Source organism: Ascaphus truei, chromosome 14 (assembly GCF_040206685.1).
Source record: "Ascaphus truei isolate aAscTru1 chromosome 14, aAscTru1.hap1, whole genome shotgun sequence".
Classification (NCBI taxonomy): Eukaryota; Metazoa; Chordata; class Amphibia; order Anura; family Ascaphidae; genus Ascaphus; species Ascaphus truei.
This window is the reverse complement of record NC_134496.1, coordinates 35,246,931-35,391,109: the sequence shown is the minus strand read 5'-3', so window position 1 is coordinate 35,391,109 and position 144,179 is coordinate 35,246,931. Positions and strand designations below refer to the sequence as shown.

General features: G+C 43.2%; 5 protein-coding genes and 1 long non-coding RNA gene across 14 annotated transcripts in view; 4 read left to right on the top strand and 2 right to left on the bottom strand.

Moving 5' to 3' along the window:
- Positions 1 to 4,458: 4,458 nt before the first annotated feature.
- TM4SF4 (transmembrane 4 L six family member 4) lies at positions 4,459 to 13,103 on the bottom strand. Its single transcript, XM_075570427.1, has 5 exons — positions 12,702 to 13,103; positions 11,682 to 11,771; positions 10,064 to 10,203; positions 6,371 to 6,560; positions 4,459 to 5,330 (listed from the first exon to the last, which is right to left on the bottom strand). The coding sequence occupies exons 1-5, from the start codon at positions 12,873 to 12,875 to the stop codon at positions 5,313 to 5,315; spliced, it is 612 nt and encodes a 203-aa protein (XP_075426542.1). The 5' UTR covers positions 12,876 to 13,103; the 3' UTR covers positions 4,459 to 5,312.
- Positions 13,104 to 28,285: 15,182 nt separating this feature from the next.
- LOC142465943 (glutathione hydrolase-like YwrD proenzyme) lies at positions 28,286 to 84,570 on the top strand. Of its 4 annotated transcripts, XR_012788016.1 has the most exons (15): positions 28,286 to 28,409; positions 29,278 to 29,350; positions 29,987 to 30,122; positions 36,106 to 36,259; positions 37,105 to 37,258; positions 39,453 to 39,659; positions 48,975 to 49,127; positions 54,062 to 54,149; positions 55,341 to 55,512; positions 67,859 to 68,021; positions 69,332 to 69,502; positions 72,686 to 72,770; positions 74,183 to 74,455; positions 83,173 to 83,302; positions 84,458 to 84,570. XR_012788016.1 is itself a non-coding variant. In XM_075570425.1 (14 exons), the coding sequence occupies exons 3-13, from the start codon at positions 30,023 to 30,025 to the stop codon at positions 74,419 to 74,421; spliced, it is 1,686 nt and encodes a 561-aa protein (XP_075426540.1). In that variant the 5' UTR covers positions 28,286 to 28,409; positions 29,278 to 29,350; positions 29,987 to 30,022; the 3' UTR covers positions 74,422 to 74,455; positions 83,173 to 83,798. The 4 variants fall into 4 exon arrangements, 3 of the variants coding, with proteins under 3 accessions (XP_075426540.1, XP_075426539.1, XP_075426541.1); XM_075570425.1 differs by lacking the exon at positions 84,458 to 84,570 and having other exon boundaries at positions 83,173 to 83,798; XM_075570424.1 differs by lacking the exons at positions 83,173 to 83,302; positions 84,458 to 84,570 and having other exon boundaries at positions 74,183 to 75,140.
- A 3,116-nt stretch (positions 84,571 to 87,686) lies between these two features.
- TM4SF1 (transmembrane 4 L six family member 1) lies at positions 87,687 to 102,617 on the top strand. Its single transcript, XM_075570423.1, has 5 exons — positions 87,687 to 88,056; positions 97,428 to 97,517; positions 97,601 to 97,743; positions 99,198 to 99,384; positions 101,612 to 102,617. Exons 1-5 carry the CDS (start codon positions 87,880 to 87,882, stop codon positions 101,624 to 101,626), a joined length of 612 nt encoding a protein of 203 aa, XP_075426538.1. The 5' UTR covers positions 87,687 to 87,879; the 3' UTR covers positions 101,627 to 102,617.
- An 8,200-nt stretch (positions 102,618 to 110,817) lies between these two features.
- Positions 110,818 to 128,118, top strand: TM4SF18 (transmembrane 4 L six family member 18). Of its 4 annotated transcripts, XM_075570421.1 has the most exons (5): positions 110,818 to 111,093; positions 116,405 to 116,500; positions 118,704 to 118,846; positions 122,867 to 123,044; positions 126,905 to 128,118. In XM_075570421.1, the coding sequence occupies exons 1-5, from the start codon at positions 110,914 to 110,916 to the stop codon at positions 126,917 to 126,919; spliced, it is 612 nt and encodes a 203-aa protein (XP_075426536.1). In that variant the 5' UTR covers positions 110,818 to 110,913; the 3' UTR covers positions 126,920 to 128,118. The 4 variants fall into 4 exon arrangements, with proteins under 4 accessions (XP_075426536.1, XP_075426537.1, XP_075426534.1 ...); XM_075570422.1 differs by lacking the exon at positions 122,867 to 123,044; XM_075570419.1 differs by lacking the exon at positions 126,905 to 128,118 and having other exon boundaries at positions 122,867 to 123,727.
- LOC142465941 (uncharacterized) lies at positions 122,711 to 130,423 on the bottom strand. Of its 2 annotated transcripts, none has more exons than XR_012788014.1 (3): positions 130,305 to 130,423; positions 126,883 to 127,612; positions 122,711 to 123,080 (listed from the first exon to the last, which is right to left on the bottom strand). It is a non-coding gene; the product is annotated as an uncharacterized LOC142465941 (long non-coding RNA). The 2 variants fall into 2 exon arrangements; XR_012788013.1 differs by lacking the exon at positions 130,305 to 130,423 and having other exon boundaries at positions 126,883 to 126,998; positions 127,523 to 129,706.
- An 11,020-nt stretch (positions 130,424 to 141,443) lies between these two features.
- Positions 141,444 to 144,179, top strand: part of LOC142465936 (ceruloplasmin-like) — a 48,451-nt gene continuing 45,715 nt past the window's right edge. Inside the window, exon 1 of one of the 2 annotated variants that reach the window (XM_075570412.1) lies at positions 141,444 to 141,640. In XM_075570412.1, coding sequence (XP_075426527.1) covers positions 141,486 to 141,640 — 155 coding nt within the window. In that variant the 5' untranslated portion in view covers positions 141,444 to 141,485. The remainder of the gene's footprint in view (positions 141,641 to 144,179) is intronic. The other variant, XM_075570414.1, reaches the window with a different exon arrangement.

Here is a 144,179-nt window from a genome sequence, read left to right as displayed (position 1 = left end):
CGCGACACCTACCTGTACTTCCGCCCGCCGCCATCTTCTCACTCGGCGCCGCGAGGGAGGAAGGGGGTCCGCCATCTTACGCGCCGCGTGGCAGCCTGTTCCCACGCCGGGGAGGGAGCTGAGTGGAGCGGGAGGGAATGGAGCGGGAGGGAATGGAGCGGGAGGGAATGGAGCGGGAGGGAGGTGAGTGGAGCGGGAGGGAATGTAGCGCGAGGGAGGAAGGGGGTCCGCCATCTTACGCGCCGCGTGGCAGCCTGTTCCCCCGCCGGGGAGGGAGGTGAGTGTAGCGGGAGGGAGTGGTGTGTAGCGGGAGGGAATGGTGTGTAGCGGGAGGGAGGTGAGTGGAGCGCGAGGGAATGGAGCGGGAGGGTGGTGAGTGGAGCGGGAGGGAGTGGAGCGGGAGGGAATGGAGCGCGAGGGAGGAAGGGGGTCCGCCATCTTAGGCGCCGCGTGGCAGCCTGCCTGTTCCCCCGCCGGGGAGGGAATGGAGCGGGAGGGAGTGGTGTGTAGCGGAGGGAGTGGTGTGTAGCGGGAGCTACACTGTGTGAGGTAGCGGGATAGGGGGAGGGACATTGGTGGCATGGTGTACCGGGGTAGGGGGCCTCGCGGTCTGGTTGCGGTAGGGAGCTGTGTGAGGTGCAGGAGATGAGGCGTGCTGTGCGGTTCGCGGGAGCTACACTGTGTGAGGTGGCGGGATAGGGGGAGGGACATCGTTGCCATGGTGTGTGAGTGGAGGCCGCGGCCTCGCGGTCCGGTTGCGGGAGGGAGATGTGTGGCGTGGAGGGGAGGGGGGGTTTGAAGAGGCAGTCTGCAGTGTTTGGTGTTGTGTGAATGTGTGTGTGTGCTGTGTTTGTGCGTTGTGTGTAGATTCTGTACCTGATTCGGCAGTCTGTGGTAGCAGACGTGAAGGTTTTGATAGCTGTGAAGCGTGGCCCCAGAGCAGGTTGAGGATTAGAGGATTAGGTGTTGCAAAAGCAAAGCGTTCCCAAAACTCAGTGAGGGGTTGGACAGTGTGGAAGTATTAGGGCAGTGGTTCCCAAACTTTTTCGGTTCAAGGCTCCCCAAGGCAATCAGAATTTTTTCAAGGCTCCCCAAGGCGATCAGGATTTTTACGCGGCGCCCAAAGTAAAAACAAAGGTGTACATACATACATAGGTGTACAAACATACCTAACAGTTGCAGTGCGCAGTTGGTGTCTCTCTCAGACACTCTCACTCTCTCTCACACACTCTAACTCTCTCTGACCTCACTCTCTCTCTCTCTCTGACCTCTCTCTGACCGCACTCTCTCTCTCTGACCTCACTCTCTCTCCTCACTCTCTCTCTCAGAACTCTCTCTCTCTGACCTCACACTCTCTCTCTCTGACCTCACACTCTCTCTCTCTGACCTCACACTCTCTCTCTCTCTGACCTCTGACCTCACATTCTCTCTGACCTCCCTCTCTCTCTCTCTCTCTGACCTCACACTCTCTCTGACCTCACACTCTCTCTCTGACCTCACACTCTCTCTGACCTCACACTCTCTCTGACCTCACATTCTCTCTGACCTCCCTCTCTCTCTGACCTCACACTCTCTCTCTCTGACCTCACTCTCTCTCTCTCTGACCTCACTCTCTCTCTCTCTGACCTCACTCTCTCTCTCTGACCTCACTCTTTCTCTCTCTCTCTCTCTCTCTGACCTCACTCTCTCTCTCTCTGACCTCTCTCTCTCTCTCTCTCTGACCTCACTCTCTCTCTCTCTGACCTCACTCTCTCTCTCTCTGACCTCACTCTCTCTCTCTGACCTCACTCTCTCTCTCTCTCTCTCTCTCTCTCTGACCTCACTCTCTCTCTCTCTCTCTGACCTCACTCTCTCTCTGACCTCACTCTCTCTCTCCCTGACCTCACTCTCTCTCTCTCTGACCTCACTCTCTCTCTCTCTGACCTCACTCTCTCTCTCTCTGACCTCACTCTCTCTCTCTCTGACCTCACTCTCTCTCTCTCTCTGACCTCACTCTCTCTCTCTCTCTGACCTCACTCTCTCTCTCTCTCTGACCTCACTCTCTCTCTCTCTGACCTCACTCTCTCTCTGACCCCCCTCTCTCTCTCTCTCTCTCTCTGACCTCACTCTCTATGACTTCACTCTCTCTCTCTCTATGACCTCACTCTCTCTCTTTCTCTGACCTCACTCTCTCTCTCTCTCTGACCTCACTCTCTCTCTCTCTCTCTGACCTCACTCTCTCTCTCAGACACACACAAATAAATACACACATAAATACACACACACACACACAAATACACACACACACAAATAAATACACACACACACACAAATAAATACACACAGATACACACACACTGATGCAGATACACACACACACAAATAAATACACACAGATACGGGGGGGGTGGGGGAGGGTATGGCTGAACGGCCCGGTCCCTGCACGGGGGGAGGTCAGTGCTGCGGGGGCCTGTGCCACGTGGGGGGAGGGCCGGTGTGCTGCGGGGAGGGAGGGGGGGGGGTGACGCTGCAGTGCTGCTGGGAGACATCTGTCTCCCGGTGCTGCTCCTCCAGCGTGAGCGCCGGGCCTCCCTCTCTCAGCGTAGGCAGCTCAGCGTCGCTGAGCCGGGCTGAACAGATGCACAAAGCCCCTGCATCTGTAATCAACGCGGCTATAGTTCCTCCGGCCTGGGACATAGTAAGCGCTTAGGTGCTGCTGCTCGCTCTTGCTTGCTGCCGCTCGCTCTACCAGGAGCTTTTTGCTGTCCTGGCAGAGGAGACAGCAAGCGCGCTTGGGAGGCGGGTATCACTGTGTGTGTTTGTCACTTGGTAGCTGTGTGTGTGTGTGTGTGTATATTATATAATATTTTAAACATTTAAAAAAAAAAGACATGTGAGAATAAATTATTAACATTGTGCAACTTTGATAAATATATTCACACACACACACACACACACACATCACACACACATATATATATATATATATATATATATATATATATATATATATATATATATATATATACACACACACCACACACACACACATATATATATATATATATATATATATATATATATATATATATACACACACACCACACATATATACACACACACCAAACATATATACATATATATATATATATATATATATATATATATATATATATATATACATACACCACACATACACCACACACACACACACACATACATATATATATATATATATATATATATATATATATATATATACACCACACACACACACACACACACACACCACACATATATACACACACCCCCTGCAGCCCGTTTTACACACACACACACACACACACACACACACACACACACACACACACACACACACACACACACACACACACACACACACACACACACACACACACACACACACACACACACACTGCTGTCTGGTGGCTTTGTAGTTGCAATGCCGGGCAGGCTGCAGTCCCATTGGATGGGAGCGGTCACGTGACCGCTCCTCTGCTTCCCCTCAGAGGTTTTTTTTTTTTTTTTTTAAATGAGCTAGCAGCCCTTGTTTCCCGCTGCTGCGGGCCTGATCGCGGCGCCCCTCTAGCCAAGCCGCGGCGCACCAGGGCGCCGCGGCGCACAGTTTGGGAAACACTGTATTAGGGCATTGGTGTTGGACGCAGGCCAATGAGAGGTGTGCGGGGGCGGGCATTGGACGCAGGCCAATGAGAGTCAGTGAGGGGTGGGACGCAGGCCAATGAGAGGTGTGCGGGGGCGGGCATTGGACGCAGGCCAATGAGAGTCAGTGAGGGGTGGGACGCAGGCCAATGAGAGGTGTGCGGGGGCGGCCATTGGACGCAGGCCAATGAGAGTCAGTGAGGGGTGGGACAGTGTGGCATTGGTGTTGGACGTAGGCCAATGAGAGGTGTGCGGGGGCGGGCATGGCCTGAGCCGGAGTGACAGGGCCAAGGTCCAATGCGATTGACCCTTGGGACGCAGACATACAGTGATTTCACAAATATATAGTAGATATATATATATATATATACACACACACACACACACACACACACACACACACACACACACACACACTGGGGAGGTAGTGCTCCGAGCTCGATGTGACGAGCTTTTGCAGTATAGTCAGCCTCCGCCGACGACCGTTTCGCCTGTGCGCGTTTTCTCAAGGCTGATAGCCTATCAGATCTACTGTGAGCCAGCAGGTATGCACCACCACACTCCATGTAGCAGCAAAATCTCCCGGGGGGGTGGGGGGGGATTAATATGTGTTACAATTACAATACATTTCTCAGTTCTCTATGTTGTGGCAGGTTAGTTATCATCAATGAGGGGAGAGTTCAGAGTATGCCAATATTGTGTCTGCATGGGGTTACACATTGCATTATATACTGTATTAGGATGACTAAGATTTTCCTAAAATTAATACAAATGTGCACATAATTAACAGACCCGATGTGAAAAACATTTCTTTATTGATTAGCACACATTATTTTATTTTTTTAATACAATAGTGTTGCTCACGGTGGCGGATATTTTCATTGCAACAAAAGGTTTGGGCATCTTTACAATACAAGCACACTGAATTTCCAGCAGTACATTTAAACATCATTCAATCAGCAGAACAAGCAGACCTGATTGAAACTGAACCCCATACTTAAAGTAAACTAATCATTCTCACAAATCTACACGCTTAATCCCTATTGTGGCAGAGCGGTCTGAGGCATTGCAGGCTTTGCCGGCACACACGGGGTTAAGGAATAAGAACTAGTGCCTCATCGTTTATAAAAAAAATAAATATACATTTCAGTCCTTAAAGCAGCATTGCGTGGTCAGGTCCAACCCCTTAGAAAATACACATGCTGTAATATAAAGCTGACCAAAGTATGACCAAACATACTCATTGACTCAACCAAAAAGCCCCAATACAGAATAGCCACCCGGAGGAAAGTCTCTGCATTGGCTTCCTGCCGTCGGTTAGAAAGCTGCAGTTTTTGACACATTGAATATTATTTTCTCTAAGCAGAATGAGTTGTGGGAGGCTGGAGTTGTATGGAGACTATTTTCATTATGCAATGCTCCTTATTTATTGTCAGGGAGGAGGGGAGCCACACACCAGCAATGCTGCTTTAACTGTTGTACAGTTCTGTATACGTGATAGAAGACCTAGTCAGAGCTTTGTAAGAAAAACCCTTCATCCTTCCTCCAGTAGTTCAGAGAGTGTGCAGTAGAGGTACTGTATTCCTACACAGAAACCCTTTCCATGCATGAAGAAGGAACTGTGGTAGGATTTCATAGGACTCAGGCTGAAATTAAACAGGTCCATCACCCTATGTGTAAAAAAAAAAAGACAATTATGAATGATTTGTAGGCATTGATAGAATAGTACATAATGATGGTCAGATGATAAAAAGGATGAACATACTGTATGCTTATTTGAGTTTCTATGTCACTGAGCCATCTTGATTTGTGCTGTTTTGCTGAACTTTAATGTAAAATCCCACACTGGCTGAAGATGTCCACAGCTCATGTTTAAGGATAAGATTCAACCAGGTTGGGTTTCATCTATCAAGCATCTCATTTCAAACACCCCCTATATTAGATAGACATATCAGGGTGACTGTGAGCCTGGTGGTTAAACCTTATCACCATTGGTGAGGAACTTCAGCCATGTATTGTGCTGATGTGTCAATGTAGCTTCATGTTTCTGGTCATAAAGAACATAAGGTGAATGAACCTGGTTTCTTCCACGTAATTTTATTATCTGTGCATTTATCATTTCACTCATTAAATAGCAGCAAGCCGTTTCCATCACATGGGCCCTAAATTTATTTTTGGTGCCTTCTGCTGCTAACATTTTGGACACTGTTTTTTTTGTTTTTTTAACTTTTTTTGGTTAAGTAACCCTATAATTATATTGTGACATTCTGAGGAACCCCAACCCTCTCTAATAGCGCGTCTGAGATCAGATGCATTGTAAGGAACCCCATTTATAAGTACAGTAGACAGGAAGATTTAAAGACACTCGTTTTCAATTTGGAGAACCAAGTGTGGTTCACAAGGTAAACCCCTTTGCCTCATGCACAATAAAAATCAATTGCAAGCTCTTCAGAGCAACGATTCATTCTACCTGTAAATGAAACTATTTACAGCAACGTGTACATGGCTGTTTCTATGAATATATTACCATTATTACCTGAGACCCTGGTCGAAGGCTAAGGCGACAGTCTTGTGATGTGGCCACCCAAATGAGTGGGACGTTGCACAGGGGAGGTGGTTCATAGGGTAATCTCTAATAGCACTCCAACTACTGGCATTCAATTTGGGCAGAATCTGGATGCATGCTGCTGACAATGTCAAGTCAACCTACCCCACAACATCCGCAGCACTTGCAGTCGCCACAGATTGTTGCCATTAGGCCGTTGATGGCTTGTATAGCGCAGAGAACAGCTTGAACTCCACTCATTATCAGGAGCAGGCAGAAGAGGGTCAGATTCCATGGGACAATATCAGCTGGTTCTTCACATTGCGACCAGCTACTTGTGTTTGTCAGGTAATTTCTATAGAAGGAGGAAGAAATCATAATGAATAACTGGCACATAACCAAAACCCTTTTGCTGTAGTTAACAAATAGCTTTCTTTCAGGATTTCAGCCCACTGCAACCTTTCTCTCCATTTCCAACTAGAAAATGTATCGCCTGGGGGAAGACGATGGGTCACAGAAGTAGATGTGATTCTATGAAGAAGCAGGAATTCAGGGAAGCAGCACAACTGGAGTGGTTTCCTAATATGTGCAAATCGCACGCTTTAAAGCAGCAATACGGGTTACCTTTTTAAATATATATAGTTTTAGTATATTTTTTTATTACAGGTTTGAAGCAGGAGGTCTTCGGTGCCACACCCTGTTAATTTCAGCTCCGGGGACCCCCTGCTTCCGGAGATACTTACCTCCATAGTGGTGCCAGTATCCATGCTGACAGAGAAACGGTGTGTCGACTATAATGGCGGCTTTAAATGTCCCGTGTCACGTGGGCCAATAGGAAGCCGTGACTCAGCAGAGATACCGACCCCGCCTACGGAGGTGCATATCTCTGGAAGCAGGGGGATCCCGGAGCTGACATTAACGGAGTTCAACGGCGAAGATCCCCTGCTCCAAACCTGTAATAATATATATACAGGTAGTCCTCACTATTCAACGTTTCACTTTACAACGAATGGCATATCCAACGCTTTACAATGCAACCCTACGGGACAATTTTCGACACCGGAATGCGTTATCCGAGGACTGCCTGTATTAGGAGTTTGGATATATATATATATATATATATATATATATATATATATATATATATATATATATATATATATATATATATATATATATATATATATATATATATATATATATATATATATATATATATATATATATATATATATACCATAATACTGAGTTATGTTATGGTGAGTAAATAAAGTGACAAAAACCCAACATTGCAATGCAAATATGCAAATATAACTGTATGCTCATCTGCATGTCTAAGACAGGTCTGCAACCCCGCCCTTCACCATTATCACCCAGCACACAGCACTTCCACTGCAGCAAGGGATTCTGGGAAATGACATGCAAATGAGCACGCAGTGCCACTTTTTGCTTAAAAAACCATTTTTAGGGAACCATGTTAAAAATGGTTTTTGAAGCAAAAAGTGGCACTGCGTGCTCATTTGCATGTCATTTCCCAGAATCCCTTGCTGCAGTGGAAGTGCTGTGTGCTGGGTGATAATGGTGAAGGGCGGGGTTGCAGACCTGCCTTAGACATGCAGATGAGCATACAGTTATATTTGCATATTTGTGTATATATATATATATATATATATATATATAATATTTTTTTAATAAAAAAAAAAGTTAAGCCGTTTTGCTGTTTTAATAGATCATATGCAGAGTAGAAAAACAAGCGCTACGTTTGAGAGGTGTCCTGTTCTGCTGCCGTGTGTACAATGATGCGGTACACAGTAGGGCAGTAGGGCCCCGCTCATACGGTGGATTCCGTTCTAGGCCGCCACCATAAAGTGGAAATCGCTGTAAAGCGGGGCCCTACTGTACCTTTGAAAACAGATGCAGAGCTGTAAACCGACTGTTTCGCTGACAAATGGCACCTGACAAGGAGTTGCGCAGGCGTTAAAACTGTTGCTTAGTGACAGCTGGATACTCAGCTGCTGAACGCGTCATGCCGGAAAAACGGAACAAGCATCTAACATAATGAATATGGGTATACATTGTGAAACACTGTATGAGCGGAACGCTGTAAAGCGGGGTCCTATTGTAGTAACTGTCTCTACTTTATTTACTTCAGTACATAGCTATATGATGTAATGTAGCTTTGCTCCTGAACACACATCCTTTCCTTCCTTTGCCCTTGTTCTTTCTCTAGTCTTCTCTTTTCCTCCTTCTTGGAGGAGGGGGTCAAGGGTGATGTCCCTTACTTGTTCTTTATTTTATTTATAAAATGTTTTACCATGAAATAACACATTGTGGGTTACCCCACGTTTTTAAGTAGGTCCTGGGCTCAGACTTATGACAACACATCGTTACACATTATATTTACAGATATTTCATGGAGAGTTGGGGGCAATATATGTTCTGGGCGTCTGTAACAGTTACAGACAAGAATAACATGTGAGACAGCCGAAGTCTTGAAATTACTTATACTGGAGGGGTTTTTGAAAGTCTCTGGTAGATTGTTCCAGTCGTGAGGTGCTCGGTAACAGAAGGAGGTATCGTCATAAATGCAAGTCTACTGGTTAACATACAATACAACAAACATCTTCTAGCCATTCTCTTTGCTCACAGTATACATAGCGTTTGGGAGAATTATATCCAAAGAGAGTTCAGAGATTCCTTTAACCCACTGGAACATATATGCTATTTAGGGTCTTGTAGTGCGTAAAGAGTATAATAGAGGTTAAAACCTACTGATGGGAAGATCTCTTACAATTACTGTGAAATAAAAACCAACCTTCTGCAACATATCTTTCTTAATATCAAAATCGAAGAGAATGAAAATATTCAGATATAGGGATTGGATTGCAGAGGGTATTTTAATCGGGGCTAACTCAGAGGCTTCAACCTTAATCCTCTTCTTCCAACCTTGAGGCTAATGCCACACGGCAAATTGACTCTGCCGAACAGCACAAACATACCTACTGTATAGATAGTAGGAAGAGCAAACCCCTGCCTGCTTTGGCACTATCTACATAGTTTTTCGGGTTCTGTGTAGCTTTCACCTGCATACACAATTTAGAGTACATGTCCGTAAGTCATTAACAATAAAGGAACAGCTATTGGATGCGCATTAAATCAAATAAAGAATGGGGGATAATCATTTTAACAGCAACAATTTTGCCAATCCATAAGATTGAATATTTACTGCAAGACCCCATATCCTTTGTAAAGTAAGATTAGGATCATTTGCATTAGTTACGGGTCAGTATTCATTTGTAATACTTATGCCCAGATATTTGAGAGAATAATCCCTCCAGTTAAATATATACTGCGTTTCAGTTGAGGTACTCCCCTTTAAGGTGCTTTATAAGGTGCTAGGTTCAACAAAAGTTGTAAAAGTCACTCAGAATACTCAGTTCGTTAAGGCCGTGCTTACAGTGCCGGCGATGCGCCGTCGCCCGAAAACATGCATTGTCGCCGCCGTGTGCGCTTATAGTAAGCGCAACAAAGCGACGTGATTTTCGGAAGCCGGGAATATTTGATTTTTCAGGGGCTGTCCCCTCATGGGACAGCCCCTGAACCAATCAACGCCCGGGTCGCCCGCGCTGCCACCAAGCGAAATACAAGTTTTGCTAGCGGCGATGGTGACGTTACGTGTTGTGTCGCCGTCGCTGCCACTATAGGCGCGGCCTAATACGTAATGAGGTTATAACATTTCTCACTGCTGCAGTATATATTAAAAAATAAAAAAAGATAACAGCATTTTGAGAGAGCTTTATATGTGAACACTGGTTAGAGGACACTGCTCCTCACCCATAAAACAACACAATCACCTACCCGTTGTCGAAAGGATAATCCCAACCTGCTCCATTTCTTGTTAGACATTTTGGCCCTTTATTTATACCAACTGCTGAAATGATGAAGCAGTAGCCGGCTCCAACAAACCCAATGGCAGCAAATAATATAGACGAGAACATCTGTGAAAAACAAATAAACGTGGGTAAATCAACAAGAAGGCTTCATCTGTGTGATCATAATCCCTGACCTGAAAGACAACCCTCCTTCCAAAACTGGAACAATTCATACCACTGCATCTGGAACGGGCCATAGTTACTAAGACGTGTTACTCTGTGACACGTTCCGTGCTGGAAGAACCCATGCATCCCACTCACTTTAATGGCTGTAAGGAGCCATACTTCTCGTGTTGGAAGGTGTCTATGGAGTAACACAGATTAGAAAATATGTCCTATATGCACTATGCTCCGAGACATCTGAACTGCGTTCCCTATTATGGAGAACAGCTTCATAGCATTGGGATATAGGCCCTAATTCAATATACTAACAGTGAGCCGTTACGATTTGTAAATGCACCCATTCTGGTTAATAGTATATATCAGTAATATATGACAACATGCAGTGGGTTTGGCGATAAAGTCCTTGGAAATGTTATTCGTTGAAGAAGATGTAAAAGCCCTGTCTCTTCACTGGTCCAACAAGCAATGGGGAAGCTCATGTGGTCTGTCCGTGGGAAGGGGGGACTTCAGCGCTAGAGTTGTGTGAACCTTGTACATGAGGTCACTAACTATGTGAAATTTGCCCTTTTGTAGTTGCGAAGAAAGCCGCGGCAGGTTCAGGGTTCACAGACGTTACAGCATGCATTAAGTCAAGGTGCACGGCATTTTCATTTAATTTGTTGGATTTGCTTAATGCTGAGACTATAACTAGGATACACACACATGTTTCGCTCACTGTCGCCGATATTTTGCTGAAAGCTTTACTAATTTGGTGACATTATTAGCCCTTGAGTCATGGTGAAATGTTTTGCAGGGAATCACATTTTTGGGGAAAACGCTTAAAGTTTCACGTATGCATTTTCGACAATTTCGTACATCCCTATTTGGGACTCTAGCCTCTAGTCCAGGAGTAGCCAACTCCAGTCCTCAAGGGCCACTAACTGGCCAGGGTTTCAGGATATCCCTGCTTCAGCACCGGTGGCTCAGTCCAAGACTAAGCCACTGATTGTGCCACCTGTGCTGAAGCAGGGATATCCTGAAAACCTTACCAGTTGGCGGCCCTTGAGGACTGGGGTTGGCCACCCCTGCTCTAGTTCATATACTGTAAAGCTGTCTCTTTTAATAAGATGCTTTGTTTATGATCGAGAAGAATACAATGGGAGTCTGTGTAGTCTTCTGTGCTATACCCATTGCTGTGATTTGCAACACGTCACAGTCTCCAGTGACTGCAGATGGAATACATGCCGCAAACAAGAAAAATAGAAAAAGACGGTGCACTGCTAAAAATCAAAGGGGTGTACTCCAGAGAGTCAAGTGGAAACGTTGTATTGGCCCATGGTTAAAACGGAGGTACCGCAATCCTCCAACGCGTTTCGCACTCACCAATGCGTTTATAAAGCTGCAGTGGTAAATAACTGTTTAGGATTCACTGTATTACTTACGGCGAATCTCTTTCCGCAGCTCTCATTGCCACAACATCCACAGCAATCATTGTTCTTCAGACCCAAAAACACCAGGGCTGGGAAAATCATCTGCAAACCGAACAAAACCACACATTTAAAGACAATAGAAAAGGAGGTTGTGGTATTATTTTGTTATCAAAATTTATATCTAGAGCAAAAAAAAGTAAGTTTGCTGTTCCCTTTGAAAAAAAGAAATGATAGCAACATTTTAGATCACACTACTCCAGGGGTTAACACCCCAGTCCTCACGGGCCACCAACAGATCAGGTTTTCAGGCTATCCTGCTTTAGCCTCAGACTTTGAGCCACCTGTGCTGAAGCAGGGATATCCCTAATCCCTGGCGTGGCCCTTAAGGACAGGAGTTGCGCATCCCTGCTGAACACAGTACTTTGAGTGAAGCCAATAAATTATATGTAAAGAGAATGAACATTTTGAAAGAATTCCTTGACTATTGTACATATGTTATCATTTTTTGAATCACTGTAATCCACTTTTTCCCCCCAAAAGGGCCATCAATATATTTGATCTTCCAATCGGCAGCACAGGGGTTAAGAAGTGTTTGAATATCAGCAAACTGTTTTAATTGATGTCTGAAATAAAATATCTTGCGGTGCTAAACCCATTAATGCTGGAGATGCCGGCAAAATATTGCATAGCAATCTCATCCGTGATATGAACACCAGCTGAAGTATAACTATTATTAGAAGAAAAATACTTAACATGTTTAATATTGCACTACTAAAATAAGTGCTTTCTTGTATGTCCTTTCTCCTGATCAGTTTAAGGGTGAAACAGTTTTTTCACCTTCCCCCAGTAAAACGTGGCAGATTATTCATTCGTCGAAATATTCTGAATTTGCAACCTTTACTGGAGGAAGAGCTGTTAACCCCGTCAGCGCCACAGATGCCTGCAACACATTGCATACATCACAAACACACTCAAACACATCTATTTTTTTCATTGATCGTCGTCTGTACTTAAACAAAAGATTGAACTCACCAAAACCCCGGCGCCCACGATACCCCCAAAGTACCAGACTTCATCTGTGATGTGCTCATTGTTTTCTAGCACCGTCCCTCCAGGGAAAAAGAGCAAAATATTTGCCAGCACACTTAGGATGGCTAAAGGAATCAGGGCAATGCCAAGGCACTTCGCGCACCCCCCCGAGCACATATTTCAAGTGGAAAAATAACTTCGCCCAATGAAAAAATTCAATTAGTATCCTTCAGTGTTTAATGATCAGGAGACTCCCAGGTGATAGAATCCAATGTCAGGTTGTCCTTAGCAGATGGAGTACGACTGGACAGGCTGTGAGGGTCCTCTAGCTCTGGTTACACAGTGACCTGGCAATTTATATGCCCACAGCCTTAGTGGAACCCAATAAATGAGATTACGTACAGAGCAACTTCACATTTTGCCATGGCAACTAATAACCCCTGTTAATATTCTACTTAAGCGGACAAGACACTTTCATTGGTTTGCCTGTCCCTCCCAGATGCAGATATGAGAATGCATTCTCAGCCCTACATTTCAACATGTACCTTTCCATGTTTCCCATATCCTCCAAACAGAATTAACTGTTAAAGGGAACGGAGAAGATGATGATTTCTTTTATTGCAATATAGTTCTATTCTGAAGTTGTATGACTTAGTCTGTTGTTTCACACATTAGCTTAGAAAAATATATATATATATATATCAGTTTTAGGCCTGGAGACCAATTGGGAACTGCATATATTGCTTTAGTTAAATGCCCATCAACTATTCTTTTCGGAGCCTACCACATAGAGATAAACATATAACATATAGTTTAATAGTGCAGCAACAATTTGCTAGAGGCTGATAATCAGTATAGTTGCCCCCTGTCCCTGAATTATAGGGTCACGCCTTAAAATCCAAAATCCAGGCATACTTCTGTTTCTCTGCACTCCCAATGATTTCCACTGCACTATGCACCAGGAAAGGAATAGAAGATGCAGAGACATTGCGTGATTAGAGGAGGAGCAGCAGAGAGAATATAGTCCCAGATCCACAGAGCACAACATTAACCTAACTTAATGTCTGTCGCTAACGGTATAACGATCTTCAATAGATTATGACACTGTTAAGTCATGTTTTCTCCTGGTAAATAGAGAGATGTTGGTGATAATGATATGGGTTGAGGTTCCTTACAATGTATCTGATCTCAGACACGCTATTAGAGAGGGTTGAGGTTCTTTACAATGCATCTGATCTCAGACACGCTATTAGTGAGGGTCGGGGTTCCTTACAATGTATCTGATCGCAGACGTGCTATTAGAGATGGTTGGGGTTCCACAGAATTTCACAATATAGTTATAGGCTTCAAAAGAAGGTTAAAAAACACTGATCTAGTCCATAAACAGAGGGGAAATGCTACATCTAACAAGGGTATATGCAGAAATGTAATGCAGGGAATTTTCTCTGCAGGGGGCCCTGATGCGACTTCACGGGGGAGGTCCCCCGTGACACTAAGTGTCTCATAGTGACTCATAGATTGGGCGCTCCTTGAATAAAGAAAGCCCCGTGCTGCCCCCTGTTACATTACGGTCATTCTGTAAAGTAAAATGTGTACAAAGGTCGACTGTGAGTCATGACCCAGTGGCTAAAAACCTCGGTGTTATCAGGGATGGTCAATGTGTAAGGCTTTCTCTAGCATTGAAATCTGAATCTTTGACACATTTGCATTTCAGTTTGAGAGAAACTGAGTATCGATTTATTTTCCTTTGACAAATCTCACCCCTTATTGTTAGTTCAACAAAATGAGTATTTAACCCGATTGGTTTCTGCTCTCCCAGAACATGTAAAAGAAATGGTTTAAAAATAATAAGGATGCATTACATATAAATGAAAAGATGGATAAATAGATGTGCATATAAACATTTGTTATTGGTATTTTCTTAAATCATGAGGATTAGAATATTTCTAGCAACTATATATACCTATGTTGTTTTTTTATGCAAAGTACAAATGTATTATACAGTTAGGTCCGGAAATAATTGGACACTGATACAAGTTTTGTTATTTCGGCTGTGTACCAAAATAAATTCAAGTTACAGTAAAATAATGAATATGGGCTTAAAGTGCAGTCTATCAACTTTAATTTGAGGGTGTTCACATCCAAATTGGAGGAAGGGTTTAGGAATTACATCTCTTTAATATGTAGCCCCCTCTTTTTCAAGGGACCAAAAGTAATTGGACAATTGACTCAAAAGCTGTTTCATGGACAGGTGTGGGCTATTCCTTCGTTATTTCATCATCAATTAAGCAGGTAAAAGGTCTGGAGTTGATTCCAGGTGTGGCATTCGCATTTGGAAGCTGTTGCAGTGAACCCACAATATGCGGTCAAAGGAGATCTCAATGCAAGTGAAACAGGGCATCCTTAGGCTGCAAAAAAAAAAGAAAACCCATCAGAGAGATAGCAGGAACATTAGGAGTGGCCAAATCAACAGTTTGGTACATTCTGAGAAAAAAAGAATGCCCTGGTGAGCTCTACACACAAAAAGGCCTGGATGTCCACAGAAGACAACAGTGGTGGATGATTGTAGGATCCTTTCCATGGTAAAGAAAAACCCCTTCACAACATCCAGCCAAGTGAGGAACACTCTCCAGGAGGTAGGCATATCATTATCCAAGTCTACCATAAAGAGAAGACTTCAAGAGAGCAAATACAGAGGGTTAACCACAAGGTACAAACCATTCATAAGCCTCAAGAATAGAAAGGCCAGATTAGATTTTGCCAAACAATATCTAAAAAAGCCAGCCCAGTTCTGGAACAGCATTCTTTGGACAGATGAAACGAAGATCAACCTGTACCAGAATGATGGAAAGAAAAAAGTATGGAGAAGGCTTGGAACGGCTCATGATCCGAAGCATACCACATCATCTGTAAAACACGGTGGAGGCAGTGTGATGCCATGGCCATGCATGGCTTACAATGGCACTGGGTCACTAATGTTTATTGATGATGTGACAGAAGACAGAAGCAGCCGGATGAATTCTGAAGTGTATAAGGATATATTGTCTGCTCAGATTCAGCCAAATTCAGCGAAGTTGATTGGATGGTGCTTCACTTTACAGATGGACATTGACCCAAAACATACTGCGAAAGCAACCCAGGAGTTTTTTAAGGCAAAGAAGTGGAATATTCTGTAATGGCCGAGTCAATCACCTGATCTCAACCCGATCGAGCATGCATTTCACTTGCTGAAGACAAAACTTAAGACAGAAAGACCCACGAACAAACAACAACTGAAGACCGCTGCAGTAAAGGCCTGGCAAAGCATCACAAAGGAGGAAACCCAGCGTTTTGGTGATGTCCATGCGTTCCAGACTTCAAGCTGTCATTGCCTGCAAAGGATTCTCGGCAAAGTATTAAAAATGAACATTTTATTTATGATTGTGTTAATTTGTCCAATTACATTTGAGCCCCTGAAATAAGGGGACTGTGTATGAAAATGGTTGCAATTCCTAAACGTTTTATACAATATTTTTGTTCAACCCCTTGAATTAAAGCTGAAAGTCTGCACTTCTATTGCATCTCGGTTGTTTCATTTCAAATCCATTGTGGTGGCGTACAGAGCCAAAATGATGAAAATTGTGTCAGTGTCCAATTATTTCTGGACCTAACTGTATAACAAAGGTTGACATTCAGTGTTTTATTCATAAAATGTTTTAAATACAGTTCATCCATCAAGAATGAATGATTTTTTACATTTGACATGCTTCATAAAATGTTTTTCAGTTTATATTCAACTATCTATCCTATCTATCTATCCTATCTATCTATCTATCCGTGCACATGCGCATACAGTTGATAAAACACGGGAAGTCTTTTATTTTTCAGCATATCTTGCAGAAAAATCACTAAATTTTCATGAAAATTTGGCAATTATAGGTCAGTCACAGTAGATTAATACATTTAACGATTATGCTGTGATCGAATAAATATTCTGTGGAATTGGTAACGGCGTGATGACCTCATCAATTGAATAGTTACAAAAAGGTGTTAGATAAGGACGTTAGAAAGTGAGACAGAGCAAGAATTATGGTCCAAAACGCTCACACAATATATATCAGGGCTGCCCAGTGTTTGCGAACAGGTATTTCTCCAGTGTCCATGTGTCCAATAGTCTCAACTTTTTATTTTATTTTTACAAATTCTTTGCGTTCGAATATTGTCTAAAACCGGGATGGCCAACTCCAGTCCTCAAGAGTTACCAACAGTACAGGTTTTCAGGATATCCCTGCTTCTGCGCAGGTGGCTCAATCAGCGGCTCAGTCAAAGAATTTGTGTGGCGAATTTTTTACACATTTGCCGAACTCTATGAGGGTTATATACTAACATGATATAACTACACTAGATATAACTACACTACAAATGTAATTCTCTCCACATGCACTGAGTAAATATATTGTGTAATAAATAGCTGCTGGGGCTCCAAGGAGTATGCAAAAAATGTAATTTATAGGTTCAACTTGGCAGACGATTTTGACGCAGGTTCAACTATTGGTCCCATTTTGTATTTCAGTAAAAAATAAATTTTTGACGCTTCAGCTACAGTACATATTGAGGGGAAATAAATGGTAAGTAGAGAGGCGCACAAACGCGCAATATCATTTGTCATAATGATGCGTGAATTAACACTAAATATTCCATTTGTGATGCTTAGAATTTCGGCCTCCAGTGTTACTAAGCATTGCGAGCTTCAGTGGTAGGAAGAGGTTAATTAGCTATCCACCGAAGTGGTGTTTTCTTTTGCGCTGCAAACTTTGATTGATTCACCTTTTAAAAGACTTAATTACCAAAACAATGTATTCCACCTACGGAAGGAATTTGATATATACAGTATTTAACAATATGCTGCAGACCTTCCTAGCTAAAAAAAATAAATAAACGTGTGCACAATTAACTTTTTAATATCAAATATGAGATAAAACTACCTCTCTGTATATTTGTGGAACCGTTTTGTCCCTAGTATGAAATGAAATAAAATACTATTTAGGAAATACCATTTCTGTGTATGTAAAAGAAACCAGACATTCTCTTCTCCTTGGTGAACACCGAGTGATTATTATAAAGATTTACGAATAAAACGTGGTTATCACTTCTCCCTTATCACACCCACGCCTACTATTGTGCATACTCTTATGTTAGGATACACTTGTGAATGAAAGCTCTATATTTGCAGATTTTCGGTTTATTCTATTTTTGAGTGCTGGGAACTACTGTTTTATTCGTAAATCTTTATAATAATCACTTGGTGTTCACCAAGGAGAAGAGAGGAACTACTGTTTTGTTCATTAATATTTGGGAGGGTTGAGGGCCCCCCTTGTTCTCGTTGCGCCACTTATAGCTATTTGAGTTTCTCATACTTTCATTGTGTGCTGTCAACTCCTTCTTATTGTAAAGATTTACATTTCACCTTTTTATGCTTTACACAGGCATAGAAAACTTTATAGAAGAAACTCATTTAACATTTTAGAATAATGACTCCACGGCGTCAATGAGAAATGTTTTGTTTCTTTGATACAATGTGTGTGACTCATCGGTAGCTGTGAGGAGATACTACTGAATGAGTCAATAATACAAAGAATCATTCTGTATTACACGTAGAAGCATATTGATCCTGATATGTAAAGCTGTGTGACATCAGCATGTTAGAACAGCACAACTAATGTACTAAGTGTCGCAAATGGATTTTTTTATTGCATAAATTGCCCCATAGAAATGTCATTTTAAATTGTGCCTGTGTACTAACCCAGTGGTGGGGAAATTGGGGGGCGCAAGATATAAAGGGGGTGCAGAGGACCGTGAGAGCAGTGGCAGAGGAGGACCGTGACGGGAGAAGAGGATGCAGGGCGGCAGAGGAGTTGGACAGCGGGAGCGGAGCAGGGCAGCAGAGCAGAACGGCCAAGGAGCAGCTCGCCCCAGCGGTCCGGCTCGTAGTCATCACTGACGTCCGCTGTCTACCGCTGCTATAGCGCACTCATTACCGGCCCTCATCCTCTGCCGCCCTGCTCCTCTCTCCCACAGTCCTCCTCTCCCATGGTCCTCCTCCACCAAAGCCAGGTAGGCATTGTTGAGGGGGGGAGGAGATGGGATGAGGATGGATAGAGAGAGGATGAGGCGGGTGGGTGAGAGAGGATGAGGAGGGTGGGTGAGAGGATGATGAGGGTGGGTGAGAGAGGATGATGAGGGTGGGTGAGAGAGGATGAGGAGGGGGTAAGAGAAAAAAATTGCAGCCAGTATTATGCTTACCTTATACTACTACACTGATTTATTTTACAGAAGAAAAATAGAAATGTTCATGTTTTGCTATTTTTAAAAATGCTGTATACCAAAAAAAGTTTATTTTTTGCCCTCGTGATTTAGATTCCATCAGACAAAGGGGGCGGGGGGGCCTGACTAATATCACGGATGAAAGGCTGGCTCGACGTAAAAAGTTTTCTCACCCCTGTACTAACCTGGTATTTCTCAATCTGCGGGAAATATATATATTTTTTCAATTTGTTTGGCGCACGAAAATGTTGCTTTGCGGCTAAAAAAGTAGAAAGTGCGTTAAAATTGCCTGCTAAGTGCAACGCGATATATTGTCAATACAAATATAGGATAAGTATCTGTCATCTAAATTTAGCATAGGGTGAACTTGATGGACATGTGTGTAAGGAATCCGCTACTGGCTTTGATTCTAGCCTTGTAGACCTCTGCAGTTTACATAGGCCCCTCTGGCAATCAATGGCACATGTGCTGCCTCTCATTGCAGCTTCATCCCTGTGCTCCGTCATTGGAAGAACGCTCACACACCTCCCTCCTGTGATTGGCTCTCCAACCTTTATATGCTGTGCTTTGGCACTGATTCAGTGCCGAGCATAATCCTTCGCTGGATGTTACAGTGTTCTGCCACAAGCCTCCTGGCTTGTTTTCATGTGTTTACTAACTTCTCTAGTTCTCTTCATTAGTTCCTGCGTATCCGGAGACCTGCTGTTACTCTAGACGCAGAGGTCTGATTTCCTGTTTATCCTGAGGTCTGCTGCTACTCTCCCCACAGGGGCCTGTTTTGGACTCCTGTGCTGTAGCACTGTTTTTTCCCCGGCTCTGCCCTGCTGTGTTCTTCGGCCAGCCTGCTGTCTCCCCCTGCTGAGACTGGCGTCATGGGCCGTGGCCGCTCCTCGTGCAGAGGCCGCTCTCACTCGTTTGCTGAAGCAGAGAGCACCCATCTACCCGTTGCCGAACCCCTGCTTGAATCACGACGATGCTGCCTTCTCCAATCCTGACCCCGGCTTGCTTGACCATGAACTTCGCACTCGTAATCCGGCTCTGAGGCCTAAGGTCGGTAATTATATAACCCCACCTCAGCCCCGCGGTCCGGTCCCGGTTTGTGGCGAGCACGTCCATAACAATATGTCTTTTTTTAATCTCATCTACTATGTAACTTGAAGTAAACCATAAAAACTCTGTTTGTTTTGTTGGCGCAGAATTAAGTTGCTATGTATCTACGAAAAAAGGAATTTGACGCAGGGCGGATGTGTCATTATACAGGTTAACAACATGTATTATTTTCCCAGTTTGGCTATTATAAATGATATTTCATTCATAAATTATTAGCAACATAATAGTTCTAAATAAACAATACGCATCATTGTTTTCATTTAAATTGTATCAGTCAGCTATTCAACATGATGCAATGCGTCCACATTCACATCAACATTTGTTTATTATTCATGAAGGAATTGATTGATCTAGGTGTGATTGATGTCATCTGCACTTTTTATTTCTCACTTGTTTCCATGATCTTTAAAAAAAAAAAAGGAGTGGGGAGAGTAAGTTAGGGAGAGGAGGGAAAGGCGAGAGACAGAGGGGAGAGAAATACAGGTGTGAAAGGGGGGGAGGGAACCAGACGAAGTTCTAGTCCAGGGTCCCAGGAAATCTGTCGGCAGCCCTGCCTGCTCTAGACCAGCGGTGCGCAAACTGGGGGAGGGGTGAGATTTTTTTTGGGGGGGGACCTCTTCAGCGCGAGGCCTCTGTAACTCGCTTACCTGAATTCAGCCGGCTTCGGGCGATACGCGTCGCCATGGCAACGCTTACGTGACGTGACATAATTTGACGCCGGATTAAAAGTAAGGGGGGTGCAACACTGGGAGAGAGCAGGGGGGGCGCAGCGCAGAAAGTTTGCGCACACCTGCTCTAGACCTCTCTTTCTCCCAGTTTTCAAGCCAGGAGAGTCTCATACACAGTCTGTTATTTATAGGGTGACCAGACATCCCGGTTTAGCCGGGACAGTCCCGTTTTTTTGTTGTTTGTCCCGGTGTCCCGAAAGTTTAGCAAATGTCTGTTTTTTATTTTGTTTTTTAAATCGCTGCCCGCGCCAATTGCGCATGCGAATTTCCCGGGAAAAATACGATCACCCTAGTTATTTATCAGTCTTATGGCTACAAAGCAGATTTCTCAAAGGAAAAGGTTCAGTGGGATTTTTTTTTATCTTGAATAAATGTGGTCATATTTGTACAGTACTTAGTTTTGCAGCTGAAAAGCCTTGATAACGGGCCCCTACGTTCACTGTGGCCCTGCTCATAGTCACAGTGTCAACTCTGTGCTTCGTGTTCTCAATGCAAATAACACACAACGAAAATATGTTATAATTTTTGTTAGTCATTCCAATTCCCAAGATATTATTCTAGTTTAGAGATTTCATGCAACCTGGGGCTTCACAAAAGGAAATCAAACACTTCAGAACATCAGGATTTCCCCAGAACTTTGTGCAATCTTGTAGAGAGGGGGGGGGGGAGGGGCTCAACTCCAGTCCTCAAGCCCCCCCAACAGGTTAGGTTTTCAGGATATCCCACGTTCAGCACAGGTGGCTCAATCAGAGGCTCCTGTGAGCCACCTGTGTTGAAGTAGGGACTGATTGAGCCATCTGTGCTTGAGCAGGGATATCCTCAAAACCTGACCTGTTGACGGGGCTTGAGGACTGGGGTTGAGCCCCCCTGATGTAGAGTGCCAAATAAAATATATACTGTGATTCAATAGTACGTACATTTACACGGTGTGTTGCCGCTTGCTATCCCTTTTGTTTTCCTAACAAGGGACTTCATCACGAATGTAGTTTGAACCACTTTGTCATGATAATATCACGAGATATTAGGTCGTTTAATCCATTTGGTGCTTAAGGGGTTAGTGAGCTACACTTGTTTTAACAAATGTTTCTTTGGTGTGCTCTGAAATTCAAAGGAACTTACTTGGGGCGGGGGTCCATCCTGGATCGCCCACTCAAGGTGTCAACTGTTTTAATCAAGTTCTATAGACATGGTCTGGGTAGAGCAGCTTCAAAGCATCCTCTAGAAGGGGTTGGGTTTATGCCGGTGCCATGAGGAAAGAATGTATTTAAGTCTGGGCAAAGATTTGGAAATCAGATCTCACCAGAGGCATGCTTTGAACAAAGCATGGGAGACCTCATGTTCTGAACCAGCGCCTTTCTGGTGAAAATCTATGGCATTTGGTAAAGTATAGGTTTTTTGTTGGGTTTTACCCTTTTATTTTAAAAAGCTGTTGTGCCTTGTATTGTAACACTATGTTTTTTTTGTAATGCCTTTTCTGTAACTTAAGCACTGTATTTTTATATATATTAAAACATTTAATAAGTAATGCTTTGGGCTCTGAATGAACTGGTGCACGCTCCGGAGAGAGTAATTTACGCATTCGGACGCATGTTGCTAAAACTGATTTTGGTGTGTTAAAGTGCATAGTTTTTTCTATAATAAACAGGGCCCTGGGGCCCTGGGGCCCTGGCAAATATTAGTCTGATATATTTGAACATATTTGCATACCCTCAGGTGGTGGCAGTGGATAGATATGATTTGCAATTGAGTAGGGGTTAATACTATCTCGCTGGTTCCTTGCAGAGGAGAAAGGGGGGTTGGCTAGTGTAGCCGTGTGTATTAACCCTGGTTTATATCTAAGTCACGTGCTCACTTGTGTGCTGTTCGTGGCGGTGGTATATTGGGACGGATTGAGGAGAGATGGAACTCATTTGAGGGACCTTTGCAAAGATGAAGAGTGGGGCAGCTAGTGAGCTGTGTACTAATCCTATAGAGGAGATATTGTCCATTTGACGGACCTTTGCAGAGGCGAAAGGTGGGAGCGCTTGCAAGCATCAGTATTAACCCTTGTCCCGTATGCAGGTCGCGTGCTAGCAGGGTGCTGTACGTGACACACTTAATATAAGATAACACTTAACAAGCTTCCCACACATCATGCCATACGTATTGTAAATGTTGAAGAATCTCAGCACTGTTAGAGTACAGCTTGGGAGGGTGCTTTGGCTTGCTCAACTTTATCTGTTTTTCTTATCAAAGAGCAAAGGGTAATAATATATATTTAACGATGAATGAACGTTATATTTAGAAACAATGAGTTAGAAAATCCTGATGAGGTAAGCTTGTAATAATTGAGAGGCTGATGCTACTAGGCACCTATTTCTGACGCATTAGAATATTATTTCCTTTCTAAAAGATAACTGTCCAAGGACTATGGGAAGGATCTAAGAAAATGTTCACTAGCTGGGAAAAAGATTTCCCAGGAATTGAAGGAGTCGATCTGTTACTCGACGGGTTAACTCGGGTTAGGAAAATTATAATTTCTGAGGAGGGGAGAGAGACGCGATATAAGATACTGCACAGGGCCTATTATGCTTTTGATATCAATTATAAGGGGATAGAAAAATCTAAAAAATAAGTGCCCCAAGTGTTCCCAGGAAAGAGAAGATTTAAAACGCTGTTTGTGGGATTGTCTGGTTATTTCTGATGTTTGGGATAAAGTTTTGCAGTATATATAAGAAGATATTGGGGTAACTACAATAAAAGAGCCCTTGGTCTTGCTGTTTGGAAATATGGAAGGAAAGGAAAACAGTGATGGTGAAATGGATAAAGCCAGAACCCCCCACTTTAGATATTTTAAACGATTATCTGAATAGATGATGATGGACAAATTAGAAGCTGATGCGAAAAAAGAATTAAGAACCGAGATTTTTTTTAAAAAATGGGATAAAATTATTGATACTATGTCGCAACAAGATAGGGATTCAATCTTACAGACATTTGAGCCTTGAGGTCTCCTCAGACTGATTGCGATGGGCCACAGATAATTTCGCCCTTGAGGAAATATGGTAGTATATTGTTGATGGGGGAGATGGTGAATGGGGGAGTCTTATGCAAGATTTTGCTAGGAGGCTGTGTGGATAATCTTTGAAAATGCTATTATCTGTTTTTTCTTATTATTATTATTTGTGTTAATGTGTTGAATTTTGGAATCAGAAGTATGAGCAATACTAAAAACTATTTTGTATAAAAGTATGTTTTTTCTGTTTCTTATTTTTTTTTACTGTATTGTAATGTTGTAATAATGTTTAATGTTTGTAAACCCAATAAAAACCTATTAAAAGAAAAAAAAAAAAAGATAACTGTCATAACGTTTACGTGCAGTCAATCACATTACTCGATAAATTATATATTTCCCATTAGGTGGCTTCATGCCCATTTGTCTATTCCTGAGGTACAGATCCCGGAAAAATAGGATCCTTAGATCAGTGGTTCCCAACTCCAGTCCTCAAAGACCCCTAACAGTCCAAGTTTTAAGGATATCCTCACAGGTGTCCCAATCATTTTCACTGACCACCTGTGCTCAGTAGGGGCATACTTAAAACCTGGACTGGTAGGGCTCTTTGCGGACTGGAGTTGGGAACCAGTGCCTTAGATGGAATCAATCAGAGAGTACCATAACAATCACAGAAACAAGTGCGTGCATGGGTATATTCACCTCACCCAAAGGTATTTTTCAAAAAACATGGTATTGCTCTGGGAACAAAGTTGTATTACAAAATGCATCAACTTTAATGTGATCGACTAAAAAGCTTGTGCAATTTAAAAAATGTTCTAATTGATAAGGCAGTTAATTTATCTGATTTCCCACTCCATGGCCATGGTTCCTTGATGGTAGATTTTGTGCTCCAAAAAACTCAGGACATTGCTAAATACCAGGTAGCCAATTGGCGACCAATAAATTAAGCATGGCATGTAAAAGTTTTGTGGGGCCCCTTGACAGATGCAACAGAACCGTGCTGGGGAATAGGCATTGTCACAGTAGACTGTGGCAGTGCCGGGAGTGCTGTTAAAGTTGTGTCCCATGATGCTTCCTTCCCTCTGTGCTGTGCGTGTGATAGTACACAAGAAAAAGATACCAGTTAGGTACTTCTGAAAGCTGTGTGATGGTGCACAGGTTGGTCCATTAAGATGTATTATAACCTACAACAAATGTGCACTTTTTCGGACCAATATGGCAGGTTGGCGAATAGAAGTATGATCGAAGTTATATGACGTAAAACGGTCTGTAAGATGTCTTAAATATCTTATAAAAAATGGAATTCATTATTATCTTCCAGCTGAATATCTTCATTTAAAAATTCAATCGTTCATTTCACTTCTGTCTTCTCTCGAGGCGCTGAAGTGTAAATCGTTGTGAAATGCAATATGTTGGTTTCATGCACAGCACAAACAATGTTGTTGTAATCAGAGTGAAGCAGCTGTAACAGGGAAGCAACCCTGTCTTAATGAGGCTGAAATACAAAGTCTCAGTATTCTGAGAAACCAGTAGGTAGCTGGTTAATTGCAGCTAGACAAATAACCAGTCTCCACCTGGTTTAAAACTCTTGCTGAAACTGCACCCAGGGAGTCTTGAGCAAACAGGAGGACTGTGTGTTGACAGCAAGACAAAAGGGACAAGACCTCTATGCCTGGACATAGAGGATGTGCTGATGTTGCTAGGTGGCACTCCTCCTTTCCCCTAGGTTCTTGCAAACTGGGGTTCTTTGAGAGACATGCCACCTAACAAGAGTGGGTGGGAGACTATCCCTCACTAGCGAACTGACACGTTTCCGAATCAGAGGGTCTCCAGTAAAGCTAAACATAGATGCGAGTAGAAACCCACCGGTCGCATGATAATGGGTAAAGAGATACCCTTTGCATGTGCATGGTGGCAGCAGTACCTCTGATAGTGTCCTTTGAACTGTGCGATATCAATGCCAGAATGGTTCATAGCTGAGTGTATCTAACTCAAGTAGTATTCATTTTAACCGGTCTAAAGGGTTTTCTGGAGGTTATCAGCAACTCTTGTCTGAGAGTGAAGAATGGAAATGGGGGTGAACTAAAGTGGAAAATTGGATAGATCATCCATTTGGCATCTTTTGTTCCTGATGAAAGGGTCCAGCTTTTTCACATTTAGCACTAGCTGAACAGAACAATCTGGCTATAGTACAGAGAACAAAGGCTTATACAGCATGAATCTAAGAGGTCTGCCAACTTTATTCTGCAGAGAGAGGATATAGTCTAGACAAGTGCTGCAGTTTAACGGCTAAGAAAGCTGAAAAGGACAACGCCTGAGGTAAAGTGAGTCTTTATCACTCTGATAACCCACTTGTCTGAAGTGATCTTATATCACGGTGACCTCCTCCCTTCTAAGGACCTGGTAGTAGGATTATGTGTTCACTTGGCCATGCCAAGGGATTCCATGGCTCAGTCCATAGGTTCTGACAAACCAATCCTCCGTTCAAAAGGGCCCTCTAATATTATCTCAAGGGACCTTTTTCATGTCCTAGAAGGACTTGCTTTTGTCCAGGAACTTGTTGGGGAATGCATGGGCCCAAGGGACTAGACCAGACAAATCCACAGAGTTTAAACAACTGGACATATTGGTTATATAGTTAAACTGCATTAAGGAGAGCTAATTTAGAAGCTAAACAGACATTCGAGGTCCCTGGCTGCCCTTCCTCTCTGCCTTATCCAATATAAATAGGAATGGACCAGCGGAGTCAGCTGTTTTAAGTTGAATATTTCACAATGACTGGTCAGGAACTGTCAGAGGGGAGGTAAGAGTTACTCATGGCGACAAGAAAGAAGTAGAAGGGTCAGTCCCCCATTGTAGGCCATGGAGGGAGATATCTTCCCTGCGAGACTGACGCTCGCCATATAGATGACACTCCTACACATTCCCTACAGGTACTGGACCTGGAGACTTTTCTTTGAGTACCAGTCATCCAGGGCCAAGAAAGAGAATGCAGTGCCAGCTACAGGATTCCTGTCTGAGGACCATTCAAAGACCTTGATGGTGACCAGGGACACAGCAGGGTGGCTTCCACAAGCCTTGGGCCAGCTACAGACAGCTGTTATTTGTGCCCCAGAATATTTTATTTTTTCCACAGACCCCAAACGGGGAAAAAAAATCGCCTCTCCTCCGGTCACTTTTAGCCCTCGAGCAGGAAGTACAGTACCTTCTCTTTTCCAAATTGTTGGAAGAAGAGGAGCTGAGGGGCCTTCTGACATTCGCATGTAGAGATAACAAGCTTAGGGGCCTATGCAGTAACTTGCGAGAAGGCTGAATTTGGCTGTTTTATTGCGAGATTGGCATGTAGTATGCAGTTGATGGCGGTATGTGTGCGAGTTACCTGAAAAACGGCATATGCAATTGTTGCCGGAAATCAAGCGCCGGCGGGGTGGCGAGAATGGCTATTTCGCCATATTAAGCAGCACTCAGAATGCAGTAGATGCCGAGTAAGATCTCGGGGGTGCGCGGGAGAAACTCCTTGCGAGAAAAGCGCCAAAAAGCTGCGGCAATACAAGAAGGCACCAACAAGCAGGCGAGAGCCGAAATTTTCAGCTGCTAGTGACATTGTTGTGTCATTGTACTGTTGCTGCTGGCAGCGCAGCTTCAATTGTATTACATGTCATTCAGAACCTGTTACATGTGTTGTTTATAATAAAATACATTATTAATGTTAGCCAAAGGTGTCTGTCTTGTGAATGACAAGAAGCAGGTATGTTCCTAAAACTATCTATTGAGGGACAGCGCTGTGAAAGCCTTGCTAATGTCACTAGCAGCAAGAAACACACTGCTGTGAGTAACAGAATGCGTCAAACTATCATGAGGTGATTTTTTCATGTTCAAAAGTTGCCGCCAAATTCTCCTTCAATACAGATACATGACGTATCTTGCCTCTTGCTGCATGCACGGGTTACAGTACACACAGCAACTCACTGAAATGTACTGTAAGCTTTGCAACAGAGTCCAACACACAGACACAAATGTACATGAAATGTCACAAGTCACATGCACACATGTATCACCTCTTCACGTGTCAAAGAACAGAAGACACAACTGTAGCACTGCACCAGGTATGTTTCTAAAAGTATCTAATTAGGGACAGCAGTAAAAGGTTTGTTAATGTCAGTAACATCAAGACAGTCACTACCGTGAGTAACTGAATGCTTTAAGCAAGAAGGAGGTTTTTTTATTTATGTGCAGAGTTTGACGCCACATTCAAGTGAAATACGGATACATGCAGTCATCCGCCACTGACTGCAGGAACGCGCAACATGTGCAACTCACCAATTTCCCTCACAATCGCCATTTACTGCATTTAGCGGCAAATTCCCGGCAAACACAGGAGATTTAAGCGCGCTGCCGACACACACATATCGCAAATTGCTGCATAGGCCCCTTAATCTCAGAGTTATATTTTAGGCAGTAAAGTAATTACCTGGTGTTCTAAGCCACGTGTTTTTCTCCCAGGATCTTGTCGTCATTTCTGTGATAGCACTAAAGTCCAGAGTTTCTGCAGCTCGGCTTTTGTTACTCACGCTGGTAAGTAAATCTAAAAAAAAATGCTTTTGCACAATTTATTTGAGCAAATTTATAAACAAAAATGGAAAGGGGGTTCATAACAAAGGAAAGGGAAGGGGTACGTACGTAAAACATGCTCCACAGTAAACATAATAACACGTAGCTAGGACACATTAGGGCGGGAGGGGGTGCAAAGCACAAATTCTATTTTGGGGGGAGAGAGAGGAGAGGGTGGCTGTTCCCTGTTCAGAATAACTGTTAGCCTAAATACCTACTGCTATGTTTGTTTAATATATAACAGCAGCACGCGTATATACATAGATAATGTAATTGTATACTCTAAGTACGGCTATAGGATAAAGTATCTGTCGTCTAAATTTAGCATAGGTTGAACTTGATGGACGCATGTCTTTTTTGAACCTCATCTACTGTGTAACTATGTAAATACAAAAGTAAAGAAGGTCATTTATCTATCTTTAAGTCATCCACATATCAAAGCTGCAAAAGAACTACTTTGAGGTGGCAATAGCTTCATCATACAGGTGCATTTTAATGTCTATTGTGCAATCTTTGCATCGGTTTAAATGTAATTTGATTTCCTCCAACATAAAGGATGCAGCTGCACCTACTTTATCCTTTGCAAAATTCCCTTTTTATAAATTCTCGTTGACTTAAAAGTATTTAGCCGTCTCCTTTCATTCATGTAATGCACACACTTCCTAGTGTAACTTTTTAAGAGCTATTTCAGACACTTTTCTCTCTCCTTTTGTCATGTCTGTCTGTCTCCCTGTCTGTTTCAATGTCTCCGTGTTTGTCTACTTCTATCAGAATATAATGTGTTACCTATGAATAGGAGTCAATGTTGCCTGCGCTACATCTTTCATTCCAGCTGCTGAGTAAATAAGCTGCTAGACTCGGGCCTCCAGGTTTTCTGGTTCCAAAGAACAAGAGGAAATCCAGAGGTAAAGTTAGCTGGGTGTCAGTTAGCCGTATGCCAGGGGTGAAAAGCTCCAGTCCTCAAGGGCCACCAACAGGTCAGGTTTTCAAGGTACCCTTGCTTCAGCACAGGTGGCTCATTCGAAGAATGCCCTAATACGTTCCTACTTACTAGACAACTTCTTACCTTCTAAGTAAGTGACCCTATTGCCTTCCAAATAGCATACTAGATAACTGCAGTTCCTTTCATTACACCCTAAAAATATATATGTTTTGTTATTTGGGAGTGACGGCTGTGCCTCCTGTTGTCTCTTAATGCGTTGCAGGCCCCACAGGCGCTGAGAGGTTTAATAATCACTTATCATAACAGTAACATTATAAATAAAAAAAAACAGGCGCAGCCTGTGTGTAAGGAGGAACACGCATGTTATCTTTTTATTTGCAATGCACCAGACCCTATTGGTGCTAAAGGGGTTAACCGTAAATTATAAACGGAACAGGGATAGTATGGAAAGACGCACCTACTGTGTGTGTAAGAATCCTATGTGCTGCGTACCGCGCAGTGTACAAGAATTGTGACGCGCTTTGAGTCCCATTGGGAGGAAAGGGCTATATGAAATAAAGTGATTATTACATACAGCATGTATTCCATGTATTTTTAGGTTTCGCAGTTATCGGGTTAATTTAACTGATCTGCAATGACTTCGAAACTGGAATTCATTTCTCGAAGATCACCCATCGTCTGCACTGGGGGCTGTGTGGCATCAAGTCAACCTCTTGCAACAAATATTGGCCTAGGTAATTTTATACCTGATTTTTTTTTTATTTATAATAACAAAAATATGTATATTCACTGTGTGTAAGTAAAAAATAATTATATATATATATATTCACGGAAACTTGCAGAAAACAGCCTGGGTGCACCCATGGTGGACCGAAAAGTTAATCTTTTATTTAATAAACACATCACAAGATTTCTAAAGACCTAATCAGTGACAATTTTTTCTTTATATATATATATTTATATATATATATATATATATATATATATATATATATATATATATATATATATTTATATAATGGAAATATAACTGTATGCTCATTTGCATGTCTTAGGCAGGTCTGCAACACCGCCTTTCACCATGTGGAGGGTTTTTGTCACTTTTTTTACTCACCATAACTTAACTAAGTATATATATATATATCCCCCTCTAGGGACTACTAGTATATAAGGGCTTAATGGGTTAAACCGGTAGGGATCATTCTGTTAGTGCCCCTCCCCAACCACGCGACGAAGGGAGATAGAACGATAGATAGAACGATATATATAGCCTCAACCAATGTTCTATAAGCAGGTTCCTTGAAGTTCTGGTAATGGCCTCATTGTGAGTCCTGTATATATGTAACCCTCCTTGCCATGCTCTTAAGGGGTTAACATCAGATAGACTATTTACATGGTTATGCTCAGTGTCTCATACCTTTTTCAGGGTGCTGGATCCGTGCAGACTGGGAGTGGATATACAAATAGAATACAAATGGGTGCCAGAAACTTTTATAGTGCAAACAAAGAGCTTTATTCACATCCATTGATAATGATCCACATGCATCGGACATACTTCCCATAGACATTAACTGGTGTCAAAATATATGGGTACTCTGTGCTTCTTACAGTACCTTGGTAGCTCTCACTCCTACACTAGGGAAGTACTTAGGCTTCTGTAGGATTTCATCCCCTTTGTAGTTCTCACTCACATGCTGGAGAGGTAATTATACTTGTGTCCTTTAGTAATGTTAGATTGGAAATGTCTTGTATAGCTTCCCCAATGCCCATGTATCTTATGGACACTGGTTGGGGGACACTATTATCTGGGATCAGTATCCCTTACTGAGGACAGCATTCTTCCTTTATACTGTTCTTATCAGATCGGGAGATTTCTGACTACCTGTCAGTGAGAGTACACTATCTTAAGGGATCAGTAGCCTGCCAATCTATGCACTGCATACCTTGTCCATACCTATTGGATCGGGGCTTCGCTAGGGACTCCACGTTGGGCCAGGTCCAACTATGCTCCACAATTTCTACTCTGAGAAATCTCTGCTGAGTACTTGCCCGCTCCTCATCAGGTCTGAGAAAAATCTGTGTTCATTACTATGGGCTCTATCTGTAAAGGGCACGTTTCTTAACTGAAAACAATAAAGGTGACAGGACATCCTTACTACACATAACTATACACTTAAACCTATATAGATTACGTAGAATGAGGCCCTCTCCAACTGTTACTCTTGAGGAACCTCCTAGAACACTGGTGGGGGGGGGGGGGAAATGTAGGGGGGGAAAGGTAGGGGGGGGAGAAGGGTAGGGGGGGGGAAAGGGTAGGGGGGGGAAGGGTAGGGGGGGGAGGGAAGGGGGGGAGGGTAGGGGGGGGAAGGGTAGGGGGGGATGGGTAGGGGGGGGAAAGTGTAGGGGGGGGGGAAAGGGTAGGGGGGGGAAAGGGTAGGGGGGGGGAAAGAGTAAGGGGGGGAAAGAGTAGGGGGGGGGAAAGAGTAGGGGGGGAGGAAAGAGTAGGGGGGGGGGAAAGAGTAGGGGGGGGGGAAAGAGTAGGGGGGGGGAAAGAGTAGGGGGGGGGAAAGTGTAGGGGGGGGGAAAGGGTGGGGGGGAGAACCACACACACACACACACACACACACACACACACACACACACACACACACACACACACACACACACACACACACACACACACACACACACACACACACACACACACATCTCCCAATGGTGACATCTCTAGCCACAAGACCTGCTGGGAAATGGTTATCCTTTCTGCAAATCTGCCGTATACCGAAATGGGATAGTGAACCCAGAGAATAGTGTGTGTGTCCCTACAAGGTTCCAACTGAGATAGGGCATTAGTGAAGCTATGCAGGAGATTGCTAATCTAACCAATACTAACGGAAACAAGTATAAGTACCTCTCCAGCGTAAGAGTGAGAGCTACCAGGAGAAGAAGTAACCAGAGTAATCATATTATTTGACACCAGTTAATGACTGAAGGGAAGTTTTTTTTGTATGGCGAGCATTATAAATAAAGCTCTTGTTTGTACTATAAAAGTTCCTGGCACCCATCATTATTCTAGACGTATGAAAGTATGTGAGGAGGGCACAAAGTGGGGATTTGGTGCGCTAAAAAGGTCACTGCCAGAGTGCAAGGATGGAACGCCAAGGGTATGATCAAGGAGCTGTGTTATAGGCTCAAAGTAGCTGCTTGTTGTACCATAAACCTGTTATGTGAAGAAATCCTAGACCCAAGTGGCTAGATAAAAAACATATAGTAGCTATACAGTATCCCAAGTATTGGGGTGGAACGATATTGGTGTAGTAAATGTCCCACTGGTGTGGAGGGGAATGTAACACCCTCCTATTAGGTTTAGAGAATGTCCAGTCCAATATAGTAGTGTACTTCAAGCTGTGTGCTGCCCCAAAAACACAGATCACCGTTCCTGGATTGGACAAAATAGAAACACAAAAAAACAGGGGCGCTGTAGCATATGAATGTGTATTGTGGGACTGGATATAAGTTCACAAATAGATATCACAAACATCTTGTGGCCCACAGCTGTTTGTGATATCTATTTGTGAACTTATATCCAGTCCCACAATACACATTCATATGCTACAGCGCCCCTGTTTTTTTTTTGTGTTTCCATCATTATTCTATCTGCCTATCCACGCCCAGTCTGCACGGACCAAGCTCCTTCTCCTGTATCTACAGATATCTGTACAATCTCCTTTATATCTCCCCTTGTGAGTGCATTTCCTATTTCTCCACTTTTGCACATAACATTTTGCAAACGTCTTTATTCCACGGAGCGCGCGCGTCTCTCGGTTTTTAATCTTTTATATATACAAGGCCTCTCTCTCGCTGTTTTTGTGAGTCTAACATTTTGCCACCTTTTTTTAGGGATCAACCAGAATCTCCATATAGTGATTGTGAAATGGTTAGGCACGGGATTGAAATATTAATGAGCAGTGACGGCGTCCTTTTTCTACCACATTTATTTCTGTTTACCAAATAAACATGGTGACTGTCAACGTAGAACAGGACTATAGAAAACCATATGAGCAGTTTAAATGTTGTCCACGCAAACCACACCCAAACAAATACATAAAAGAAGGTAAATGTAAGTTGTAGCGGTGTGCTAGTCTAACAGAAAGGGTTAATGTTCTTCCCCGGACCTGGGAACCAAGGTCATTATTTCTCTGCGACAGGAAGTGTGGAGAACAAAACATCACTTTGTACCAGTACATAATGCGATAAGAGACATCTGCAGCCTCAAATAAGGATTCATTGTTTTTCAGATTGATTCCATTGACATACAGCAGGACTTTGCAACTAGTTCTCGAGAGGGGCTGGATCAGAAAGCAAGGGCCACCAGCTAATTGTGCTGTCAGTTTAGACGCACTTAAAGACTTGAAAATGATTATATTTCAACATTGTGCAAGCATTTCTAACACATGTACCATATATGCACATATTTACATGACCTTACCTTACAAATGCAGTTTCAGTAACATTGCATTTACCTGCCTAAGCAACTACTGTAGTATGAAATTAGCGGGAGCAGAGAGGTAAGTGCCACACAGGGTTGCCCCCTTCCACTGAAGGCCAATCCGGAGTTTTTTAATTTTTTTAATTTAAATATAGCACTTACCTCTGGCGTCCTCCCAGCACCTTCCCCCTGCAACTCTCTTCAACATGGCTGCGCGGCGTCAAATGACGCTGCGTTGCCATGACAACAGGACACTACGTGACATCACAACGTCATGCTGCGTCAAGTTGCCCTGACAATGTGACCACATCACGGAACGTCTCGTTGTCATAGCAACGGGCGTCACGTGATGCTATTACGTTTCATGGCGTTCCCGTTGGCATGGCAACACGGCGCCTTTTGACCCCATACTGTCTGTAGTTGCAAGGGGAGATGCCGGGAGACGTTGCCACACTGCCCACCCACCCAGGGTTGCCACCACCCGAAGGTTTACTAGGTAAACCCTTAGCCCGTAGTCTCCAGGTGAAACCCTGAGTGGTGGCAACCCTGGTGGCACATAAGGGCCCTGTGTGGGCCACCAGTTAAAGAGCACTGACATATAGGCTTATGAAGTCTTAACTCATCTGAGCCCTTATTTAATTTATTGTAAAGCCATTTTTAAAGGTTAGGGAATCTGTGAGCTCTATTGAAACACAGTATTTGTTATTTGTTCTGTGACAGTGTGTATCTCTATAATTATTTTTGTTGTTATATAATTTTGTATGTACAGTATTTTGAAGCTCACCCCTTTTATCTGTTGACACAACAAAGACATTATTCAATGGAAGAAACAACAAAACAGTTGCCGTATACCATAAAATCAACCCTGATTTTTGTGTTGTTGATCAGTGACAAATCATGATGATTTTAATCAGATGCGTGCGATGAACTACACTGATTATTCTTGCCTGTGTAAGGCCGCAAGCTCCATGTAACCACCATCTATCATCCTAGGACAGGGTTTCATGGTGCAAGGTTTGCATAATAAAACTGATAAGGGAGTAACAAAAGAACTTCAACATGGAAGAAGAGAGGGAGAGGGGTATGATAGGAACTTGTAGATGAATCAAGAGTGTCCACAATATACAGGGGGAAAGTATGTGCCAGAATGAAACGAATGCCAGAAAATGTGTTACATGCTAGATTGCTTTCTCTTTATTGCAACTATATTATATATGGCTAAGCAGGACTGGGGCGTTTATAAAACGGTACGGTATGTATACATATAATACAATCGCGTGTGACAACAGCATTAACTGTACAACTGTTTTATCTTTCTTTTATTGCTGGGGTTTCTGCCTGGTAGTTTATCTATTGATAAGAAACAGTCACTTGATTCAACATCAAAAGGTTACATTAAATATAACATTTGAAAGGTTAGATTGTACGTTCTCCGGGGAAGACTTTCCCTTCCTATTGTCTGATGTTGTTTGTTGCACTTACTGTATTATAATACTGTGCATTGTATTGTCTATTTTGTAAAGCACTGCAAACACTGTTGACATATACAAGGTAATCACGAATGGAAGAAACATTTGGTTGTGCTTTTTGACTTGTTAGTAGCTGTGAAAGATCAAAACAGGACCTACAGAATGTTGTATACCCAGAATTTTCAGTGATGTCCTCAACTACAGCACAGTACTACTACTTTTTACATGCTCTATAAGTATAATGCACAAGGTCAGGTGGTTCCACTAATACTGAAGTGTCACTATTTTTGACATTTTTAAAGTTGCATCAGATTTGACCAATCTTCGCCTTTTTGCACTAAAATAACCTAAACCCTATAGAACTCTGCATACCTTGACACTAACGGCTTAATACATTTTTGGAAGGGCCTTCATTCCATCACAGAAAGATGACCTGCGGTGCATTCATTTGTAGGCCCCTGTTTCGTGAAGTTTTGTCCCACAATCATCAACAAATGAAACATTATGACCCACCAGTAATCCATTTTATGTGGACATATGCAAAATGAGTTTATCGAATTCAGCGATCTTCACAGTAGTCCATTACATATGATTACAGGACTGAAAACGGGACAAACCAACTAATCTTGCATTTGTATTTGCCAATTTCAGATTACAAATAGGAAAGTGACTCAGAGCATCCTGTACCTGCATTCTTGACAAAGGCGCTTCACTTTAGTAGATAATGATAGTGATGAAATGTTCTTTGTTTTTTTGCAGACATCCTCAGAAAGGGTGGCAATGCAGCTGATGCAGCCGTGGCTGTAGCTGCTGCCCTCAATGTCACTGAACCTGCCAGTACTGGGATTGGTGGGGACTGTTTCTGTCTCTTTTACAAGGCGGAAACTAAACGGGTCTACGGACTTAATGGAAGGTACGGGTTACAAAATGCTAAGTAATGACAAACTTACATCTAGTTTTAATAACATTTGGCTGGGGGCCTGGAAGGCTTTCCAGGATCACTGATAGAAGTAATGTGGTCATCCAATAGATCAAAAGAAAAGCATAGCTCTGTAGTATCATACAGTCAACAACCATATAGTCAATCTGTATGGTACGACATATCTATGCTTTACTTTTGATCTATTCTATAATCTGATTCTGCGCTACTCACATTACTTCTATCAACTTCTGTGCGGATCCTGAGCAGATCCTATATTGGGTCGAGCAGCAGATACTGGATCGCATTGCACTTTATATTTATGTGCACGTCTGGGTCCATTACTACGGTAATATCCCACCGGTGTTATAGAGAGAGCGCCGCAGTTCTGCCCTTCACTATTTTCCAGGATCGCCAGCTTCACAAATTACAATAGAGTATTTGCCGGTGGGTAAGATGTAATTGGTCACCTCTCTTGATTGGCCTTGTTGAAAGCTTCCTTTGTATGGGACACATGGCTCCTGATTCAGGGTTCCGTCGGTATCGGACCAATGTATCTCTGGGACAACCCTTGATTCACATGTAAAAAAGAATGAACAGCATGGATTGTTGTTTAACATCTGTTGCTGCCACATAAATTCCATGAAAATCTCCTACTTTGCTTTATTTTTACAGGGGAGGTATGTTTTAGTTGCAGCGGCCATTTTGATCTGGGTTGAGCACCCATATTTCTGTTGTTAGGCATATCATAGCACCCACACAGCTTTCACATTGAACCTGCCCCCTCTTTCCGTTAATGTGTCACCTGTTACATGTACATCTCTATTTACTTTGTGCAGTGGCAGGTCTCCACGGGCACTGAGTATTGATCTGTTGAAACAGCAAGGTTTTGAAGAGGCAAACCCTATTCCTTCGACCCATGCTCACAACGTCACGGTGCCTGGGGCGGCAGCTGCCTGGGTTGACACTGTTGCTCTGTTTGGAAGTAAAAAGGTGATTTTGTTTTAACACATAACAAATAACATTGCTAAGCAGTACGAAATGTCTTCTCTTAACCTTTTCACACGGTGCACGTGACCTCTGTTAACAAAACACATCCCAGTATAAATCCTAAAGGCACAGTGTTTCTATATGATATTATATCCCAACATATCACAGCTTATGTTCTACAACTTGCTACCTGATGAAGGGGATATGTCTCCGAAACGTTCTACAAGAGTCACTGCAATTGTTTTTTTAGCATGTTGTTGTATAGTGCTGCTAGTTTTACAGAGACATTTTGCAGGCACAGGTCCCTGCCCCGTGGAGCTTACAATCTATGTTTTTGGTGCCTGAGGCACAGGGAGATAAAGTGACCCAAGGTCACAAGGAGCCAACACCGGGAATTGAACCAGGTTCACCTGCTTCACACTCAGTGCCAGTCAGTGTCTTTACTCACTGAGCCGCTCCCTCTCCCACTGCAATAAAACACAATGAAGACGAGAAGTTTAATGTAATGCTTTATTCGGCGGGCAGCAGTGATACTCCTTTCATTGTTGTCTGTACCTTTCACACCAGAGAGAACATGAAGCCTGCTACATCTGTACTTCCCTTCAGCTGCTTGTTTTATGGACTTGAAGTCTGAAGAAAGGGAAGAGATAACGTATAACACAAATCTATAGCCTTTGGTCATCCACGATTCTCTGGACTAATTATATTTTATGCTGACTAAAGCAATGATGTATTCTAGTACTTGTATTAGTCCTGGAGAAGGGTAGATTTGGCCTTGGCGTTGATGCATGTTAATATCAATGATTACATTATAATGCGCTAGAGCTTTTGCCGCTGCACACGTTTCTTTTTCCGATGTAGAAAACTAAACCTGTGACCTCAGTGCTCTGATTTCTCCCTGGAAGATGTCATGCTGTGTATACTGGATTTTCTTTTGTGTATTGATTTAAAGATGAGGTATTTTTTAAGGGGCTTCCATTGTTCATTCCAGAATTGATTTGTTAAGACAGCCTTCGTTTACTGCAATCAATCATTGGCCCATATGCACTAAAGCGGGCTACGCTTTAGCACATATTAACTCCCAATTAATTTCAATGGGAGTTAAGGCATGCCAAAGTGTAGCACCTTTTAGTGCGTATAGGATGACTTGCTGCAGTCATCTCGCCACCGCTGAGGGTAGTTCGCCACTGGCCATCTCGCCATGAGGGTAACCCCCTAACCTTAGCACTTTCCCCAAAATTCCCATAACGTTGAACCCTTATGCTAAAACCCTAACCTTAACCCCCTAATGCTACCGCTAATCTTCACCCTAAAAACCTTAACCTCTTACCCTAACCCTCTAACTTTATCCTATAAAGCTAAATCTTAACCCCTTACCCTAAAACCCATAATCGGAGCCTTTACCATAAAATCCCTAACTTTACCCCGTACCCTAAAAAAGCTTAACTTCTTACCAAAAAAAAACCCCCTAAAGTGAACCCCTTAACTTATCAGCGAGACGGCCGGTGGCTGATCAGCGGTGGCGAGTTGACTGCGGCAAGACGAACGGCGGCTAGTTGGCTGTGGCAAGTTGTCCCATTCGCCTTTAGTGCATATGGGCCATTGGGGGTGAGCCACTAAGCGCTGATACGTGGTGTTGCACCATTATCTGGCTGTAATTGCCATTCAAGTCAGTTAACCCTGGATCGGGGTGTGATTTCCCTGCATCTCAGCTTGGGGAATCCCAGCCATTGTTCCTTTAGTTAGATACAATAGGGCAATTCTAGACTCTTTAGCCTCAAAAGTATCTGTTCTATTTTCTGTGATATTACGTCTCATGATGGTTGGAGTTAGACTTTTAGTTCTGAAGTGAAAAGTGATCTAACATCTTGCATTTTAAACACATGATAAATATAATTCACAACCTCTTACATGGATCAGATATTTCCCTGTGTTGTATCTTCTTAAACATTGTTAACCATTGCTAGTATACCAAGTGATGCTGAATACTTAACTAAAAACATTTATGTGGGTTCTTTACCTCTAAGCTGCCAGAGAGCCAACTTTTAGCAGCGAAGGTCTCAACAATCCTCTGTGTGAACACGCGGGATATTTAAATATAGAGAAGATTACCAAATACGAAGATGGCTTTGAAAACTCAGATCTGATCTTGGCTGACATGAACGCAAAGTAATGATCCCGTTTCTGCTTCTTGTAGCTGAGTCTGGGAGAGATTTTACAGCCTGCCACCGAATTAGCAGAAAATGGCTTCCCGGTGTCTGAGATTTCTGCTTTTCTATGGAAGACATGTGCCTTTGTGCTGCAGGTTCCACAGAATCAGCATGGAAGGGACCTGCTGATCAGTGGGCAAGCCCCACGCCATGGGCAGATATTCAGAAACCCCTTTCTGGCAAACACATTTAAGGTAGGTTCCTTTTAGTAGTGATTTAAATACTCCTGTCTCCCATGAATAATACATGTAACGTCATAGAATCTGCTTTTTCTAATAGAAGAAGTACAACTAGATATATAAATAGTAATAAAGAAATCTGATTTAGTGTATTTCTAAACTGCCTCTTTGTCAAATATTCTGTTTGAACCCTCTTTGTGCTACAGGGCATGTAAGAATGCAGAGCTGAACGGAAGGGTGATGCAGTGATGTGGTCTCTGACAAAAGCATATATATTTTCTATTAATGTTACCTATTAACAAAATGGGTACGTTCTGTACAGGGATTTTAGTTTCTATGTTATGAGGATGAAACACTACAGAGGTGTCTGCTTCAGATTTTTGGGCAAACAGCAAGATGGCAGCCATTTTCTCTAGGGAATGTAATGGTTTTCACTCAATGCATGTACAGTAACTCGAGTTCTAAGAAAAAAAAGAATTTTGCGTTGCCGAGTCTATCACAAACACATTTTTGGGGGATTGTGTTTAAGGTTCATCATGAAAACTGCATAGTCAAAAGGCCACACATGAATTCTGATACCACATACACCCCTTCTACATAAAAGACCATTGTAGGGGACACGTGCAGAGGTTTAACCAGGGAGGCGTAGTTAAGGAAAAATAAACGTTGGCTTTTATTTAGCCTGCGGCTTTAAACAGTACAGCTTCATGTCAGCATGCAAAACAAATCAAACAGGCCTATCTCTTTGTAAGGGCTAACTCACATTTCCCAGTCCCTATGTGCAGGGCTGGGAGGCTAGGCCTCTTACCTAGCTCTGACCCAAAAGTCCAAAGAGGTACCTTTTACGCAGGGGCTCTTTCTGTCAGTCCAGGTCTGGGTTGGTGTCGGTGGGCGGCACACTCTGGCGGGTTCCAGGGTCCGCTGTATCCTGGAATAGAGGGTCTGTTCCCTGGGATCTCTCTCTGGCAGCAGTCGCTTCCTCAGTGCTAGAAAGATCTGTTCCTGAGGATCTCTCTGGCAGCACAGTCCCTCTGTGCTAAAGATTCCCATGCTGTTTGTGCAGCACACCTTTAAACCTGCTTGATGAGCCAGCTGGAGACTGGCTAATTGACTCTATCTTGAGTTAACCAGCTCCTTGCTAGACTCATCCGCTACAGACAGGCTTATGTGTGCTGCATTTTTAAAACGGGTAAAGGCCTTGTCACAACCATCTATTCTTTTTATACATATGAAACATTTTTTTTTTTTTTCGCACGGCGGCCCCCTCACGTGAGAGGTTCAGCCAACGACGGCGAAACAGCAAGGTGACGCGTCCGACGCGCCTCCCCAATCGCTGGCAGCTCAGTTCACCATCGCTCAGGCGACAGGTGCTCCGTCTCGTGCGTGCGCACCTACTATTATCTTATCCTTAACAACTAAATTGCTACTGACGGATTTACAAGTGGGACCAGCAGGATAGGAAAATACGGAACACGCAATACAAATAGGTGTGTCTCTGTTGAGCACTGATGGGTATCATGATTCAGTAAACAAAGAAGCCCCAATGCACATTTATGACGACAAATGATTTAGTTTATTTCTATATGTTTTTTCTTCTCATTAGTATAGGTCATTTAGTTAAATATTTTGGCCAAAACATATCAAGCCTGCAACCATGTCAAGAGAGACCCCATCAGCAGGTCCTACATTACCAATTTTATAGTATGTATTTTTTCATGATTCACTAGACACTGGCAAAGTATTATATATTGAGTTTTTTTAAACTATAGAAATTGAAGTTTGATGATACTTCAAGTGCTGGTTGCACACGAGCGTCACTTATTTCTACATATTTCCGAAAGCATAGATATTGTATTTTAAGCGTTCGTTTGACTAAATTATGGATTTTTCGAAAGGTGGCGTTTGTTGTTGTTTTTTTATTAGATGAATGGTTCCATCTTTTAAAATAAAAAATCCCAAAAAAATCTAGCCTCTATTTGCAGTTTTATTTGAAATCGTTTAAAACAGAATTAGGTATCAATATAATACGCAGTGAACTTATATCACCTGTTGCCATAAAGCAACTCTGCTGTGCTGATCTACCACAAATCCAATATGGTGACCACGAGGAAAGATTTTGCCAGCAATCCTATCCTGATAAAATAGAACTGAATGTTAACTGAAATGTAAGTACAAAGCAACATTGATGTAAAAGTGAATAACAGTAAACCAAGCCCCAATGCATTGGGGCTTCTTAGTTTACTGTTGTGTATATTGGTCACTTTGCCAGTAGCACTCCAGTTAGCCACAATTAAATATATCAATATATGATGCTGTGGGTTTTGAGCTTGCTAAGATTGTGTAAGTCTAATTGTAATTGTGAATAACAATACATTCTGGTAGGACTGTTCCTGGATTATATTTTTTATTATAATCGTCATTTATTTGCAAGTTGCCACTGCTCATGCTTTATCTCTTCATGAGACTTCGGTCTAGTCCTTTTTGTCTAACTCTACACTCTGGTTCATAATTAGCCTCAATTTATGGATTTTTTAAAATTTGTAATACTTGAATTGGACTACGGTCTCTTCTTGATATGGTGCTAGGTTTGCAATACTGGCGCCAACATACGCCATAGTGCGGTACAATGGAGGTGTGAAAGACGATATCAATAGTAGTCCAATATTAATATACACTGGTACAGTAGTGCTCCATGGAGCTTAAAATCTACAAATGTCCCTTAAAGCTGCAGTTCAAGCTCCCGTTGTTTTCTTTTTTTTTTTTAGTTTTTTTTTTTTACTTCAATAGTTTCATATGGGCAATCTCTACTTAACTAAAGAACTGCATAGCTGCTGGTCAATTCGTTCTCCGTCTATTGATCGGCAAAGTTTGGCGACATCTTTAAATCTGGGGAATGTAAATGGTTGCTATAGCAACAAACATGCTTGTTAAAATAGAATACAAGAAATTTGGTCTTTCAAAGTTGTTTTTTTTTAAAAACAGAAAATGCTAAAAGTATTTTTTCTTACTACAGAACTGATCTATTAAAAAAAAAACACACATGCAGGATGTTGCCTGAACTGCAGCTTTAAACAGACACATGGATACAAATGGCAGATATTCAGTGTTACCTAATATTATTATCATGTGATGTTTGTCAGCAGTTTATAACCTTGTGACTGTGTTTCCCTGATCTAATATCATGGTATTTTTAACTCTTTTCTGTAATCCTTTACTAAACAGTATTACAGATGTAACCCTCTTTCCTGCTGACTAGACAGGCTACTGATGCTGTATATACCTGCTGGCTCACCGAGATCTGAGCCTCCGCTAACTGGGAGCCTGGGGCAACAATAGCAAATGGCAGCGCCTCCACCTGCCCAGGATCCCCTAGATGTGAGATTCCCCTGGACAAGAACAATAATAACAACCCACAAGTATATGTAACCGTTTACTATATATATATATACACTTTGGTCCTAATAACACATATGCATGAAATAACATTAGCGAACATACACACTTATATGGCAGTTATAACCTTAAATGACATATACACATATAAGAATGATATAGCTTTATACCAGTAGTTCAGAGTGCACCCACTGTGCAAGTGTCCCTTCCCCACCACCGTGTGCACCCCACACCGTGTCTAATGTACTGGACCAGTCCCTTGGTCACTTAACCTTTAGTGTCCCCAAGAAATCCACCCCCCAAGGCAGGATCAGCGCCTGTAGGTACCGCTGTTGGTGCACTTTATAATAATACCTGCCGGGCGCTCCAGCACCCGGTCGCTGATACTTCGAAAAGGATCCGCAGATCCAGCGTCGTCTCTCACGAGTAGTTCCTCACTGTCATGGAGGTCTCTCAGGAGGCTTGACTCCGCAATGCAGTCTGATCCCAAACTACAGATCACCTTGTAGCTCAGGAAGATGCAGTGTCCCTGACTGCTACTATCAGTAAATGGTAAAGTCCCTATCTAGGGCTGTTCCCTGCAGTACCACAAGCTGGTGGTGACTCAGGGCCTGTGCTGGGGCCTGGGGGAATATTCTGGCCTATGCAGTGGGTCACTGACCCCGTGCACTATGCACCTCCTCTCCCCTTGCCTCCCAGCACCAACTGTCACCAACTGCCTGTTTTCTCCAGCGTGCGGAATGTTTCAGAATCAGAGAGCAGAGAGTTCTGACAACCCCATTGGCTGCTGTGACCACCTGGTATCCCAACTCCCTGAGGCTCATGGGACTTGTAGTCCCACACAGAGCCTTCCCTGGTAATGGCCGCCGCTAGGGATGCTCCTATCTAAAATGGCCGCCTCTCCTGTATCACTGCGCATGCGCAACTCTATCTGTAGGGGCTGCCGTAACTATCGCGCTACTGCGCATGCGCGAATCGCGCATAACATGGCGGCGTCCTGAGCCAATACCTCCGGGAGTCTCCGGCGCCGCGGCCACCCCGGCAGCTCCCACTAGCACCAGGGTAAGAAGGGGTGGAACCGGAGGACCTGGCTACACAGATATTATATATACTCTTGGAAATCTGGGGTTATATTCAGGGAGTGGTTAGTTAATTAGAAAGGAGATATGGAATCTTTATTGTTTAACAACCCTACCTTGTGTATAAATGGTTTAATTCACTTCAACATTGCCTTTCCAGCTAATCGTTACAACTGTAACATTTATATAAGGCTAATTAATCAAGCTTCAAAAATGACTGTTTAGCTGTTACTGTATCCCTGAAGGAATCACCTGAAACATAGGACTTTGGCCCTTATTCAGTGTGCTGTGAATTTGCTTGCCCAATTTTATTCTCATTTAATGACACGTATTTCTCTGTTGTTAGGCTCTTTTCCAGCATCTACATATAGCATATCAACTAAGGGCCAGTGGATTAAATGTTTTGAATGGATTTGCTCCTACTTTGCTGTGCGCTGCATTAAATGTAAGAATCCTAATTAAAGGAAAAATCAATTCCATGTACAATATTTTTTATTGAATGTTTTTTTTTTTTAAATGGGGCTACTGGTCCATTTTTTTTATTGGTCGTTCACCCTAGATATCCAAGTCCTAGAAATAAATCAGCGCGTTGATATTTGTAGGTTTGGGGGCTACAAATTGCCAAGTAATAAGTAAGTTACCAATCAAGAGAGGCAATGTCTGTGGAAAGGGAAGTATTAGTGTATCATAGCCTTGTGGGCTTGTCATTTTGAGTAATGCAAACAAATGACAACAAACATTATTTCTGAAACAAGAGGTCTCTTGGCAGAATGACTCATGCAGACATGATGTGGGAGACACGAGGAGCCATCAGACACCTAAAGTCTAGGTCAGAGGTCCACAACTCCAGTCCTCAAGGACCGCTAACAGTGCAGGATTTAAGGATAGCCTCTCATTAGCACAGGTGGCCCAATCATTTTCACTGAACCACCTGTGCTCTAGCAGGGGTATCTGTAAAACCTGCACTGTTAGTGGTCCTTGAGGACTGGAGTTGGGGACCTCTGGTCTAGGTGAAGATGGCGCTCACAAAATCCCAGACTTTAGGGATTATATCTGAGTGTTTTTTACGTTTAGTGGAGATTAAGCAAATTCCAGTGGTTAGAGTTGAACTTTTTGCAACTGAAATCAAATGACATTCAATTGAATGAATATCATGGACATAGAAGGAGCTGAAAACTATATATGGTTCTGGGATTCAAAATGCTTAAACAATGTAGAGGAATGTTCGATTCATTGTATCTGCCTGCACACTGACTCTCTTGGAGCAAATCTATTAGTTATTTCTAAAAAGCAGGAATGTGATAATACATTTGAGTACAGTTATGTAGGGCATTTGTGCTCCTTGCAGAATTAAAAATATTTTTTGTGATGTTTAAATACAAGCAAATTTTACGTAGTTAATTTCCATCCCCATTTATATATGTATTGAAAATACATGGAATACTTTGACCCGCTGTAATAAATCGGTTGAGTCACTTTTTTTTTTTTTTTGGAAAATTAGTTTTTATTGAGAAAATGTTTTGCATACATATAAAATACACAATTTGGGAGAAAATAATAATTTGGGCGTACAATCAGGGAAAAGGGGGGGATTGGTCAAGAGGAGTATTCAGGTGGATTTTAGACAATAAACGATCAGTCGGCAAAAGGATCAGACAGACACATCAAACAAGACTATTCAGAAGAGAACACATATTCAAGGGTCAAAGCATAGTTGAAGTAGGATTTACACCCTCAATGTCGGATTGTGCTTTCCAGGGTTGCCATACTTTTTGAAATTTTGTGCATGAATCATTTAGCATGCTTGTTAATTTTTCCATCTGGCAAACAAACCAGACTCTATTTCTAATTTTGGGGATGTGCGGTACTTCCTGTTTCCACATGGCTGCAAATTCACATCTGGTCGCAATTGAAATATGGAAGATTAGTGTATTTTGTGCTCTGGGGATATCCTGGAGTGGCCTGTTTAGGAGTAAAAGCCAAGGATCCAATGGCAAGTCTAGGCTTAAAATGTTTTGAATCACTTTTTAACGGTGTAATACAACTTACCAAGATGTATTGGAGATGCGAAGAAGAAATTGCTAGCCACACTTTTACCAATTTAAAATGTAAGACATTTAAAATATTTGTAAATTTAGGTGTACATTCTTTCAAAACCATACTCTTCTTCAGGTCCTTAGTGCTTCATGTACCTGAGATCTTCTTCATGTACCTGAGATCTTCTTCATAGTATCTGAGATCTTCTTCATGTATCTCAGTTCTTCTTCATGTATCTGGTTCTTCATGAGCCTGAAGAAGGACCCTATGAGGTTCGAAAGCTTGTATACTATAAACCATTGTTGGTCCCATAAAAGGTATCATACTAAGAATGTATTCCTTTTACTTTCACATAAGGGAGCAATATAGCTAAAAATTATTTTTGGTCTAACTGTCGGCACAAATTGGACTATGAAATGCGCAAAAACAAAGAACAGACAATACATCATGTTGTGGTTGGGGGTCCCTAATCTAATTGAGGAAATGTGGCAGTGATTGCAAATGGGTCAACTGACAGGTGTCTACTCATTTTCAAATTACATTTATTTTAAATTGTAATAGTTCAGCTTCAATCAGTATCCTTAATCACTGACTGCATTGGTCTTTTTCTGGGATCACCCTACAAAGACACGGTTAATTATTGATATTCTTATCAATTCTTTATATATTTAGCACAAATTGTAGTATTCCGTTCTAGAAGACATTGTGCCGTGTATACATGTAGCATGCTATGTCATATCTAAGGCAAGGCTAAAGTTTATGACATGCGATTCAATGAGATATTTCCAGTTGCTATCATTGGGAAGGCGAAATAAAGTTTAGCAGAATCCATTTGAAAGAAATGATAATGTACCAGATAGTTAGATTGGCTGAAAAACCCATTGAGCTGTTCTTGGGATTTAGTGGTCATTATTTTTTTCCATGAATTTAAAATGTTCCCGGACGTGGGGTCAACTCTGACGAATGACTGATATATTTAATAGGTTAGCATAGGGGATCGCAAGAACCCCCAACACGTTAAGTTTTCAGGATATCCCTGCTTCATCACAGGTGAGCCACCTGTGTTGAAGCAGGGATATCCTAAAAACCTGACCTGTTGGGGGGGTGGGGGGGAGAGAGGGGTAGGGGATGTCTTGAGGACAGGAGATGAGAAACCCTGGGCGCTGCAGTAGCCAGCGGGGACCTGGCCTAATGTGTTACATGTGCTATATTGTGACATGTTGTCCTACTATTATGGCAGATTGCATAGGTTACACCTGTATTTAATAAAATAGCAAAATGTGACATCGTATATGGTAAAAAACAAACAAACAAAAAAACCAGTGCTGTATTATATTTTTGTATTATCATTCAACTCCACGCCATTTTAAATGAGTTTTAATGCATTCTTTGATTTCTAGAGCAGGTTTTAGTTCACCTCCGAAGCAAGATCTTTGCAACAATTTCCTGTTTGTGATAATCTGTTGCCAAATTTCCCAGCAGTTTGTGCTGTAAACTGTATCAATAGATAATGTTACCTTAGTAATATCAGGATACATTGTAGCTGCTGTTCCACTGACTGCGTGACTAACGTAATGGCTGCCTCAATCAGGATGTGTACACATTTAATACAGGAGCACCAAACGATTGCCAGCTTAGGAAAGAATGTAGAATTGTACATTGCCACGTGCTTTACATATACAAATTAGAAAAGAAAAAAGCTACAATGTGGCCTACGTGACCACTTTTAGAAAAAATAAGAATAACAATAGGATAAAAAGCTGCACCGAAGACAGCAAAAGGTTGCATGGCCCTGGGAACAGCAGCCTGTGGATATACCGCTTGACTTATATTTAATACCAATTGCAGTATTATTCGTATAATTATCATTTATTTGTAAAGTGCCAACATATTCTGCAGCGCAGGTACGCCTGTCCGAATCAACATCCTATCCCTGGGCAGTACTGGGGATAAGGCCGCGTCCATGCTGATCGCTCGCTGTCCGATCAAAACAATTTAAATGCATTGGAGAGGCCATACTGCGTGCGCGCTCACGTGAGCGTGGGTAGGAGTGATGCATGCAGAGACAAACTTTTTTGATTTTGTCGCACGATGCCGAGGTCAGCCGAGGTCAGCCAATGAGGGTGAACCGCTCACATGCCCCCCCCCCTCCCGGCACGCCCTCGCCACCCTCCCCCCCCCATTGCGCAACACTGCAGGCCATGGATCTCGGCAAATACAAGCACGTGTGATTTCACGGCGCTCAGCTGCATGTGCGCAATCAGCTTGGGCACAGCCTAACACTGCAGTAGGGTTACTGGTATTTCTGCAGTCAGAGAAAATGTGTGCCTAACATAATGGCGCCGTTTACATGTCCTTGCATCACGTGGGCCAATAGGAAGCTGTGATGTCATCCGGTGTGGCTTCCTATTGGCCCGCATGACTGGGACATTTAAACTGAAAAGAGAGATACCGGCACCACCTACAAGTGAAGGAGTGACTTAGTGAGTAAAGACACTGACTCTGTAACCAATGACACAGAGTTAAAAGCAGGGGAACCTGGTATCAGCTCCTTGTGATCTTGGGCAAGTCACTTTATCTCCCTATGCCTCAGGCACCAAAACATAGATTCTAAGCTCTTCTGCGCTGTCTGTAAAAATCCAATGTACTACGCATGGTGCACTAGACTGTAATTGTGAAGCACTTCGAGTTCCATTGGGAGAAAAGCGCTGTATGAAATAAAGTTATTATTATGAAATAAAAGTTATTATTGTCTAACTGTTTAAGTGTGGAACAGCCAATAATCAGCAACCAAAAGTCAGAAGTGTTCATGTCATTACAGGTTTTGTCTGAATCAGGTAAGAAAGGATTCTATGAAGGTCGGATTGCAGAGGCTGTTGTTCAAGTTGTAAAGAGCAATGGTGGGGTTATGGAATTAGAAGACCTGGCAAGCCACGTGACAGAAGAAGTGCAACCTATCTGCACAACCTACAAGGTAATAATACAGATATATTGCAACTGCTGGCGCACTGTAGCGGGACATAGTCGATGCACCAGCAGAAGAAGCGGCCATTGTTCTGAAGGACCAATGGTGCCCAAGAAGGGGCTGGTCTGCCGTGCTTTTCACCCGCTGGAACATTAATGATGGCAACATATGTAGCATAGATTATAGGTATGCATTAAAATGTTGCCTACCCATAGGTACTGTACACTTGAGGATCCTCACTACACACATTTTCTTTATTAGGTATCAGGCCCTATTTATTCTTTTTGTAGCGATTAATAGTTTTTAGGGTTTTCCTGGACTGTATACAAAATGGCTGCAATTTTATATCATACAAAGTACTGCACCTTTAAAGAAGAACACCTGGACGTATGCGATTCAGTGTTTCCCAGTATCTCCCAGAGGTTGTGTTACTGATAGAAAAACGCTATTGTTATTAAATGGATGAATAAGAGCACTATGGGCTGAAGTCGTACTTTGAAAATGAGTAGGTGAGCATCTCCAGTTTCCATAACTCAACCAATACGGTTGTACCATTAATCACAATTGACATTATACACTCAACCTTATCTACGATGCACCTCATCTGCTTACTACTGCAGGTTTGTCAGTGGAAAAAAGAGAACTCCTGACCTATGAGCATGTAAAGTAATCTGTGTAACCGGCACAACTGCATCACATATTCTGGTAGATAAGGCAAGGAAGCAAATGTATGTTAGCATTGTTATTTCCGAAGCAATTATAATGCATACAAAAGGAAGAAGTCAGGTGAAAGTGGCTGAGAACTTCCATAAGCAACGATTAATGCATAATCCCACCTACTTCTTCTCCAATGCCAATTGGGTATTCCAGGAGTGGCCAACAACCAGTGCTCAAGGGCCACCAACAGTCAGGCTGTAAAGATACCTCTCTTTCAGTACGGTTGGCTCAATCGGTGGCTCAGTCGTTGACTGAGCCACCGATTGAGCCAACTGTGCTGAAGCAGGGATATCCTTAAGACCTGACCTGTTGGTGGCCCTTGAGGACTGGAGTTGGCCACCCTTGAGCTATCCAAAACACACCAACCTTCTTATTCCCCTGTGCATTATGTTTCCACTTACCCGCCCTTATAGATTGTAAGCTCCTGGAGGCCGGGCCCTCCTTACCTACGGTAACAATGTATGTTAATATTTCATTATTTTCATCATCCAACCCTATTGTACTGCGCTACGAAATATGTTGGCACATTTTAATAATATAATAATAATAAATACTTTAGAAAAATACATCTAAATAGCAAAGCCACTGAATGGTAGAAGAAAATGTTTAATAAAACATACAAGGATTTGACTTTTCGGTGTATTGAAAAAGGAGGAACCACCGGGAAAAAAACATTATTTTTCATCAGCCTTTGATTTTGGTCATTTAAATATAATGGTATTATGCTCATCCCTTCGGTCTCTATTTTACATATGACACACAAGTGCAATACAGTAAACCAGGGGAGCTCAACCCCTCCCACCCAACAGATCGGGTTTTCAGGATATCCCTGCTTCAGCACAGGTGGCTCAATCAGAGGCTCAGTCTTTGACTGAGCCTCTGAATGAACCACCTGTGCTGAAGCAGCGATATCCTGAAAACCTGATCTGTTGGGAAGGCTTGAGGACTGGAGTTGAGCACGCCTGCAGTAGAGTAAAGGCTTATGCATGCAAACATATACACAGATAATAGATCTTGATAGATGAATAGATTAAAGTGCGTATCTCATTTACCAGACATCCACATTTTAATGCACAGCCCAGCATGCAGTTACATTCCGTCGTGTGGCGTTTGCCATCCTTTTCATTAGCATAAACCCCCCTGCATCTCAAGCCCCCAATTATACCCCCAATACCCCCTATCCCATGTTAAGTCATCGAAAGCCTCTGCCTTCCGGTTGCACTATCTCTCTGCCTCCCACTCGCCTGATGCAGTTGTGCCGGTTACAGATTACTTTACATGCTCATAGGTCAGGAGTTCTATTTTTTCCACTGACAACCCGCAGTAGAGAGCAGATGAGGTGCATCGTAGATAAGGTTGAATGTATAATGTTATTAATTAAACAACAACAGTGCCGGTCGGTGCACCACCCCACTGAAACTCCTGTTGAAGTCAATGGGAGTTTTCATGTGATAGTGCCCCAATTGGCACCATCACAGTTTAATGAATAACTCCCAAAGTGTGAATTGCGGGTGTTTAAAGTACCCACATAATGATTCAGCCTTTCAGTGCTTTCTTTGATTACACATGCTGGCATGTTCTGCTACAGAACATTTATTTCCTACAGGATCACGGTACAGCAGAAAACACCAAAGCCTTGAATATTTTTGTCGTTAGTACATGCATAACACATTCTAGAAATGTTCTTTGTATGTCTTTCAGAACCTCTTCTGGTCATTGATTTTAAAAAACAACCCTCCTCTTCTTTTATGTCACCATCTAATGTCACTATCTATCGCTTGTACCTCACCCTCTCCCCCCTGGAACCTTCCACATGAACCACTTTGCTAGCAGGTCAGGAAACACACCCTCACTTATTCCCTAGACGAGACTACTGTACCTCCTCTGAGATCAACATGATATGGAAATGTACTTTAATAATGTAACATAGCAGTTAGCTTGTGTTCACACTAATAGCCTTTGATAAATATCCCACGACAATTCCTACTTGTCTCTAAATGTTCTCTCCTTGCATCTTCTGGACCAGATATTGACAATGATAACTAAACACAAGTTGACAAAGTGACGGGTTTGGTTTAATAATAATAATAATAATATGTTTTTTTCTTGTATAGCGTTTACAGTGTACACAGAGCTTTACATAGAATTTTTGCAGGCACAGGTCCCTGTCACTTAGAGCTTACAATCTATATCTATGGTACCTGAGGCACAGGTAGATACAGTGACTTGCCCAAGATAACAAGAAGCTGACACCGGGAATTGAACCAAACTCCCCTGCTTCACACTCGGTATCATTGTTTTAAATGTCAGGGCGTTTACTCACTGAGCCGCGCCTTCAGCCCAAGTATAAATGATGTGAGTCAGAGTATCACATTTGTAAATCTAGAATTGAGGTGCTACAATACAAACTAATTAGTCAGAGGACAAATGCAGTCTTTCGGTTTGACATTAAAACATTGCAATAAGTGAGAGAACCTAGGCTATGCAAGACCATACTTTCTGTTCTCTAGAGCAGTGTTTCCCAACTCCAGTCCTCAGGGAACCCCAACAGGTCGGGTCTTAAGGATATCCCTGCTCCAGCACAGGTGGTTCAGTCAAAATGACTGAGCCGCTGATTGAGCCACCTGTGCTGGAGCAGCGATATCCTTAAGACCTAACCTGTTGGGGTTCCCTGAGGCCTGGAGTTGGGAAACACTGAGCTAGAGAATATGGCCCATATTTATTAAGTGGCATTATTGCGTAAGACATATTCTAGAACTGAAAGGCAATTTATGACATATTTTATTGAATGGGCCATGAGGCATCTTCCAGCACCATGTCTTATTGAATAGCACCATTTAGTAAACATTATCCCATGTGTGATACTAATTAAAATAAATCATGATATTTATTTATTGCTTTACTCAAGATAACCAGTAGTTTTTTAATATGTTGGAGCCACATAAATATATTCACGCAGCTCTCCGAACTTTCATTTCCAAGAAGAATTTTATTTGGACAATTCATACAATCTGACTGAAGTAATTTTAATTATTTCTAGGAATGAGAAAGCTTAGAGGGGATTCACCGCTAAAGGTTATCGGAGCTCAATTGGCCTTAATTAACCTTTTAGTCAATGATGCATCAATGTCTCATATAATACCTCCTATCGGAGCTATGTTAGTTGGCAACTGTGAATAGAGATGTAGATAAAATGTACTTATTTATTTTATTTATGAAATGTTTAACCAGGAAGTAATACATTGAGAGTTACCTCTCGTTTTTAAGTATGTCCTGGGCACAGAGTTATGATGACAAATACATAGTTACATTAAGTGAGCAGGGTTATACATTATATACTGTATAAATACATTGCATACACAGTAAGAGATAAAGAATATCCCCAGCCCAGGGCCAACAACAGGTCAGGTTTTCAGGATATCTCTGCTTCAGCACAGGTGGCTCAATCAGTGGCTCAGTCTTTGATTGAGCCACCTGTGCTGACTATAGTAGTGACCATGGTTTTGAACTTTCTCCATTTGTAGTCTATCTGTCTGACAGTGGATTGGTAGAGCCCCACATCCTTAGAAATGGTTCTGTTTGGTCTGCTTTTCTGAGGTCGTCTGCGATTTCTTTTGATCATGGAATGACGTGTTTCCGCACAACTGTAGACCCAACTCACAAAGTTTCTGATCTTTATATAGGGTGGGGCCTCCCAAACTCACACCTGAAGATCTGCCTAATTATTTTAACACCTGATTCCATGTATTCCCTTTAATTTAGCTGATTAAACCATGGTTTCACTTACTTTTGCACAAACCCTTACTCTTAATTACGCAATGTTTGTCTAATTCATACTGTACATCATTTTGTCTCAAAAGACATGGAATTAGTTAATATAAACCCTATTGGATATTTAAGAAAAGACTGGGTTTGATTTAAGGTTATCATGGAAAAACTATGGAATTTCTGTAATTATCATTGGAATTCACAAACTTTTCCTTGCGACTGTATGTATCTGGTTAAACAATCTGAACCATATGTATCAAATAAAAAATCCCATTGAAATCAATAGATAATTTTTCTTTCAGACATCTGGAGCAATGTTTTCACCCCAGAATTGCTCTGCTTTGATACATATACTTCATACTCTCTCTAAAAGAATGCATTTTTCGCTGCTGAAAGTAATGACAATGAGTGAAGAGACATGCCAAGTTGTAGCCCGTAAAATACATTTTTTTTCCTAGGGTATAAGAGTTTGGGAAATACCACCAAGTGGACAAGGAATCACTGCTTTACTGGCCTTGAATGTGCTGGAAAACTTCAATGTAAAAGGTATAAAACGTGGCAGCATGAAATTCTGTTTGCAGGAGAATTACAACTGTTTATTCATTTGGGATTTACCAATATTAGGACTCAGGTCCACCACTAGCTTCTATGGGGCCCGGAATAATAATGTAACCCAGGGCCCCAAGGGAATGAGCTGAGGAAGCAGGGCCTTTAAGCTTGTACAGTGTAGTGGTGGGGGGCATTTAACCATGGAGGCACCAAGGGCAATAGGGCCCACCTACTTGTATTTGGCAGAGGAGGGGGCCCCGACAAAGTCACAACCAATTTCCGGTTTGGGATTTACGCTGGAACTGGACTGTTTTCCCAGGGATTTTCTCCCCCCACCCCTCTGATGGCAGCTCTGTTGGGACTTCACAGAATGCACTAATATGCCATCTTAAACTCTTCTGTAGCTCTTGATATATGTGCATTCTTATATCAAAAGAGCTGTTTTTCAGTTAAACCGTACCAATGCTTGTTTGATTATTTTCACTATTTTTTCTTTTCTTTACATTTTTCATTTAAGATTTTGTGCGCCCTTTGAAATTTCTCACCAAAATGTTTTCAGCTTTCAGTCGAAAATGTTATATGAATGTATTCTGGTGGAGATTAAAAGATTTAAAAGGTCAGATATTAACACTGCAAAATAGAAAGAAAGGTCTCCTAGAGGACCTAGACCAGGGGTGGTCTACTCCAGTCCTGAGGGGCCACCCCACTGATAGAGGCACTGATTGAGCCACCTGTGCTGAAGCAGGCATAACCTTAAAACCTGATTTGTTGGTGGCCCTTGAGGACTGGAGTTGGTCACTTCTGACCTAGACAAACACTGGCTTAATCTCTGATTGCGTTTTTGAAATGTATACACACGGGGAGGTCCATAGCCTCATTTATTATCTGTAAATAAACACAGATGTTATATGGTGGCTCAGAATATGGTGCACATTTGATAAATCCCTTTATCATATTTATCCAGGATAGATTACTGTAGGTCCAGCACTATTGTTGTTATGAATGCATCATTCTGCTCTCCTATGTATACAGTAATGCTGACATGACTGGCATCCTAGACCTGATAGACCAACAAAGGCTCATCAAATATGCATTTAAAAATTAAGATCTGGGGACTTTTTGTGCCTTGTAAATGTCATATCATTGTGGGGTAACAAAACTTGTATCATGTTTTTTGTCATATTGCAGAGATGGGCCATAATAGTGCTGATTATCTCCACGTCCTAGCAGAAGCTCTGAAATTGAGTATCTCCGATACTATGTGGTACTGTGCTGACCCGTGTCTTGTACCAGTGCCAACAGAAGAGCTTCTTAATAAGGCATATTCTGGGAGGCGAGCAATGCTTATTGATTTGCAGAGGTAAGGGGTGCTCCCTGACTCCTGCTTATTATGCTTTCCGTTTATTGATTTTTCCAAAGTCGCACGTAACAAAAATGTGTCACTTATATTGGTTCCATAGGTTATAGCAGCTTGTAAACTTGCCAACCATTCTCTACTACTAGTTTAATACATTTCATGCTAGGCTTAAACATGCCATCCCTCCCAAAATCAGCTCGGCCTACAGTATCAACTCGTTTATAAGTGTCAATGTATCAGGGTATGTAACAACCGTTGCTGTTGTTTTCTCTGTTGCTTTCACCCTCACAGTTTATAGCCTCTCTCTCCCAAGTAATGGCAGTGACATCATTAGAGTTGAATTAAAGCTTCACCTGATTCCATCTGCCATACTGTTCTATCCCAGGCTTTAGAGGTTTTTTTTAGGGACTTTTCCCCACTTGTAAAAGTTCTAGGAAGCTTAGAAGGGACCTGCAGAAATGTTGAGGGATGCCCTTGCACTTCCAATTTCCCCTTTGAAGTGGGGATAGCACCATAAATGCTGTCATACCAAGTAGCATAAAATCAGCTACCTTAAACCAGATAAATGCTGCTAGTAACACATTGTATACGAATATGCTAATATCCCTATGTACAGTAATACGTGTGTTTGCTTCCATTGCTTCATTGAGAAGCCCTTCCTTACTTCCTTGTACTAACACTAATTATCATTCAGAAGTCACATACACATTCAAATGTAACGGTAATATATGCACATGCAACCTTGTGGCACGTTGCTGGGACAGGACACAGCTGTTCTGTGGTTTTCCTGGTAGACAACTCTTTAATGTAAATGAAAACACACAACATCTATTTCCTTTTGCTATTTTGTTTCAGCTTGTTTTGAGGACAAGCTTTCAGTAATGTATGTATATATATATATATATATATATATATATATATGTGTGTATATATAGCGCCATTAATGTACATACACTGTAGCCCTTCACGGCGGTAATACATGTGACATAATCATATAAATAACCAGTAATACAAATAACACACAATGGGAAGAAGTGCTTCAGACATAAAAGTAACATTTAGGAAAAGGTGTACCTGCCCCGAAAAGCTCACACTCTGAATGTACAGTAGCAATACCAGTAAAATGGTACCTGACAAAAGGTTCCTGAAAGCAAGTGATGTAAGAGTGTGTGTGTGTATCTGTGTGAATATCAATGAATGGAGAGCCCACAGAATATACAGTGCTTTATAAAAGATGTGTGTGGAGTGGGAGTGGATATAAATGGTGTGGGTAGGTGTGGAAATGTGAGAGATTGTAGCACAACTAAAAGTGTGTGTGGATACTATGTGGTCCCTATTGGTGTATAGGGATGGAAAAACAAGGAGTATTAGTATGTGTAAGAGACAGCTGTGTGTGCATACTGTGGGCTCTCCATTCATTTATATTCACACAGATACACACACACTCTTTCATCACTTGCTTTCAGGAACTTTTTGATACCTCTAGCCATAAAACACATCCACACCTGGGGAAGGACAAGCACAGATAACATTCCAATAGACACTGTTTTTAAGTATACCCTTTGCTTGCTTCATTCATTGTAACATCGCCGGAAGAAGAGATCAGTGTATCTCGAAAGCTCGCACAAATAAAAGCATTTCGTTAGCCACAGAACGGTATCATCTATTTATTTTTTGATTATATATATCTTATACTATATTTGTGAAAGCACTGTATGCCTGTCTGCATGGCCTCTGTCCCTAGGGGAAATCTCATTGGTCCCTTGGCCCGCCCGCCCCCGCACACCTCTCATTGGCCTGAGGCGGAGTGACGGGCCAAAGGACACAACACACACACACACACCTCCCCCCAAAAAAATAAGTACAACACTCCCCCCCCTCTCACCCCTGTGGACTTGCCCCCCCCAACTGTCACCCCTCTGGCCCTCCTCAATGGCTGGCCGCCCTTGACCACCCACCCTCTCACCCCTTCTCCCTTCCCGGTGCTGGCCTGCAACAACTTTATTGCCCCTTTGCTACGCCCTTACCCCACGCGGCACTTTCCGCCGCGGGTCCTCTAAAACGAGCACGCTGCTGGCGGGGATGGGTGGTTTCAGGGAGCAGAGGGGTCTGGCGGCCAGAAGGGGTCTAGCAGTCAGGTTCCCCGCTTCGGGTCCGGCGGCCGCGCACGGTAGGCGGAGGTACAGCCACTGGTGTGCCACGTGGTGCTCCAGCACCGGGAACACAGGCACTTGCGTGCTCCGAGCGTTAGGCCCGCCCGGTCCCGAGGCGGGAAGTGGAGCGGCCAGCCATGCGGCACCCCCCCCCCCAACAACACCCTCTATCAGCACACGTACCCCACAACGCCGCTGCCAGACAGCAGAAACAGAACACTAACACCACCCCTCCTGCCACCACTCTGCGGGACCTCACAAACAGCCTGCTCCCCCCCCCCTCCCCTCTCTTTCTCCCCCCCCTCCCCTCTCTTTCTCCCCCCCCTCCCCTCTCTTTCTCCCCCCCCTCCCCTCTCTTTCTCCCCCTCTCCCCTCTCTTTCTCCCCCCCCTCCCCTTCTCCCCCCCTCCCCTCTCTTTCTCCCCCCCCTCCCCTCTCTTTCTCCCCCCCCCCCCTCCCCTCTCTTTCTCCCCCCCCCCCCTCCCCTCTCTTTCTCCCCCCCCCCCTCCCCTCTCTTTCTCCCCCCCCCCTCCCCTCTCTTTCTCCCCCCCCCCCTCCCCTCTCTTTCTCCCCCCCCCCTCCCCTCTCTTTCTCCCCCCCCCCTCTCTTTCTCCCCCCCCTCCCCTCTCTTTCTCCCCCCCCTCCCCTCTCTTTCTCCCCCCCTCCCCTCTCTTTCTCCCCCCCTCCCCTCTCTTTCTCCCCCCTCCCCTCTCTTTCTCCCCCCCTCCCCTCTCTTTCTCCCCCCCTCCCCTCTCTTTCTCCCCCCCCTCCCCTCTCTTTCTCCCCCCCCTCCCCTCCCCTCTCTTTCTCCCCCCCCTCCCCTCCCCTCTCTTTCTCCCCCCCCTCCCCTCCCCTCTCTTTCTCCCCCCCTCCCCTCTCTTTCTCCCCCCCTCCCCTCTCTTTCTCCCCCCCTCCCCTCTCTTTCTCCCCCCCCTCCCCTCTCTTTTCCCCCCCCCTCCTCTCTCTTTCTCCCCCCTCCCCTCTCTTTCTCCCCCCCTCCCCTCTCTTTCTCCCCCCCCTCCCCTCTCTTTCTCCCCCCTCCTCTCTCTTTCTCCCCCCCTCTCTTTCTCCCCCCCTCCCCTCTCTTTCTTCCCCCATCCCCTCTCTTTCTCCGCCCTCTCCCCTCTCTTTCTCCCCCCCCTCCCTTTCTCCCCCCTCCCCTCTCTTTCTCCCCCCCCTCCCCTCTCTTTCTTCCCCCCTCCCCTCTCTTTCTTCCCCCCTCCCCTCTCTTTCTCCCCCCCTCCCCTCTCTTTCTCCCCCCCTCCCCTCTCTTTCTCCCCCTCCTCCCCTCTCTTTCTCCCCCTCCTCCCCTCTCTTTCTCCTCCCCTCTCTTTCTCCCCCCCTCTCTTTCTCCCCCCCTCTCTTTCTCCCCCCCTCCTCTCTCTTTCTCCCCCCTCCCCTCTCTTTCTCCCCCCCTCCCCTCTCTTTCTCCCCATCTCCCCTCTCTTCCCTCCCTCCCCTCTCTTTCCCCCCCTCCCCTCCCTCCCCTCTCTTTCCCCCCCTCCCCTCTCTTTCCCCCCCCTCCCCTCTCTCCCCCCCCTCCCCTTTCTTCCCCCTTCTCTTTTCCCCCCACACCACTTTTCCCCCCACACCAACCCACCTCTTTTCCCCCCACACCAACCCACCTCTTTTCCCCCCACACCAACCCACCTCTTCCACTCCACACCAACCCACCTCTCCCCCCCACACACCAGCCCACCTCTTCCCCCCCACACCACCCCACCTCTTCCCCCCCCACACCACCCCACCTCTTCCCCCCCCCACACCACCCCACCTCTTTCCCCCCCCCCACACCACCCCACCTTTCCCCCCCCCCCACCACCCCACCTCTTTTCCCTCCCCACACCACCCCACCTCTTTCCCACACCACCTCTTTCCCACACCACACCACCCCACCTCTTCTCCCCCCCACACCACACCACCTCTTCTCCCCCCCACACCACCCCACCTCACAATTTTTGAACAACAACTACATCATATCATTTCACGCATTTACATCCCGGGCAACGCCGGGTATATCAGCTAGTATATATATATATATATATATATATATACATATATATATATACACATATACACACACACACACACACACACACAGCTCACCCCCATTATAACGCAATCTGTTACAACGTGAATCTGCTTATAACGCGATGCAAGCGTGGCTCCCAATTTTCGTATTTATGAATACTTTACAACACAATTATTGGTGTCGTAAGTACTTTATTGTACAATGTATACAATTATACATGATTTCTAACACGATCCACTTATATCGCGATGTGATTCTTTGGACCCTAAGTACCGCGTTATAACAGGGTTGAGCTGTTTTTATATATATTATATATATGATAAGGTAGCGCTACCTATAGCGTGGATGAATGGTGCATATGTAACAAGAGGTGATACATATGTTATAAATAAAATGTGTTACAAGGGTGAAAAATTATATACAATGATATAACAAGTGCCACACCATATAAATGTTAATAAAAAACATGTGCAAACCAGTCCCAATGATATAGGTGTAATCCAATGGGGAAAATAGCCAAAGTTCAGGAACAATTGGCGTACAAGGTGGAGGAGAATTCGCTTCCGCTTCTATATGTGATGAACCACATCACAGAGATATCTCTGAAAAGAAACAAGAAGCGCAGGCTTCATAGCTGGACTCTGTTTTTGAAATACATTTATACAGTAAAACAAAATTAAAAATTTGGGGTCAACTTGTGCACTATTCCGTTTTGTTATGGGCAGGAACATGTCTGTGGGATGTTCACCCAATAGAAAGGGGTTTTGATAAAGAAGTTAATGTTACTTAAGAATATCAGTTGCATGGCACCACAGTGGGCACTAATACACTCATAATTAAAGAATAAACTACAAGGGTACTGGGATTATTAAATATAGATCTTACATCTAGAATAGTTTATGGTTTAATGGCCCTTCTTTGCCATTAATTTCTTTATTTCGATGGGGTAAGAAAAGAGGACATGCAGGAGATGATTAGCTTGGGAGAAGGTGGGTGTAAGGGTCTGGGAGTCACGCCGCCCTCGGCATGCTCCTCACTCACCTGCAGCTCCGCCGGGTCCCCCCGCGGCACGCAGGCAGCCTCTCTCCGGAACGCCGTTCACAGCTCCACGTGGGCGCGCGCACGCTAATACTCCTCTTCTACTGTTGGGTCGGCGGCTACGCCCGTTCACGCGCCCGCAAGCGCAGCTACACGGAGGCGCGGCCACACGGAGCCGCACCAACCCCTTAAAGGCACAGCACCTCAAACCATTGCTGCAATCAAATGCAGTCTTACTACTGGGCTTTATGGCTCCTCCTCTGGGACTCATGCTGGACCTATCCCTGCCGTAGCCTGGCCCTTCCACACACCCCCACCTTGCTGCGCTGCCATTGGACCCTCTCTCCTATATACAGTGGTTGACAAATCACCAAAAAATCTACTCGCCACACAAAAAAATCTACTCGCCACCTAGTACCAAACGTGTGCTGCTTGGGCCAATATTTACTCGCCCGGGGGTTAAATCCACTCGCCCGGGGCGAGCAAATGTATAGGTTTGTCGAACACTGCCTATATATACCTTACAGTGTCACTGACTCGTTGGCTGAGCATAGAACCAGTTGTTCTCATCACTCTCTGCCTCCCTAGTCCTGTCGTGTCCTGTCTTGTTTTGCAGTCTTCCTCGTGTACCGAACCGGCTTCCGCTACGTCTACCCGCACCTCTGGCATCCCGAACTCGGCATACGGCAACACGACTCTCCGCACCTCTGGCATCCCGTCTCCGGCAAACGGTAAACGACAACATCCTTCTCTCTAACCCCGGACTTGGCAAACAGCACCCTCTACCATCCGTACCTCTCCTGCCCCGATCCGGACTTCCAGACCACTCTACTCTCAAGACGTGCCCTCGTGGCTGTGGGTGGCGTTATATCCTATCCCACCTCAGCACCGCGGTCCCGTCTCGTTTGTGGTGAGCACGCCCTGACAGTGGGATGTTTCGGAACCTTATTGTGAATATTTTAACTGACGGTGCACGCAGAAATATAGCATTTCATAGGCATAATAAATTCTCATACCGTAGATCCTGTATTCTAATACTTATCTCAAGATAGCAAAAAGCAAACATTGGGATTTATATCAGACCCTAACATGAGAAGAATCCTTCTCCTAAATTAAACTGGCCACGTGATGATAAAGAAACACAGTGGCCACTGACATGTTAGTTGTCTGGTGAGGATAACACGATGAGTACTAGGAAGAGTAACCTTGTAGCGACAGCACTATCTTTGAAGTGAGGACGTTTGAGGCCTTATACTGTCCCAGCAAACAACAGATTGTAAGTACTTATTTATTCACTGTGCATGTGCATGTGTGTGATCCTGCACAGAGCATTAGGGCTCCATAAACGTGAATAATTACTATGAGTTTTATTTCAGTAGTTCAGTGGGTTGTGGCTCTTTTTTGACAAAGGGCTTAGCCCGAAACGTGTCAGAGTGGGTGATTGTCCTGTTTTATGGTGTCCCCCCCCTATACCAATAAATTAGTTAACCTTTGGTGTGCTGGTCCTGCTGTCCGTCCTTTTGCTGTGCTCCATATTCCTCTCTAGAGGCCTTTTCCGGTTGTGGTTTGACCTGGCTACTCTATAAGATCAGCTTGACCACTTAATTAAAAAAAAATTGGGCTAGTGGTGAGATCACTCGCTTAGCAGGTTACACGTAACCAAAAACATGAAGAACAATTTTCACACTTATTGTATGAAGCTTTTTAAAGGCGCAATCTAAGCTGTTTTTATTGCATAGAGTTGAAGCTGGGTGTCTGTAGCTGAATCCTGTTAATTTCAGCTCCGGGACCCTTCCCCCCCCCCTGGTTCCCGAGCTATTTACCTCCAAAGGTGGTGCCGGTATCTCTGAAAAGTTTAAAACTCCTGTGTCATACGGGCCAAGAGGAAGCCGAACCTGATGACGTCGCAGCTTCCTATTGGCCCGCATGGTGCGGGAGCTTTGAAACTCCGCCATTACGTGAACCCTGGTAGTGTCACGGCCCCTTTTATTCTCCAAAGTCTCCGAATTTTTTCGGGGATATTTTCTGAATGCCACGCACTTCACTGCACTTCACCGCATTCATGCCGCGTTCATACCGCATTTACGTTCATGTATTCAATATTACGATCGCGTCACAATTCCGGAATATTCCGGAAAAAAAAAACTGTGTCTGCCCGCGGTAATCAGAGTTGTGCCGATACGGCCGCATTAGGCTAAAGGCGGGCGCCACTGTAGCTGAGCAGAGCGGCACGTACACTCTATGGGGGTGTGGGGCGGACTGTATCTCTGGAAGAAGGGGGTCACTGGAGCTAAAATTAATGTGGTTCAGCACCAGAGATTGCCTGCTTCAAGCCTATGTTAAAACATTAAATGAAAGGCGTAATCTTCCCTCTGAAAGGAACGTGTTTTCTTTAGCCTAACTCTGACATTATCAGAGATCCAATAAAGTTAGCAGGGGGGGATACTGGGGACTCTGGCTATACAAGCACTAACATCAATACACACAATAACATCACACAAATGGAGGCGCCAAATGAAATCAAACCCCTCCCAAGTATAACGGAAAAAAAAATTATATATATATATATATACTTACTTTATAGGTGTCAGATTTGGTATTTAAAAAAAGTATCAATTGCCAAATAGGAGATCCCTTAAAAATGTCACTGGAATTAGTTCACTTTGAAAGGATTGCCCCTTTAAATAACTGTAAAGCTGCCAAATATCCCAGCATACCTGGAACAGTGCCAGGTTACAAAGGTCTGTACTGAAAGAAAACTCTGCCAAAAATACGTTTAAAGCAGCAATCCGCTAACAATGTCGCCTATCTTTTAATTTTTTTATTTACAAGATTCGAACCAGGGGAGGAAATACTTGCAGGTGTAGTTGTTAGGTGTTTTCCTAAAGGGATTTAGATGTCTGAGCAGCAGGAAGCCACAAATGACATTGCGGCTTCCTAGTGGCTGGTGTTTTGGAAGCCATTTTGTTTCCATAGAGGGAACTACACCGGTAAGTAGCAGGAAAGGGTTCTTTACTGTAAGGGCAGTTAAAATGTGGAATTCATTACTCATGGAGACTGTGATGGCAGATACAATAGATTTGTTAAAAAAAAAGGTTGGACATCTTTTTAGAAAGGAAAGGTATACAGGGATATACCAAATAAGTAAACATGGGAAGGATGTTGATCCAGGGATTAATCCAATTCTTGGTGTCAGGAAGGAATTTATTTTTTCCCTTATGAGATATCATTGGATGATATGACATTGGGTTTTTTGTTTGCCTTCCTCTGGATCAATAAGTAAGTATAGATATAGGATAAACTATCTGTTGTCTAAATTTAGCATAGGTTGAACTTGATGGACGTACGTCTTTTTTCAATCTCATCTACTATGTAACTACGTAACTATGTAACTATGCAAGTATATCCAGAACCGGGCAATCTCCAAAGCTAAAAGTAGCACAGTTTTATTCAGCACTGTCTATTTATTTAATTTTTAAACCATCTTACAAATTTTAAATATGTAGGAGGCAGTAACATTTAAGAACAAATAATTAATATGCAGTCAAATAATGATTTGTATGGAAGAGCATCCATTTTTTTTTTTTTTTTTTTAAATAAACCAAATGCAAGAACATCTCACAGGAGTGTTACAGGGTATATTTTAATCACCCGTTACAGATTACACTTTCTGCATGAAAATGTTTTATTTTTTGATTTTTTTTTTTGTATATAGATCACATGTTCTCTCCAATGTTGAAGAGCTTTTCAAATCCCAGGTGGGAAGCAATATTTATTGCTGGCCTTGCTAATGGAAAGTATACCCACATCAGCACGGTGGGTTCCTGCATTGCAGACATCTTCAATATTTACAGGGCTTGTAAGAAAATCTCTCACATCTTCAGCTAAAGCAAAACATTAGGATGATGTTGTCTGCAACCAAAAGTTATTTTTTTTTCATACTACAGCTTGCCCCCATCCATCATAGTTGTGAATATCAGATATAAAGTGGTCTGTACACCAAATTCTATACTCACAGCAGAATATAGTGTATGTCTAGTTTATGTTCCTGAGAGCTATTTAGCTTTATGGGCGGTTGATGACTGCATGACCAAAGCCGGGTGTCCTGCAGATATTGGTACCAGTGTGTGTTAGATAGCTGTGTGTACTTTAGATAAGAGTGTTTACTTAACTTTAAAGGCAGGGCTGCACATGAGCTTCCCATTACACAGGTACCCCATGGAAATTACCTTGCCAGAAAAGGGCTGCAGACTTTGGAACTGCTTTGCCCTTCCAATAGCCCGTGTCTTTTTTTTTGTGTGTGTGTATTATTTTAGCAATGCTCAACCACAAAACAAGAGGCTTTAAGCAGCAGTGCCACCCAGTAACCCACCCAAACAGCTCCAAACCACCTATAATTACTGATATGTTTACAGGTTACATACACAGCCCTTTACAGTATAAATTATTCTGACCCTTGAAATAGGAATGTTTCTATGTATAAATCTGTACTCCCTGTTAAGACAACTGTGGTGTGTACTTGGTTCCCTTCTCCACTTCTAAAAGACACAGTTGTGTATCCAAAAAAGGAAGGTCAAAATGTGTTTATTTTTGTGTACACTAAGACTATACTTCTAATGCCATTTTTGTATAGTTGTCATATCTCCCTCATTTGGTTTAAATTCGCAGGGATTGAAGTAGTGGCGCTGTGCCTGAATTTAAGGAATGATAAACCTTCTAAATACTAGACGATCTTATTTGACAAATATGTATACAATATTTGCGCTATAAAGCAGCATTCCATTAAAAATCATATGCGTTTTTTTAAATCAGTTGTGTAGTATTCGATAATACTCGCTGCATTTTTATTTTTTCCACTATTTATGCCTTTGTCAGTGATTTTCTTTAATTATTACGCTTCATTGGGTTGCTATAGCAGCCAATTAGGAAGCCACAACACTTGCTCTTATGAAATTTGCAGCTATATTGCGTGCCCTGGGAAGCAGAATCTGTGCCGATCCATGACAGGAAAACGGATGGATCAGCAGCTTCGATAATGGCATTGTCATAAAGGCAAGGAACTGCTGCATTTATTAAAAGAAAAAAATCGGGCAAGAAGAAATGCTCCTTTTAATTCATAATGAGTTAGTCTTTCTGAAAGAAATACAGGGTTCCTTTAAAAGGTGGAAGAACTTGAAGTTTGTGAATAGAAAGTTTTGGTTTCCTGCATTTGGAATTAATAAGGTCATGGTTCTGTTTAATCCCTAGTATAATAAGTCTTTCATTCTGCAGTTCCCTGTTATAGGAGTTGGTGGGAATATGCATACTTCATGTGCAGAAATGTTTCCATTGTGGTTTGCCAGTTTGTGGGAGAGGAAAGAGGTGTTAGGACTGAATGTAAGGTTCCAGCAAGAATGTATAATGAACGAAGTATAAATATGCCAAACTGAAAAAAGGTAGAACAATATCTGCTTTCCCGCACCTCTGGAATGCTCTTCCCCTCAATACTCGACTAGCATCCTCTCTATCCACCTTCAAGACACCCACCTTAAAGCTGCAGTTCAGTCAATATCCTGCATGGTTTTTTTTTTTAATAAATCAGTTCTGTAGTAAGAAAAAATACTTTTAGCATTTTCTGTTTTTAAAAAAACAACTTTGAAAGACCAATTTTCTTGTATTCTATTTTAACAGCCATTTACTAAGGCACTGCCCCTTCTTGTCCTGTCACAAGCTCTGGCACACCCCCTTGTCAGCCCTGCCCTCCCTCTAGCACTTGTCAATGCAGCAGTGCTCATGAATATTCATGAGCTTCCACTGCCAGTCAAGCAGATTATAAACAAATGCCAGCTTTTAATATGTCACCAAATTTCGACCTAACAATACATGGAAAACGAATTGAGCTGCAGCTATACTGTTCTTTAGGCCAGCGGTGCGCAAACTGTGGGGCGCGACCCCCAGGGGGGGCGTGAGACTGCCGGTGGGGGGGCGCGGGGTTTAGAGAGGCCCCGCGCGCTTCCCGAAGGCACTTAAATTAAGTGCCGGGGGAGCTGCAGGGCCTCTGTAAACCATACTTACCCGTGACTCCGGCGGCTTCCTTCTTGCGTCGCCATGGCAGCGCGACGTCAAAATGACGCCGCGAGGTCATGTGACGTCACGTTGCTATGGCAACGTGACGTCATGATGCCGGGGGGCGGGTAATTGGTGGTTAGGGGGGGCGCGGAAGAGAGGGGACCGCCGGCAGGGGGGCGCAGGGAAAAAAGTTTGCGCCCCCCTGCTTTAGGCAATTAGAGATTGCACACATAAAACTATTGAAGTAAAAAAATAAATGTAAAAAAAAAAAAAAAAAAAGACTGAACTGCAGCTTTAAGACACACTTGCTTAAAGAAGCATATGAGTAGCTCCGTGGCTAATACTATACACGATACATAAAGCTTGGCCCCCTACAGGCTCACTTACCTGAATGCCCTCCTACTGTCTCTGTACGTTCTTCCCACCAATTAGATTGCGAGCTCTTCGGAGCACGGACTCCTCTTCTACAATGTTACTTTTATGTCTGAAGCACTTATTCCCATGATTTGTTATTTGTACTATTTGTTATTTATATGATTGTCACGTGTATTACTGCTGTGAAGCACTATGTACATTAATGGCGCTATATAAATAAAGACATACATACATCTGTTGATACGTTTATACAGGCTCCATTTATTAATGTATCCCAATTCCAAAACCGGTGCAAAAAAACAGAACCAAATGTTTCAATAAGATGTTTGTCTTTGATAAACTTGAGGCTAATTTGACACTAATATTGCCTCAGTTTTGCAGATAAGACTTTGATAAAAAGCCACCATAATCAGCAGCAGCCATTGCCATTCTTTTATCCATTACATATTTTTTTACTACCAGATATCTCTTATTGCCTTTTTCAAAGCTATTTAGATTTGAAGATAAAATTAAGATTTCAACAGAACCCATTGCAGTCTAAAGGTTACCATAGTAACCTCATATTTTTTAATACTAGAAAAATATTTAAAAAAAAAAAAAAAATGGCAGGGCATGCTCAGGAGGGCAGTTACTAACATTATACGAGTTAAACTAAGTTACGATTCTGGGGTGATTCCTGTTTTAATTTCTATTTGATGTTTCAGAGTTTCAGATGCAAATACCCATGGAAACCCTTTTGAAACTGGGAGTAACACAGTATATTTCACTGTGGTGGATTCACAAGGCAATGCCTGTTCCTTTATAAACAGTAATTACAAACATTTTGGTACGGGACTGGTGCCAGAGGGCTGTGGATTTACTTTGCAGGTAAAAACATGTTTTTATTGCATCTTATGTTTTTGCTGTTGATGAAATCTTCTCTTTAAGCTTTGCCAAAGAAATTACAGTTTGCATTCTGCCCTAGGCCTGTAAACGTCTTACAAGAACAATTGCAAGACAAATCTGTTCAGAAATATACCCAGCACTTTTCTTAATTAGGATATTGGGGCTGTCATATTATTAGGAAAAATCATTGTACTATTGCAATTAAACTTCCTTAACATAGAATTGCAATACAGTATACTAAATTGATTTCGACATTTACTCTCCCTTCATCCCTCTCCCCATCCCATCTCCCCCCCACTACCTCTTCATCCACTCTCCCCCCACTTCTCTCTCCCCCCCACTCCCTCTCCATCTTCTCTCCCCACCCGCACTGCCAGTCCACCCCCACTCACTCTCCATCCTCTCTCCCTACCCCAACTCTCTCCCCATCCTCCCTCTCCCCCATCCTCTCTCCTCCTCTCCCTCCCCCATTTCCCTCCTCCCCCCATCCTCTCTCCTCCCTCTCTCCTTCCCACTCCCTCCTCTCCCCCCTCTCCATCCTATCTCCCCCCCACTCCCTCTCCATCCTCTCTCCCCCCATATATATACACAAACACTACACCATATACACACATACCAAACATGCAACATTAGTTTAACACACACATATCATCTACAAATACACATTTATATTCAACATATACAAACACTAAATATACAACATATACATGCGCATAATGCTTGAAACACACACATGCATTACAAATACACACACCAGCACACACGTACCAACACACACACACGGAACCGGGAGCTCTATAGAGGAGCAGCTCTAAGCTGCAGCTCAAAGCAAGAGTGCTCTACAGCGCCACCTATTGCCCAGAAGCTGTAGCAGCCAACACAACCTTACTCTCCTCCTCCTTCCTACCGGCTACTGCTGTTCTTATCTGATCGGCTCCATGCTCTGCCGCCGACATCCTCCTCTGATCTCCTTCAACCACCGCTCTCCCCCTAGCCACCGAAACCGGTAGGACACCTCACTAATAACCGGGACGGTCCCAGCTAAACCGGGACATTTTCACAATTTTTGGGGCACCGGGACAGCTCACTAAAACCAGCACTGTCCCGGCTAAACTGGGACGTCTGGTCACTGTAGGGCTTCATTATCATACAGAATTACTTTCGTTTCAGTTAAATTGTGCTCCGTGTCTGTGTTTTTGTATGCAAGATTAACTTGATATTCAACTAAATAACAATACTATTCACTTGAGATTCCCAGTCTAATGTTTCTGGGTATTGTACATTGGTTTCAGAACCGAGGAAGAGATTTCTCCCTCTCTCCTGGGCACCCAAACTGTTTGGCACCCGGGAAACGTCCCTTCCACACGATCATTCCTGCGCTGGCAACAACTGCAGATACCCATGACCTGTTGTGTTCCTTTGGGGTGATGGGAGGTTTCATGCAACCTCAAGGACATGTGCAGGTAATGTCAAAGATTGGGGGAAAGCAGTTTGGGATGTGTCCGCAGTCCATTCTATAACGTTGCAAAATACAACCTAGAGTACCAGATTTGTGTTTACAACCTGAACATATGGTGAAGGGTGATGATTTTTAGGGGGAATGAAGTACCACTACTTACAATCCTAGAGTACCACTATTGTTATTTGTCAAGCTTACTGTTCACTTTACAGCCACATAAGATGAGGTAGCCCCAAACCCCATACATGGAGTGCATAGGATCACTATAAAGATATTTATACATTACAGAAATAAAATATATACCCATGCATTGAAAACAACCAAAGTGCAGGATCAATATACTGTATATTATATCCACCAAAAATGTCTTCACCAATGATAATTATGGCAATTCCATATCTTTTCCATGATAACCTTCTTGAATCAAAACTAGTCTTTTCTTAAATATCCAATAGAGTTTATATTAACCAATTCCATGACTTTTTGAAACAAAATGATGTATGAATTAGACAAACAATGAGTAATTATGAGTCAGGGAATGCACAAAAATAAATGAAACCCTGGTTTTATAAGCTAAATTAAAGGAGATCATTAGAATCAGGTTGTCACTTATGGCACACCTGTGAGCCCATGACCTGCATACGGGACAAGGGTTAATACTCCGCTCGCAAGCGGTCCCACTTTTCACCTCCGCAAAGGTCCCTCAAATGGACAATATCTCCCCTACGGGACAAGGGTTAACACACAACTCGCAAGCTGCCTCACTCTTCACCTTTCCAAAGGTTCCTCAAATGAGTAACATCTCCCCTAAATCTGTCCCCATGAACCACCTGTCACGAACAGCACACAAGTGGGCATGCAACATATTATCCCCTTGGGCAGTCTCCCTCCCCCCCGGCACCATATAGTCCCCGCTGGCCATCTCCCGCCCCCCATGCAACATATTATCCCCTTGGGCAATCTACGTCCCCCGGCACCATGTAGTCCCCGCTGGCCATCTCCCCCCCCCATGCAACATATTATCCCCGTGGGCAGTCTCCCTCCCCCGGCACCATATAGTCCCCGCTGGCCATCTAAATTTCCCCCCTCCCTGCAACATATCCCCTTGGGCAGTCCCCCAAGCAACTCACCCCGCTGGCAGGCAATCACTCCCTGTTCACAACTCTCCCTGCTCTGCTCCACTCACCTCGTCGTATCATTGGCTGCTGTGGCGTCACGTGAGCGGACTCAGCGCTCAAATTAAAATCAGAATGTCGGCTCAGTTTCAGCACGCTTCCGCACGCCCTAGAAAGCATGCGCGAGCCCCTGCTAAAGCCGCTCTCATTGCTTGGCATAACTTGGTACGAATCTGGTGCCCCTAGCAGTGCTCCACATTTGGAAATAGAATTCTCTCCTATATAAAAAATAACTGTGCATCAGGATGTGTTCAATCCCACTCAAAATTAATTATTTCTGTTCTTGGTGGCCCTACAAAAAATCCATAATTTCTATTGCCTTTTTCAAGGCCAGCAGAATAGAGCACATCTCTCACCTTAGGGAAAGATACCTTTATGTGGCTATTTCAGGCACTCGTATGTGACTGTCAATTTTAGAATCTCTGTGGGTATATAATTAGATTGAAATAATTACTTTTAATTAGACTCATGTAATTTACTTTTTAATATTAGAGTTCAATCGTTCTTAATATAAAGGATAAGTAATTCTTCTATAAGTCATTTAAAAAATATGTATGTACTAAGCCGCTATAACAGAATATTGTCTTATACTGTATCATGTGCTGCTTATGATACAGAAAATAGTTGTTAAACAACATTTAGTTTTCTTCCTTACTAAAACAATATGAAACCATACTAAAATGTATTGGTACATGTTTTGGTTATCTATACATAGTACAACATACTGTAAAGAAGCAGACCTCCTCCCCTTCCCATCATTTCCCAATTAACAGGTTTGTTCACTGGGCAAGAATATTTGCCCAATAGACACACAGTGGTTCAGGGCCTGCTCCGACAGCCAATAGAAAGTTACGATGTCATTCGAAGAGCCAATAGAACGTTACGATGTCATTTCGAAGATTTGGCCTGATTTTGGCCTTTGGAGGATTTCATCTCTGAATAAGTTGCAAGTACTGTACATTCTCCTTTTTTCCATCACCTTTTAAAGATGCAACCACGCCTATTTTTAAAGTGAAATAATGGCAGTGACATGTTTAATTGGCTAAAGGCCCAATCCCTCTTGGTAACACATATTGGAGTTGCAAAAAAAAAAAGGGAAAAGTTAGATGAGCTTCAAATTACAATATCGACAAACATTTGCCAGATACATTTAAGACAATATTTAGTAACACAGAGTTGGGGTGAGAAAAAACCCCTCCAACGTACAGCGTCCTTTTTTTGTTACTCACCATAACTTACTTTGTGTACCTAGTTTGTGGCCACTGCCAGTTTCACATTGAAGGGCCAGTAACCTTTCCTCATACTGTCTGCGAGTAGTTTTACTGGTTATGCACTTCTTTAACCCAGGCTCTGTTGTAAAAGCTGTGTAATACGGCAGGCATACGTCTATGTTAAAATGGATAAGTACTGTTGCTAAAAGTGACACTGTGCTAATTTGCATGTCATTACCCAGAATCCTTGGCTGCAGCGGAAGCATTGCGCGCTGAGTGCCTATGGGAATAGGCAGGGTTGTGGACCTGTGAATGTGCTCATAATAAAATATCACAGTATCCCAGATGCAAAACAAGGGCAATATTTGATTAAAAAAAAACTGCACAGGTTTATCAAAGACAAAAGTAACATTGGAAACAATTAAATGTTTTGCCTTGATGGTATTTCATACAGTGTTTGTGCCCTAGTTGAGTTTACAATCTATGTTTTTGGTGCCTGAGGTACAGGGAGATTAAGTGACTTGCTCAAGGTCACAAGAAGCTGACACTGGGAATTTAACCTGGCTCCACAGCTTCAAACTTAGTGTCATTTATTTACAGTATCAGTGTCTTTACTCACTGAGCCACTTCTTCATCCCTAAGGGGTAAATTCTCCAAGCACTGCTATGGCTTAGAGAGGATTGGGTGTGTTAACCTGTACCAGAGCTTGATGAATCTGTTAGTCTCTTCTTCAAAAGCTGATTCGTTTATTCACTTTTCCCAACAAATGTTACTTTCAAATTTTTATTTTTTTATTAATAGGTTCTTTTTAATATGGCAGAATTTGGGATGAACCCACAACAAGCTCTTGATGCTGCTCGTTTTTATGTGGAATACTCAAAAGAAGGTAAAAATGTGTAAGACTTTTGTTGAAGGACTAAGGCCCAGTTTAACTAAATGGAGTTAACCTTGGTGCAGGGGTGGTCAATGAATGAGCCACATGTGCTGAAGCAGGGATATCATTAAAACCTTACCTGTCGGTCGCCCTTGAGGACTGGAGTTGCCACCCTAGCCTTAGTGCAACTTAACATGACCTGGAGCTTAGCACTTTTCAGTACGTCAGGGCTCCAAAGTTCCTATTAAGTATTATTAAGATGTGAAGCCGTTTCCCCATGATGAAGAAGAGTTCAACTCCATTGAAATGAATGGGACTAAAATCTTCTTCATCACGGGAAAGGTGCAGATGAGAATTAAGTGTACAAACAACCAGGCAAAGGTTAAGGGGGAGAGCAAAAAACTTCACATGCAAAATGCAGGTTGTAAGAAATGCAAACAATAGCGCATTATAACAGCTGTGGTTACGTCCAACCTAGTGAGGAATAATTGTAACTATAAAGTTCCCTTTGGTTACTGACCATTGAAATGCCATACAGTATATACAGGTGTAGCAAGACTTACTGTCCTCGTGCTCGTGGAGAAAAATGCGGACACTTGCGGCCCCTCTGCGGCGGCAAGGTTTGCTGCCCGAAAGGATTAACGCGGGGGGTGGGGGGGTCCATGCTTTTGAATGGGACCCCCATAGCGTTACTCCATCACTTGATGGGAGAGCTAATGCCAGTACTCCCCTTTCAGATGAGCTGCGCAGCCGTCTCTCCACCTCTGTCTGTGGCCATGTCCCCAAGGCGCTGTAAGATGCAGGGCTGTATTTCCTTCCCCCTGATTGATGTAGATGACCGTATATGGTCTCCACATCAACAGGGGGAGGCTATATGACCATATTTGGTTATCTACATAATGTGCTCAACTACAATCCTCACCCCCCCACCCCGCCCCCCCCCCCCAACAAGTCAGGTTTCCCGGATATCCCAGCTTCTGCACAGGTGGCTCTGGGTTTGACTGAGCCTCTGATTGAGCCACCTGTGCAGAAGCTGGGATATCCTGAAAACCTGACTTGTTGGGGGGACGGGGGGGGGGGGGGGGTTGAGGACTGGCGTTGAACACCCCTGGTCTACACCGAAGGTCCCAAAGGCAAAATAATCATTTTTTTAGAGATGGTTTAGTTTAAAAAGATTGGGAACTACTTAGATCCCAGGTAAATTGCAAGATAAGGAGCATCATTGTAAAATATGTTTTGTTATATGTCAAAATAAGAAAAAACAACCCGCCAATCCATTATATTGGTTATCGCTTTCTCAGATACACTTGGACAAGGGGGCAGCTGCGGATTCTCTTCCCTCTGGAAGTGTAGACACTTGGCTTTACGTTGGTCTGACATTTACCTTTACTAACTCTTTTTCTTGTTGTTTATCTGGCGTGAAGACCAGAAATGGCAGCTGTACCTTGAGGACGGGATATTGAAGGATGCCGCAGAGGAATTGAAGGCGAGAGGCCACGACGTTCAGTGGCCAATATGTGGCCATGACAGGAAGCTGTTTGGACGTGGACAGATTATTACCAAAGGGGAGTGGTGGAGATCATGCCAAATCCCCATTAACAATAGGAAGGTGTGGTGGGCAGGATCGGACCCCCGAGGAGATGGCTGTGCAATGGGATATTGAATAACGTGGGTGCGGATAAGAACAGAATACAATGGTAGGGTAGAATTAAACTACAATCTCCTATTTCATAAATATACACTTCGATAGTAATCTCACCTATTGCCTCATTTTGTTTGTTGCGCATTGCATTATAATTCCCTGCACTGTATTGTATTTTGTAAAGCGCTGAGTGCACTGTGGGCGCTATATAAATATAAATATATAGATATATACATACATACATACTAATATGTCAGATTACCATCTACGCTCCCAAGCCTTTTCACTCACTGCCTACTTTTGAAACTCACTTCCCATCAGTGTTTGCCAAACTTCCTCCCACACTATTTTCTAGACGCAATTAAAACTCCACCTTTTAAAAAGCATTCCAATTGACTGGAAAACTGTGATCACACGAGACTTAACAATGCACGTACTTGCCTTCTGTGCTAAGTGCCCGGATGGCTCAGAGAGTTGCATTTATACATTTTTCTACACACCACTTACTAACAGAGCAGGGATTCATCTTCTCCCAATGTAGCACCTAACTTCTCTTGAATTGTATTTTGTTTGTCTGTATACAATAAAGTACTGGTTGGCACAGTACATTGTTGGTGTCAATGTATGAACTTGTAACATTAGCATTGTGACCTTGTTTTGCAGGTGACGGTATCTCTGTGTTCTGTGCCTGACCCATTCGGAATAATGTACTGTCCCGGCTAAGCTCAGTCTAAAGCTTGCCGGGAGCTAGCCGGGATCGTAGCGGGCTAGCCGCGGGTCCGTTCTCCGTTTAAAAACGGAGTTTCCCGCGCGGTGGCCGCTTCAATAGATAAGCGCTAATGGCGCTTACTATTGAAAGCGCCCGAGGCGCGGGAAAACTGTCCGAAACCGGCCCGGTTTCGGCCGGAGACAGCCCGCGCGCCGCCCGCGCTATTTTAAAACTGCGGTGGCGGCCGCATTAGAGTCAGCTCGCCCGCCACTGTAGTACAAGAACCATCATTCAATGTTCAATCATTTCCAATGCAGGACATGACAACTTTGCTTCTGTCAATGTCACTATGCGGTTCTGCTGAAAGAATTGCGTTTGAATTTGGCTTTATAAAAAAAATGGGATTAAGGCAATATTTTTAGATTTATGGTCATCTGTACTAAGAATTATTTATTCATAAATGGGAAGCGATATTAAACTAATTTGCATACATGAAATACGTGTTATCTCGGGGGCGCAAACTTTTTTCCCTGCGCCCCCCTGCCGGCGGTCCCCTTCGCTCCGCGCTCTAGCTGAGCTAATTTGACCACACTATTATCCCATGCTTGTTAGCCTGTACAATGAACCCCCTCACACTTTTATTTACTGCAGTCTCTCTCAACTCTTGTCTGCTCACAAAACTTCCTCTCCCATCCCCTAAATCCCTCTGCAATCCCTTAACACACCCTAGAACTGCTAAATGCAGCAATTTTCAGCAGCAGGAAAAGGCACACATCTGCTGTCTGCTCAGATCGCGTACCAACTGAACTCACCGCAGCTTCATGCAAAGTTACCTTCCTTTGTGATAATGAACCTGCTACTGCCTCAATGTTGTTCTTTACTGTGGCCTCATGTAACGGTTACTCTCTCTATCCATTACAAACTTCTCTCTCCTGACTCACACCCAATATCATCATACACCGTGGACTACTCAAGCCTTGCATTATCTACTGCATGTTGGTGGAGAACTCTGAAAACCAGTACATCAACATTCTAATGGCAAACATTGCAATATCTCAACTTTACAGCCTGCAAACAATTACTCACATTTTCATTTATACTGTTACTTTCTTTAGCAGGGGATATTGAACCGAACCCAGCCCCTCCCTTTTCAACTCTGTCCCATACCCTGAGAATGTCCCTTTCAAATATGTCGCCACTAAATATCCGTAGCCTGCTGCTCAAACTGGATGAACTAAGGACATGGTGCCTTTTGCATAAACCTAAAGCCATCATTCTCACAGCAACATGGCTAACTTCTAAAACCCTCGATGCAACCATCGCCATTCAGCGATACTCCATTTCCAGGAAAGATTGGTCAAAGAGAAGAGGGGTGTTACTTTAAATTGAACATTCCTTGCAATTCAAACTGCTAAATTTCCCCCCAAGACCACTCTCTTTTGAAATCCAAGTTGGCAAAATGTACCTCCCCTTCTCTAAGCCAATTCTTATTGCTGGCTTCTACTGCCCCCCTAAAGCCCCACTACAATCCCTGACTGAGATCTCCCAGTTTCTTTGCTCAATTGCCTCTTCGAATGGGAAGAGTGAGCTTTTAGTTCTTAAGAATTTCAACCTCCAAACACAACTAAAGTCCCTAAACCTAACCCAACTAATTTTCCAGCCCACACGGACAAACCTAAAATCTCACTTCCAGACATGCTGCGGCGGAGGTGCCCGGCTAGGAGAGGCGCTGGCGGTGATGGAGAGGTGACCTGTTTGCAATGATCTCAGGTGTGGAGCCCTGGCCTCTCTGACCTTGGACACGTACTTCAATCTGATTTTTCAAGACTTGAAAACTGCATTTCCCAAAACAGACACTGACAAGACTAACAATGGTATTTCGGTCTAAAGCTACCATCATCATTTATTTTTTACGTAAATACAGGCCTTCGCCTAAAGCAAGGGTCGGCAACCTGCGGCTCCCGAGTCGCATGCGGCTCTTCCTGCACCTACATGCGGCTCTTCCCGCACCTATATGCGGCTCTCGCAGGTTGCCGCTCCCCAGCTGCAGCCTCTCTCTCACTGTGCTGTGGGGGGACCCAGGCGCTGATTGGCCTTCTATTTGCCGCCCGGCATCTTCCCAGCTGCTGGCCTGCCTTCTGCACTGTCCCACGCCGGGTCTCTCTGATGCCGACGCCCACCGGAAGTGCGCGCCGCAAGTTCCGGAGCGCGATGACGTCATAGAGCCCAAAGTAAATGTGTGTGTGTGTAATTTGTACAAACTTTTGAAATGAAAAACCATGAAAATAAATAAATAAATAAATAAAGGGACTTATTGTGAGATGCATTTTATTGCCCCACATACTTTGATCAGAATTAGGGAAAGGAAAAAATAAGTTTGTCGCATGTTAATGCTTATACAGTATATACCCATTAGTGTGTACAGTATGTGTTTGTGGGGGTGTAATATTCATGCATGTGTTGCGGCTCTCGGAATATTTTGGACAAAGATTTTTTTTTATAAAATGTCTCTTCTTCCTTGAAAGGTTGCAGACCCCTGAGCTAAGGGGTCATCATAATACTTTAAAGTCAGTTTGAACAACTACAATTAAATACAATTATTTTGTTACACGAGACAGACAGAAAAAGCCAGTGTTATAATAATACATGGTTGCCTTAAACGAACAACGGTTATTCATTCAATTTGCAGACATTTGATGGACAGCTAGGGGCATGATTATGGGCATAGGTCACATTTACAGACAGGATTAAAATTGTGTAGAAGAGGTAGGATAGACCTTGAATGTGTTGTTAAAAGAGGCCCTGCCTCAAAGAGTTTACAAGCTTGAGGCAGGGTAGGTTGAAACATTGAGTACACGGGATGAGGGTTGCTGAGTTTCAGAATGCAATAGAGTAGCTGTGACATGACCATACATCAGTGAACGGCGACCCGCTTTGGCTGCCAACTTTGGGGCGCCTTGGGTGTTATGTCCCAGAGATTCTTTGGTAGAATGAAACAGCAGCATAGCACGGTAATGGATCTGACGGCAGACATACCAATGAGAGAGCTACAGATCAGAACCAACTCTAACACTATTTTAGCTCCTGTCACTAGTTTTAAATATCTGGGCATATGGTTTGTACTCCCATTTAACATTTGGGTTATACATTGATACCGTGACATCTAAAACCTATGGAAAACTAGGTCTACTTTATAGGAACACATCCTCCCTAAGCCTGTTGGCCAGAAAGCGCATCGCGCAGCAGATGCTAATGCCAATTATAGAATATGGGGACATAGTATATGGTACAACACCCCAAACTCATCTTAGCAAACTAGATACCCTCTACAACTCAATATCTTGCGTTGTCCTACAATATAACTACAACACACATCACTGCAAAATGCTCAAAGAACTAGATTGGCCATCATTTGAGTCTAGACACAAAGTAATTTTTTCCTGTCTTGCCTTCAAATACTTTCTGTGCAAGCTACCCGCCTATCTGAACAAGCGCCTCACCGCTACCACACGCAGGACTAATCACCTTAAATCTGACTCCAAAGGACTGTTCACGATCCTGAGGTTCAACAAAGAATCTGGCCGCTCCTCCTTTTACTGTGCGCCCATAACTGTGAAAATCTACCTGAGACTCTCCAAGCCACCACCGGTCTAAGTTCTTTCAAGACTTCAGCTGTCTCACATTTTAATCTGGTCTGTAACTGTTACATACCCCAATAACATATGATCTTTAACTGGTCATGAAATGTTTTTAAATATAATGTATAACCCTGTACATTTCATGTAACCCTGTATTGTTATCCCAACTATTATTTTATTTATTAATTTATTTATAAAATATTTTACCTGGAAGTAATATATTGAGAGTTACCTCTCGTTTTCAAGTATGTCCTGGGCACAGAGTTAAGACAAATAATACATGGTTACAAATACAGTTACATAAATGAGCAGGGTATATATTATATACAAGACATTGCATGCACAGTTAGAGATAATATATATTATGGGCGTATGAAACAGTTACAGACCAGATTAAAATGTGTGACAGCCTTAGATTTGAAAGAACTTAAACTGGTGGTGGATGTGAGAGTCTTTGGTAGGTTGTTCCAGTTTTGGGGTGCACGGTAAGAGAAGGAGGAGAGGCCAGATACTTTGTTGTGCCTTGGGACCATGAACAGTCTTTTGGAGTCTTATCTCAGGTGATAGGTGCTGCACTATGCCCAGGACATGCTTGGAAATGAGAGGTAACTCTCAATGTATTACTTCCTGGTAAAACATTTTATAAATAAAATAAACACCAATTTTTTCTCTCTCTACCTTTATGGAATCTAGGCTCCAATTTGCCTGCCTCTGGCTGCTTGTGTCTGTTTCCCTCCTTGTACATAGCTGTATAAAAAAAAGATAAGGGTTCTGTATTATTTCTTGCTGATAACTTCAATAATCAAGTCATATACAACAAGCAATGACAAAATACGGTGCTGCTGATAAGTTGCACTATGTCATATCATTGATATGAAACTGGCAGGGGTGCAGCTAAAATTCAGGGGAACGTCCCTACATCTAAAGAGATATGTGCCTAACAATAAACACGCGCACATTATAAAGTTCCGTGTACAAGTTCCTCCTTTACTTTTTCTGCTCATTAGGATTAGTTCCTACAGTATATAAAGCAGCAATCCTACTTTAAAATTATTATTATTATTTTTTAAAACGTTCTAGGTTAGAAACAGGGGGTCTCCGGAGCTGAACAACGTTCATTTCTGCTCTGCGGACCCACCTGCTTCCCGAGATACTTACAGAACTTCCGTAGGATGAGCCAGTAGCAGCTCCAGCTGTGTGGGGTCCACGTTGGTTTTTTCGGGTGCAATGCACCAATCCTGGAAATGGGCAGATAAATAAAGGAGAAAAGGGGAACAGAAAATAATGTAATACGGATTGATAAGATTCCAAGTAAGTCTTTAGAGTGCGCACTCACAATTTGTCTCTTTTGCTATATGTTGCTATATACTCATATCTTTATATCAGGCCTGTAGAAGATGGAAGAGGGTTTCCCAGTATGAACTTCAAGGCTTCTTTCAGTGTGGTTCGGCATTGGTATGTCTTAAGGGGTATTCCCCTGATTAATAGATGAAGGAAATAAAATATAATACTGGGAAACTACTTAACTAATAGAATATTCAATGAAAACAATACAAATGGAAGGGCTAAAAAAAGGACTGCCAGGGACTGCCGGTTTTTCAGTCTCTCACACGAGATCCCACTACTGCCTAACTGCGACTCAAGTCTCTCACAACCTACGCGTTTCGCAACACAAACGGGTTGCTTCCTCGGGGGTAATCAATTTATTTCTCTGCCCATTTCCTGGATTGGAGCATTGCCCCCGAAAAAACAACAACGTGGACTAAAGATCTTTCAATGAGCTTTGTTATTTCATGATAACCCAACACCTGCAATGGGATAATAATAAACAAAACACGGTAGAAGGATTTCATCATGGGAATTGCTCAACAGAAACTGGATCCCGGCTATTTTGATTGCATTATGTGGTGGTCAGGAAGGTAAACAACCAGAAACCTAAATATAATTCCTCTCCAGGACATAGGGACTCATAACTTAAATTAATACTTTACAATATGAGTCAAGGTATCTCAAGACTATCATTCATTTCTGATGTAAAGAAAAATGTTGCATTTATATTTAGCAACAGAAACGCATTTGTAATACCATGTTAAACTTTGATGTTTGAACTCAGACGTTCACGTCAATTAATAAGTGAAAAATTGCCAGCAACACGCGCTATTCTCCTCATTCGTTAGCTGGTGTTCAATTCTTAATGCCCGGGCTTTAATAAAGGTATAGAAATACCTTGTGAACCCGGGTTATCACAGAAGAGGGCACAAATATTCAAAATGACAGTAAATAATATTTATACACTTTTATAATGAAAATGTTTTCATTAATAGAGATGTTTGCTGTGATAGTTTGGCTCATTGGGGATTTATGGTGAATCACTGGAATGCATGACGGTTAAAAACCCATCAAAACTGTTGTTCTCATAACAGCCAAATGTGCAAATATGAGAAATGACAGGTAAGTGTTGGCGGTCTTGCGAGACCCCCAATTCACATCTCATGAGCTCCACCTTTATTCCCCCCATCCCATGTATTTCTCCCCCTTTACACATACATACACTAACCTCCGAATACATGCACTATCGCCCCAAATACATACTTGGACTACCACCCCACTCCCCAATACATACACTTACCTTGGTGATGGGTTCAGGCCGCCGTGCCCCGGTTTTCCCCAGCTGCTGTGGGCCTCCCTCGCTCACTGTCTCGCGCCGGGCCACTTTCATGCTGGTAGCTGCGGGAGGCTCATCTGTCCAGCGCTGGAATTTGGGCCCTGGCCAGATGTCAGGCCCAACTGTCCGGCTGCTGGTCCTCTGGTCCTGCAGGGCCCCGTCTCTCCCGTGCTGATGCGGGCCTGTCTCATTGTCCCGCGCCGGGCTTCTCACGCCGGTGTGTGCCAGAATCTTGGCCGCGCACAAGCATATGCGAGAGGCCTGACGCGAGGGGTTGAGGGAGGGCCGCAGCTGCGGAGAGCCGGGGCCTGTGGCATCCAGAGGTCTGACAGCTGGACAGAGGTCGGGCCCAACTTCCAGCACTGGTGGGCCGAGTCCCCCGCATCCATCAGGCCCGGGATACTTGTCCCACCCCTTGCCTCCTGTTGGCGGCCCTGCCTGCTGGTACTGTAGCATTTAACAATGATGATGAGTATCATTACTGACTTGCAACCACCTAATAACTCCTTTGTTTAGAAAACATAATTACCTCATATCAATAGCTGAAATATATATTGAATAATTATTTCAATTGTGGTAATGTTCTGCACATTTCTGGGTCTTTTTTCTCCCAAGAAAAATGAAGTGAGGGAAGAAAGAAACGAATTGAGATATTTATTACCATTAGACAGTGTTATATGTTCATTTTCAGGTGGGAGGGGCGGTGAATAATGTCCTATAACCATAAACTGCGGTTTTCCGTTATAACATCCACTGATAACCAACAGACTGAGGTGCGTCACTGGCAGAATAGATGATAATTTCGGGCCTAAATAATATAAATAAGTGGGTGTCCAGTATTGAACCGGACTGTCCTGTATTTGGACACTGACCAGTAAAAAATGTAGTGGTAATACTGGGTATATGTGTCTGGTATTACCTCTCTGGACATAGTGACCTGACCGGCTTGTGAGGCCCTTGGATTTCCCTGAGCAGGGCTGTTGCTAGGGAGCTGTGCAGTTTCCTCCATCCTGATTGACTGCATTACTCAGCAGCAGCCAATCAGGAGAAGGTGGCAGGAGACTGGTGATGGGGCCAAGGAGATGAGGAAACAGCATGGAGCGGTGAGAGGGGGGGGGGAATGTGTGTGTGTCTTGAGCACATTGCACCTTTCACCATTGTGTCCAGTATTATTGGAGAAGCTGCCTGGCAACCGTACAGTATATATAACACGCCTGCATTGCAGATTACATGAATAATACTGCACTGAATTGGTACGTGTTCAGTACTAGGCAGGCCTTTTGTGTTGAAACGCTTCACATTTTCTTGTTTATACAAGATCACCAATACTGTTGCTGAAGGAAGTTTGAGGACTCGGAAATCAATTTGTTTATTGGCAGGTTGGTAATAGTATCAGGAAAGCTTTTATGTGCAAAGTAAGCATCTTGGAGATTCTCACTGACTATGTCAGGGCTGCAATACTAGAAATTGTCAAACCTATTTTCTGCCCTCATACCACACAAGCCTGTCCTCCCACTCTAATCTGTAACATCACTCTTTCTGTTCATTCTCTTTATTTACACCCAGGGTCTAATTCTGTCTTAAGCTAGACACATTACTTTTTCCAAAGTGATTTTAGAACAGGGATCAGCATCATCTGCTGTGTGTATGTATGTATGTATGTATGTATGTATGTATGTATGTATGTATGTATGTATGTATGTATGTATGTATATATTGGTCTATAGGGATGAAATTACATTGTGTATTTGTATGTGCAGGAAACAGCTGTGTGCAGAATGAACCTCCATCGCCACAGCATCACACGTGGAACAAGAGACAGTCCTGTCGGCGAACATTTCTCTGACTCTGGCCATAAAATGAACGATCTGAAGGTGGCCATATTCAAAGGTAATGTCAGAACACCGAAAGAGAGACGGCTGCATCAATACACATTTATGCAACTGTTCGGGACACTTAGCGGTGGCCTAAACCGAGACTGCAATTTCATGAGTCATTACTGACACAAGAGAACTCTCTTCCCATGAGTGCAAAAGGCCATGTCTATACATACTGTGCTATATGTGTGCACACACAGTTGTCTCCTGCACATACAAATACACAATGTAATTCCATCCCTATAGACCAATAGTGACCACATAGTATCTACACACACTTATAGTAATGCATACATTTCCACACCTACCCACACCATTGGTATACACTCCCCCTCCACACACCTTTTGTAAAGCACTGTATACTCTGTGGGCACTTTACAAATTTATTACACACACATCACTTAGATTCAGGGACCATTTAAAACCTCAAGTCATAAAACGCATACTGCACAGGGGTGAGGGATAAGCTTCAATCACAGATCACATTCCAGTATGCACTGTTTTAAAGTAAAAACCCTTTTTTTTGGCTTTACCCATTGTAACACCGCCGGAAGAAGAGATCAGTGTATCTCGAAAGCTCGCACAAATAAAAGCATTTCGTTAGCCACAGAATGGTATCGTCTATTCATTTTTGATTATTAAGCTCGGCTAACACGGTACATCTACATCTACACCTACATCTACATATATATATATATATATATATATTTATATATATATATATATATATATTTATATACACACACACTGCTGGCAGTGTATACATGCAGCGCTGGTCAAGGAGCTGACACCAGGATTTGAAACTGGCTCCCCAGTTCCAAATTCAGTGCCATTGTTTTCAGAGTCTGTGCTACTGACCTCTCCTTCAGACCTGTGTTCTATACCTGCTGACGAGTGGAATGTCCTCTTTCCTAGCCTGTCAATGTATTTCTGCTGTGCTCAGAATAGGTATCAGGGGTTTTATAATCCAACAGTTGCTGTTTTCTTCGCACAAATCTTTATATTTTTTATATATTGTTTACATCATTTTAATTAGGGAAGGCCCCAGGGCTATTTTCAGCTCACGAAACTCACTGGTTACCCAGATATAATTACGGTGTTAATTGCAGGTTCCCAGCAATCACGCTGCGGAAACAATATGGCTGTTTAAATCTTGTGGTATTTGCAGACCGATAGGAGCCCACAACGTCATCAGTTTCATTCAGATCAGCGTCTTCCAATTGGTCAAACAGAGCTGGCCATACTGGATTCACCACGATGGACACAGGCAACGAACCAACTGATGCAGTAATTATCTTTATAACTCAGGGGGCGGGGGGGAGGGGTCTAAAAAAATGATGTTAAATAAATCGGGATTACTCCTTTAAAACATAATAGTGCTATGGGTGGTTCCCATATGACTCAACATATTCCAGTTCTCCCTCTGATTCACATGGCATAGAAGATTGTGCCTTGTGATTCGGATTCAATGCAGGGAAGAAATAATTATATCAAAGTCATGAGCACGGAAGGTCATACAAAGTAAGTCAGATGACCTCCAATTAATGTATGACTCATAGATTAATATGCAATGGGTTCTAAAAATCCTCATATCCTAATTGCATCTGGTTAGCCACTCACTAATATCTTCACAATAATAATTATGGATCAAGACACATAAGATGCATTCCTGCACTGGAATAGAAACTGCAAACAGGCTGGCCACATTCTAAATTCATTTTCATAACAGTAGCCGTAATACCGATGTTTCGGTCCATGAATCAGACCTTCATCAGTGCGGAGAAGTACATATCACAAAATGCAACTATTGATACAATTACAATAAACATCAGCGGTACTTGTGTCTCCAGAGGGTGTGATGTCATCAAGTGTTGCGGTGGTAGAGTCAGTTCAGTGGCGCACAGAGGAACGCCACCCCCCAGGGAGACAGGTCGATCTGCTGCTAACCACCCTATCTGTGAGCGATACACATATAGGACATAAAGCTATACAACTCACACTAAAAAATAGCTTATCCCACAACAGTTCCTAAAGATAAACATCAACAATAGAAAGTAATAAACTCAATAATTACAAATAGATAGAACAAAAACAGCGTAGAAGTCTAATAGCTAAAGAAACAATTTTACATCATTATATAAAGAATCTAACCACATTTTATAAATAAGAATGTATGGGATTGAAAAAAAAAACAAAAAAAGACAAAGAAAAATCTATAAAAAGTGATAAATACAAAAAAAGAGAGAATATTGGTTGAAATCAATCATCATGCAATAAAATCTTTTAATAGACAATTACGCCAACCAGAAAAGTACTATCAAGAGAAACATATTAAAAAAGAAATGTTAGCGTTTACATATTAAACAGGCATAGTGCGTGGCATCGCTCGAAAGCTTTGGTGTAACTGTTTAAGGATATAGATCCAAAAACACTGGCGTTTAGAGTAAACGGGTGTCTGTCACCCCTACGATGAACTGAGGGGACCCCATAATCCTGATCAATGCCACTCCACGCTTACAATGTCTGATAAGTGAGCTCGGTTGCTCACCATTTGTAATCTTATGCTGCGTCCCTGCTGGTGCTGAGCGCACTTGACGCGTTCTCTTCTGTGAGTGGCAATCAGCCCGCTCACGCAGCGCGCACTCGTGCATGGACACGCACGCTCACCCAAGCTCGGCGCTTGGAGAGAAAAAAACATTTGAAATTGACGCACTCAGCTGAGGTAAGAGCACACAGAACACAGCCACACACACACAGCCATACTCACACACACACACACACACACACACACACACACACACACACACACACACACACACACACACACACACACACACACACACACACACACACACACAGCCACACACAAATAGCCACGATTCATGCCCCCCGCTTGCAAAATTAGGCAGGACACCCTGCGCTCATGCTTTGAGAGTTGGTGACGTCACCGCTCTCAAGCATCAGTGCGATCAGCGCCAGCGGGGAGGCAGCCTAAGACTTGTACTCTAAGAAACGTTTTTTAAGATCTCCAATGGCTTTGTCCACAAACAGTAAGCCACATGGGCATTTCCAAACATAAATTACAATGGAAGTGCTGCAGGTGACACGAGTAAGTATCGGGAAGTTCTTTCCTATATATGGATGAGTAACAGTACTGTATCTCTCTATATAATACTATTGCACATGGAACAGCCGAAACACACAAAACACCCCGATTTAGGTTTAAATGGAAAACGTATTGGTGTGCATTTCTTAATGTCATCTGCTTTAGTCAATCTTTCTACTAATTCCCCTTAAATAAGCAACGATTGGTGGTATTTTACATATATGCCCCAATATAATGTCATTCTGCAAAATGGTCCAGTGTTTATATATCAAACGTTTGATACATGTACTGACAGTCGAGGAGGCAGTAGAAAAAAAAACAATCTTTCATATTTATCCTTATTTTTCTAGAGTTTTAGATTTATCAAGATGTGGAATACATTGGTCCAAAGCTTGCGCGGAGAACCTCTCTGCATGAAGCGAGTCCTCAGCTCACTGAATTTCACTTGTTTGTGATCTGGTTCAGATACAATGCATTCTATCTGTAGGGACTGTGAATAAGAGAGAGAATTAAAAATGTGAGAGGTTGGGGGGCTAGAGGACTGGAGTTGAGCACCCCTGCATTAGTGAGTGTGATCGATGGGTAGCTGAGTACAGTATGTGGTTTATTTATTTTATGTATTTTTTTTAGAAAAAAACACTTCAAATCACATCAGAAGGGCTTATTCTTGCGCTTTTGGCAAATTTTTGCGAATGTTCACAATGGACAAAACTGGAAAGGGGTCACGTGACCCCCGGCCGTGCAAATGGCAGTGTAAGGGGTCACGTGACCTCGGGTGACATGACCCCTGGCCGTGCAAATGGCATCAGGACATTACACACACACACACACACACACACACACACACACACACACACACACACACACACACACACACACACACACACACACACACACACACACACACACACACACACACACACACACACACACACACACCACACACCAAAAAATGTTGTATATCTCTAGTAGCAACCAACAGTATGAAACGTCAGCTCGCTACGTATCACACCCACTAACGCACACACTGGAGGTACAGAATATAAAGTTATACATGACTAAGGTTCAAGGAATTACAGATAAGCTATAATATTAGGGCAAGTTTCACTATATGCGTTACCATGATAACTAATATCATTGAAAGCTTGTTGAAAGCATGGAATGTCCCTGGGTTGGCCCTGTGACGTTGAGCTGAGTGTTAATGCAAATAAGGTTTTTTTCAATTTTTATTTCCCCGCCTTCATTTTTGTATGTTAATAAGAGGTTTACCAAAAAGGTAATTGTGCTCTTAGCTATTGTACTGAGCAATCAAAGCCAATATTAATACAAACCGGTCTCACCCAGGTGACTAAGCAGAGCTGCTGAGTATTTAAGAGATTGTACGAATGAAACATCCAATTTTTTGTTAGTTGCCAGCAGTGGAGAGTCAGAACACTTGGGAGACAGACAGCGGATCTCACAGACAGACAACCAGAGCAGCAAAGATGTGTTTTGGGAAGTGTGCAAGGTGTATCGGCTACAAACTTCTGATTATCGCAGTCTTATGCATTGTGGCCAACCTGCTACTTTATTTCCCCAATGGAGAAACCAAGTATGCTTCAGACAACAACCTGTCGAGATACGTATGGTTTTTTCACGGCATCGTAGGAGCTGGGTTGCTGGTGAGTATTACGTCAACAATTCTGTAGTCCGGCTTTAAAAATAGGACGTATTTCAAATTATTCCTTGCTTGTCTGAGATTTTATGGGGGAATTTGTCAGATTCTATCAACATTACTAAGGTTTTATGGTATCCCAATTTACGTGACAGGGCACTCAGTATCTCAAACATACAACTTGTGTCCTGCAGACCACACTATACTATTTGCTTTAAGAAGCAACAGTAAATTCAACAAAGGATTTTAGGAGGGAATTTAATTCAGTATGTGGACAGACATATATAAAGCTTTAATAACCAATGTTATTTTTCCAAAAGTTATGGCACGAAATTGTTTATTATTAGTCTTCAGCTTGTTCTATACATTATTGCTGCAGGATTCTCTTATTGTACTTTCTCGCCTTAAAGGACCAAGACAGTATATACTGTGCTGGTTCTTGTTACCGTGGGTTAGGGCAGGGGAGGCGCAAACAGGGGGGAGCGGGACATTTCCTAAGGGGGGCGCTGATTTTAAAACAAAATATTATAATACCTTCCTACAATATGCTACTCTGATTCTTTGCCAACATAGATAGATAGGCACATTATAAATGATTTAACAAGTTGTTTATTTTCATTTAGCGGGCACTTATTTGATTCATTTTCTTACATATGCCGAATGGTCTTTTTTTGTTTCATGTGGACATAACTGGAATTTGTGCCGGATTTGGATTACATCAGGTGTTGGTGGGGGTGGGACTGCTACTAATTGCACGGATGATAAGCGGGGTGCGATGTGAAAAGTGTGCGCACCCCTAGATTAGGGGTCACTGAGGTCAGACGATTCAAATAAAAACATTTCCGGCATGTTGACACTGTGCAGATTTTGTTTTATTTGTGCTTTTATGTCATCATTATATTCATTTCAGGGAGTGTTCAAAATAATTAACCTCCCTCAAATTTGCAATAATTGATGTAACAATTGCGGAAACATACAGCAAAAATAACTCCTGGTATTTGTAATATGGGTCAGTGTAGGTTTACGATAGCACTCATCTTAAGAAGGCCAACTGCTCAATTTAAAAAAATGTAGGTGCCATATTCCAAAGCGGGGGGGCTCAACTCCCGCCCTCAAGCCCCCCCAACAGGTCACATTTTCAGGCTATCCCCCCTTCAACACAGGTGGCTCAATCAGAGGTTCAGCCTCAGCACAGGTGGTTCAAGTGGGGATATCCTGAAAACCTGACCTTTTGGGTGTTGGGGGTGCGGGGGGGCAGGAGGGGCTTGAGGACTGATGTTGAGGACAACTTGTTCTAAAGGATCCACTTCTCCAAAGACCCTAATATGCAAACTGAAAAACTACAAGAGGAATAGGCACTCATAAAGGCGTAGTGGTTGAGAAAAAAAACATTTTGTGTACACAACAATCCCATTTTGAAGGAGAAGTATAGTTGCAATAGATAATATGTTGCACATTAGTCTTGTCATTATCCCAGCCAAAAAAATACTTGATGAAAAAAAAAATGCAAAACAAAAAACAAGAGGAAGAGACAAAAGCAAACACCCTGTCTCTGATACTAAGCTTCAGGGCATTATTGAGGAGTAACCAATCTTGTCCATTATAGCAGCTATACAAAAGCACATCCTTATAGTATATTATTATGTCCCTTTGCAATGGTAAAGTAAGTCTGTTCAGATTACATATGTTGCCCTCTTACCCCCACCCTAAGTGAGATTTAGGTGGGTAGGTGGATCTGACTGCTTATTGTGACCCCCTTACACATATCTAGCACACCTTTAGTTCTAGAGGGAACAGAAGCACACTGCATCATTGGTCCCCTCAGGTCTGCAGGAGAAAGGACTTGTGTATTTGAGCATTATGAAGTCACCTATTTACCTCAATCTGAAGAGTTACTATACTGTACTGATTAAAACTGGCAGTATATCAAGCGGATACATGTCTTATTGCTATAAGTACCAACATTGTTTTACAGCTGGTAAGATCTTATAGCAGAACGTTGTTTGCACTTGTACATTACATTAACTTTTGAGACGTCAATGGTGTATTGTTCGAATCAGGCTCTGGTTTGAATGACTAGAAAGCTTATATACAGATTAGAGTGCGTGTATATACTGCGTTGATGTTGGGTGCGTTACAATGTATTGGCTGTTGTGACTGGATGCAGATCAAAAGGTCTTTGAAAATTGGTTCAATATTTCTTCACACACCATTCATCCATAACAAATATTATCCTTCCTTTGTAAACGGTGTCGTAATAAATAAAATATTTGTCACACTCATAACCAAACCCAAGAAGGGTGTCATTAAATATCAGATCAAGGGACATTGCGAATAGGAAAGTACCGTAATTGCCAGTATTAGTAGGAGGACACCTTTGCTTACTTCCGAGGCGCCGTTTCAGTTACAATTTTGTTCCCTTTTTCAATACCAAAAATAGTCATGCAAAATAATATTTCTTTGCCCTCTTACTGTATGCAAATTCCTTGCAGCTGCGTTGGTTCTGCAGGAGTGCAGATGTATAGCTCTATAAGATAACAGAATCACACCAACTACAATGTAATGTGCACTCAGAAACCTCATTAGGAATAAGTAGTCAGAATAATTGGGGGGGGGGGGGAGGGGGTGAAGGGAGGGGGAGAAAAGGGGGGAATAACACTTCTAATGTATAAAAATAAGAAAGGAAAGAAACAGCACATGGGACTTTGCCCCATTATCAAATACTGTATTATTATTATTGTTTATTTGTAAAGCGCCAACCTATTCCGCAGTGAGGTACAATCAGGACAAACAAGCGCAAACAGATACAAAGAGGTAATGAGAGCTTATAATCTAGAGCAGGGGCGGACAACTCCAGTCCCCAAGGGCCACCAACAGGTCAGGTTTTCAGGATATCTCTGCTTCAGCACAGGTGACTCAGTCAATGACAAACACTGATTACTTCAGCACAGGTGGCTCAACCAGTGGCTTTCATTGGCTGAGTCACCTGTGCTGAAGCAGGGATTTCCTGAATACCTGACCTGTTGCTGGCCCTTGAGGACTGGAGTTGGCCACCCCTGGTCTAGAGAGAATGAGGGACAATGTTGAAAAAACAGGTACAGTGGCTGCTCATAGTGGGACAGAGTATGTCTCCGAGTGAGATATGGTTCAACCGCACAGCTCATCCCATTAATGTTTGAGGGTGTGGATGTTGGGGGGTGTTATATAGTGGGGAGATTTGCATTTTAAGAAAGTACGATAGCGCTGATCTGTCAATGCGCTTAACATTAGATAGCACTGGATCGATGCTGTCGCACTTTATAGAGTAAAAGTCAGTCTTTATCCCAAATAGTCAAATTCAGCGTGCAGATACAGCTGTCCACTAGCATTTAATAGCAGTGCTATGGGAATCAAATATAAACATTTTGAAAATATCTAATATTTTATCATGTTTATATTATTCATGTATAGAAGTTTCAAGTCCTCAAAAGTCTCTTTTTCGTACTGTGTGTGTGTGTGTGTGTGTGTATATATATATACACACACACACACACACACACACACACACACACACACACACACACTACGAAAAAGTGACTTTTGAGGACTTGAAACTTATATATATATATATATATATATATATATATATATATATATATATATATATATATATATATATATATATATATATATATATATATATACACACACACACACATATATACACTCTCATAATCAGGGCTCGACAAATGCACTCGCCCGCACGCTTAAGGCAAGTGCATTTTGACCGCTGTCGAGTGGTTACCTGCGGCGGGGTGCGGCGATCTCCGTTTTCCCCTGCAAATTGTACTCTTTCCCCTGCAGGTCCTGAAAATAATGCCATGGAAACGGGACGCTATGTGACATCGTGTCATAACGTGGTGCCACATTGCGTGACGCCGTCCCGTTGCATTGGCAACGCAGCGTCATTTGATGCCGCGCAGCCATTATTTTCAGGACCTGCAGGGGAAAGAGTACAATTTGCAGGGGAGAAGACGGAGATCGCCGGACCCCGCCGCAGGTAAGAGTCGTGAGGGGGATTGGAGGGGGAGGTTAGGGAGGGTTTTTTGGGGGGGGGGGGGCGAGTGGGTTTTTCCCTAGTTTGTCGAGCCCTACTCATAATGCACATGAAGAGATTTGTGAGGTTCCCATGTTGCAGATAAAATCAATGCTTTTCTTGTTGTTGTTCTGGTTAGCTTGGAGATTGGTGCATGTCTGTACAAATTTGTACAGTTCATGTTTTGGTGACATTAAAAATAATTCACCTCCATTAAATATATTTAATTGCAGTCAATTTTTTTTTTTAACAAATTTGCAAAACAGTCAAAGTCTCAAACTCCAACATGGAATCATTTAACCTTTTTTTTTTTTTTTTAAACAACTGTTTATTTAGTTGCATTTTATGGGCTACAGAAAGGAAAAACAGGGAAGAGGGGGTATATGCTAACAAGATCATTTTAGAACATATTCAAACAGAAAATCCCATCTTTTAAGTAACACGCTGTCAGTTAATGACAGTTTCAGACTGTCAGGTCTCATGGATCCCAATCAATATGGGAAGGACCAGGACAAAGCACCGTTACAGCTACGTGCATGGACTATGCATTCCCCCACTCCTGGCCACACAGGGCTATAGTTCCTAACTGTTAATCTTCCTCAACGAAGAAAAATAAATCCTTACATTGAAATAACATACAGCAGGTGCTCATTAAAGTAAGCTGGTCCTTTGTGTAACTCTTAAATGGCTGAACAAGTAGCTTGGTGGTAATGTCACTGGGATTAGAATTCGGTTCACCCGCTTCAAAAGCAGTGTCAGCTCCTTGTGAGATTGGCAAAGTCACTTTATGTCGCTGCACTCCGAGCACCAACATTAGATTGTAAGCTCTATGGTGCAGGGCCTGAAAAAATCCATGTTCACCGCTGCGTACACTGTCAGCCCTATGTAAGCACAAGACAAATGCACAATGGATATTTAGCTTCTTTAGAGGGATAGACCTTTCTTTCCCTTTGGAATGAAAGAGATAGGAGTGAATATGTCAGTAATACAGTATCCGTTCATGGGAAGGAGGGGAGATGTGCTGCGTTAGAAAGCCTGGGCACCTTGAGGTGGGGTTGGATTTGGCATTAGAATAGAAATCAAAAACAATTGTAGAAAAAAAAGTGTTGAATTATTTACAAGCCTAAAAAAAGTCTAAAACACTTCTTTTGTAACACTGCTGCTATGCAAAGTTTTATATGTATACATAGTTGCATAGTTACATAGTAGATGAGGTTGAAAAAATACATACGTCCATCAAGTTCAAATTATGCTAAATTTAGACGACAGATACTTTATTTAACAGTTTCTTTATTATTTTTATCTCTTCGCCTTAGATTAAGAAAAATAGCTCAGAGTTTCCTCTGAAAGCCGCAGCCACTGGACTTGCTCACCATGCGGCAAGATATTAACAATATATGTGTTAAACCCATATAGGCTTCTGGAGGTGATTGCTGCTTTAAAGTAACTCTTGCCAGATCTGGGATGTTGGGTTTAGATTGGACTAATATCTGTAAACCCACAGTAATAAACATCAGTATGTCAAAATAGAAGGGGGTTCTCTATATGGTGGCTCATGTTCAAGGGAATAGTTGGGAGAATATTTGTATTGCACTATTGCAATCAGTTGTATGCTTCTGTTCTCTAAGCAGAAGAAGCATTAGACAACTGGAAGTGGGTAACTAAATGTAATTCTTTAAAAATATTACAGCCTATTAATTTACAAGACAACTACCTTGAACTAGTGGAGAAATGACTATATGTGCAGCCGGTTTGTCTTCACTAGGTCCCACCACCTTTAGGGCCCATCCTCCACCTTTAGGGACGCTGTTCCGGCACTAATCTGAGCAGCCGGAACAGTGTTCCAGACTTTCTAAAGGCCCCTCTCTCTCCCCGGGGCCCTATCTGTGGAGTGGTTGTGGTGGTGGCAGAGGTGGGATCCCACCCAGTTGGTCCTAACATGGAAGTTAGGCCCCACCAGAAGTCAGGCCCAACATCCGCAATCACTGCCTGGGTGGGCTCACACTGGCGCCACCACAGAACTCACTTCACGGGGAGGGCCCGTGGGGTGAGAAGGGGGAATTTTTTTTTTTAAACTTGTACCGGGACCTACTGGTGCCTAGTTATGCCCCTGCCTTGAACATGAAAGGAATGATAAAGTGTGTATCTTTGACCACCTTCGTGCAGAACTCTGGTAGCAAAGGTGATAGTCACATTTTGTGCAGATAATGGGTCATTGTTTTTGATAATCGAGGGAAAGATTAGTACCTAGAACACAGGGTTCCAAAATCAAAATAATTACTGCACACTTCTGATCTTACACAGATATTAAAATACTCAAAGGCCCATATTTACTAAAACGTGCTAAGCTTTAGCACGTCTTACAGTATCTCCCATTCATTTCAATGGGAGTAAGGCCGCGCTAAATTGTAGCACCCTTTAGCAAATATGGGCCAAAGCAAGTTATTTCATCTTTGATTCCTTGTTCTTTATATTGTGTTTCTTCTCATAAAAGAAAATACAAAAGTGCTTGGGAGTATTAATATCTGAATAAGCATGGAAACTTACTCCCAATCACTCGCGAAACCTATTCACTCCTCTCTGTTACATAATGCACAGGGTACATTGTAGAATTTACATGCATTGATACCTTGCCTAAAAAGCTTACAATCTATTTGTTGGTAATTGAAGCAGGGAGAGACAAGCTGCCTTGCCCAAGGAAACTGACCATGTGAGGTTAGTCACGAAGATTACAGATTGTTCACTGGTGCACCTACAACTAGAGGTTAATTATCGCTAACAGCTGCAGCAGCGTAGCCAACAGCCCCCAGTATCTCAGCAATCCTTTTCCAACTTCAAAGTGCGTTTACCACTTGACCAGTTCTGCTCTCATAGGAAAAGCAAAGAAGCCCCAATGCACATCCAATAAGCCAGATTATTTAGTACATTACCATGTATTTTTTATATTTTTTTCTTATCATAATTATGGGTCATTTAGTTCAATCCTTTGGCTAAAACATATCAAGTCTGCAACCACGTCAAGGTAAAACCCTATCAGCTGGCCCCACACCACAATTTATACTACTTTGTATTTCTTCCACTGGAAAGAGAAAAGAGGAAACAAAATAATAATATAGCCAATAGCATGGGACGCGTGACATGTATGGGATGCGTGACATGTATGGGACGCGTGACATGTATGGGACGGGATGCGTGACATGTATGGGATGGGATGCGTGACATGTATGGGATGCGTGACATGTATGGGACGCATGACATGCATGGGACGCGTGACATGTATGCAGTGCCTGAATGACACAAATAATATTGTGGAGTTGGGTTGTGAGCTTGCTAAGACTATGGGGCCTATGCAGAGAGCAGCGCTATTTCGAAATTCGCCATTTTTTGGAGAAAATCGCGCAGAAAGCAGCAGAAAATGGCGAGTTCCGAAAAACGCGCCAATTTTTCTTTTCTATTTGTAAAACTCGCCTCGCGGCTGGCGAGAACCTCAATCTCGCCAGTTTTAAAAATATCCGTATGCAGAGAGGCGCGAACGGCATCTAGTGGCTGTTCGCGCCAATTTAATGGCGCGATTGTCTCCTTTTTGCCTCGCCAGAAAAAACTGGCAAGAAGCTGCCGCTCGCGGCCATTGCAAAGGGAAAAAAAAGGCGCGAATTTGTTTTTACACGTTTCTGAAGCGCGCATCTCGCCAATTTAAACTCGCCACACGCATCCATGTTAAACATAGCAGAATTCGCACTTTTCTGCATATGGAGAATAAAACTCTCCAAAAAAGCTACTTTTTAATAAATTCGCCAATTTTAAAATTCGCTGCTCTCTGCATAGGCCCCTATGTCTAAAACACCAGATAATGCCTTAAAATCAGATTACTGGCTAGGTTGGGGGTTATAGTGTAAAACACATGGAATGCTCTCGGTTCTAGTATTCTCAAGAAAGGATTGTGTAATTGCAGTGGTCAAAGTGTCCTAAAAAAGCAGTGATACTGTGCCTGACATATAAAATACTTCATTTGTTAAACACGGGATAAAAGCTATTTGCAACACATATACATGTTTATGCAGAGAAAGCAGGAAGAGGGACATTCTTCCTAAGTTAAATCAATTTGTCTTTCAGTAAACAGTGGAAAAGTCTGTAACAAAAGTAGTGGTACTGTGGGGCTGTAAATAAAAAAGTAGTGCTAATATTTACCATCACACTCCGACCACTGTTTATATATCACACTTCAAGCACTGTGTATACAGTATATCACACATCAAGCACTGTGTATATATCACACTTCATCCACTGTATAAGAGGTTACCAAAAGCAAGTTTCCGGTTTTAATTCCATGTTATACCCTGTGAAAATATTATTGCATTTTATACAACTAAATCTAGTTGCGGGTGGATTCTGGTGCTCACCGGTATTGGGATGGGAAGGAGCCACTCAAGATTAGGAATATAGGAACTCCCTTCACATGTCAATAATAAAGGATAAGTAATAAGGCTTGTTGATAGAAGATAGCGCCTACGTGGAACCTTCAAATGAAAGGATGTCTTTTACTACCATACATGGCGACCAGCAACAACCACACAATAGGTTTCATCAGTTAAAACTTTCTTATATTACAGCCTTATGTGCAGAAAGTGGAATATCCGAAACAGTACTCATACAGTATGTTCATGAGCCGCTATTGTCCGTTCTGTACGTCATTGGGAGCTCCTCGGTGTGCATGACCCTCTTAAACAGGAACAGAAAGAAAAATACACAAATGCTGTAAATTACCACTTACTTGGTGCCACCGTCATCCTCCAGCGCCGCACCATCCCGCTGCCATGGCAACGTGGAGAGATGCGCGATTGGTGCTTGCCATCCGTTCGTGCACATGTGTCATCAGCACTTGCCGGACGGGCATGCATGATCGGAGCTTGTCGGCCGCGCATGCGCAATCGGTGCTTTGCAGCCGCGCATGTACATGAACGGCTGCCAAGCACCGATCGCGCAGGCCGACTCCTGGGCTAATGGGAAATCCGCCACTGATTACCACCCATTAGGAGAAATTGAGAGGTGAACTCCAATAAAAAACTAATTTATTGTATCATGAATAATAACGGAGGTACACACACCTACCTACGTGTTTCGCGTGTCAGCGCTTTATCAAGGTGTTTGTGTATCTACGTTTTATAATTCATGGCAAAATAAATTAGTTTTTTTAATAGAAGTTCACCTCTCCTTTCTGAGTGGTAGTGCCCGCTTGTGTGTATTTTTCACCCAGCTTATACAAGTAAACGGCTGGCATCTTAAACATCCGATTTATTTTCTAGATGTTCATTCCTGCCACTGTGTTTATTGGACTGGAAAATGAGGATTGCTGCGGATGCTGCGGCCACGAGAACTGTGGGAGAAGCTGCGCTGTAAGTCGCCGTATTGCTGACATTTGTGTCACGTTGCCTTGTTCCTGAAGGACACCCCAACTAACTCATTCCGTTACTTGCAGATGCTGTCGTCTATCTTGGCTGCTTTAATCGGACTTGTTGGATCTGGTTACTGTGTCATTATTTCTGCGCTGGGCTTAGCTGAAGGACCAAAATGCTTAAACAATGGCCAGTGGTCCTATCCCTTCAGTGGCACCAATGGGCAGTATGTATCATGTTTATAATAGTGCTGATAACGGCCTGACTAATCATTAAAAAAGGGTAATCATCAAAATGATATATATATTTTTTTTACTACAGATAATTTTTTAGTCGCATTAAAGAAAGACAATTGCTGGTTTAGATTTTACAATTGAAATGTTTTCTCTTTCCATGAGAAAAGCTCATTTTCCAAAAGTAGCTCGTAATCAACTCCACTCGCTTTGTTTTCCCATATGATTATACTGAAACGTGTGGGCGTTGAGCCTTGGTATTTTGGGGCTGATCGCACTTACAGTAAATACTTTGTCATAATTCCCTTTTGGGAAATTTTCCAGCGAGTAAATGATCCTGGATATTTTGATGCTTCTTCCTGTTAGTGATAAACATCACATTGGGTGGAGCTGTATTGTGGTCGTTTGCTATTCAGACACGATGTCCCAGCAAGCCTGCTCTATCCAATACAAATCAAAGTAACGTGAATGTTACCACATATACATGTAAATCAGCTATTAGACTGGGTTGGTTAATCATATGGATTGTGTAATAAGGAGCACAAGTCGCTGACAAACACACTATTTTCATTGAGAATGGCAGAGTCTTTATATTACATCACAGACAGGTTAGGGCGGCTGTGTCTGCAGTTTCACAATACTGTAGTCAGGTTTGGTATGGCCTGTAATACACCACTTGACCACCAGAGTTTATACTTGTACTATAGCCGTGTCTATCTCAGCAGCACCCAGGAGTAGTGCAAACAGAGTTGGTAGCAAAGCAGATCGTTTATAGTCTCTAGAATGCTCTCTGCTGCCCTCTTGTGATCTGCTATAGGTATCAATATAGAAGGCAGCACTGTTATGGGACACGTAAGCGCACAAATACAAAGATACACAGTTACAATAACAATCCGCATTTGTAGCAAACGAGTGAGCTCACAAGGAAGCACGCAGATTGCACAAACAAACACCCTTTACCTCGGCAAATAAAATACAAGCCTTGTCAGTATGCCTTAGAGGCCTTTTCCCCAAACACAATGTAAACCAGGGTGGGAAATTGTTGCTAACAGCCAAAAAACAAAGCATACAAAATATACACCGCTGTGTGACAGGTTGTTTTAAACATAACCCACAAAATGTTGTTCTATCTCTGTGCTGTGATGCACAATATATTAGTGCAGGGGATCTCAACTCCAGTCCTCAGGTCCCCCAACAGGTCAGGTTTTCAGGATGACTTAGATTACACAGTGGCTCATTTATCAGCCCCTGCTTCAGCACAGGTGGCTCAATCAGTGGCTCAGTCGCCGACTGAGCCGCTGATTGAGCAACCTGTGCTGAAGCAGGGATATCCTTAAAACTTGACCTGTTGGTGGCCCTTGAGGACAGAAGTTGAGAACCCCCGTATTAGTGGGATGTGCATGTCCATGTCAGCAAGCAGCCTGTAACTACTCATGTCTTTGCACAGATATTTGACTCAGTACTCGACCTGGTCCCAGTGCACCGAGCCACAGCATGTCGTTGTCTGGAACGTCTCCCTATTCTCCATCCTGCTGGGCCTGGCTGCAATCCAGTTCATCCTGTGCTTGGTCCAGGTCATAAATGGTTTAATTGGAGGCCTATGTGGCATGTGTTGCTGCGAAGAGAAGTCACAGGTAAACGGAGCTGAAATCTTATTTGTATGTATATCATGCGGTGTCTCGTATTGTCCTATACAAACGCCTGTTATTCCGGGTGGTCTAATGCAGGGGTGCACAAACTTCCTGCTCTTCCATTGTGGCGGAGTCAAATGACGCTTTGGGGTAATGTGCCGTCACGTCACAGGGCTCCGCGGCGTCATTTGAGACGATTGGACCACAGAAGCCAGGTAAGTGAGTCGCACGGCCCCCCACCCCCCGTTTGCGCACCGCTGGATAAAAGCTATTACAGATTAGAAAGGATAGAAGTGACGTGATGAAGAAATGACTGACACAAATGTACAACACAACAGTCGTCCCTGAGTGTGAATTACACAAATGCAATAGAGAGATAATGGGAGAAGAATGGACATGTCAGGGCACAGCACCCTATTCTGTATGGTCAGAAGTTGCTTCTCCATGTCAGGGAAGCGGAGAGCTCCAATCATTTGAATGGAGGTCGGAGTTTCCCCGACATGTAGAAGCAGCTGCTTTCACACCTTATAGAATAAGGGCCATAAATGGGGTGTCTCTCAGTGATGGAAGGTGTCTTGTGGACACGCACAGATTAGTAAGTACGCACCATTATCTTGGCTTGGGACAGAGTGCTATTCAGCTGCTCTATTGCAATCCAAACACATTGCTAAATGGGTATATAGCATCATATATATTATACACCAGGGCTCATCCTCTGCCAGCCCGCGGGCCAAATCCAGAGCATAAGGGGTTTGAAGTGGCCAATGGACTCTTTGCTTCTGCTTATTTCATTGTAGTTGGTAATGCAGCCAATGCAATTTTTCACACAGAAATTAACTTGTAAGCTAAGGTAATATAAATATACAGGCAGTCCTCGGTTATCCGAAACAATGCGTTACTTAAAATGGCGTTGTAAAGCGAAACACGTTTTCCCATAGGAATAATGTTTAAATGAAAGGTTCCATTCGTGAAGGCATTTTTAACACTAATATACACCAAATATTTTATGCAGGCAATAAGATACGCAGCACACACATAAATTATATAGTGTATATACTGTATTATATATAATATAACATAATAAATAATATATTATATAGTATAATATTATATTATATAGTATAATATTATATATATATACGCTCTTACGACGCTTTGCAACGTTGTTTATGTGAATGTGTATATATATATATATATATACACACATACACAACGTTGCAAAGCGTCGTAAGAGCGTTGGATAAGCCATTTTGGCGTTGTAAAAATGAACATAGGTATGCATTGCATAGCATTGGATAAGCCATTCGTTGTAAAGCGAAGCGTTGTAAAACGAGGACTGCCTGTATATGTTATAGGGCTACAAACTATTATACTTCACGAATTAGCAAGCATTTAAAAGCCTTTAGCTGTGTCCAAAATGACATTATGATATTCTTGTGGCGCTTATACTACTCATTTTATTGGTGATTTGGCCCCTTTAGAAATCTAGTCGAAGCGCCAATAACATGCAAAATAGGATCACGTTTACGCATACGGATACAGCAGCTACCGGGGCCCCTGTCCTAAGAACTTTACACTTTCCGAAAAGTGTTAGGCAACACAGGCCGGTCATCTAAAACGTACCCATGCCATACTGTATACCAGGGGTGCGCAAACTGGGGGGGGGGGGGTGTTTACAGAGGCCCCGCACTGAGAGTGCAAGGCCTCTGTAATTCACGTACACCGCTTCAGTCCACACGTCTCCATGGCAACACAGCATCATTTGGCGCCCGTTGCCATGGAGACACGCTGTGTCAAATGACGCAGCGGGTGACATGACGTAACCCTGCGGCGTCATTTGATGCCGCATGGGGGGGTGCGACACCGGAGGAGAGCAGACAGGGGGCACAGCGTAGGAAGTTTGCACACCCCTGCTGTATTCCACGGCCAGCCAACTCCAGTTCTCAATATCCACCAACAGGTCAGGTTTTCAGGATATCCCTGCTTCTGCACAGGTGGCTCAATCAGTGGCTCAGTCATTATCACTGAGCCACTGATTGAGCCACCTGTGCTGAAGCAGGGATATCACCTGTTGGTGGCCCTTGAGGACTGGAGTTGGCCACCCCTGGTGTATATAATATATAGTTAAGATCCCATATAATATATTCATACTGTTATCTTTGCCTTATATATTTTCCTCTGGCTGTAATCTTGATCAGTTACTTACAGAAAACGTGTCCTTCCTTTGCAGTCCTACGCTTGCTGAGATACAGAAGCCTTAAAAGAAGCCAGGATTTCCCCTGCTGTTTGCTGCAGATGAAGAATTTCAGTTTTCGTTTTTGCTCTTTAACTTGTATTGTAAATTTATATGTACATAATAGTGTGTAGTTACTTAAACCTTTGTTTATCATCCCGCAGGCAGAGTAGGGGTTAAACGTTCATGTTGGATTGGTAGGTATGCTTAATAATGACAGAGTGTAAGCTCTTCGGGGCAGAGACTCCTTTTCCTAATGTTACTTTTATGTCTGAAGCGCTTATTCCCACTATATGTTATATTATTTTGTCACGTGTATTACTGCTGTGAAGCGCTGTGTACATGGAGAGCGCTATATAAAGATATACAGACATACAATGGGGCTTATGCAGAGAGGTACTTACAGGAAAGGATTAAATCCGCCACAGGATTGGCAATTAATTTTTTCCTATGCAGGGTACTCCGGTAGCGCGGTGTGCATGAAATTGCTAATTTGGCGTGAAACTCGCCATTTAGTGGCGCGCTGTATTTGCCCACAATACAGCCAACTTTTGTTGGCGGGCAAAGTTTCCCCTGAACGCGCCATTTAGTAGCTCCGATTGGCGCGTACATGCGCATCGGAGCTACTGGAATCGTGAGTGTTTCAGCATTGGCGAAATCACGCTTCTCGCCACACGTCTGGCGAATTTGAATTGGCCCGCCATGTTCTCGCCAGGACAAGCTTTTCGCCTGTGTATTTTCGCCAAAAGATGGCGCTATTTCCATTCTCTATCCTCTCTGCATAAGCCCGAATGAATGGAGATGGGGAAAGGTGTCTGTGATAGGATTTTGGAGTCTTCGTAAGACCCCTGTAGCTAAATCCGTGCTCGGCGCACGCATTTTCTCCCTGTTTCGTTGTTTGTCGGCTGCTTACAATAATGTTTTTTTAATCAAGTCCTGTTAAGTAACAAATGTAAAAAAAAAAAAAAAGGAAAAGTGTTCTTTTATACATATTATTATTATTATTCATAAACATACATATATATAAAAGCAAAAACTGGTCTGGTTTTATTTCAATTTTATAAGAAAGGGACAGATGTAAGGATGTTGAATCGCTTGTTCCATTGCAATACTCAATACTGTCTTACTCTGACAATCTTCACCAGAATACATCAAATCCAGCAAATGTCTGGAAGATCATCAACAATATATTCCAGCCTTCTAGCCATCAACAACCATGTAATATCACTAAGAATGATATTACTCTGACAAATCCCACTGACATTGCAAATGCATTCAATTAATAGATTAAGAGCCTGACCGAGGGTTCTTTACCAGAAAGCTCTTTGATAAAGCCACAAAAAACACAGCGCACAACGCTCATAGTGCATTAAAGGTATATTAAGACAGTAAATCAATAAGGTAATTATTGTGCGTACATCAATAAAATTAAAATAAGCATTTTGGGGTAAGTTACCCATCCACCAACACTGTGACCCGGATCAGATGTCATCAGCAGGGTGACATCTGTTATCTTTGATAAAGCGCCTGGTGCGCGAAATGATGTTGAAGAGGATTCCTGTAGAAGAATAAAACCCACCTTTCTTTGCTGGCACTCCGGTTTGGCTCCCGTTTTTTTTCTCTTTTCTGCTGTGCTTTCCGTAGCTTGCTCGGTTGGTCTCTTCGTCTGTTTCATTCATCTGGAGATGCATGTGCACTGATGGACATTGCGCTGTTGATCTACATGCCGATGCAGTGAGTACTCATGTCAGATCTACAAGTGACTTTGTCTGTCACATATCTTTGGATGCCACACTTTATTGGAGTCTGAATAAGAGGGGTTTATACAAATGACTGTACTAAGGAGGGAGCAATTTGGGGTTGTCCGTTAGTCATTCGGGACTTATTACAGTTAACCCATTGCTCCGATATCTCCTTCCCCTTCACTTGCTACCAGTGTTGTCACCCTTACATCAATCGGAAAATATATTTCTTCATTAAGTGGCACTGTTTTACAGACATATCTTTATTATACTCAAATAGCACCTGGACTGTCAACAACATAAGTTCTTTTTATTATTCAATCGATGGATTTACATATTTGTGTTCTCTCATGAGGATCTTGGTGATTTGGGTTGGGAAGCACTAGTGTGAGATTGCCTAATCTCAATACATATATGTATTCAATTAATACTTTGTGGGGTGTGCTACTAACTTAATAGCAAAACGCAACCCAAACTACAAACATGAAGCTCAATCTTGGAGAAACCTACAGCCCCACCCTCTCCCAACACTGCCCACAGTTTTCAATTTGTCCCAGAATCTGAAAAGGAGATTACACAAGCGCTCCTCAAATTAAAACTAAGCAGCCAATGTGGACCGAACCTATTGCAATCTAAGTTCTTATGACTTGGTGCCCAAGCCATTTCCAAACCGCTTGCCTTCCTGATCAACTCTATTCTGTCTGCAGGCCATATCCCTAAGACCTGGAAAACTGCCAGAGGTGTCCCAATCTTCAAAAGTGGGGACAAAAACACTGTATCAAACTACAGGACAATCTCTGTTCTCCCAATCCTATCCAAAGTCATGGAAAAATGTGTTCACTCCCAATTAAGCGATTACTATACCAAGACAAATTTCCCTAGCCAATTCCAATCTGGCTTTCCCCCCCAAACACTCCACCGTAACTACCCTGCTAAAAGTTTGCAATGAGATCCAGTGTGGAATGAAACGGGGACAACTCACTGGTGCAGTATTCCTAGATTTTGCAAAGGCTTTAGATAATGTTGATCATGTTATCCGGCTTAACAAACTCCAGAGCTCTGGAATAGGGAAGCATGTTTTAAACTGGTTTCATTCCTACCTACCTGCCCAAGCAAAGAGACAGAGATAGCAAAGAGCGAGAGAAAACAGAGAAAGAGAGAGAAAAGAGAGAGCAAAGAGAGAGAGAGAGACATGAAGGGGTCCAGATTTTTTTTTGCCCGGGGGCCCGCACGTGTAGCTACGCCACTGTCCTGAGAGCTCTCACTCTAGAGGGAATAAGTGGCAAAGTTGAAACAAAAGGTAAAGTGGCTGCTCATTGTGGGACGGAGTATACATCAGGATGGAGCACAGTCCAGCCGCACAGCTGATCCCATAATGTTTAGGATGTGAATATTAGGGCGGGTTAGTGTAGCATTTGGTCCTAAACGCAATGCATTTGCAGTTCCTTCAAACACCTCAAAGAAAAGGTGTTCAATTTCCTGTGGGGATGGGGGAGGGGTGAAAATGAATGTCACCTAGCCTTGGGGTGTTTTAGTAAATATTGTAGTGTTTATGTATAAAGCGTCGCTGTATAAGGCCTCGTCCAGGGTGGAAACAGGCGCGCTGGCGCTCCAGCGCTGCTCCTTGCTCGACTGTGCTTTTCCTGGTCGGCTAGTTATGCGCGCGTCTGGGGGCGCGGCCCCGATGTCACAGAGCTGGTTCGCCCTCATTGGGCGAACCACTCACGTGATGCGCTTGTGAGCAGCAAAATCAGGCTCACCCGCTCGCTCACACAGGTCACGTGCATTGTCACAACGTGTCCAGCGTGAGTGCGCACGCCCGCTCAGCACCACCCTGGACGAGGCCTAATGATTTTGTCCTAATACAGATGCCCAGAAGAATAGCAACTTAGTCCATCTCCATCTGTCAATGTATAGAAAAGATACTAACATTATGTAAAAAAAAAAAAATCAAAGTCAAAAGAGCTTTGCCCCAAAGTTGAATAAAAACAGGTGTAGCGGTCATGTAAAATGCCTACAGTCATCTCTCCTGTTGGCAGTAAGGCCTGGTAAGTGTGGGCATGCCAGCAGTAATTATGGAGGTTTCCCCTCACACCCTGGTGGGGTGCCCTGTGTATGGCTGGGACTGGTCACATGCTCTGACTCCATGGTTAGTGATGTCAGAGGTGTGTCAGCCTCAGAAGCTTACACAAGGCACAGCACTGTGTTTAAAAGTTAGTTCTGCTGAGAGGAGGAAGGAGTTCCAGCTCTTGTCAGAGCTGAGAAAGGAGTTCAAGTTCTATCAGAGTGTCAGTTATGTTATAGTAACTCCATGGGAGGCTGTGTCCAGGGACCTGGCACAGGATAGTGATTCCTGCGGGAATAGTGAATCCCTGATCAAGGTGATACACCTAGCTAAAGGGAGCACGGGCGAGATGATCGGCTGAGTATACCCATTGCGGAGGGCAGCTATGCCCGCCGTGACAGTAAAGATGGAGCTGATCAGAGAAACCCCTGTGTGTGAGAGTCCCATGATTTCACAGGAGGTTGCACCACCGAGGAGTTCCTTGTCAGGATCATCCCCATGCGGACGCAGGGACCCTGGCGAGGTGGAGGCGCTGCACTGGAACTAGGTGAGACTCAGCACACTACCTCAGCTGCCTGTCTGACGGGTCCTCCCCACACACCATCATGCGGGAGACTCAGGAGTCCTGTCGCCAACAGGTGCACCATCAGGCATATTCACACTGTAATGGGGTCCGGTTAGACCACAGGGGCCAATGTGAGATTGGGTGGGTCAGGCCGGGCCAGAAACACTGTTACATTTGGAGGCGAGCTGCTGAGATCAGATCTGTCAACAGGACAGGCTCTAGCTAGGCACACTGGGAAACAGGGAGAGTGTCTGCTGCCACTTTGTGCTGCGTAGGGACGGACCTAGGGGTGGTCAGGGGGCTGACGGGATATTGTCAGTTCGCAGGGACAACCTAGGGGCCTGAAAGGAGTGAGGGGTTTGGAGCCGGGCTATAGCTGACCGAGTCACCTTGAGGCAGTGCTAGTTGGTAGGATGCCAGAAGGGATAGCCTGTTAACTTGGTCAGGAGTCCTGGAGAGGGTCTGCGCTAGGCTGACCAAGACAGGTAGACGCCCCAAGTACTGCATGGCAGAGCCAGAGTACCTAGCCCATTCCAGACACTCACCGTAGGGAGCACAGACTGGGAGGAAGGAGTCACAGCAGACACTGAGAGAGTGAGCCTAGCCTGAGGTAGTGCAACACTGGGTCAAACCTAGATAAGGTACACATGTGGTGGTGCATCTGAAGCTGATCTTTATTGTACCGGTGTGGTGGCTGCCCCGCAGAGTGGAGCCCCATGTACGACAACTGTTACGAGAGAGTGGAGGATCCGCGTGGTGCGGAGAACATGAAATGGCGGACAGAGGCTGATGGGGAGGGCACCCGTGGCGTGCAACCCACTGAAGAGCAGACTGTCGCCGAGTTGTCATTGACCAGGCTGCTCTGGAGCGGAGCGAAGGCTATGGCTGCCCCGTTTTTATCCTGTATGGGACAGCGAGGGGCCACCTTTGAAGAGTGTGAAGAAATTGTTATAATTGGGGGAGAACCCCGTGAGGAGAGCAAACACATGGACTTTTTGGGCGCAAAAATCAACCAAAATGGCGGTTCCCGCTTGCTAGGGAAACCGCATGGGACAGTTACAGAAAATGTGGCTGGTGCAGGACTTGCAAAAAGCTGGCCGGGAATGGCGCGAACAGCAGAGCCCCGCCCTGAAGGGGGGCATGGCGCGAAAGCTATGGCTGCGCCAGGATGGACAGTGACTAATTCAGCCCCTGTGCTGAGTCAACCGCTGAGTTTATGGGACCCTCCCCTGATTTCTACCAGGGGGAGTGACTTTCAATTATGGCCTGTGGGGATGCACCCACTGGGCCCAGGGACTGATATTCAGACGGCGCCACTACAGAAAGTAGTTCCGGCCGTGGCGGTGATTGGCAAGAAAGAAGGGTACCTTGCGCAAAAAGCTGCCGCAAGGAGAAGGCGGGAACTAGCCGCGGGGAAAGACTCCAGCTCTGAGGAGGAATCTGGCGCGAAAACGCAGACCGCGCCCACCAGGACTGAGAGAGGTGCGGCCTTAATTAAGGGGCATGATATTCCCCTGTGGGACCCGCCCATTATTGCAACCCCTGGGGGCGGGTTCCAGCTCTGTCAGAGAAGGGAGGAGCCGAAGCAGGGAGTGGCGGATCCAGCAACTTCCATCAGTCAGTTGCGAGGAACCACTGAGAAGGAGAGACCTGTACAGGAAGTGGCTCCTGTAAAGAGAATGGCCTGCTCCTCCACTGTGGGCACAATGGTCTCTACACAGCCCTACTCAGTGCCCGGCGGGGTGCTAGTAGTGAGGGTGGCCAACACCGAGACGGTGGTTGGGCTCTGCCTACAATGCGGGCTGCCCGGAGGCACGGTCAACACGGCGGCACGTTGCCCTCATTGCGGGACTTTGTACCTGTGGCCTATGCCCACATTCATTCCTATACAGCCTGCTGACCCCCCGGTGGACGTGACAAGGCGCTCCGCCGAGTCCCCGGGCGCGCTATGGCTCAACCGCGCGAGTCCCGGAACCAAGGGACTGGAGCCGGTCAAGTCGGCTGGGTCACTGGCGATTGAGGCGGCTGAATCAACCCCCGCGTTCGGGGAAAAGAGACTGTCACCCCGCCCGGAGACCCCTAAGTCCGGGCGAGGGGATTACTCAGACGAGGACCTCCGTGAGCTGGCGGTAGTAAAAACGGAGCTGAAAAGGCATACCGGGAGAACGACACCCCGTGGGGTGAGTGGCAGGACGTCCCCCGCAGATCGGCGATCCGACCGACGGAGTCCCGCCATCCCAGGACCTGGCGGAGACGGGAGAGAGACTCCTACACCCCTGCGGACGGGTAAGCCAAGCAGCCCTATTACTTACTTGGTTGCAGCAGACGGCGAAGCGCTGGAAGGGCCGCGCCAGGCCCAACGCGCACGTGGAGAGACGGCATCACTTCCGGTGGCGACGGCGGAGCAACCGGATGTCGTCATAGAGGAAGAGATCCCGCATGGGGGTCCCACGCGAGATGGCGACGCTTCCGGTTCCGGGGAGGACGTCACTTCCGGTGGCGACGGCGGAACCCAGGAAGAAAAAGCAGCGACGCTTCGGCGATCGGGGGAAGGTCCCCGATCACTTACAAGGCCCAGAGATTGGAGAGACGATCTCAGGACTGAGGAGGGTGAGACATCATCCTTGGACCAGTCTACGGACAGCCAGGAGCGGGTCGTAACCCCGTGGGGTCCCGTTCCGTGCCCCTATGCCCAAACCCCCGCCATAGTTAATACCCCTACCCCCATCACACGGTCACCGGGTTCACCGCCTAGCCTGGAGTACGTGGACAATTCACCGGGGGGAGAGGGAAGACGGACTGGGGAAAGACAGCGCAGTGGCGCTACGGAGGGCGATTCACGGGGAGGGGGAGAATTGAGGGTAGCAGATACAGCACCCCAACCGGCAGTAAAGGCTCCGGGGTCCTCGAGGTGGTTCAACTCGCGACCCACAAGGTCGTCAGGGGTATTTTCATTTGATGACGACAGGGAACCAGGACCTAACCCATTTAAGGAGACCCGGTGGTGGGCCCCGTTATTTGAAGGGTACTCCGCGTGGATGGACCGTACTCGGTTCCTCATCCGGCGGGAGGACGTGGTAGATTTCTGGTGGAGAGAGGGAGAGTTTACAACCGAGCAGAGGGACAGGGAATTACAGGAGAGGTGGTTCCAGCTGGAGCGTAGAGACATAGCGCCCATGGGTCCTGACACACTGTCAGATCCAGTCGATCCTGATGAGCCCCTATCATGGGTGTTACCTGGGAGGGCAGGTAATGCTGATCTGACCAGGGTCAGTAGGGCGGAGAGGGCTATAATAGTCAAATATAAAAAATCCCATGGGTTGGAGTATCCCTATGTTCCGGAGCCCCTGATGGATGAAATTGAGGACAATAGGGAAAAGTGGCTCCAAGAGACTATAGAGCTGTATTTAGTCAATAGGGGGAGCGCCATTGTAGGTAAGAAGGCGGAAGAAAGGATAGACACCCTGATGTGAGTGTGGAGCATAGGGAGAAATGTTCACAAACATAGGGTGACCTATGTGCCCGAGAGAGGGTCACCTAGGCATTACTATGTCACGGTCCTGGATATGGGTAACAGGGAGGTGAGGAAACCCGACCCAGATCACTATTTTTAGGGGGTACTGACGCATCATGCGGGTCTGTGGCTGCTGGTCGGGGCGGGCTTGGCGGATGACTGTATTCATGTGTACTGCATTATGAGGAAATTTGTGTGATGTTAATTATGTTTTCCGTTACAGTGCTTCCTGGAAAGAGGTATACAAATTTAGGTCCCAGCGAGGACGATGGGATTCACCAGGGGGAGAATGTAGCGGTCATGTAAAATGCCTACAGTCATCTCTCCTGTTGGCAGTAAGGCCTGGTAAGTGTGGGCATGCCAGCAGTAATTATGGAGGTTTCCCCTCACACCCTGGTGGGGTGCCCTGTGTATGGCTGGGACTGGTCACATGCTCTGACTCCATGGTTAGTGATGTCAGAGGTGTGTCAGCCTCAGAAGCTTACACAAGGCACAGCACTGTGTTTAAAAGTTAGTTCTGCTGAGAGGAGGAAGGAGTTCCAGCTCTTGTCAGAGCTGAGAAAGGAGTTCAAGTTCTATCAGAGTGTCAGTTATGTTATAGTAACTCCATGGGAGGCTGTGTCCAGGGACCTGGCACAGGATAGTGATTCCTGCGGGAATAGTGAATCCCTGATCAAGGTGATATACCTAGCTAAAGGGAGCACGGGCGAGATGATCGGCTGAGTATACCCATTGCGGAGGGCAGCTATGCCCGCCGTGACAGTAAAGATGGAGCTGATCAGAGAAACCCCTGTGTGTGAGAGTCCCATGATTTCACAGGAGGTTGCACCACCGAGGAGTTCCTTGTCAGGATCATCCCCATGCGGACGCAGGGACCCTGGCGAGGTGGAGGCGCTGCACTGGAACTAGGTGAGACTCAGCACACTACCTCAGCTGCCTGTCTGACGGGTCCTCCCCACACACCATCATGCGGGAGACTCAGGAGTCCTGTAGCCAACAGGTGCACCATGAGGCATATTCACACTGTAATGGGGTCCGGTTAGACCACAGGGGCCAATGTGAGATTGGGTGGGTCAGGCCGGACCAGAAACACCGTTACACAGGTATTTGTTTAAATACTGACACTGTACCACTACTTTTTCAAGCTACTTCAACCAGTGACATCCATGCATTGACCCCATAGCTTTGGAATGTTAAGAAGTGTCCTTGGAGTCAGTAATACTCTATACTTTGTTCTCCAGCTGAAGTTCACCAAGTGCCTGAATTGTTTGGTTGACATAACCCAGCAACCAGCTTGTCCTGTAAAGAGTCACTAACTCAGTACAAAGACGCAGACGTAACATAGAGATTTGTTTCCTACATTGTAATATTTCATTGAAAAATCTGCCTTCTAACCTCATTTTGTGCCGTCTTATGATGTTTCTAAAGAATTACTCAGACTATTGGAGCCTCGCTTTAATTCCTCTTGCTATTTGGAGTATTGTGGCTAATATCCTATTATACTTTCCGAATGGGGAAACCTCATACGCCTCAAACAACCAGCTCACCAACTACGTGTGGTACTTTGAAGGGATTTGTTTTGGAGGTGTTCTGGTGAGTATATTATGGTAAGAAATGTTCTCCCCAAATGTGTAACCCTTTCACTGCCAGAGGGGCCTTCATTACGGTTGCCAGGTGGCTTCTCCAAAAATACTGGACTCAATGGTGAAAGGTGTGTCATGTCACTACTGTATGTCTAGGGAGGAAATACTGGACACATACATGTCCTGTATTACAGTACCTCTCATTTTTTACTGGACAGAGTATCCAAATACAGGACAGTCCAGTTCAATACCGGACACCTGGCAACCCTAGCCTTCACTGCAATGGTTTGCACCCCTCCCCCCACTAAATGGTTAAACATGTTCGCAATATGACAAAAGGGAATGTTTATATCAGTTGAACTGGGGTGTCACTGGGGTTCTCCTCCTCTGGGGGAAAATTCATTTCATAGGGTGACCAGATTTTTAAAAGTAGAAACCGCGACACATGAAAAAATTATTTATAAAAACAAATGACATCACTTAATAATAAATATTATAATGGTATTTGTCTAATAGCGTCCCCGTGTGTGCTGTATTATTGATTTATTTCAGTTTCCGAGCATAACACAAACTCTCGAGTGCAGCAAAGTGAAGGGTTGGCTTCTATTAATAACCCTAATTAAATTATCCTTCCCCCACATACATGGTTCAGAAAACAGGGTTCTCACAAACTCGGGAGCCTAGCCACACTCCCAGAATAACTATTACATATAGATACCGGTACTTAGAGTTTACCAATATATTTCAAATGTTTACTCTTTGATATGATCAATCGAATAACAACATGCAGTTCATTTTTATGGTTTTAAGAGTTTGAAGTGAGACAAAACAAGGCAAAGTAAATAAAAACAGGGACATTTAAATGATTTGGGAGAAATTGTCGGGAATCCGGGATGCATGATCACCCTATCATTTCAGTTTAGTACAAAAAAAAAACTAAGAAAAAGATATTTGGGGAAAGAGAAGCTGAGAACTGAAAATAGGATGTGTTACTGTATTAACCTTCTGTTTTTTTGTAACTACAATGTCTTGAACTAACCACAGTTTGGGATTAAAGAAGCACTCCTGGGGACACACTACTTTTTGACATGTTTTGATTCTGTTTAAATGTCCTGCGTCAGATGGGCCAATAGGAAGCCACAAGGGATGATGTCACAGCTTCCTATTGGCCCGCAGAACGCGTGAGCTTTGAAGCAGCCATTTTGATTGCCCTGTCTGGGCTGCTACCAGCACCCCAAATGGAGGTAAGTATCTTGGGAAGCGGGGGTTTCCTGGAGCTTAAATTAACGTGGTTCAACTCCGGAGACACCTCTTCAAACCTATTTTTAAAAAAATAATAATAATTGTTTCCACAGGAAAGCCCCTTCACCAGTTACATGGTTATTGTCATTGTTTATTCCTATAATTGATGGCGACGGCGTATGTAGTACCGAACACAACAGAATATATAGGCAATGTTACAGTGTCAATCCTCAAGAAACTTTACTTCTTTTTAAACCAAGTTATCGGAACACGAGCTTGAATTGTTTTTAGCCTCCCATTGTTTAAAAAAATACCTGTTATGGGAGAATATGCAGTAGCTGATTTCCTAGCTGCTGAAATGTAATAGATTAAAGGTAGCAGATTCCTGCATAGTTCATCAGGACAGATTTCCGTGAGAGAGTCATATATTGGTGACCGTATAGAAGGCGGTTCTAAAACTGTAATTGGCAAAACTTTATTTAAAGCAGCAGCCCAAGCTGCCATTTCCTCTTCCCTTTAATATGTGCAGCAATACAATCCACACAATGATAAGTAATTCGCTGTTGCTGATCAATCAGCTCTTGTGATCGATCAGCGAAGATTCAGCTCAGGGGTTCGCTAAATGGCTGTCAGTGCAGCAGAAGAGGACCCAAGATGCAAAGTTCTGTGGGGAAGATCATGTGACCAGGCAGCCACTGGATACAATAGGTGCATTGCTAGAAAGAAGTCAGGGATGAAAAATGGGCGTGCCAGAGCCTGTTTCAGAAAAAGAAGGGGATGTGACTTTGTAAATGGTTGCTATAGAAACAAAAAATGCTTGTTACATTATAATACATAAAAAATGACATTCAGAGTTGTTTTTTTATTTATTTTTTAAATTTTAAATGCTACAAGTATTTTCTCATAGTACAGAACTGATTTATTAAAAAACAACAACAAAACACGTAGGATATTGCTTGGCCTGCAGCTTTAAAAGAGGAAACGGCTTTGGTGTTAATTAGAAGCCTTTGTCGGTATTCTTAACCTGATTTTTTGCAGAGCTGTACAAACCGTGATTGTCCCAGGTTAATCAGGATTATATTGGAGCATTTACCAATTTTCATACAGCATAATATACAACAGGAGTGGGCAAAATAACGGCCCACGGACACCTCCGGTATACCAAATAATTCTAATCGACCCGTGACAGGTCGGTACCACTTTCTCCAAACCCCCTCCCAGGGCCCTACCCGTGGTGTGGGGTCTTGCCCGGCGGCAGCGGAGGGAGGCCACACAGGAGGTCCTAACAGAAGTTAGGCCCCACTGCAACTCAGAAAGGAGTGAGAGAGAAGAGGGGAGGATTAAAAGAGAAGAATGGGAAGGGAGAAAGAGAATGAATGGGAGGTAAAAGAAAGGAGAGAGGGAAGAATTATAGAGAAAGAAGGGGGGGGAGTGAGAGAAAGGAAGGGCAGAGGGAAGGGGGGAGGAGAGAGAGAAAGAGAGAGAGAGAGAGAGAGAGAAAGAGAGAGAGAGAGAGAGAGAGAGAGAGAGAGAGAGAGAGAGAGAGAGAGAGAGAGAGAAGGGGGAGAGAAGGGGGAGAGAAGGGGGAGAGTGACAGAGAAGTGGAGACAGAGATAGTCATGGTGAGAGTGAAAGAAAGAAGAGCGGGGGAGAGAGTGAGGGGGTAAGAGAGTGATGGACTTAAGAGAGAGAAAGGGGGTATGTGGGGCAGATGCAGATGAGGAAAAGAGTATGTTGGGGAGAAACTGGTGAGGACCTACTAAGTGTGTGGCCACAAAGCTTATCAAAGTTCGTGAATTGGCCCACTAGCCAAAATAATTGCCCACCACATGATAGACAGGTAGTCCTCGCTATCCAACGTTTCGCTTTACAACAAATGCCATATCCAACGCTTTACAATGCAACCCTATGGGCCTTTTATTGACGCCTGAATGCGTTATCCAACACTCACCGCCACTGATTAACATGGGACTCACTTTACAACGGTTTCACTATCCAACGCTACTTCCAGAACGGATTCCGTTGGATAACCGAGGACTGCCTGTACAACACAATATATGGCCTACTCATTCATTATGGCTTTCCTATATACAGTATTTCACATTTAAATAACACCTTTAGGAATCTGATACCGAAAGGTATTCTTGCAACTCCGTCTGGTGGTGAAGATCTGGTAATACACATCTATCTGGTACCCTCCTAAAATAATTTTCTAACTAGTTTTTTGAGCAGTGTTTCTGGCGCCTCCAGCAGAGAATGTTAAATTCTCCTTTTTACAGCAGTAAACCACATTTACATTTTTTTAATGTATTTTGTATGAGATGGGTTTCATAGAGCACCACTATTCCCGTCTTCCCTCCTAGAGACCCTCAGCTCCTGTGCTATTTGCCCTTTAATTTGCATGACACATGGTTGTTTGGCTCACAGGCAATGTCCTGCAATAGCAATCAATTACAAGAACCTCACTATAATCCTTGCTATTGATAGGCTGGGACCAGTGGCAGATTTTCCATTAGGCCCGATAAGCCTGGGCATAGCACAGCAACCATACAGAGGCACCGCTCTTTTCCCCACTGATTGCCGGGGGAGAGCGTGGGGCCTCTATAAAGGTCTTTTCGCGCCGCCCTCCTCCTTTTGCAGGATCGCCATCACATGGCGACACGTTGCCATGACAACGAGACAACACATGATGTCGCAATTTCATGGAAACGCGTCGGCATGTGATGTAGCGGGGTCACGTGACGCTGCAGGAGGAGAGCGGCCTGCAGGAGGAGGCGGCCCGGGGTACGTGCCTATGGGCATCAACATTTTCAATCCGGCACTGCCGGGGATCAACCATCCCCATCATGCTGGGGCCTATCAATTAAAGAGTTACGGAATAAGGTAACAGCCAGGCCAAAATCTGTTGGTGAGTAGTTGTTTTAAGAACCAAGCATTTCATAGAATAGGTTAGATTCTAAATGCCAATATTAATACATCAGACCTAATTAGAACTTAAAGCTGCAGTTCAAGCTGTCGTTTCCCTCCCCCCCCCCCCCCCATTCGATATGTGCATCAATACAATCTATACACTGACAAGTGATTAGCTAAGTTCCTGATCGATTCAATCTCCTGTAATCGATCGCTGAAATTCACCTGGGGGTTCACTAAAGGCATTCTGCTGCACTGACAGCCAAAGTTCTGTGAAGAAGATCATGTGACCAGGCAGGCACTAGATTCAATTGGTTCACTGCTAGAGAGGGCTGGGCTCAAAAAGATGAAGCTGTTTCAGAAGGGGAAGGGGATGTGACTTTGTATATGGTTGCTATAGGAACAAAAATGCCTGTTACATTAAAATAGATTAAAAATGTCTAAAATTGTTTTGTTTTTTTACATTCTTTAATGCTACAAGTATTTTCTCATTGTACAGAACTGATTTATTAAAAAATAAAAAAGCACATGTAGGATATTGCTTGAACTGCAGCTTTAAGGTATCATATTCTTATTTGTAAGTGCAATGCATTTCAGGCTGGGCCAGACTTTGACCTTCTGAGGCCCTAAACTATGTCACGTTTAAGAGGCCCCAAAACTTAGAAACAGATTATTCTGACTGAAGGGACCATTGAAAATATATCCACGACACTGAAATGAATGAAAGCATTATACCAGCATTGTTATCTACAAAGATAACGGTGTAAAGCTAAAATAAGCAGTGCTTGCACATCACATTCATTTTAATATTAAAGCATTTTCTTTCGGGATATTTGGAGAGCAAAGTCATTGATGTCTTCAAATGAGAAGCTACGAAGTTTGTCACTTTCCATGTACATGATGCTTAGGGTCATATTTGAACGAAAATGTCCATATTTGTAGAGAATCTTCTTTTTTTCCCCCCATAATCTTCTTTATTTCACATCCGATTTTAAATCTAGAAATGCATTCATTTTGTTTCTATTTTGGAGGCCCCTCATATTGTGGGGCCCTGCGCTGTAGCTTCGTTAGCTTATGTGTAAGTCCGGCACTGATTTCAGGCCATCCTAGTGCAAAATTGACCAACAATATACTCATATCTGATAACTATGATATATATTTCTGTACAGATGCTTATAATAGCCACTATCCTCCTATGCGTGGATTCCTATAGCTGCTGCACATCCTGTTGCTTGGGGACAAGGCGATTTGATGCGGGATACTCAGTAAGTACACCCTGATACTTCCATTCTGCTTTGTTTTGTGTGACCACAAATCTTTTTTTGCTCTTAGAAAATATTTGTAATATAATGTTCAATTAGTATAGCTCTACCCAATAGGCCACTTATATTAATCCCTTCGTGGCTAAAGCTGTGCAGTGCCTGTCCCTCTGTCAATCAAAGGGTAAATGGCCCGCCAAGGGGCAAATAACTTCCATACACTGTGTAATGGGAGAGGAGGGCAAATTATTACAATTATACTGATTATTAATAATGATTTCATTATATTCCAGTGAGATGGAATATGACATATTAGAAATTAATAACACAAACATTTTAAAATGTAAAACAGTCACTTTAACATTAATGTTTGTAAGTGTTTGTATATAACTATGTTTGTTTCACTTTTCTCCTGGTCCTCTGATTCAGAACATAGAAGCTACTCATCTTTATCCATTTGTCGAATCGTAGCTTATTAATTACTTTGCAGACAAAGGAAACGTAGAAATGGACCTCTAGCTTTCAGGAATGACTAATAGGTTTATCAGTTATCACCAAAAAACATATAAAATGTACAAAACCCTCAAAGCATTGGTTTTGGTGTCTCTCGCTCTCTCTCTCTCTCCTCTTTGAATTCTATGGTTTTACATATCACGACACGTGACATATTACACCGTGTCATGATTTATTTAACAAAAATAAAGCCAAAATTGAGAAGCTATGTGTGAAAAACTAAGTACACCCTTACTGCTTCCATAGGAATTAAGATGCTAAGTAGCAGACAGGTGCTGCTAATCAAATGCCCTTGATTTATTGATCATCAGCAAGTGTGACCACCTCTATAAAAGCCGAAGTTTTAGCAGTTTGCTGGTCTGGAGCATTCAGGTGTGTGTTAACACAATGCCAAGGAGGAAAGACATCAGCAATTATCTTAGAGAAGCAATGGTTGCTGCCCATCAATCTGGGAAGGGTTATAAGGCCATTTCCAAACAATTTAAAGTCCATAATTCTACAGTGAGAAAGATTATTCAAAAGTGGAAAACATTCAAGACAGTTGCCAATCTTCCCAGGAGTGGACGTCCCAGCAAATTCACCCCAAGGTCAGAGAAATTGCAAAAAACTCAAGTTACATCTCAGACTCTACAGGCCTCAGTTAGCATGTTAAATGTTAAAGTTCATGACAGTGCAATTAGAAAAAGACTGAACAAGTATGGTTTGTTTGGAAGGGTTGCCAAGAGAAAGCCTCTTCTCTCTAAAAAGAACATGGCAGAACTGCTTAGGTTTGCAAAGTTGCATCTAAACAAACCACAAGACTTCCGGAACAATGTCCTTTGGACAGACGAGACCAAAGTGGAGATGTTTGGCCATAATGCACAGCGTCACGTTTGGCGAAAACCAAACACAGCATATCAGCACAAACACCTCATACCAACTGTCAAGCACGGTGGTCGAGGGGTGATGATTTGGGCTTGTTTTGCAGCCACAAGACCTGGGAAACTTGCAATCATTGAGTCAACCATGAACTCCTCTGTATACCAAAGTATTCTAGAGTCAAATGTGAGGCCACCTGTCAGACAGCTAAAGCTTGGCCGAAATTGGGTCATGCAACAGGACAATGATCCCAAGCACACCAGCAAATCTACAACAGAATGGCTGAAAAAGAAAAGAATCAAGGTGTTGCAATGGCCCAGTCAAAGTCCAAACCTCAACCCGATTGAAATGCTGTGGCTAGACCTTAAGAGAGCTGTGCATAAACAAATGCCCACAAACCTCAATGAACTGAAAGAACATTGCAAAGAAGAGTGGGCCAAAATTCCTCAACAACTATGTGAGAGACTGATAAAGTCATACAGAAAACGATTACTTCAAGTTATTGCTGCTAAAGGTGGTTCTACAAGCTATTGAATCATAAGGTGTACTTAGTTTTTCACACATAGCTTCTCCATTTTGGCTTTTTTTTTGTTAAATCATGACAAGGTGTAATATGTGATGAGTTGTTGTTCATCTGAGGTTGTATTTACCTAATTTTAAGACCTGCTAATGAACAGATAATTGTTATTATGTCCTGATATGTAAAACCATAGAATTCAAAGAGGGTGTTCTTTCGTTTTCACACAACTGTATCATCTATATATAAGCTGGGGGCCCTGTAACAAACAAATGAGATATAAACTGTGTACAGAAGACCCCTGTTTTCCGTTTCTTTCAGAGGCTGGGATCCGCTGTGTTCGCATTTCTTGGGGTGGCTTTCTCTGGATATTCTCTTATCATCTCCTCACTGGGATTAGCACAAGGTCCCTTCTGCAAAACAATGGGCAGCTGGGACTACCCCTTTAAGAATACAGCAGGAGGGTACTATGGATTTTTGTTGCCATACATTTTGGGAAACCTGTCCTCTATTTAAAGCAGCAATACTACATACCACCCCCGCCACCCCCCATCCCTGCACCCCGCACCTCCCTACCCCCCACCCCCCCATTTTTTTTAATTTTCTTATTTGTATGTGTAAAGCTCCTGGGAATATATAATTCTACATTATTATTTAAGGTTGCCAATCGTTTGGTGCTCCTATAATTGTGTAAACTTCCTGATTTGGTGACTAACATAATGGCTGTGTTGCAAAGATCTTGCACTGCTGGGGAGGTGTGCTAAAACCTGCCATAGAAATCAAAGGAGGCTTTAAAACTAATTAAAAATGGCATTAAGAATTGAATAATAATAATAAAAATAAGTATTATCTAATACTACAGAACTGATTTATTAAAAAAAAAATATATATATATCTATATATATAAAATTGAATTTTGTGTGATTGTTGCTAGATGTGGTGAATCTGATTGGTCCGTGGGTCTGTCACTCAGCCTCTGGCCAATCAGATTGGTCCGTATCCCTGCCCCGCCCCGCACGCCTCTCATTGGCTTGCGTGGCTCTATGACGTCACCCAACTGCCACTCTCTTCTCCTCCTCACCCGCAGCTCACCTTCCCCCTCGGCCTCACCCAACTGCCACACACACGCACAACCACCCGGCCACTGTCCTCTTCACCCAGCGGCCCGGACCGCCGGCTCCCCCCCCCCCCCCATCACCCCCCACCCATCACCCTCCAGCTCACCTCCCCACCGGCTCCCCCAATCACCCCCCCTCACCCGCAGCTCACCTCCCTGCCGGCTCCCCCCTCCCAACCCGCATCTCACCTCCCCTGATTGTGTGTCTCTGGCTGGCTGATTGCGTGTCTCTGATTGGCTGCCTCTGATTGTGTCTGTTTACCTGCCTTTGATTACCTGTCTCTGATTGGCTGCCTCCCCCCTGGAACCGCACACACTGACTGACAGCCACCGCCGGACTACATCCCCCAGCTTCCCCTGCGATGGGTGACGCGCCGGTCCCATGACCCATCCCGCCTGGCTGCTCCTCCCGTGGTAAAGATGGCGGATGAGGACGGGGAAGGGATTCACTCCAGTCAGCCGAAAGGGGGCGGTGGGGGCCAGGGGTTCGGCCCAGCAGGCCCGGGGGCAGGGCCCGCGGGTAGTCCGTATCGTTAAGTCCGGGTACGGGTTTAACGAGCGGGGCCAGGGGAGCGTGGGCTGCCAGCTGCGGAACATTAATGGGGAGCTGTACGCACCGCTGCAGCATGTGACTGCCGTGCTGCCCGGTGGAGCTGCCGACCGGGCTGGGATCCGCAAGGGAGACCGCATCATGGAGATGTAACTACCACTGTATCCCGAGATCCATGCTATCCCCAGCACCCCCACATCTGCACCAACAGCACCCCCACATCAGCACCCTGGTATCCCCAGTTCCCCGCAATCCCCAGCACCCCCACATCAGCACCCTGGTATCCCCAGTTCCCCGCAATCCCCAGCACCCCCACATCAGCACACCGGTAGTCCCTGCCCCTCGGTATCCACTGCCCCCCAGCACACCGGCATCCCCAGCCCCCATAAGCATCATCAGCACCATCAGCACCCCCACATCAGCACCTTCAGCGCCCACACATCAGCACCTTCGCCACCCCTGTCCCACCCATCGGCACACCCACATCAGCACCCCCACATCCGCCCCATCAGCACCCCCACATCAAGGGGGGGCGGGAGACCGGAGTTGCGCAGGGAGGGGGGGGGAGTCCGGAGCTGCTCAGGGGGGGGGGAGCAGAGAGAGAGGGGGAGCGGAGAAAGACTGGGGGAATGGAGAAAGAGACAGGGGGAGTGGAGAGAAGAGGGAGCGGGAAATTTTAATCCCAGGCAACGCCGGGTCTCTCAGCTAGTATATATATATACCCTATTTCCTCAATTCTAAGACGCACCTTTTTTCTGATTTTCACATGTCTTAAATCGCAATGCGTCTTAGAATCGATGTAGTATAAACAAATTGTTTTATTATAAAGTGTCTACAGTACTAACCCCATTTTTTCACCTACCATGTTTCAGGAGAGGTCCCATGTCAGCGGAGGATGAAGTGGGCGGCGGGAATGTGCCCGGTTTGTGGCAGGAGTACGGCAGGTCAGGTCCCAAATCTGCAGGTAAATGAACATAAGAAGATGGCGGGCGGGCGTGCGGTGGGGGCGGCAGGAGATCATAATAGCAGGAGAGCTGAGCAGGAGCAGAGCGGCATAGGGGAATGGCTTGGGAGGTGCACACTGTAACCGGAAGTCAGGCACTGGTCAACATTCGGTGTTACAGTTTGCACCTCCCCAGCCTTTCCCCTGTGCCGCTCTGCTCAGCTCTCCTGCTATTATGATCTCCTTCCGCCACCACACCACACGCCCACCCACTGTCTTCTTATTTTCATTCACCTGCAGACTTGGGACCTGTCCCGCCGCGCTCTCGCCCGTTGTGCATCTTCAACCATCTGCAGACGTGGGACCTCTCCTGCTGCCGCTGCCCGCTTCATCCTCTGCTGACATGGGACCTCTCCTGAAACATGTTAAGTGAAAAAGTAATTTTCTTTGATTGTAAGGGCCAAATCGATGGTGCGTCTTACAATCGAGGAAATACGGTATATATATATGAAAAAACAGTCAAAGGCATCAATAAGGAACTAACAATGATGTATTTGACATAATTAAGGTGTAACATAAGCCAACCCTATTAAAGGCTACGAGGGAGCCTTACAAGGGAATGAGGGCTATACATAAAGTCACAAGTCTGGAGTGAGAGGGAGGTGGGGGAAATACACAGGGAACAGCAACCGTGGGGGGGAAAGAAAAGGGGTAAACAAGGAAGGGAGAAAAATGGATAACGTATAACATACGCTCAGGTAAAGGTCATATGATATAGGGGGGGCGACGACCATTTCGGGGACAAAAACTCCCCTTCTTCAGGCTCGTTCCCACAAACTGAAATGGTCTGTGGTAGTTCCCTTTACAATATCCCTTCACCTAAACACCCCTCAAACAATCAACGTAATGACAGAAGTAAAATAATGCAAAAATGAATAAATGCTTACATGGTCAGGGAAACGTACACATCCCTAATCTCTCAGCTATCCATACTGATGAGCAGCACATATGGAGGATTTGTATCGTTTACCTTTTCCTCCCAGACTCTATTCAGTTCAGACTTTTCTCAAGAGTATCTGTGTATAATTGTGCTATTATTGGAGATTATCCTTCCAGCTATGAGGACATGAGTGTCAGTTTATCTTTAGCTTTAGCTGTGCAGTGGTGCATGTTCCTGAGATTAATATGAGTATTCATTCATTTATGCTGGTTTGGGGGATTTTCTCTGGATAGTCTTTATAGTTGTGTGCTTTATTAAGAGCAAATTAGCCCTGGTAGCTGAGATAATACCAGTGTCAGTTCACTTTAATATGCACTTAGAGATTAGGGATGTGTACGTTTCCCTGACCCACTGTAAGCATTTATTCATTTTTGCATTATTTGACGTCTGTCATTACGTTGATTGTTTGAGGGGTGTTTAGGTGAAGGGATATTATAAAGGGAAGTACCACAGACCATTTCAGTTTGTGGGAACGGGCCTGAAGAAGGGGAATTTTTGTCCCCAAAACGGTCGTTGCCCCCCTATATCATATCACCTTTACCGCAGCGTATGTTATACGTTATCCATTTTTCTCCCTTCCTTGTTTACCCCTTTTCTTTCCCCCCCCACGGTTGTTGTTCCTGCGTATTTCCCCCACTTCCCTCTCACTCCAGACTTGTAACTTTATGTATAGCCCTCATTCCCTTGTAAGGCTCCCTCGTAGCCTTTAATAGGGTTGGCTTATGTTACACCTTAATTATTTCAAATACATCATTATGCTAGAACATAAAACAGTCAATAACTCATATTGTGGAGCTTTAATAAATAGGTTGTGTTTCTTTGCTTACTATGAACTGACTTTCTGCTTCATGTGGATGTTTCCTCGGATGATTAGGTACCTTGTTGCATATTCCTCCTGGGCTCAGTGTTCAGAGCCGGCCAATGTCGTGAAATGGAATATAATTTTATTCTCCATCCAAATTGTGCTCAGCGCACTCCAAGTGATCATCTGCTTATCTAAAGCAATATTCGATCTTAAAACAATCTTATGTGGAACACACTCCATAGTTCAGGTAAATCAGTTTCTTGTTTCCACTTTCCCCATCATACTGTATAAGACAGCAGAAAGAAAGGAAAATATGGTACTAGGTCCTAAAATATTGTCAATGGGCCAAAACATAACAATATCCTACATTTTACAAATACAAATGTTGGATCTTTTAGAACAAATATATAGCCAGTCCTATTTGGAAGACCAGGACCTATTACACTTATACGGGTATATAGACCATGTTTTGTAATGTCTCGTACAACTTCCAATACAGCCCACTTCATGTTAGCAGTCATTAAGAGCATCGTACTGTCAACACGTTATTGCATATTTATGCTTCTGGGCCTTTTCTATATAGGTTTTTATACCTTTTAGCAGACCAACATTAGAGTTCTTCTTAGATAACATTATTGGGTACATAGCTTTCAAAACGTCGTAGGTTTCTTCTTAAAGTGTACTGAGTTTACGGAGAAGAAACTGTTGTTGTTTGCAAACTCACAAACAGGGGTTCGTAGATAATGAGTAGTTTATTGCCTGAACAGCATAGAGTATTATCATAAACAAAAGTCAATGAGACTCTCTGCCAAGAGAAGGCCCAAGCAGACTTTTTATACATTTTTAGATTCCTTTGTTTAAAATAGGTTACTAGGCAGAATATAATAAATACTCCCTTATTCTAAGTGAATCATTTTACAGATGATTAAATCCTGGTCAAAACTGGATTAAAACAGCTTTCAATAGGAATCAGGTAATTCTTGATACCAGGAATGTGGGCGTACACTACAGGCACAGTCGTAAATCTACTATGAGCGAATCTCATTCACACCACACACACACATTCCTACACACAAAATGCACACTAAAGACATAACAGAACAGAACAGACAAAATGGAAACAGAACATCGCCATCAATTCTTCTCCAGAGACCCCCCCTGTCCATTTCTGTAATATATCATCCATTTCAACAGTATATTAATTTCAGCAATATTATTTCATCAAAACCTATGAGTAGAGATGGGTGGGCTGGTCAGGAACCCCTTCCTGGATATTCTAGACCAAATCCAATCTCCACACCAAAATCCATCTGCAGATTTAGTACAAAAATAATCTGAGCGGCCAGTGGATACAATCCGGTCGGATTTTTAAGACTCTGATCTTCTAATTCCTATCGCAACTTGACTAACACAGCTATTTCTACTTTATTCATATTTAATCCTTAATCCGAATGATGAATTACAAATCCGCGGTTTGATTTTTAAGAATCTGCACCTGGATTGAATCTGAGGGGGATATGTAGGCGTAGCGGGAGTTCCAATTGAGGGATATCTCCAGTTGTATATATATCCCCTCAAACTTCCCTACAAATAAATTAGGGAGAGATGCCTGTGCTGAAAAAGGAGCACAACTGAGGTACCCTGGGAGATATGCTAACGGCTATGCAAAGTATATTTAAATGAGTCCCACCCCACACTTCCTAAAAGGATTTCCATAACAATTATATTGAATTGATAAGCATAAAGAACCTAGTGACTGAAACCGTGTACTGGTGGTGTCAGACCAACAGGACTATAACCCACAACTACTGCTTTTCATACCGCAGCTCTGGCACTGAGAACTAAACCAACCGATGGCTAGTACCACTGTCACATCATACTTTTGAGCTCTACTTCTCATTGAGTGCTCATACCTGTGCAAAGCACTTTACCCTCTTTTGGGATAGAGAACCATGTCTATATCAGTATTCTGCCATGCGACACCTTCTCGGGTTGGAAGACACCTTACAGTCCATTTATTTGAATAGGATGTAATGTATTCCAACACCGAAGGTGCCTTATGGCAGAACACTGCTTAGTAAATATGGCCCACTGTCTTTATCCTTTATAAGATTATAAATACAAACTCAAGTCACCTGATCACTTTGTTATATTACTTTCTCTCTGCATCACTTTTATTTGCTGTGCTTCACCTTCTTTTTACTTGTGTGTGTGTGTCAGAAAACCTGTGTTTTATTTAATCTCACCTGGCCTCAGTAATTCATAGCCCTCAGTATATATTACTTTGTGCTTCAAGTACTTTCAAGGTTACAATCAGCAAAATCGATATGCTAATAGACAGTTACAGTGGTGCACTGCTACCCAGCAGCTGGTTTAGCTCACACTGCTAGAGCTGCTGCCTAGAAAAGCAGTTGTTGTGTTAGTCTTGTTAGTCCTGTTGGGTCTGACACCAGTACACCATTCCAGTCTTTAGGTGCCTTAGGCTTATCAACTCAATTCAGTTGTTATAGAAATCCTTTTAGGAAGTGTGGGATGGGAATCATTTAAATATACTTTGCAAAGCCGTTAGCATATCTCAGGTGTGCTCCTTTTTCAGCACAGGTATCTCTCTCTAGTTTATTTGGAGGGAGGTTTTAGGGGATTGTCACAGGTGAACAGAACTCTTTCACACGATCAAGCACCAGACAGGACACAGAGATCCAATAAACTTACATTTATTTTAACCGGAGCCAGCAGATACAACACAATATCACCAACAAAGCCATACTCGCTCCAAACAGGAGATATATGGGGAATCCTGCGGGGGATTGAGAACTCCAGCCAGCACTGAATGCAAGTCGCAGCAGAGCAAGTTTAAATCTCTCACTCGGAATAGCAGGCAGCCTCGGTTTCGGGTGTCCCTGGAACAACCTCAGAGTACACCCATTTCTCCATCTCCATGCCAGTCTCAGCAAGGTATGTGGAGCTGAGATCGGCTGCTCCTTTTCTAGATTCCCCACCTTCATTGGAAATCATGGAGAATAGGGCGGCGACAAATCACAGCTCAGGTACTGTGTGTTAGGCAAATCACAGCGCGAGGGCTCACCTGTGTTGGCCAATCATAACTGGGGTGTGACAGGGAGCCTGAGGAAAGGAGGGTGGGCATTCCAAACCAGCCAATGTGTGCAGCACCTACCTGCCCCCATGTTCTCAATGCTGACCTGATATCTCTTGATGAGACAATGTCTCCCAGATAAGAGGCCGGCCCATCCCCACTCTCCTTTGTCCTCAACTAGCTAAATCCAGATCTCTGGGTTTATAGTCTGGGTAAGCATATTACCATCCTAGCATGCCCAGGGATCAAAGAAACACACAGTTACACAAACACATTTCACAGAAAATAAAGGTTTACATATACATTTCCATAATATATTTGGCCAGATGAGCTACAATAGGATGTATATACAGTGCAACCCTGTAAATTCATCCAGACAATGGCTTGGCTTCACCTTTATTATAAGAGCCTCATTGCCCATATCGTCAGAGGGATATATACTGTATACAACTGAAGATACTAAATTGGAAGTCGTCCTCCTCTGAAGAAAAGAATTGTCCATCTTTACCTACTGTATGTAGTTACGTAAGCTCTGAACACTATCATTTGTTATAATGCTGATCTACTAAAAGGTTTAACAATGTACATTGAATCTACTTTCCTCTACGATCAACATGGCCTCTAGAACTTTGAACTACCCCTGGGCTGTTGAAACAGCAGTGGCTGATTTATGGCTTTATCTGCTGAAGTACAGATGAAGTTACTGTAGCATGTTAATATCACTGGGAATGTATATTATGTTTGCACATATTTTGTTTAGTGAGCGCATCAAAAACTCCCGAACACCAGTGCATGACATAGATATAGTGTATCTTATATCCCTATACAGTAGTTAATGCTTCTCACAGAATGAGGTCCTTACATGCAGACCTCCCTAATATAGGTCCACCTGGGTTTTATGCACAGCTTCATAAACTTAAAGGGACCTAGCACATTCCAAATACACCCAAGTAAAAGCTGGCTGCTAATATGTTGTTATTAATTATTGTACCTTTTTTATTTTTCTGTTGCAGCCAGAAGCCATCTGATGTGATGAGAATTGTAAAACATTTATGTATTTGGTCTCAGCAGTTTTCACTTCTTGGTTGAGCTCAATCCCACAAAAAGCTGTGACGAGATATTGGACATTAGAAGTGACCGCAATATGTGTTCAGGAGAAGGTCATACCCAGAATCCTCTGGGGCGGGTTTATAAACACTATGGGAAGTATCATCCTGCTAAACCACATGTTCTAATTTATATATAAGTTTAATAGGAACTGCACTCCTGCAAAGGAAGCAACCTGCATTTCCCATACAATTTGCATGAGGTATATACTATATTTAATTAAACGTACAATTTTAGTTTGTATTCTTCATGATATGTAATGTATTAAAAAGTTCTGATGAAAAGCTAGGCAAGAATATTATAATCTATATACTTACAATTAACCCCAAATATAATTTTTATTATCGGATTTGCACTAGAGTAAACCCACCTGTTTGTGCACTCACTTTAAAAGTGCAATCCATTTTATAGAAGCATATTTGCCCATTTTTCACCGGCATTCGAATTCGCTACAAATGTGGCGTTTATTCGTAGTCACGGATATTCGCGATTTGGGTTTAAAAAGTTACATCCTCCTACAGTACCTTCGTTCGAGTGTATGCAATACCACCGGCTGCCACCGCTCAGTCGATTGCGAATGTTGGGACATTCGATTCGCTCAGATGTTGCAGACTCTGAAATATGGAAGACGGAGACAAGGCCGGAGACGGACAGATAGGGAAACCTATTTTACTTGAGTCCCAAGTGAGGATATGCAAAGTATATTTAAATGACGACTATTAGAATATATCCCAGGTATGTCAGGTGTACACAGGTGTCTCACCATGTTTGGTTGAAGGTGGTTTTCAGGGGACTCTGGTAAATCAAATGTCATGTTAAATTAAAGTGAATTGACTTCCAGGTCGAATCGAATGTGCGAATGATGGTTGCCGGCAGGGGAATTGCATACATTTGCTCAAATGTTTTTACATCTTCACATTTTAATATTTGTCTCCAAATCAAATTTTGCCTAAAACTCTGCAAATAATTTGCAGAGTGAATTCTGACACACTTGCTCCTCTCTAAAAAGTTTCTCGACGTCTAGGAACATTTTATCCTCAATTTTTGACAACTCATAATAAAATCTACGGAAAAAGACACAATCAATACAAAATAAAAAAATGAAACAAAAAGAATGTGTGTGATTGCGTGGAATTTGCTTGACATAACATGGATGCCGGATTGCACGTTGGTCTGACGTGTGTAGCACCTTTACCCCCACCCTATGTGAGATTGGGTCGCTACCTGTATGTTTTCTGGTGCTGTGCATACCTGTGAGGCAACAGGAATGTGGGGAATCAGGACAGACTTTCAGGGTGCTTCTTTTCTCTGTTGGCAGCGCCTCCAGTCAGCGAGGATCCTTTGTCTGGAAGATGGTACTGTACATGCTGACACCTCTCTTATTCCAAGGCAGTGAATTACACAAGCTTAGATGGTTCAACGGATGTTTATTACATGGTCCCAGAACTCACAGCAGTCCACATTTCCTGAAAGATTACCTTACGGCTTGCGGCCCATCTAGGTTCCCTTCTGGTGCTCTTCCTGTATCCCCTAGTGGGATACAGGGTAGATGTTATCACTACACAGTGGGGGGAAAGAGACACATTGACTTCTGGGAGAGTGCCAGTATATATCCTCGGGGTTGGACTTGTAACCCTGCCCCATAACAGGGCAGGTCTGATACGGACATGCATCACAATAACTGCATGTGACCCAGCCAGTATCCTCTCCCAGGATGACACTTGCAGGTTGTTGCTAGGCCCACCCCTGGAAATCTGTCGGCTGCCCTGCGCTGACGTCAGAGGTCTATAGGTGTCAGACCTCCTGCAAGCCTACAGGTAGAGCACCATACACACGTGTGAAGGAAGCACCCCAGTTCACCTTTATACGTGGTAATACGCCTGCTCCCAAACACTGCTCCCTAAGTGAGGTTGGATGGGGGGAAACCATGTTACATCTATATTAAAAAGCTTAGGTATGTTACCGTACAAAGGTTCGGCTGTACAAGATGTCTGCAACTCTTTATGATGTTACCAGTATGATGTCACATGCCAGATATATAGCCTACCAGGTACAACACCTAGTGGCTGACTTGCTTAGAGAAATTGTGGATGGTGGGTAGGAGGTGGCAGAGGAGACGGGTGTCCCAGAACAGCAAGGAAGAAGGTGGGTAGTTGTCATAGGGAGGGAGGCCAAAATTAGGATTCAGACAGGTTTGTGGGGGATGTAGGGGTCACATTTGTGAGAACAGATACCTGTAGAAGCCTAGCATGTTTTAGCTAAACTATTGAAAAAATATATTTTGAATTTTCCCTACTTTGGACACCCCCCTGGGCAACGCCGGCAAGTCCGCTGGAGAAGGAGGAGAGGCGAAAAGAATTGGGCACATCATAAGGTATTAAAGGAAAGTGAGGGATGGGGAGAGAGAGGGAAGAGAGAGCGAGAGCAGGGGAGTGAGTGGGGGGCAGTGGGGGGTGAAAGGAGAGAGGAAAGGTAGAAGGAGGGAGAGGGGAGAGAGACTCATGTGAAGCCAGGCCTTATGACTCCAGAGAAAAAATGGAAAAGAACCTGACGCGTTTCGTGCATCTTCTGCACTTTGTCAAAGAATAATGTACCTCCTTTGATGCGGACATTTAAAGGAGACCATCAACCGGAAGTCCCGCCCATCCATTGCTCATTGGATCCTCTGGTATGATATAAGGACCAATAGAGGAGCATGGCAATTTGAATGGCAGTTCTGGCAGCGTCAGACCTCCTATCATATCCGATCAAAAAAAAAATAGAGTAAAACAATACACAAACACAGGAAAGGCTGTTCAATTAGACAGGTCATAATTAACCCCTTCATGTCCATGAATACACATCAGAGCAAAAATCAACACATCCACATTCTCAAATATGTATATCATATACTGAAGAGGAAATACACAGAAACAAAATAACTTTAATGAAAACAAGACCTGTTATAAAAAAAACTGACTAAAAATAACTTTAAAAGAAAAAAGAAAATTGTCTTAATGAATAACTCACTATCTAAGGAACAATAATTAGCTACACACTTCAATTCAACTATTCCTGTTCTACTTTTTAGCAGTATGTTTCATCTACTAAATCGTAACTAAAGTTAGAACTTCTTATAAAAAGATGTAACCCTGCGGTTAAATACAATGAACAGATAACAACAAATCAATAAATAGTTGGATAGTATGTCTATGAAACAAAATGCTGTCGTGCGCTCAGGTATCAATAAGTGCCGCTGAGAGTGGAGTATGAAGGGCAAGATGCGGACCACTATAGCAATCGGGGATGGGAGGGAAACTCCCTTACCTCTATGTGTTCCTCGATCTGGGTCCTGCTTACTTCTAATCCTCGTTTCTCCCACTTGCGTCCGTAGAGACAGTATGAGCAGAGTAGGAGAGAGTCCGGCGCTACTGCGAGCGGCACAAATCCAGGCGAACTTCCGGTTTGCAATAGAAAAAACTTTATTCCGACGAAGCACACATGGCACCCAGGTTACACCTCAGCCTCCCCCTCAATGCGTTTCGCGCTATGGAACAGCGCTTCGTCTTGGAGTGGGGAGGAGAGGTCCAAACCCTAACTTTTAAATGAAAAAGCCTGCGAAAACGGGCTCATTAGCACAACGTCAATACACATGTGCCTATGTGACTAGATATATTGAATTAATTATTCAAATTTCTCCTAGAACTCACTGAAATTAATATTAATTCTTCCTAGGTAAAATATTTCAAGGATGTTTATGAATCTAATAATTGTCTAAATCATCTATGGCGCAATGTGTGACTAGGATAAGAAAAACCATAATAACAACATCCAAAAGCCCTGAAGAAATGCTGACAACATGCCATACAATGAATACGTCTCTGTTCCTGAACATAGTTAAGCCCTCATAAATTGGCTATCATAAATAACTAAATCTTGTTATTTTAAATTATATCAAGAATTAAGGAACTGAATCACATTTGTAGGGTCACAAGGAGCCAGAAGGGAAGAGGGGGGGAGGAGGGGACGGGAGGGGGGGGGGGGCGGAAGGGTGGGGGGAATGGGGGGGGGAGGGAGGTGAAAAGAAAATAGGAAAGGGGGGGGGCAAAAGCAATGAACAATCAAAAAATCTTAAAACATAAATAGAAGAAAAACCGCAGAATATAATCAATCGAAACTGCAAGTTATAAAAAATGCAGGTTGTACAATATGCAGATTACAAAAAGCTTTGCAAGTCCCATTCAATATTTAGTCCATTGGGTTGCAGTGTGTTTAATTTAAAGATTCATTGCGCTTCTCGCTGATGCAAGATTTTAACCCTATCCCCTCCACGAGGGGGTACGGGAATATGTTCATGCGCTATACATTGTAAGGATCCAACTGAACCCAATGGACAAGTACTGAAATGTTTTGCCACTGGATTCAGCATGTCTGTGTTTCTTATCAGCCTCAATAGTTTAGGAAAAAATGATGACATATAGTGGTAAAGTGTTCCCTAAAGTAGCCGCCTTACAGAATACAACGCGAGGGCCGGTGCTAACCATCTTGCGAATCATGGGGTCCAAAGATAAAGTGCCCCAATGTTTCTGGATGATGGATTTTATTGCCCCTGTCTGCTCACTGTATCCCGTAATAAAGTAGGGCGCATCGGCACTCTCAGCAGAGCCAGTCTGCCTGGAATGACTCTTTTCCACAGTGATCAGAGAATCTCTATCTGTATCCAAAGGCCTTATCCAGGTCCTCTCGGGCATAACTCCTGGATATAAACCTTTCCCTCATTTCCCCCGCCCTGTGAACAAAATCCTCCAGGGAAGAACAGTTCCTGCGTAAACGCAGGAACTGTCCCCGTGGAATGCCCTTGATCAGAAATGACAGCTTGTCGCATGTAACAATGAATTTCTGGCATTATCTTTCCTAAATATATCGGACTGTACTTTTTTCTCATTATCCACATATAGATTAAGATCTAGAAATTGTATGTGGTGCATATGATAATTATGTGTAAATTTGAGATTAAGTGTGTTATCAGCCAGATAGTCAAAGAACTTGAAGAGCTCCTCCTCCCCACCACTCCAGACCATCAAAAGGTCATCAATATAGCGCTTGTAGAACGCTATATTGTGCCTAACAGGATTTGAATCTCCAAACAATTGGGACATCTCCCACCAACCCATGAAGAGGTTGGCGTAGGATGGGGCGAAAGAAGTCCCCATCGCTGTCCCACGTGTTTGGAGATAAAAATGCTGCTCAAAAAGAAAATAATTGTGTGTGAGTGAAAAACGGATACTATCCAATAAAAAGGCTATATGTGCGGGAGGAAGGGAAAAGTGAGAGTTAAGAAAGAACTCAACTGCTGTGAGGCTGTGATCGTGATTGACAATATTATAAAGGGAGGCTATATCTAGGGTTACCCAGATGTAGGAAGTGTGCCAACTAAGTGGTGCAAGAAGTGCTAAAATGTGTTTGGTATCCATAATATGTGAAGGTAAAGTGTGTACTAGGGGTTGAAGGAAGTGATCGATATATTGTGAAAGGTGTTCACCCAGGGAACCAATGCTGGAAATAATGGGTCTACCTGGGGGTGCAAGAAGTGTTTTGTGAATTTTAGGGAGGTGATGAAAAATGGGTATGATAGGATCTGGAGTGATGAGGAAATCTCGCTCTGAGGGTGTGCGGTTAAATACAATGAACAGATATCATCAAATGAATAAATAGTTGGATAGTATGTCTATTCTGTTGTCAATTATTTAATGTGTGAAACAAATAAGATAAATAACTTGCTCCATATAGCATGAATAAAACGATAAGTGAGAGCAAAGAATGTATGGTACATGCTCGCACTGATTGCATTCATACAAACATATAGAGAAATATACTGTATAGATCCAATCATGAAAAACACATAGTCACACATATAATGTTGATGAATTTCAGATGGATTATTTTCATAATTCTTTTGAAGTGCATTATTCCATAAGCATTATTGGTGTTCAGGATAGTAAATAATGCATTTGTTTACAATTATCTACTTCAGTTTTATATATATCTTAGAACTACCAACGTTTGCATAATGTATGCTAATGTATGACAAATCCATGACACAACGTACTGTAAAACTGGCATTTCAAGACAACACCTAGACCAAGATCTTACATAAGAAAGTGTTTTAATTCCCAGTCAGTATTTCACTTTCATCTTTCACTGTTATGGGCACATCCTTTGCACCCTCATATGCCAATTTATTTATGGGTTTTTGGGAGCAACAATTTATTAACAGTGACACCAATAAATTTAGACACAATATTAAGTTTTATAGTAGATTTATTGATGACCTTATTATGATTTGGGAAGGTGGCACTGAGCTGTTGGGTAGATTCGTGGAGACCCTCAATGATAATGTGTGCAACTTACATTTCACATATACTGCACATGTAGTATCTATTACCTATTTGGACATTCACCTATTCATTGATTTACATAATACCATTCAGAGCGATATCTATCAGAAAGAACATTCAAGGGATGCTCTCTTAAGAGCAACAAGTAGTCCCCCAAGGGCCCTCATTCGAGGGATACCCAAGGGTCAATTTTTAAGACTTAGGAGAATTTGTTCCAACTCGGAAATGTTCATAGAACAGTCAAAAGATCTGGCACTGAGGTTTGAACAGAGAGGCTATGGTCGCAACTGCATACAAAATGCCTTTGAGCATGCATTTTCTATCCCTAGAGATGAATTGTTGAAGAATACCTCCAAATTTGATCATAAAAGATCAAGTTATAATGATAAAAACAAATTTGACAAAGAAGGGTTACTTTTTATTACCCATTTCACCAATCTGATTATATTAAATCTATCATCAACAAGCACTGGCACATTTTGGAATTAGATACCATCCTTAAACTATTAGTCCAGAGTCGATCGAAATTTATGTTAAAAAAAGCCAGCACTCTCTCCACTCATTTAATCACCTAGTATGTTTATCTCTCCTTCCAAACAAACAAAAGGTTTTGTTCCTCCCAGAGGATTTCATAAATGCGGTTACTGTTCAGTATGTAAATATGCCACACCAATAAAGTCGATAACATCTAAAGTTACCAATAACACACATAGAATAAATAATCTGATCACTTGTAATACTGATCACGTGATTTATTCTTTGAAGTGTGAGAAATCCTATATTGGTAGGACCATAAGACCCTTAAAAATGCGGGTTATGGAGCACTTAAGATCAATAAAGAAAGGTGATATTCGATTCCCAGTTTCTAGACACTTTATGGGATGTCAAAAGGGTAATCTAGACTCCTTTTCATTTAGTGGTCCGGAACATACCCCTTTACCTCCCAGGAAAGGTAATAGACAAAACATTCTCAATAAAAGAGAAATGTTTTGGATTTTTACACTCAACACATTACATCTAACTGGCATAAATACTGACTGGGAATTAAAACACTTTCTTATGTAAGATCTTGGTCTAGGTGTTGTCTTGAAATGCCAGTTTTACAGTACGTTGTGTCATGGATTTGTCATACATTAGCATCCATTATGCAAATGTTGGTAGTTCTGAGATATATATAAAACTGACGTAGACAATTATAAACAAATGTATTATTTACTATCCCGAACACCAATAATGCCTATGCAACACCAATAATGCCTATGCAACACCAATAATGCTTATGGAATAATGCACTTCAAAAGAATTATGAAAATAATACATCTGAAATTCATCTACATTATATGTGTGACTATGTGTTTTTCATGATTGGATCTATACAGTATATTTCTCTATATGTTTGTATGAATGCGATCAGTGCGAGCATGTACCATACATTCTTTGCTCTCACTTATCGTTTTATTCATGCTACATGGAGCAAGTTATTTATCTTATTTGTTTATCTTTGTTTATGTCAGAATAGACATACTATCCAACTATTTATTCATTTGATGATATCTGTTCATTGTATTTAACCGCAGGGTTACAGCTTTTTATAAGAAGTTCTAACTTTAGTTACGATTTAGTAAAAAGTAGAACAGGAATAGTTGAATTGAAGTGTGTAGCTAATTATTGTTTCATAGTTATTCATTAAGACAATTTTCTTTTTTCTTTTAAAGTTATTTTTAGTCAGTTTTTTTTTTAACATGTCTTGTTTTCATTAAAGGTCTTTTGTTTCTGTGTATTTCCCCTTCAGTATATGATATACATATTTGAGAATGTGGATGTGTTGATTTTTGCTCTGATGTGTATTCATGGACATGAAGGTGTTAATTATGACCTGTCTAATTGAACAGCCTTTCCTGTGTTTGTGTATTGTTTTACTCTATTTTTTTTTTTGATCGGATATGATAGGAGGTCTGACGCTGCCAGAACTGCCATTCAAATTGCCATGCTCCTCTATTGGTCCTTATATCATACCAGAGGATCCAATGAGCAATGGATGGGCGGGACTTCCGGTTGACGGCCTCCTTTAAATGTCCGCATCAAAGGAGGTTCATTACTCATTGACAAAGTGCAGAAGATGCACGAAACGCGTCAGAGTTCCTCCTAAAATGATTTTGTCTTTTAAATTGATGTTGCTATAGTTCATTAAATCTTTTGGAAATCGTAATCCAGCATCCGTTTTTACTTCCTACTTCCGGAACGCACGAGGCACTTGTTGGTACGCAGTGCACCGCCATTTTCTTGCCCGTCGGGGGGGGGAGTCTTCACCCTTATGACTCCAGAGTACTGTACTCTGCAAAGCCGGGTCATTCCGCTAGGTATTTACTGTAATACAGTATAATATAAAAATGTCATACTTTCAAAATGCTCCTTAGTCCTCTGAAGTTTTTAGGGGAATAAGTGGTGGGTTACATTTAAATAAATGGGATATCATATGAAATTAACGGGATTGCATTTACATGTAGATTAAAGACACACTAGCGCCGTCTACTGTTACTGCAGAGAACTACGACTGATACTACAACTCAATGTTTTGTGGTCACGGTGCACTAGCGAGTCAGTTGAGCTCACCCCGCTAAATGTTAAATAATTGCCACGGACTTAGACGTACCTCCCAGCATCCACACCACCAATAAATCTTTCTGGAGGGGAAATCCTCCGGAAAAACAGTTACTCATAGGAGCCAGACATTAATTCATTTGTTTGTGGAATTCTTCAATATTGTGGTAAGCTTCTCCATTTTTAAAGTAGCTACTGTTTGTAAAAGTGCTATAAGCTTGTTCAATTTGTAGGAGACATCTGGAATAGGTCCACCCAGAACTGTAGATTTCTACTCCTGTAACTTGCTTAATTTGGGTCAAAATGGTATTCCAAACTGGGGTTATCCTAGGGCAGGCCCACAAGTTGGGGAATAATGTGCCTCAATCTACAATTTCTCCAACACTGAGCAATGGGTCCCTTATCAATGTGAGCCGATCTATTTGGGCTCAGGTTCCATTGCATCAAAGTCTTGTATCTGTTCTTTTTGATAGTTGTACATATTGAGGAACTTGAGGAACTTGATGCAGCTTAAGAATGTCCTCCCAATCATCCGTTGACATTTCCATCTCCACATCCCTTTCCCATAAAGTCGTGTATTTGTTGTTTTTCGTTTACCTTTAGGGAATTCAGGATGGCGTAAGACGCCAAGATCAGCCCTTTCTGGTGTTCAGTCTGAGTAAATAATCTCTCAAAGAAAATACGTTGTCTGTCTTTGAGGGGAAGATATCCGGAGCAGCAGCGGGGTGAAATAAGTCAAAATTAGCACGGGAGCCCAGGTTAGTGAAAAAATATGAAGCTTTATTCAGACATATACTGAAGTGGTCTCAAAAAGAGACCACGAGTTTGGCACCTAAGTGGCGCTATCACAAGGAGAAGAGTCTGTCTTTGAGGGGTCTAAACTTAATGAATATGAAATGTTTCACCTAATTAGTCTTGAATTTCATCAATGAATGGGTAATTTACGGCTAATCATGGGTTTGAATAGCTGCATTGGGCTTTATAATGCTTTATTGCTAAGCCCCTTTGAGAACAAAAACCAAATGTGCATTTTCTGTTTGTTAAACTGAGCTAGTGAGGACTGGATGTTGCAGTAGAGACGCCTTTAATTAAGGTGTTTAGCTGGGACAAATGAAGGACATTAAGCAAATATAGGAAAGCGATTATTTGTGACGGTACAGTAATATTTTATGCTTACATTGATGATGCAATAACTTCTGTTCGTGCTGACATACGCAATCTCCCACACTTCTAGACATGCATGGGCCTGCAGCATCTATATTGCAGAAGCATCACTCTCTGAAAACACAGCATTTACTGGAAGTACATATTACATTTACTGAGAAAACACACGGGACTATTGTATGTTGTGCAATCTAGGAATGCATAGGGCTTCCTGAACAACTCTCCCTGTTTACGAGGGAAACTCTGTTAATTATTATTTACCGTCTCCCTGAAAATAATTCCATCACCCTAGAACTAGTCAGAGGCTTTTTAAATGTCAGTCAGTATGCATGCTTGTCGCTGAACAAAGTTAACGAACAAAGTGTTTGTTGTTAATTTACATGCAACTTTCTTAAAACCTACCGTATATTTGCAGCGTTTTGTACAAAATTGTATCAGGTTTCATGAACAAAGATGTGCGAAAATTTCCAAGCAGTTTGCAAACCATGTGAAATTGACCCTTCAAAATGTTGTAAACATTTTTTTTGTTTCACTAATATTTCCCAGAACAGAGATCCAGAGTTGTATTAAGACTTACTAGTGAGAGGAAAGAAAGCGTTTCACATGGAGACTGGAGAGATACTGAACACACCTGAGAGGATGAAGAGATGGGGGGATGAGAGAGGATGAAGGGGTGGGGGAGAGAGGATGAAGGGAGGGGGGATGAGAGAGGATGAAGGGGGGGCTGAGAGAGGATGAAGGGAGGGGGATGAGAGAGGATGAAGGGAAGGGGGATGAGAGAGGATGAAGGGAGCGGGTGAGAGAGGATGAAGGGAGGGGGGGTGAGAGAGGATGAAGGGAGGGGGTGAGAGATTGAAGGGTGGGGGATAAGAGAGTGAGTGCAGAGTGAGAAATGAGTGCAGGTATAATACACCCCAGTGTCAGTCTGCACATCACCATCCATTGAAAAGTAGGTGTATGTATAAGGCTGACAGAAATAAATATGTTTAAGTTTTATTATATTCACACCAGGGAATTTGTGCACCCACAGTTTATCTCTACAGTAAGGTAACTATGATACTGGCTTTAGCCAGCTTTTAATTGCACTACTCACAAAAGCATATTCTTTATTTAACCCCTTCAGGGCTTTCTCACCTTTTTCACTAGTCCATGGGATAATAATTAAATACAGCTCAACCCCGTTATAACGCGATCTGCTTCAACGCGGATCGCTTATAATGCGGTGTTAGCGTGGCTCCCGTTTAAAATAAATATATATATATTATTTTTGGGGGGCAAACTTCCAGGATTTGCCATGTCCGGACACACACACACACACACACACACACACACACACACACACACACACACACACACACACACACACACACACACACACACACACACACACACACACACACACACACACACACACACACACACACACACACACCACCCCCCACCCTGTTTGGCACATGAGAGCTCCCACAGTTCTCTCTTCTGTTTGCTCTTTACTTCCTAGAAGAGCATGTGCTGTGTTTCTAACATCATGTTTAAGCTTAATCACACTGTCAGTTTAAAGCAAAGGCTCCAGCCACAACCCAGCAATATCCAACAAAACACAATTTCTGCAGAATGTGTTGGTATGCAGTTTGAGTCTATTACAGTTTTCCCCATACACAGCTGATGGGCTGCAATATTGATCTCTACCAGCTGTCTACATTTAACTGAAGGTATATATCTTCAAAGACATTGTTCCTGCATCTAATGTGCTTGGTAGTCCTCTTTCTGCCTCCTCAAATGCCACAAACAATTTTTTTTAAAGCCAAGACTATTTTTCAGAGTTAACACTTTGAACAAACACATTTGTTCCCCCCAGCAATTTCTGAAATCAAGTTTGGCTTAGTAACTGGGTTTTTGTTGCAGGAATTGAAACCTTTCATTCAATGTACACTATAATGAGCCATGTGGACACACACCCCCCCCCCATTGGAAAGAGTTTAATACTGTACCTGTGGTTTCATTTGGCCCCCTCCTCCCCTACTGTACGTGGGGGTGCCGCCGGGTTCCCTTATCGCGACGGCCATTTTTTCCCCTTTACAATTCAATGCTTTATTGCTACCTACACACAGAGACAAACAGACACACAGAGACAGACAGACACACGGAGACAGACAGACACACAGAGACAGACAGACACACATGGTGACAGACAGACACACAGAGACAGACAGACACACGGAAACAGACAGACACACAGAGACAGACAGACACACGGACACAGAAAGACACACGGAGACAGATAGACACACGGAGACAGACAGACACACGGAGACAGACAGACACATGGAGACAGACAGACACACGGAGACAGACAGACACACGGAGACAGACACACAGAGACAAACAGACACACGGAGACAGACAGACACACACAGAGACAGACAGACACACACGGTGACAGACAGACACAGAGAGACAGACACACACAGGGAGACAGACACACACACGGTGACAGACAGACACACATACGGAGACAGACACACACACGGAAACAGACAAAATATCAAAGTGTTTCAATAGGTTTGAATGGCAGGGATACAGCAGACTATCATAACACATCAGACTATGGCCCAGATCTACAAAAGGGTGCTAAGCTTTAGCTGAGAGCCTATGTATGTATGTATGTATGTATGTATGTATGTATGTATGTATGTCTTTATGCCTTTATCTATATAGCGCCATTAATGTATATAGCGCTTCACAGCAGTAATACACGTGCCAATCATATAAATAAAAAATAATACAAATAACATGTAATGGGAAGAAGTGCTTCAGACATAAAAGTAACATTTAGGAAAAGGAGTACCTGCCCCAAAGAGCTTACAATCTAATTGGTAAGTAGGAAGAACGTACAGAGACAGTAGGAAGGTGTTTTGGTAAGTGTGTCTGCAAGGGGTCAAGATTTATGTATGAGGTATAAAGTATCAGCCACGGAGCTACTCATATGCTTTGTTATTCAGGCTTGTTTTAAGCGTGAGCAATAACCGTTGCTACATCTGTAAATAAAATGATACAGTACGTGTGCTGCATGTCAGACGTCTTTTTCAGACACTGCTCCGTGTGCTCTCCGAACCTCACCTTGGGCTGCAAAAAACAGAAGTGCGCCAATGGAAGGGTCGGAGCCAGACAGGACACAGAGGGAACACCCCAAGCTGATATCAGCAGTGATTCCCCCTCAATCAGTCCACACACAGCACAAATATACGAGAAAATCAACCCCCCCGGGCAGGCTCAGTATTGTATGTTATTATTAGTGATACCTTTCTGAATGAGATTATTTACCTGCTGCTAATGATATTTTCTCAACATACTATAATTTTTTTCTTTCTATCTTTATTGTCTCCTTTTGTTCTGGTTTATTTTTGCCTATTTGTTTGCTTGTCTGTCCTCGCTCATTAAGTATCGCAGGGGTGCCTCAAACTATTCTGTTTGTGCCCCCCTGTCTGCTCTCCCCCCCCTGCTTGCACCTCCACCCCCCTTTACCGGCTCTCTGGCATCAGCAGCGTCATGTGACGTCACAATGTCATGTCGCCGAAGAGCCGGCTGAGAGCAGGTAAGAGGCAATTATAGAGGCCTCGCGCGCTTCCCAGGCATTTAATTTAAATGTTGCGGGGAAGAGCGCTGGGCTTCTGTAAATGCCGGTCCCTCAACCCCCCGAAAATCTCACGCCCCCCAGTTTGTGCACCCCTGAAGTATCGCACTCTATATATTCGGTACTATTAGGACTCTTAAATGACCTTTCTTGGAGGGTAAAAGATAGAGAGCAGCACCTGTGAACTTGAGGAAGACAAAAGAGACTGTGAAGTATTGTATATCATGTGTATATTATTGGCATTTTATTGATTTTATGACAGTCTAGTTGTTAATTGTCCATATTGTCTACATTGTATAGATTGTCTTGGTCTAATATTTTTCACCCTAGAATTTTTATATTTATTTTAAGAGTACTAGTATCATATTACACTAGTATGTGAGATTTCCATATTTAATATATAGCTAATTCTAGGGTATTATAGGCAATACACCCTTAATTTTGTTGTTGTTTAGTAATTTGATTTGCATTTCCAAAGAGTAGCGGTACGAAAACACTTTCTTTCTATTTCAATATGATGATTCACATCACAGTGTTCATGCCAAACGTGTATCTATCACAAGTACAAAAACTATACACCTTACTTGTTATGAAACACCTGCAATACAATTGATAATTGCTCATGAAACAAGGGCGTGAGTAGCAACTATTTAAAGAGACTGGGTTGCAGTTTGTGTGTTAGAGTGATCCTGGCAGCTCAGTGATTGGGAAATGAGGCTCCTCACAAGATGCCTGCTGTTTCTTTCATATTTTGGATGGATTGCGGCAAAAGAAAGAAAATATTACATTGGAATTAGAGAAACTAATTGGGATTATGCTCCTAGTGGGATGAATATCATATCTGGCAAATCAATACCCGATGATGAGTAAGTAAGACGTATAAAACTTGTGTGTTGTTATATAAATTGTATATATAAATGAATCCAGAATTCATTGTTTCATAATAGTGTGGAATTACTGTACTTCCATGTCAGGTACTCACTAGGACCTATACATTATGTATTTATATCAGACAAGAAGTTGGTATTTTGATATGACAGCATGAACCAGTTTCCCCAAATTAATTGGAAAGTGACAATTTATGTGACTGTGGCTTGCTGTGTAATGTTGTGTAATGGTGACTATTTAACCCTGTTCTCTAGCACAGAACACTCTCCCCTCTCACTGTCTATTACATTATTTTCCTCAGCTCCAGATTAGGTATCTCTAACCGAAGCATCATTTAATGAATTATTTGAATGTGTTGGTGTGCACCTTTAAATCCGTGCTGCAAAATTTAAATGACGACTCATGGTTATTGTTTCTTGCTTTTCTGATAATAACATAGGGGTCGGGGCTTTAAAAGAAATAAATTAAGTGATCTGCATATAAAGAGATGTATTTTTAGTTAAATATGTTCCGCGTCCCAGACATAAATAAGTGTATTCTTGTTTTTTGTGTTACTTCATGTGTGTGTAGTGCTACTGGTAACGGAAGTGCTAAATATAGTAGTACAAGTCACATACACTGATTCCCAGCCACCAACATCTTACAATGTATTTTTTGAGCCTGTGACAAACAACATGGAAGTGACTCCGGGCCAACCTTAGAGATTGACCAGTTGACCACCCCTTCTTTGTTACATAGCGCTGTGTTGCATAGGAGATGAGGGGAAAAAAATACTTATGTCCATTGAGTTCAACCAATGTTCAATTTACACAACAGATACTCATCCTATAATTGTATTTACAGTCTATTAATCCAGAGCAGGGGGGGAAGTTGCCCATTATCCAGCCCATTGGACGGTTGCATGTGGTCCACCACAGGTAGGGACCCACTCCCCAACTCCTACCTGTGGTTCGCAGGCAGCAGCGCGGTGGTAGAGGAGTTAGCGGGAGGCAGCATGGAGATGGAGTCAATGGGAGGTAGCGTGGTGGCAGAGGAGGCAGCGTGGCTGGAGCCTACCAAGGAGGTTGTAATGCGGATGTTACGGCCGACCAGAAGTTTGGTGTAACTTCCATAATCATCACCTGGGTGGATTTCAGCCTCGCTACTGCTTCCTTTGCCGCTGCGCTGCCTGTCGCTGACTAGGGAGAGGGAGAGTGAGGGGAGGGAGACGGAGTGTGAGGGGAAAGGGGAGGGAGAGTGAGAGAGAAGGACATTGAGAGAGAGAGAGAAAGGAGAGAGAGGAGAGGGAGAAGGAGAGGGATAGAGAGAAGATAGTGAGAAAGAGAGAAAGGAGAGGAGAGGGAGAAGGGGAGCGAGAGACAGAGATAGTTATCATAACCCCTCTGTAACAAGGACTTATCCCTGTTGAAGAAACTATCTCTAAAATCCAGCAGGGATCTGGTTAAGTGCAGCAAGTGATTAACCCCACTCCACCTGGCCAATTAAGTCTGTAGGAAAAGCCTCCTGTTGGAAACAGGAGAGAGATTCCTTAGCTCAGATTTGGGCTGACAGAAGGAGAGCAGAGAAGCCTGCACCCTGACACTGTCTTGAGCACAAAGGCTGTGCTGAGATCAAGACACCCAGACACCCAGAGACCTATATTTCCTGGTCACAGAGGACCCAGGAACCTGCCAGAGACTGACATTGAGGGCCACCTGCTTAAGGTACCTCCTGAGACTTTGGGGTGATAGGCTGGTAATGGGAATATCCCTCCTGTCCTGCAGAGAGGGTCTGGGGAAGTAAGTTAGCCCTTACAAGGGGATAGTGTTTGTTATTTTGTTGTTTTTGTATGTTTTGCCTGGATAAAGGAGCAGGCTCAAAGCCAACATATAATTTCACCTTTAAAACAGTTTCTGTTTTCATACCTCTGCACACATCTCTTACTCCCTCTTAGCCCCCACTTCTCTGATATAAACACATCTAAGCACTTTATGTAGCTCCATAATTACTTTTTTTACGGAGTGGTGCCTAAAACTGTAGCCCATATTCAAGGTGTGGTCTTACTAATCATTTTTAGTGGCAGATCATATCAATTAAGCTTAGTTCTAAATTCCTATTTCTATCATTATGAACGTATAACATAATGACGTTGCGCTCCAAATATTTTGCAATGCCATCACAGAAGTAGTCCGAAACCAATTTTTGATAAAACTTTACAAAACAGCCAAACGCGTTTTGCTCTGGACAAAGCATTTCATCAGAGCCTCAGAGGCATTGACCCTCTGATGATGCGCTATTTCCAGCGCAACATGCGTTGGGCTGTATTTTTCACTTTTTAAAAAAAATCCATTTGTAATAATAATAATAGCATGTTCTTGTATAGCGCTGCTAGTTGTACGCAGCACTTTACAGAGACATTTTGCAGGCACAGGTCCCTGCCCCGTGGAGCTTACAATCTATGTTTTTGGTGCCTGGGGCACAGGGAGATAAAGTAACTTGCCCAGGGTCACAAGGAGTCGACACTGGAAATTAAACCAG

Bases quoted from the DNA above. Each gene is read 5' to 3' on its own strand.
- TM4SF18 (XM_075570419.1), top strand. From the start codon at position 110,914: ATGATGTTTCTAAAGAATTACTCAGACTATTGGAGCCTCGCTTTAATT. The intron at 116,501-118,703 runs GTAAGTACACCC...CGTTTCTTTCAG, and splicing joins GATTTGATGCGGGATACTCA to AGGCTGGGATCCGCTGTGTT. The intron at 118,847-122,866 runs GTACTATGGATT...TCGGATGATTAG, and splicing joins TTTAAGAATACAGCAGGAGG to GTACCTTGTTGCATATTCCT.
- TM4SF1 (XM_075570423.1), top strand. From the start codon at position 87,880: ATGTGTTTTGGGAAGTGTGCAAGGTGTATCGGCTACAAACTTCTGATT. The intron at 97,518-97,600 runs GTAAGTCGCCGT...CGTTACTTGCAG, and splicing joins ACTGTGGGAGAAGCTGCGCT to ATGCTGTCGTCTATCTTGGC. The intron at 97,744-99,197 runs GTATGTATCATG...GTCTTTGCACAG, and splicing joins TTCAGTGGCACCAATGGGCA to ATATTTGACTCAGTACTCGA.
- LOC142465943 (XM_075570425.1), top strand. From the start codon at position 30,023: ATGACTTCGAAACTGGAATTCATTTCTCGAAGATCACCCATCGTCTGC. The intron at 39,660-48,974 runs GTAGGTTCCTTT...ATGTCATTACAG, and splicing joins TTCTGGCAAACACATTTAAG to GTTTTGTCTGAATCAGGTAA. The intron at 68,022-69,331 runs GTAAAAACATGT...CATTGGTTTCAG, and splicing joins GCTGTGGATTTACTTTGCAG to AACCGAGGAAGAGATTTCTC.
- TM4SF4 (XM_075570427.1), bottom strand. From the start codon at position 12,875: ATGTGCTCGGGGGGGTGCGCGAAGTGCCTTGGCATTGCCCTGATTCCT. The intron at 10,204-11,681 runs GTAAGTAATACA...TGTTTTTCACAG, and splicing joins GCTGCGGAAAGAGATTCGCC to ATGTTCTCGTCTATATTATT. The intron at 6,561-10,063 runs GTAGGTGATTGT...CTCCTTCTATAG, and splicing joins GATTATCCTTTCGACAACGG to AAATTACCTGACAAACACAA.